The 129,359-nt window shown below is 47.3% G+C and overlaps 1 protein-coding gene and 1 long non-coding RNA gene across 2 annotated transcripts; one reads left to right on the top strand and one right to left on the bottom strand.

Annotated features, from left to right (window-relative positions):
• Window positions 1-10,141: 10,141 nt before the first annotated feature.
• On the top strand, window positions 10,142-25,922 carry LOC140600012 (uncharacterized). The gene is made up of 2 exons (XR_012003186.1): window positions 10,142-10,213; window positions 25,230-25,922. It is a non-coding gene; the product is annotated as an uncharacterized lncRNA (long non-coding RNA).
• A 26,229-nt stretch (window positions 25,923-52,151) lies between these two features.
• Window positions 52,152-112,218, bottom strand: CAPN13 (calpain 13). Its single transcript, XM_072765108.1, has 22 exons — window positions 112,021-112,218; window positions 102,076-102,154; window positions 101,341-101,456; window positions 95,921-96,057; window positions 90,568-90,742; window positions 89,596-89,670; window positions 85,083-85,168; window positions 82,077-82,151; window positions 80,881-81,026; window positions 79,105-79,244; window positions 75,385-75,396; window positions 72,998-73,200; window positions 71,941-71,977; window positions 71,544-71,600; window positions 68,428-68,485; window positions 68,259-68,317; window positions 66,488-66,556; window positions 64,614-64,689; window positions 62,404-62,532; window positions 61,363-61,418; window positions 60,749-60,806; window positions 52,152-52,283 (listed from the first exon to the last, which is right to left on the bottom strand). Exons 1-21 carry the CDS (start codon window positions 112,216-112,218, stop codon window positions 60,780-60,782), a joined length of 2,010 nt encoding a protein of 669 aa, XP_072621209.1. The 3' UTR covers window positions 52,152-52,283; window positions 60,749-60,779.
• Window positions 112,219-129,359: the final 17,141 nt, after the last annotated feature.

Genomic DNA, 129,359 nt, shown 5'->3' with positions numbered 1-129,359 from the left:
AAGTGCTTTACAAACTGCAGACTTTTATGCCCGTTATTTATTAGTGTCTGTGTGTGGATAACAGCAAGGGTTAATATTTCATGGCTTGTTAGGATTACCGTAGCCCATGTACAAATAACAGCTACATTTATGGAGTGCTTGCTGCACACTTGCTGTCCTCACTATAATTCCATGAGATGGTGTTGGATTTTCTAGTGCTGTGTAACCACCTCCCAAGCCCTAGACACATGTATATCATCTCTCATGATTCTGTGGGTTGCCTATGCATTTCTTCTGCCTCACAAGGTATTCGCTGGGGCTCTGGGACCACTGGAAGGTCTGTGATGGCTTCAGTCACATGGCTGACAGGTGGTGCTGGCTCCTGGCTGGGGGCTCAGTGAGGTTATTGGTCAGAATCTTGACTCTCCTCCATGTGGGCCTCTCTCACAGCATGGTGGTTGGGCTCTATGGAGAAATGCTCCAAGGGGACAAGCTCCAATGTGCAAGCGCTCAGCAAACCTCCATTGGCAGCACCCTCGTGGAAGTCCCTTTGGACAAAGCTCATCGCAGAGCCACCCCCAGAGTCAGTAGGGATGGGGATTTTACCAGGGTAGGATCACAGCTTACCAAATAACAGTCTATTGCAGAGGTACCATTGCTGTGCTTACATTACAGACGAGGAAATGAGTTTAGGGGGGTTGGCCAAGTTTGGAAGGTTGGTAGGTTTGGCTCAAGGGCCCCTGCTTTAACCCCTTCTATCTGGACTGGTGGACTTTGAACAGTGATGCTACCTGCAAGTTTCCATTCTGCTGCTGCATCCTCATTCCACACCCCCCACCCTAGCATCATCTCTCCTGTTTGCTGTGAAGTGCTCCCTCTGGAACCATCTTTCCCTCCATCCGTACAATGAGCTCAGATGCCCTCCCTTCTCTAGCATCCTCCTCAGCTTCCTGCCTGCTGCCCTCTGGCTCCCAGAACAGTAAGACCATCCTCCTTGAGGCTCACTCAAGATATCCCCAGAGGCTTCAGGTGGCAGCAGGTTCAGGTTCAGTCAAGAGGCAGTCCTGTAGCAACCAGGCCATGCAGAGGCTAGACTACAACCCATGCAGGGTCACGGCCTATTGGGGAACCTAAAGAATGACAAGGAACTATTCCCCGGGATCCTGTAGCCCGGGCCCCAAATCCCAGGGGGCAGCAGGAGCACTGCCCTCCAACCAGCAGCCAGGGCCAGGTGCAGCTTTGCCTCTCTCTAACCCTGACCGACTCACTTTCCAGCTCTAGCCCTCAAATGCTCACTGCATCTTGACAGAGGTGGAGCTGGATGAGCCCTTTTAAGAACTTCTTCTAGATGTTGGAAGGAGTGGGAATTTAGTTAAATAAACCTCGTCAGAAAATAGTGAAGAACTGGACATACCCAAAGTCAGGTCTCTTTGCTCAGAAGGAAGAGGTTGGAAAAGATCGAGAGGCTTCCGCAAAAGAAAACCAGCAAGATAAAAAGGCAACTTCCTGAATGGGAGAAAATAAACTATCTCTCTGAAAAGGGGTTGGTATCCAAAATACATAAGGAACTCATATGACTCAAACAGCAAAACAAAGCAAACCCGCACCAATCTGACTAAAAATGAGCAGAGGACCCAAATAGACATTTTTTCCATAGAAGATGTTTCCACAGGTAATGAAAAGATGCTTGATATCACTCATCATCAGGGAAATGCAAATCAAAACCACAGTGTGATATCACCTCACACGTGTCAGAATGGCTATCACCCAGAAGACAAGAGATGACAAGTATTGTGAGGATGCAGAGGAAAGGGACCCCTTGCTGGGAATTTAAGTTGGTGCAGCCACTATGTAAAACAGTATGGGGGGGCAGGGAATCTTCAAAAAATTTAAAATAGAATTACCATTTGAATTTGCATTCTCACTTCTCGATATATATCCAAAGAAAATAAAAACACTATCTCAAATAGATATCCCCACTCCCATGTAGATGGATAGTTTCCACTCTTCACAGATGCATTATTCACAATAGCCAAGAGGTGGGATCAACCCAAGTGTCCATCAATAGGTGAATGGGTAAAGGACATGTGGTGTACATACATCCATTCAACATGGACGAAACTTCAAGGCCATCGTGTTAAGTGAAATAAGTCACACAGAGAAAGACAAATACTGTATGACTTCACTTAATATGCAGAATCTAAAAGGCTGAACTCATAGAAACAGACACTAGAATGGTGGTTGCCAGAAGCTAGGGGTGGGTGAAATAGGAAGACCTTGGTTCAAAAGGTACAAATTCCCAGCCAAGACTTAAATAAATTATGGGTAAATGTGCAGCATGGTAACTATAATTAACAATTCTGCATTATATACTTAAAAGTTGTTGAGAGAGTAGATTTTAAATATACATCACACAAAATCAATTATGTGAAGGGATGGAGGCATTAATTAACCTTACCGTGGTAATCATTCTGCAATATATACATGTATTTAGTCATTATGGTGTACACCTTAAATTTACAGATGTTTTATGTTAATAAATATTCCAATAGAGCCAGAAAAAAAGAAAAGGTCGAGGGGGCAGACATGATCCAGTCAGCAGCTCAGGTCTGCTTGCTCATTCACCCAGTCAACCTGCATTTATTTAGTCTACTTTGGGCTGGGGTGTGGATGAGGAGGAGAGGAGTCAGAGGGCAGCAGCTCCACAGCACAGAAACCGAGATGCAGCATAGTAGGAGGGGGTAAGGCCACTTCACATAGGATCTTGCAGGCCACAGCATATTGTATATGTATTGGAGAATTGGCACAGGGAGTAACAGGGCCTGGTTTATGTTTTAAATAAAGAGATCCCATTAGCCCTGTATGAAGAATGGGCTCTAGGGGTTAAGAGTGGAGCTGGGTTGAGTAGCTTATCAATTTAGGGAAGGCCATTGGGCTAAGACATCTCTTTTCCATTAAAAAAAAAAAAAGAGGACCAGCATCTCACATTCCCCATCCTCTGTCATACTTGCTCTGAGATCCCTCCCTGGGATTCTCTGTGGCCTGGTGACTTTACCCATTCTCCCAACCACCCAGACAACTCTCTGCTATGTGTCAAACATCAGCTTTGTGCAAACCCAGGCAAAGGCACAAGCCTGCCCTCATTCTTACAGCTCTTCTCCACCTCATTCACTGTTGGTAGGTACCCTGGGGATAACACACCATAGCTAGTATCTCTGAAACTCCGGCCCGGTTTGGAGAATTACAAGGGAAGATGTATTCCACATTTGCCAAACTTCCCATTACAGAGAAGCCCTGGGTAGCACAAAGCCGCTTCAACGTTGCAGCTTCCCTCTTCTTCCCTCTTCTCCCTCTTTGAGCCACTGGGGGCAGAAGGTGAAGCTTCTCATGAGAGGTCCATACTGCTCCAGCTTGGCCTTGAAGTTCTGGGGCATGGTGGATTTCCTGCCCCCTGTATGCCTCTCTAAAGAGTTCCGATTCATTCATCCAGCAAGTATAAGCCTGAACGCACTCTTCTGTGACAAGCAACACAGCTAGCAAGCATTGAGAATTTAGAATATGATGAACTATACATCTATTTCTCATTTAATATTTTCAAGAATATGAACTTGGTGTTAATTCTCCTATTCTTTTTTTTTTAAAGATTTTATTTATTTGAGAGAGAAGGAGCAGAGGGCGGGGCAGAGGGAGAGGGAGACTCTCCACTCTGCAAGGAGCCCAACATGTGACTTGATCTCAGAACCCCAGGATCTTGACCTGAGCCAAAGGCAGATGTTTAGCCAACTGAGCCACTCAAGCACCCCTAATTTCCCTATTCTATTGACAAGGAACCAAGGTTTAGAGAAAAATAATTTGCCAAAGACAATGGTACAGGATGGTGCTGTGTCTATCAGGTTAATCTGGGTGCCGTACTTCCCAGAATTCCTTTCCCTATGTGGCTCTAGTTTAGAGGAGCCATAGAGAGTTGACCAAAGGAACAACTCATAGGAGATTTGGAAGGTGGAAGTGGAGCAGAGACCACCGTTCTCTGAGGCTGTCATGATGCATATGGTATTGGACAGATGCCAAGGTATCCAGAAGATCCCAGCTCATCCTTGTTCCCTCCCCTGCTTCATATCGGGCTTGTCACTCTGGCTTCGGATCCTCCTGACCAAGACAGGCCCCACATTCTCAACCAGAGGTGGGGGCTAGACAGAGACAGCAGTTTTCGACAGACCTCTCCCCACATGTCCCCTTTTCATCCACCATAGGGGCTGGTGTATGTGGCATCTCAGATTTCCCATGAAGTTCCAGCGGTCCCTTCAGGCAGACTGGGTAGTGATTCGGATCCTCCAGCAACCCTTCCAGACCTCCATCTCCTCAGCTCTCGTTTGTTTCAGGTCGAATTCCTATGACAGATCTCTCTGTCCCGTAATTGTTTTAGTGGCTCTGTTGCCCTAACTGAACCCTGACTAAAGCAGCCTCAGAACTGGTAAGGGCTAGAAAAGGGGTTCAACCCCAGGCCCTTGAAAACAGATTCTGAGCTCCTCACCACTCAGCTAAGCCACCGTTCTGGGTGCTGGGGATCTAAATATGACCGAGACCCTAGCTCCTGTCCTCAAGGGGTTTACAGGCTCATCAGTGATCCAGATATCATGTTTCACTTATCCATGGCTCATAACAAATCACCCCAAATGTAGTGACTGTGAACAATTATTTTGTTATCTCTCACAATTGTGTGTGTTGCCTGGATTCAGCCCGGCCATCCTGCTCCATGTGATGTTGTCTGGGTCTTTAATCATCTGGGGCCTAGACTGGCCTGGACATCCAAAGGGACTTGCTTATACACCAAACAGTGAAATAGGGACTGTCAACTGGAGTGCCTACATGTGGCCCCAACAGCAAGGGTTCTGAGAGGGAAGCAGCAGAAGGTGCCCCTCCTGGAACAGGTCATTTTCTCAAAGCGGCCACGGCCTAGCCAAAACTCAAGGAGGAAGGACACAGGCCCTAATTCTCAGTGGGGGCAGGGGAAAGCATGTTCAGAAAGAGACAGAATTGTGTGGGGTTATCTTCGGAGCCCTGGTAAGGGCTTGTGGAGAGGGTAGGCACAGAGCCCTGAGGAGTCATGGGTGGGGGGAGGGGGATCACTGCTCATCCCAGCAGTGCTTCTGGAGCAAAAGATGTGGTGACAGGTTCCAACTGGGTCTTGAAAGGTGGGGAGGCATTTTCCAGGTGCAGGAGTGGTGTGGGCCAGGCAGACTTGAAAGGGTGGAGACGGGATTCAAGGGGAGGAAAAAGCAAGTCTGCAGAGACAGGAGTGTCACTTGAAAGGGCTTTTGCGAGGCTCAGACACTGTGGAGGCCTCAGGATACCTCGCTAACCACCGCCACAGGGAAACACAAGGGTGCAAGTTGTGATTATTACATTGTAGATCATGGCATGGGATCACCTCTGGAAGAGACTTTGGTTTCACAATGACCCAAATATAAAGTGATTCTGGCATCTTGGTAGCCAAAGCCCCAAGGCCTTCAGCCCCACCTCTGCGCAGAGGAGAAAGCCCCTGTGCTGAAGCCCAGACCTCTGGGTGCCCAAGGCCAAAGCCCCCAGAGCAGCAGGGCAATGAATTCCCCCAAGCGAGGTACGTGCAAGAGAGGATGAAACATGGAAGTCGGGCTTCTGAAGTGCTGACGGGGTTCACGTGGATTCCCATCACAGCCTAGAGTATATCCTGCTTCCCGCAGGTCAGTCAGGCTGGTGTGAACTCAGGACCCCAGGTTCTGGCATAATCCTCCAGAAAGGAACAAGGCACAGAGCCAAAAGACAGCAGCCAATGTCTCCTTGGAGCTGGAGGACTTCCAGAAGCCTAAGAAGAATCATTTAGGCTTCAATGACAGGAAGGCAACCACTGCATCATGCTGTAGAGACGATTCCTAACTCGGCCACTTGGAGCTCGGCATGCCTTGGTAGGGAGGCCGGCAGGGTATACTCAGCATTCCAGCTAGTACCTTTTGAGCTCAGGAAGTTAGGGTCTTAGTGACAAGAAGATGAAGGACAAGGGAGAAGATGGTTAAAGTGCACAAAGAATCATAAAAAGTATGGGCGGATAGGGTAGATGTGAACTTGTTTACCAGGAGAGCCTGGAGGGTAACAGGGAGAGAAAATAAAAGGCTCCTTCTCATGTCAGGGAAATAAAATTATGGAGCCCATTAGACCATCTGGTCAACCAGGCTCCAACCCTGAGTGCTCCCAGAAAGCAAATCTTGGCTCTTTATGAAAAGAAATGAGGAACAGCTCCTTCTGAGGCCCCAAGTTGTTTGATAATCATCCCTTGGTGTCATTCCAGAGAAAGGTCCAACCCAGGCCTGCAGTTCTTTTAATCTATGGTCCTGGTTCAACAGAATTGTGGTGCAACTCCAGATCTGAAAAGGGGTACCTGGCAAAGAACATGTAAATGGCAAGAAGGCGGAGAGGCATGGCTGATGATGTCCATAATTGCTTTGGCTCATGCAGTGGTCATGGGGGCTGTGCTGAGTCTCCCAGAATCTTGGTCATTCTCAGCTCTGCGTGAGGAACAGAGTCTCATGTCACTTGCCTCCCTGAAGGTAGGAGTGGTTGTTCTGCAAAACACCTGGTCTCCCTCTGATGTGAACGCTCCACGCAGTTAATCATTCCCACTGTGGGCTTGTGCAAAAAAGACTGCAGTTGATAACAAAAGCAGCTAATCAAGATCTAGAACATTCTTAGCTTGAAATAAGAAATCTGTGTAGAATATAGTCTTCCTCTGACCTGACAGCTGTTGTGCTGGTTGAGTTAGTTCAGGACACATGAGGCTCCTCTTTGGGTAGAGCTTTTATTAGCCTGGCTGGGAGACATTAAGGAACACAGATGCTGTTTGAATCATGAATCTACTCCTCCTCAGACTTGTGGCCTTGGGTCAAAGTTGTGCCTGGTCTGCCAACCTGCCCAAGTTAGCAGAGGCCAAAGACTCTGACATGTGGTGAGGGCTGGGAATTGGAGGGAGAGATTTGCATAAACCTCCTATAAACCTCCTAGGCCTTATGGGAATTCATGGTAAGGCCTCTTTGAAGCAGTAATTAAACCCTCTAATGTCGGGCAGCCCGGTGGCTCAGCAGTTTAGCGCTGCCTTCAGCCCAGGGCCTGATCCTGAAGACCTGGGATCGAGTCCCGCGTTGGGCTCCCTGCATGGAGCCTGCTTCTCCGTCTGCCTGTGTCTCTGCCTCTCTGTCTCTCTGTTTCTCATAAGTAAATAAATAAATCTAAAAAAAAAAAAAAAACCCTCTAATGTCATGATTAGGAATACTCTTCAACCCCCAACAAAACTTAGCCTCTCAACCTCTGGGGAAAAAGCACTTCAGAATGGATAAGGAACTCACCATGAGGATAAGAGGGTGTGGGGGAGTGGGATATAGCTGAAGACACATATCTTCCCTCAAGTAAGGTATATGACTCCTAACTACCAGCAGGAAATTGGCTGAATTCTTATATAACTAGGGCCTTGACCTTAAAACAATCCAGGCAGATGCACAGTTCCCCTATAGGGGCAGTATGGCTTTATGAAGTTATAGTGACTCCATCATTCACTTGGATGGAAAACCTTCCTCTTGAAGCAGAAAGAACCGGCAATACCAAGGGCAATATCAAGGCCAAAGTCGTGGAAGAGGAGTGTTGCCAGCTGACCATCTCCTTAGGGAGGGAGAATGGTGGAGTCCCACAGCAGATACATTCCTGGCAGGACTGGAGTCCTTCCTTTGCCTATGACTGGGTTGTGATTTCATGCTAACAATGAAACAGCCTCTTGGCCTGGCGGGAAAGGAGGAGATCCCCCCCCCCCCCCATTTACTCCACTGACCACAAGCCCTTGCTTGTGACTGTTCAGGGAACCCCACAAAGCAGGACTCCCATCAACTCCCAACAACACATAGCCACTGGCCAGGTGTACTTGAAAAGGTGGCCTCCTCTGGGCCTTTCTCATGTGCTCCAACTCTGCTCCCATCTCACCACCTGCCAGTGTGTGCCCTGCTCATTGGCAGCCCTCCCCAGCATCTGCACACGAGCCTCCACCTCCGGGTCTGCTGTCCTTGTAGATGCTCTCCTCCCCATCCTGAGCTCTTCCCGTAAGGCCTGGAGTACTTGCAGTGATTTGGATGGTTTATCTCCCCTCCTGCATTGTAAGCACCAGCGACTTGGACCCCTGGCTCGCCCCTCTGTCTCCTGCAGAGGTTAGTACTGTGCACAGCACACTCTAGGAACTTCAAAAGAACTTGTTGAGTGAACGATCTGAGCACCACTTGGGAGAAGTGCACTTGCTAGCAGGTGCTGGTCCCTTTCCTCCTTGGCTGAGGAATACCACCACCAATAAAAAATAGTGGCTCCGAGGGCCCATCAAGCCTTTCACTTGGTCCCCACAACATCTTTAATTTCAATGTGAACCAAACCGAGGGGCGAAAGGGACCCCTGCAGGGGAGCCACCTGGGTGGGACGGCTCTGTGTCCTTCTAGATGCCAGTGTCCCAAAGGCCAAGGCCTGTGTGAATATGCAGGGCCCAGGGCCCAGGGCCCAGGGCCCAGCAGCTGCACACCGTGCTAGAGTGTGATGCCCGGTCTATGTGCCGAGAAACAAAGCTGCTTCTTCTGGAGGGCTCTCTGGGTCCTCAAAGGGAGACTGCTAAAAGCCCTGCTTCAGACTTCAGGGGACCTCTCAGACCCACATCTGGAGGCCATCTCACATCCAGCTCACACCTCCCGGAAAACCAGCCCGCATTTTATTGTGTTCCACATCCTCCCTTGGCTGCCCTGGCCCACATTCTCCACTCCTCCTTGGGGTCAGAATGAGAAGCAGGCTCGTTGACTTGCATGAACTCATTTGCTCTCCCTGGTCCTCTGCACCTGCTCCCTCCTGGGCCATGAAGCCAGCCGTTTCCACAGCAAACAGTCATAAACAGCCGGAAGGGGAAGGGGCCTTCAGGTGCAGGAGGAGGAGTGGGGAGTAGCTACAAACACTCTGGCAATGGCCGTTTTCATACAGATGTTTTAGGCCGTAAACCGGGGGAAATGGCAGAGCAAGAAGTACGCCAGGTTCCTAATGACAAGGCCTGGGAAGCACATCAGGGCTGCAGCGCAGATGGGGACTCGGAACTTCCTCAGCTGCTCACATCCATGCTCAAGCAGCTGGGCTGGGGCTAAGGGCTGGGGGCCCCAGAGAAACTGGGTGCCTGCCCGGGAATGGGCGCCAAGGAGGCAGACCCTGGGTGTGCAGTGGGTCTGAGAATCCCCAAATGTCCAGACCCGCACTGTGTCGTTCTACACTTCTAATTAGCACAATTCCTGAAATTCCCTGCGCCTGACACGGGCAGGTTGTGTGGATAGGACAGTGTCTGTACCCGGGGGGGCTCCAATCTGGCGAGGACGATGGGTGCACACACAGCTGGTAACACGGGTCAGACTGTGTCCACTCAAGGACAGAGGGACAAAATGCGGGGGAGGCACAAGGGTAGAGAGGGACAGAGCAGTCAGACTCATCGCTCGGGGGTGGCAGCAAGGTGATCTTCCTAGGTGGGGAGGATCTGGACAGACATCACAGGGGAGGCACAGGGCGACTCAGGGAACAGCATCAGTGTGGCGTGCAAGCCGGAGCACGCTACGGTTTAGGCCCTGAGAGGGGAGGACAGCCACCATGGGAGATGGTTCTGGAAGAGTAGATGGGACCAAGACAGAGGAAGGTCCGAAATACAGGAGTAGAGGAATCATTTGGTGCTGCAAATGAGAATTAGGTACCAGCTTTTATAAATCAAGGGATTTTATGAGCAAATCTGGGTTCTGGTGAAAGCCTGGAAGGTCTGGTAACCTGAAGCCTTGGCTCACCTGCAGCCGCACTTAGCTGCGGCTGGGGGGTGGCTGCCCCTGCCAGGACAGGCTTCTCCAGTGCTGACGGCTGGGGGGTGGCTGCCCCTGCCAGGACAGGCTTCTCCAGTGCTGACGGCCAAGGGCCACAGCCTGCTCCCCTCCCGGCGCACCTGCCTGCCCTCCATGGGGGGAGATGCCAGCAGGGAGGGGCATTGCCAGCCCGGGTGCTTAGGAGAGGCCCCTGAGGGCGGGGCATGGGCGGAGGCAGGTGCATGGGAAGGAAGGGAAGGAAGGCAGATGGGGAGGGAGGGGATGAGGAGGGCTGTGCCGCCGAGGGAAGAGCAGGGTCCTGGACGGAGGGTGGAGGAGCCTGGGAGGCAGAGGAGCCTCCGGTGAGCCCTGCTGGGGTGTCTAGAGTTTGAGGTGCCTGGGCCTGGGGGGGCCAGCAGAGCCGAGCCCCAGATGGGGGCGCTGGGGGGGCCCTTAGCTGAAGGCCTTGCAGAGGCAGGAGGTGGCGGGGAGCAAGGATCCCTCGCTTCTGGGGTGCGTGTGGGGGGTGCTCAGCTCCTGTGCTGGGAAACTAGTCAGGACCGGTGTTCTGAGGACCCCTGCTGGGAGGGGACGGTCCCTCCATCAGCACAGGGCTCGGAACACGAACACTGAGTCGGGAGGGGAGGCCGGAGGCCCAGGCGCAGCCTGCGCACAGCGGTCGGTGGTGGCTGTCCTTTATCCCCGGCAGGGAGGGGGCGGCGGGCTGCGCCTTCCCTGCCTGAGTCACATGCGAGCATTTTGTCTCCGGTTCCTCTGAAGCGCTCCTGGGGGACAGGGTGGGGTGGGGGCGTGAGTCATGTGCGTCCTGCGCAGCAGATGGCAGGGGGCAGTGAGTCACAGCCCCGCTTCTCAGTCGGAAGCCTTGAGGCCCTGAAGACACTGTGCCCGCGGCCAGGTCCGGGCACCCAGCTTGCTAGTGACCATCCGTTAAACAGTGACAGAGGTGGCTGGCTGTCACCTGCGGGGCTTCTCAGCTCAGACGTCATGCGTATTTCCTCACTGGGTCTCGGTTCTTAATTGCACCTTTGTTTACGTGGTTACTTGGGGATCGTGGCACTGGCACTGGCTGGACTTCGGGAGAGCAGGGACCGGGCTGGTTTTGTGCATGTTGGATCCTTAGCATCTAGTCTTCTAAATGAATGAAGGAATGAATGAGTGAGTGAATGAATGAATGAATGGCTCCATTTGGTGTTAACACTTAAGAGAATGTGGCTCTGAGTGTGTGTGTGACCTGTTTATGTACCCGTAAATGATGTTTCACGTATGGAACGTCTTTGGAAAAATAAGGACACATGCGACATCAATACAAGAGCTTAAAGCTTCCTGGACACGGGCTGGGGATAGGAATCTGGGGTGATAAGAAAATTTATTCTCACTTTATACTTTTATTTCTCTCCCTTCTTCAGTCTCTCTCGCTCTCCATTTTGCTTTTACAAGGAACAGGAGAAAAGTTTGCAAAGTGGGTCATATTAATCACATTGTTCCAGCTTTCTATTTCTCAGAGTAACATATGGGGAACATGTTTTGTGACTGTCTGCACCCCCTGATCTGGCCTCTCTCAGAGCCCGCCATCTGTGGGGTGGGCTCCACCCTGGGTTAGGTCACACTAGGTGACCTTTCCCCTTTTGGGTATTGTGTCGGGTTCTTAGGGAGACAAGGGTCTGCCTGGCAGCCAGCTGGGACCTAACCCTTCCAGAAGTGGAAGAATGGAGGAAGTAGCAGAGCGAGTGCTGTGTCTGAGTGAGGACCCCAGGCAGATGGAGGGTGCCGTCACAGCTGTGATAGGGGGTACACTGTGACCTGGGGAGTCTTCTATGGCCAGGGTGCTCGCTGATGCTAGGGGACAGGTCTGAGCCTGCCATATAAAAGGGTGACACTGCCTGGTTGGGTCTTTGGGTGCCCAGGGACAATAATGCATTATTTGATTTCACTGGCTCTGTAAATCCAGAGCTACCCCTCGCTGCCAATCATCCCTCCTGCAGATGCCAGGCAGCCTCTGGCCACGGAAGCTCCAAGTAGGAGGCAGGAAGCAGTGGATGTGTTAGCAAAGCCTTGACTTGGGAGTCACAAGACTGGGGTACAGCTTTTGCTCTACCAATTACTCATGCGATCCCTCTGAGCCAGAACTGACTTCCACTTTACAAAATTTTAAGACATATTTACTTAATAGTTGCGCAAAGCAGTTTCACATGATTGTTTTGATGTTCTATATATATTACCATATATCTTCGTTTGTTCTTTGTGCCTTTTTAATCTTTCAGTTAGGTTAGCTAATATTTTATGTATTTCATTTACTCTTTTCAAAAAAAAAAACAGCTTTTGGATTCATGGATGAGTTCTGTGTTTCTCTGTCATCAAATTACTTTCTGTTTTTATGTTTTCCTTCCTTCTGCTCTGTGTTTTTATTCCTTTTCTATCCTTTCTATCTTTTTTAGCCCACCCCACAGACAGCAGGCTCTGGGAGAGGCCAGATCAAGGGGGTGCAGACAGACTCTATCTTTCTGAGTTGGCTCTTAATTCATCTATTTTAATTATTTTTACCTGATGTAGCAATCAAAATTATTCATTTTCTCTTGAGATCTCTATTTGTGACTCCATTGGATTGAAAAAAGATACTTTTTCATTGTTGTTGTTTTTTAGAAATTCTATTTTTAAAAAATATTTTATTTATTCTTGAGACACAGAGAGAGAGAGAGGCAGAGACATAGGCAGAGGGAGAAGCAGGCTCCCTGCAGGAAGCCCAATGTGGGAATCAATCCCAAGACCCCCTATCACACCCTGAGCTGAAGGCAAACGCTCAGCCACGGAGCCACCCAGGCATCCTTAGAAATTTTATTTGTATTTTCACTTTTAACCTTCAGGTAGTTGTAAAAGGAGTTTGTGAATTTCCAGATGAAAGGGACTTTTTTTCTGGTATTGCTATAAAGTCTTAGTTTTATTATATTGGGATTAGAGAATATCATCTATACTATTTATGGGTCTGTGTAGCTCTGTGTAAGGTTTTCATGAGTGTTCGTACTTACTTGGGCATTGGAAAGAAGGTGTGTTTTCTATTATCAGGGTATAGAGTTTGCCCTGTTATTTAAGTAAGGTTGACTGTTACTAGATCTATTTCTTGTTTTCTTGATCTGCTCAGGCCTGAGATAAAAAATACCCTCCTGCTTTGTCAGTCTCTCCTATTTCCTGTAATTTTTGCTGTATGAAATTCTCTAGTATGTTGACTGGCATATAAATATTTGTAGTTAATTGGAGTTGTGAACTATATAAACTTTGGCATCAGAAACTGGCTTTCTTTGACTTGTTTAATGATTTCTTTGACCTGAATTCTTCCTTTCCTTGTTTTAGCTTCATGACTTTTGATTTCTTCTTATTGGCATTTGCCTGGCGTAACATCACCCACTCTTATTTTCAGCCTTCCCAACCCACTTTCTCTTAGGTGTGCCTTCTGTTTGTGCCATAGAATTGGGTTTTGTTTTGTGTTCGTATCTGAAAAAAATATATATATATATATATTAATTTTATTTATTTATTCATGAGAGTCACAGAAAGAGAGGCACAGACATAGGCAGAGGGAGAAGCAGTGTGTGGGACTCAATCCCAAAACCCTGGGATCACACCCTGAGCCAAAGGTAGATGCTCAACCACTGAGCCACCCCGGGGTCCAGAAATATTTTTAAGGGGTGAGTTTAGCGTGTTTGCATCTGTAGACATGACAAATACTTGCTCCATGTTTTGTCATGCAATTTTATGTTACATTTTTTTAATTTTTTCCTTTTATTTATCTGTCTTCTGGTCTCTCACACTCTGGCTTCCTTTTTTTAATAATTTTTCCTTTTGGCCTTGTTTTTTCTGTGTGGTTCTTCTCATGGTAAGAAAGGTGATTTGCTTCTCTAGTATTTATCTTTACAATTAAAACTTTATATAGCATCCTTAGCTTTCTTTAAACAGAATATATTAGTCTCCTTCTATAACAAGAACAAAACCAGCATGCTTCCTCTTCCTTCCCATCCTCCCTTTCCTCTGCCACACTGCATGGGTTCATAAAAGCATCTCCTCTCCCCACCCCCGAGCCCCTGAGTTTTATTGAGAAATGGTTGACACCCATCACTGTAGAAGGCATACAGCATGACAGTTTGAATATGTTGTGAAGTGAGTACCACAATGGGTTTGGTTAACATCCATCATCTCATATAGATGCAATAGGAAGAAAAAAAAATTAAAGTTCTCCTTGTGATGAGAACTTTTAGGATCTAATCTCTTAATAGCTCGCTCTCTGTACCACAGCAGTACTGGCTGTGCTCACTGTATCCCACATCAGAGCCCTAGTGCTTATTCATCTTGTAACTGGAAGTGTGTGCCTTTGGACCACATTCCTCCAGCTCCCCCCCGCCCCCCCCCCCCCGACACACACACACACACACACACCTCCAGTAATCACGGATCTGGTCTTTTTTCTCTCTTTTTTTTTTAATGAGTTTGATGATTTTTTTTAAATTAGTTTTCATATATAATAGTGTTTGTACAGTATGTCTTTTTCAGATTCATTTCCTTAGCATAATGCCTTCAAGGTCCACTTGTGTTGTCACAAATGGCAGGGTGTTCTTGTTTTTTAATGTCTGAGTAATATTTCACTGTATTTATATACCATGACTTCTTTATCCATTCATCTATCCATGGGCACTTAGGTTGTTTCCATGTCTTGGCTCTTGTAAATAATGCTGCAGTAAACACAGGGGTGAAAATTTCAAGTTGGTGTTTTTGTTTCCTTTGGGTATATCCCCAGGAGTGGAATTGCTACATCATTTGGTACTTCTAGTTTTAGTTTTTTGAGAAACCTCCATACTTTTCAAGTATGGAAGAGTATAGTATAGTGGTCACCCTAATTTACAGTCCCACAAACAGCGCACAGGGTTCCCTTTTCTCCATATCCTCGCTGGCATTTGTTGTCTCTTGTCACTTTGATGATGGCCATTCTGGGAGTGTGAGGCAATAACTCATGTGCCTTCACTTTGTGTTTCCCTAATGATGAGTGACGGTGAGCATCTTTTCATATACCTGTTGGCCATTTGTATATCTTCTTTGCGAAGAGGTCTATTCAGGTCCTTTGTCCATTTTTTAATTGATTATTATTATTTTTTGCCATTGAGTTATAGGAGTTCTAAAAGTAACGTTTTGAATTTATCTTTGCCATGTTAAATATGCACATACTTCTATTGTTACACTTGTTAGCTTTTCATGACCACAGGTTACAGATGAGGCAATGAGCAAACTTACTCTCCTTTAAGTCTTTTGAACTCTTCCCTTTAGTTAAAATAATTGTGTCAGCTGTATATTGTCAAGATATATATCAAATTTTCAAATTTGATGCAGATCTCTAATTTTTCAAAATAGGGACTGCTCTAGGGTTTATCATAAATAGTGTTCAAGTGATACCATTACACATATCGTGTGAGAGGGTCACAGGATGCTTTCACTCAACCTTCCCACCCTTGTGTTATTGTTTTCATACATGTTACTTGTTGTGAAGAGATTAAAAATAAGAACAAAAAGTATTTTATATTTACCCTTGTCTTCACCGTTTCCAGGAATCTTCATTTACTTATTGAGATCTAAATTCCCATCTGATATCATATTCCTTCTGTCTGCAAAACTTCCTTTAACATTTTTTATAGCATAGATCTGATGGTAATGAATTTGCTCAAGCTTGTCTCAAAGAGTATTTTGTCTTAATTTTCAAAAGATATTTTCACTGGTATAAAATTATGAGTTGATGGTTTCTTTTCCCCATCCAGTACTTTTATCATCTATCTATCTATCTATCTATCTATCTATCTATCTATCTATCTTGGGGAGGGGGGCGGTGAGAGGCAGAGGAAGAGGGAGAGAGAGAATCTTAAGAAGGCTCCATGCCTAGCACAGAACCTGACATGGGGCTTAATCCCATAACCCTGAGTTCATGACCTGAGCTGAAGTCAGGATTCAGATGCTCAACTGAGCCACTCAGGAGCCACCCGCCCTGCCAACCCACTACTTTAAAGATGTCTCATCAGTGTGGTACTGGCACAAAAACAGACACATAGGTCAATGCAACAGAATAGAGAATCCAGAAGTGGACCCTCAACTTTATGGTCAACTAATATTTGACAAAGGAGGAAAGACTATCCACTGGAAAAAAGACAGTCTCCTCAATAAATGGTGCTAGGAAAATTGGGCATCCACATGCAGAAGAATGAAACTGGACCATCCTCTTACACCATACACAAAGATTAACTCAAAATGGATGAAAGATCTAAATGTGAGACAAGATTCCATCAAAATCCTAGAGGAGAACACGGACAACACCCTTTTTGAACTTGGCCATAGCAACTTCTTGCAAGATGCATCCATGAAGGCAAGAGAAACAAAAACAAAAATGAACTATTGGGACTTCATCAAGATAAGAAGCTTTTGCACAGCAAAAGAAACAGTCAACAAAACTAAAAGACAACCTACAGAGTGGGAGAAGATATTTGCAAATGACGTATCAGATAAAGGGCTAGTATCCAAGATCTATAAAGAACTTATTAAACTCAACACCAAAAAAACAAACAATCCAATCATGAAATGGGCAAAAGACATGAAGAGAAATCTCACAGAGGAAGACATAGACATGGCCAACATGCACATGAGAAAGTGCTCTGCATCACTTGCCATCAGGGAAATACAAATCAAAACCACAATGAGATACCACCTCACACCAGTGAGAATGGGGAAAATTAACAAGGCAGGAAACCACAAATGTTGGAGATGATGTGGAGAAAGGGGAACCCTCTTGCACTGTTGGTGGGAACGTGAACTGGTGCAGCCACTCTGGAAAACTGTGTGGAGGTTCCTCAAAGAGTTAAAAATAGACCTGCCCTATGACCCAGCAATTGCACTGCTGGGGATTTACCCCAAAGATACAGATGCAGTGAAATGCCAGGACACCTGCACCCCAATGTTTATAGCAGCAATGTCCACAATAGCCAAACTGTGGAAGGAGTCTCGGTGTCCATCAAAAGAAGAATGGATAAAGAAGATGTGGTTTATGTATACAGTGGAATATTACTCAGCCACTAGAAACGACAAATACCCACCATTTGCTTCAACATGGATGGAACTGGAGGGTATTATGCTGAGTGAAATAAGTGAATCAGAGAAGGACAAACATTATATGGTCTCATTCATTTGGGGAATATAAAAAATAGTGAAAGGGAATAAAGGGGAAAGGAGAAAAAATGAGTGGGAAATATCAGAAAGGGAGACAGAACATGAGAGACTCCTAACTCTGGGAAATGAACAAGGGGTGGTGGAAAGGGAGGTGGGCGGGGGTGGGGGTGACTGGGTGACGGGCACTGAGGGGGGCACTTGATGGGATGAGCACTGGGTGTTATGCTATATGTTGGCAAATTGAACTCCAATTAAAAATATGTAAAAATATATATATATATAAGTGTAATAATGCTGTAAAAAAATAAAGATGTCTTATCAGCTTCTGGTTTTGCAGAATTTATGAAGATAAGTCTGCTGTAATTTGAATCTTTCTCTCCTGTACATTTCATATCTCTCCCCCGTGTTTGCCTACACCATTTTCTCTTTATCTTTGGGTTTCAGCAGTTTAACTGTGATGGGCCTAGTTTTTGTTTTTGTTCATTTTGTATTGTTTTTAAATTTATCCTTGTTATTCTCAGCGTTTCACAGAACTATGAACTGTGGTTTGTTGCTTTTAGCTAATTTAGGAAAATTCTTGGACATTATATATTCAAATGCTTCTTCTGCCCCATTTTCTCTCTCTCCTGAAACACCAATTTTGAATCATTGATAGTTGACATTGCCCACGGCTGTTGGATGGTTTCTTCATTTGTTGTTGTTTCCATTATTTTGGCAATATGTGTTTCAGTTTGGATAGTATCTATTGATTGAGCTATCCTTAAGTTCACTATTTCTTCCCTCTACTATATATTGTCTGCTTATAAGCTACCAGGGGAATTCCTTACCTTTTTTTTTATTTTAGTATTTCCATTTGACTCTATTTATGATTTATATCTTTCTGCTGAAATTCTTCATTTGTTTACATATGTTGTCCACTTTTTCTACTAGATTCTTTTCCATAAAATAATCATAATTACTTTAAAGCTTCTGATAGTTCTAACATTTGTATCGTCTTGGAGTCTGGTTCTAGGAATTATTTTCTCTCTCGATAATAGGTTTTTTTCCCCGGCTTTTTTGCGTGTCTCATAATTGTGTGTGTGTATGTGTGTGTGTGTGTGTGTTTGTAACTTCTAAATGTATTCTAAATGTTGTGTTTAGAATAACAGTAAAGACTGAGGTAAATAGAATTTATGACAGGAAGTGGGTATCCCTCTTTTCCCGTCAGGCTGTTAGTATGTGGGGTTGAAGCAATTATAATCAGCAGTTGTGGTGAATTTTAGTTTGTAATTGTTATAATTTACCTCATTGCAGTGCAGACTTCAAGTTCCTCCAGTGGTGGACTGCCTGCTACCTTGCATTCAGTGTGGTGTCTGTGTGCTATAAACTTTTTCTCAATGTTCCTACCAGCCAATATTTCAGGAGGCCCTGCCTTTTTGAATCATAGAGGGAGACTCTGTATAGTCTTCCCTAGCTGTAGACAGTAATTGCTCAATAATGAGTTTGAGTCTCCTGTGGGGTAGATGGGGCTCCCAGGTTCCTGATCTTGCCTTTGTTCTAGGCAGTCTGTGTACATTTGGCCCTCATTATTGCTGCTTCTCACATCTGTGGAAACCAAACCCTGCCTATACTTGTGGGACATCTTGGGCAGGGAAGGGCTTCCTGCCTCACGCCAACCCTGACCTCACTCCCTAGTGACAGCAGACCTCTGTTTTGTATCAGTGCAGGGTCCTGGAACTGACTGGTCTCTTGCCACTCATCAGCAATGGATGGGAACAGACAGGTTTCCTACTCTTTCTCCAAAATCAGATGGTTTTGTTTCTATCATCGTCCAAATGTCATGGATTTTTTTTCCAACATATTTTGTTTCCTGCCCTTCCAGTGGCTTAAGACTTTTTCTTCATAAAAGAGTCCAGGATAAGAATGGGGTTTTGTGCCCTTCCTCCATGGCAGCAGATTACCTGGGTTTCATGCCATTTATTCCAATATAAGGTCTTCTGCCTTCCCCCAGTCTTTCCCTGGCTTTCAAAGCAGCCAGTGGGGAGGATCATGGTAAAGAGCATGTGAGTACTTCAAGATTAGCAGTGGAAATCATAATCATCCAAAATTAAATACAGAATAAAAACTCTACCTTTCAATGGTGTGGGAGTAATTAAATATCCATATGCAGAAAACAAACTCCCATCCATATCTGAAAACTAACTCAAAATAGATCATAGAACTAAATATAAAACCTAAAACTGTGATGTTTCTAGAGGAAATCTTTTTTGGCAAAGATTTTTTTGAATTTGGCAAAGATTTTTAAATATAGGACATTAAAAGCACAACCCATGAACAAAAGATACATTTGACTTATCAAAATCAAATACTGTTAAGAGACTAAAAAGGCAAACCAAAGATTGGGAAAAAAGCATAGATCTGATAAAAGATTTGTATACAGACTATAAAAAGAACTGTCAAAACCAGTAATAAGAAAAGCATAGATCTGATAAAGGATTTGTACACAGACTATAAAAAGAACTGTCAAAACCAGTAATAAGAAAAGCATAGATCTGATAAAGGACTTGTATACAGAATATAAAAAGCACTCTCAAAACCAATAATAAGAAAATAAGCAACCTAATTTGAAAACGGGCAAGAGACTTGAACACTTCAACAAAAATGACACATGGATGGCAAATAAACACATGAAAACATGTTCAACATCATTAGTCATTAGGTAAATGCAAATTAAAACAACTACATTAAAGTGTAAATTAAAACTACTACACCAAGTAACTATTACACATCTATTTGAATGACTGAAATGAAAAAAGACCAATCATATCAAGTTTTGATGAAAATACAGAGAAACTGGAATACTATAGTAGGAATATAAGGTAGTACAGCCACTTGGGAAACAATTTGACTGTTTCTTAAGATGTTAAGCCTAAAGTTACTATGTGATTCAATAATTTTACTTTCAGGTGCTTACCAAAAGAAATTAAAACACAAGTCCACAGCAAAGACTTGTCTACAAATATGTACAGTGGCTTTATTTGTAATATATGTCCATCAACAAGTGAACGGATAAAGAAAGGATATCCACATGATAGAATATTACTCAGAAAGGAAAAGGAACCGATACAAGGGCATCTCAAAATAATTACATGGAATGAAAGAATCTAAATAGCAAATACATATCTATGACTACATTTACAAAAAATTCTAGAAAGCACAAACTAATCTATAGTGATTAAAAAAAACAGATCAATGGGGAAACTTTTAGAGATGGGGATTAGGGAAGGCAGGAAAGAGGAATTACAAAGTAGAATGGGGAAACTTTGAGAGTTATAAGGACTCTGCCTTTGGAAATTTCTACAGAGGTAGAGGGGTAAGAGGAACATGCCAAGCACCCTCCTGTTCCCCCATAGTGGGGGAAGACCTACATCAGACAAGTGGGCCTAGAACACCCCCAAGACTCCTCTTGTTCCATGACTCCAGCAGCAGAGCCAGGGATGGCTTTGGATCTATAGCCCAGTGAGCATCAGCCCAGCCTTGGAACAGGCCAGCATCCTCCCCTTGACACAGACACTCAAGTAACCAAGGAGTCTCTGACAATCCTCTCACCAGGTTGCAGAGGAGGAACCCCTCAACATGAGCTCCACCTGTCCTTGGAGACCCTGCCTCCCCTGTCTTCCCCCAGGCCTTGTCTTAAGCCTTCTGGAACTGCCAGCAGGTTGGGTGGGCAGAGTACTTAGTGTTTTATGGGAGACAGTTCTCTTCCTGAGTCTGAGGGAGGGGTTAGCACCACTACAGGTGGATTTCTGACCTGAGAACATGGAATTCTTAGTGCCTTCTATCCTTAGCTTTGGTCTTTGCCTGCAGTTCTGGAACATGAAGAAAAATCCCACTTGGCACCCGGTTACAAAATCCAGTCCATCACCAGCTCATTCTGTTGTGCCTTCCTCCACACCTCCTAAGCTGTTACCTTTAGTGTTGACAGTGCAGTCACCATACACAGTGGAAAGGGCACCCCAGCCTGCAGAGCCTGGCTCTGCCACTTGTTAGTGGGTAGTCAATAATCTGCCCCCATTCCCCTGTAGATTTGGTATGAGGACAAAATGAATTAATATTTGTAAAGAACTTAATGCGTGGTACACAGTAAGTGAATTCTGAAAGTTTGCTCCTATCTTATCGTCATTGTATTGAATAAGCTACCCCACCTCCCTGAGCTGCAATTCTTTGCCTGTAAAATAGGCTCTAACACTCCATAAGGGGAATTTGAGGATTAGCTGAGATTACTTGTAAAAAGCACATAGCACAATGCCTAGCACATAGCAAGTGCTCGGTAACCATGAATTCCCTCCCACTCCCCTCTGCTACAGTCGTTTTGGAAGGCCACACCTTGTAGCAACAGGGTTTGCTGATTGGGAGACACGTCCCTGGAAGTCACTGTGCTAGGCAGGCCAGAATTAGACATGGAGCGAAATCTTTGCTTGCCTGAACCAACGGGAGAAAGAGTATTCCTGCTTCTTAGTGCTTTCCTTCATGTGGGATGAGTCCTGCACAGGGTAGCACGAGGTCTGGGTTCTGGCCTCAGCTCAGCCTACAAACTGTTGTGCAGGACTGGACAGGAGTCTGAGGCCACCCTGGGCTGCTCCCCATGCTCCCCGTGCTGAGGGAAGTGGGCCACATGATGTGCATGTGGGGCTGGTTCTGGCCAGTCATTCCCTGCCAAGCCACCCAGGGCCATCCTCCTTCCTGTTTTCGTTCTAGAGCTCTCTCTCATCAACCTTTCACCTGGATGATAGGTCTGTGCTACCAGATTTTGTCATCCTCTGGCACAGCCCAGCCTATTCACTCCTCCTGGATGCACTTCTCTGCTCCGCCTGAAGGATGGCGATGAAATGACATCTCCATGGAAACAAGTGTTGATCCTACAGCTGCTTAGTGATGTGGTGCAGGATGATGTAAGCTACGCTCTGGTTTCCTGAGGCGCTTGGTGTGCTTTGATGTGCCTGTGCTACTGGAGCCCAGATGATTAGGAGGTTGCTTCCCTTGCTTCTCCCCTTCTTATGTAAAAGGCAAAAAGAGCTGGAGATTGAGCTGTGCTGGGAGGAATGCTCTTGTAAAGACAGCAGTGTCAGGAGGCAGAGGTAAGAGGATGAAGGTGACGGGTTTCCCTGGAGACCCACAGGTTGGGGGAGCCTTGGACACTGTGTCCAGGGGGGCAGCTGCTGGCCAAAGGCAAGCTTCCCCATGGCGCTGGGGGCAGCTGCCCTTCCCCTCCAGAGCAGCCCTAGCATTTGGGGCTAGCAGAACAGCACAAATGGAAGCCTACACACTGGATCTCCAGATGCTTAAAATTATAAGCCTGGCCAGCAGATTGTTAAATAGAACATATTCGATCCTCTGACCTTCGTGACATGGCAGCCAGAACAGTGGCCCTCCAGAGATGACCACATCCTAATCCCAGAAACCGGTGAACTTGTTATGTTGCATTAGCGTTGTAGACAGAGGGAAGGTTGCACAATGAGCTGACTTCAGGACAGGGAGGATTGTAGGCTAGATTATCTGTGTGGGTGCCATGTAGTCACAGGGCCCTCAGGAGAGAAGGGCAAAGGAGAAGGGCAGAGTGGTGCCATGGGAGAAATACCCAACCGGCTGCTATTGGCTCTGTGGGTGTTGGTGGCCCCTAGATGCTAGAGAAGGCAAGAGGACAAATCCTCACATCGAGCCTCCAGAAAGGAACACAGTCCTGTCAACACCCAGTCAGACTTCTGGTCTATGAACTCTAATACAATAAATCTGCGTCAGTTCAAGTCACTGAGGCTGCGACGTGCTAGAGCCACAGGGAAGTGGTACAGGCCATCACGGCCTGATGGGGAGCCATCAGGAGGCAGCCTCAGGCTCCGGTCACTGGCCTGGCCCAGGGAGGGGCCTTCTCCCCTGTGCCTGAGCGCAGAACCAGTCCTACCACTGGAAGCAAAAAGTCATTTCCTCCCCCTTTTCCTTCCTTCAGTAACTCCTACAAAACAAAGAAAACAGAACTAGCTAAAACCTTCACGATAAAGCCAAAGCCAGCTCTCCACTTAGCAGGAGAAAGGAAAGCAGCTCTTTCGTGTTAAGGGAAGGTTGTGGGGCCTCCAGGATGCACGTGCCCTTCCTCATTGTGCTGACTTTGTGCTGCAGGATTTTCACCTGTGAGATGGGACTCAGCAAGCGCAGGCCCAAGGCACAGCGCACCGGCCCCAGAGAGCCCTCCCTGATCATGCTCTGCTGGGGCACTTCCTGGCGTCGACCCTTCTACATCCTCATTTCTTCTCGTGTATAGCGACATAGTGTGCATACCTAGTACACGCTCATCTGTTTGAGGACTGTTTCACGCTTCCAGTCCCAAACAGGTAAAGCACAATGCTAGCCACGTTTCTGGTCTCACAGAATCATCGTTGGTCTGTTAAATTATTCAGGGCTCAGGACAGCTGGTTACATGTTACATCAAAGCCTGAAACAACTGGTTAGGCTTGCCTTTTCTGCAGACAGCTGTGTCTGTTTGGCTCCATGCTTTTGTAGCCTCCCAGACCCCTTCCCTGGGGCCCCTTGATCACCTTCATGTAGGCCCATCTGTGCTGAGATCCCTGGGTAGATTCTTTCCTAAGTTGGGGAGAACTGAAAGCTGAATGGTCCTGGGGATCTGCCCTCAAGCCAGCCTGGCCAGGCTCCTTTGCTGGCCTAGGTCTCAGGTTTACTACCAGGCTGTCTTCCCGTGGCCTAGCGCTGCCTCTAGCTCCTGTTCCAGTTGTCATCTGGGTGTTCTGGGCTGTGACAGCTGGCCCAAGTTCTTTTCCTTCTACAACTCACTCTGGCTGGAGTCTGGAGTCTGCTCCTGAGGCCCTGTGTCCTCTATATGACCTTGACATGTCTCCTGCCCTGGGGACATCTATTGACCTGTCTGCCAGGACACTCACCCGCTCCTACCTGTGGCCACACTGCCCTATCCCAGCCCCCTCCTGTCCCGTCCTCTCTGGATGCATCGTGGCTTCCCAATAGGACTGGCTTTATCCTCCTGCCTGCTCTAGGTCCACCCCCTTGACCTCACCTTACCTAGTGCATCCATAGCCTGCAGGTGCAGACGCCTCTTTGCTTGGTTCCCATTTGTATCACTTTTCATTTTTATTAAAGATTTTATTTATTTATGCATGAGAGACAGAGAGAGAGGCAGAGACACAGGCAGAGGAAGAAGCAGGCTCCATGTGGGGACCCCGACGTGGGACTTGATCCCGGGACTCCAGGATCACGCCCTGGGCCCAAGGCAGGAGTGCCACCCAGGGATCCCCCCACTTTTCATTTCTTAATTTATTCATTCACTTTGCCACTCAGCCAGTCAGCAAATATGTGCGGAAGGCCGGCTCCGTGGCAGGCAGCACGCGGGAGGCTGGGCTCTGTGCTCAAAGCCCAGGCGAGACTGACCCCCGAGGCCTGAGCCCCCGCGTGGTGAAATGATCTTGAATGGTGGATCTGATCGTGGCCCTTGGAGAGTGGTTCAAACAATCACACCAACAACACAGGGCAGAACAATAGATTAGATTATAGTTCTAATTAGATTACAGTTCTAATCTTGAGAGAATTCTTTGGTAAAATAAGTGCTTCCAGTAACAGTAAACAAATTAGCTCATAAAAGCGACATTAATTAATTTTTGATATTTAATTTTATATGTGCTGTGAATTTCTCAGGAAGTCCTGGCCGAGACTCCTTTCTATCCAGGAGTTGGCAGAGGAATTGTCTTCCGCCAGTTACGGTTGAGGAAAGAGGCTAGCTTGGCAGGCCAGCCGGCCTGGCCATCCCAGGCCACCTGCTGGCAGGGCCACCTCCAAAGATTGAGTGTCCAGCGAGTGTCACAAATGTGCATCGCAGTGTGAAGGTCAGGGTCGTCTTGCAGCGGACGGAGCGGCCCCCTCTGTCCCTGTGCTCTAAAGTCAAGCTGGAAATCTGAACATTAAACAGTTTTGCAATAGAGGGACAGCTCTAATTACAGATTTAAAATCAAATGTCATATTTATTATTGTATCCCACAGGGTATTCATAATGGCACCATTTGGCCCCCGCTCAATATTTGATACTTGGCCATTCTGCGTTTGGCCAGGATGAGTGTCCAGGGCACCTCTAAAAGGATCTAATTGAGCCTTTTGTGTTTCTTTCTTTGACAGATATTTTACCCCAGTTAAAAATAGCTCCTCACACAAGGGCTGAAAACAGGCTCCTTCTCTGAGCACTTCCTCACGCGGGTTCTCAGCCTCCTCCTGAATCATCGTCCCCGAGCCGCTTCACCGCCACCTCATGGAGAGGCAAGCCAAGGCCTCCCACGCTTCCTCTGGGGACGCTGTCAGAGGGTGCCTGTCCCGTTGCTGTCCAGCCAGCCCGAATCAGGTCTTAATATGCAGCCAGATGGTGTTGCTGCCCCTTCCAGAACCACCGCCTGCTGTTCCTCCAGCAAAGAGGAAGGAGCACACCTTTTGTCCCAGTACCAGGAAGCCAGCAGTCCCTTCTGTGGCTCGATTTTAGCAGATCCTCTCCGCCACTCGGAATAGTTCCTGGGTCTTCTCCTCTACCCAATGCTCCAGGCAGAGTTTTGACCTGTCAGGAAATGGTGTTTGAGGTGTGCTGAGGAAGCAGAGGAGGAGGCGAGGATGGAAAATCCAAACATCTGGGCAGGCCGGGTGGCTCAGCGGTTTAGAGCCGCCTCCAGCCCAGGGTGTGATCCTGGGGACCCGGGATCGAGTCCCGTGTCAGGCTTCCTGCCTGGAGCCTGCTTCTCCCTCTGCCTGTGTCTCTGCCTCTCTCTCTCTCTCTCTGTGTCTCTCATGAATAAATAAATAAAATAATAATAAAAAAGAAGAAAATCCAAACATCTTTCCAAAATCGCTGTGAACAGGCAATTTATGTTTTTGCGTCAGTCTATATTTCAAACAACCAGGGCCACTCGTCCGATGAGTTCCTGGCATTCTCATAAGCCATATCATCATGCCTCCATCTGGGAATCAGACAGAGTTGTGACAACCTGTAGAACCATCCAGCTGAGTCAGGTGACAGGTTCCTGAGCCGGCTGGAACTGTGGCTGTGGCATCACCCACACTGAAGATAATAATACCATGAAGAAAGTTCTCTCCATTCTGGAAACCTAAAGGAATGTGTGCATGTCCCTGCCACCCCACCCCTTGGCCATCATTCAGCCACATACATACTCCTTGTCTTCAGTACGACTTCCACGTTGGCACGTGTTAGAGAGCACTTTGCCGTGTTTGTCTGCACAATGGGCTGCCTGAGTTCTAGATTATAAATAATTTCTTTCCAGGATTTCAAGACTTTCTTTTTTTCTTTAGGGTTACATTTAATATTTTCCATGTAGTTTGCCTTTCTGGGAGAATGTTCTCAGGGATGAGTCACTTTGGTTTGCCCAGATGGTCTTCCTTTCAACTGCTTTCCCTATTTTAATGATCTCTTATTCATATATATATATATATATCTTTCAAAGTGATATGTTTGATTTGAGGTTCCAGGCTGAGACCCAGCTTACTACAAATTCCTGCCCATATGCCATTGCTTTATCTTATATACGAGCTGGCAGGGCAAAGAGTGCTGGTTAGCTGAGACCATTCGGGCATGGGTTCTCAAAGTGAGGTCTGTGCAACACCTGTGTCCACAATCAGTGTGCTTCCCCAAACTGCAGACTGCTGGATCTGCTCGCAAAAACACCGAAAGAAAAATCTGGTGGGGGCACCTGGGTGGCTCAGTGGCTGAGCGGCTGCCTTCAGCTCAGGACGTGATCCTGGGATCAAGTTATGCATCAGGTTCCCTGCAAGGAGCCTGCTTCTCCCTCTGCCTATGTCTCTGCCTCTCTCTGTGGCTCTCATGAGTAAATAAATGAAATCTTAAAAATAAAAAATAGAAAAGTTTGGTGGGGTTGGAGGAGGCCTTGCAATCTGCATTTTCCATATATACAGCAGGTGATACTGGTTCAGGTGGAGTCTGAGAATCACCATCCCAACCCAAAGGGCAGGGTGACTATTCCAGCTGTCCTCCCAGGTTGCCTTTCTCCACCCCTCTCCTCAAGCTAGGATTGGGTCCTCTTGCCCGCCCCTGTAGCTCTCAGTAACTTTCATATGGTTAAGAATCTTGGACCCCCTGGACAGTGCCTAGCATGGGTCGCGGGCTGCTTCCCACACCTTCTCCGGTGGAAGCAACACACAAAAAATGTTGACATTCGAATTGCACACTGGGATTAACAAATGGGGTTTCCCGCAGTTGCAAAGTGCTGGTCTGGAGGCTCTGGTCTCCCCAGCCTGGGCAGGTGCCCCGAGGGCTCAGGAGATGGAACTCTCAGCAGGCCTGTGGCCCGTTGGTTTGGAAGCCCTGCATTAGATGCCTGTGGCCCTCGTGTGGCTAAGAAATGAATGGTGGCCTATAGGAATAGAGAGGAGGGGACGAAGCAGTGCAGATCGAGGGAAGGGATTTTAGATTTTAGCAACTGATTAGATATGGGGAACAAAGAAGGGGAGGTGTCAGGGGGCTGTGGGGTCCGAGCCCGGATGGGATGTTGGGCCACAGACAGAAGTAATGGCAGCCTTGTTCCTTCACTGCTCACCTCCCTCCTCCATGTCCTGCCTGAACCCACATGCTCTTCCCTGGTCATCTGTTCCAGGCCCTACTTCAAGAGCTCTGAGGCTGCAGAAGCTGGAGATGACTGCTTCTCCCTCCCAGATCCTGGGCTCCTGCTTATACCCGTGAGGAATCTATTGCACGTTTCCCTGCTTTTTTTCAGCTGAGTGAGACACACACAGGCTATGCACCTTGTTCCATGATTTGTTAGGGGTCGAGACGGGGGATTCACCTCTGGCCTTTTCATCCTTAAGTCAGTGTCTTGTGTGTTTCCGCAATCATCATGGACATTGGCACCTCAGCATCCTGACCCCTAACAGATATGTTTTGCTCTTTCTCTCTGTCTTTGCACTGTGGGCCCATCAGACTCCTCAGACTCCATCCATGCATTCTGCAGAGCGGGGATCCCCAGGCTCAGACCCAGGCACCAAGCCCCCCAGCCCGCAGATGGCAAAACAGGGAGGGAATTCAGCTTCCTTGAGGATGGTGTCCCCTTCAGCTCCAGCAAATCATCAAATTCCTTAGCCCAAAGTGCAGTGCTCTCCGTGACTTGCACCCCCCAATCCGTTCGGCAGTCCTGAATGGCAGCAATAGGAGGGGTCCATTTCTAGGCAGGGCAGACCCAGGAGACAACCCCAGGGTGGGTTAGGTTTTGTGGAGCCTGAAATTTATACAATTTTGAAGACTGTTTTTATGAAAGACATGCACCCACGGACTACTTTTGCTGATTTCGCAGAAACCAGGGAGCTGCTGTTGAGGGGCCCTGAAGATGATGCTTTGTTATCTCCCCAATAATCCGCCTCTGTATAAAATGCTAAGCACTGCTGAGGACACGAAAAACCTGGGTCACTCTCCCCTCTGCTCGCAGGCATCTTGCCTGGCACAGATGCAAAATTACAGTATCTTTGCATCTGAAAACAGCACTGTCATCCCAGAGCCCTGGAGGCCCATTCTACATGTCAAGCTAATTATTAGGTGATGAGAGAATGGCTCCAGTGTGTGCTGCCTGGGTGAGCTCTGCCGCTGCCAAAACACCCCTGGAGGCCAAGTGACAGGCTTGCAAAGAGGGGAAGAATGAAAGGTTTCAGGTCTGGTTGGTTAAAACCAGCTCTGAGCTCACCCCTGTCAGGGAGCTGCCTCAGAAGTGGAGGATGGGAGGGAGGCTGTGGCCGAGGCTGGAGGAAGCCAGGGCAGGTACAGACCAATTCCCCAGAGAAAGCAGCAGTGGGAATTTATATTTTTTTTATTTGTTTTTTATTGAAGTTCGATTTGCCAACATATGTATAACACCCAGTGCTCATCCCATCAAGGGCCCTCCTCAGTGCCCATCACCCAGTTACCCCAATCCCTTGCCCACCTCCCCTTCCTCAACCCTTTGTTTGTTTCCCAGTTAGGAGTCTCTCACGGTTTGTCTCCCTCTCTAATTTTTTCCCACTCAGTTCCCCTTCTTTCCCTTATAATCCCTTTCACTATTTCTTACATTCCCCATATGAGTGAAACAATATGATGATTGTCCTTCTCCAATTGACTTACTTCACTCAGCATCCTCCAGTTCCATCCACGTTGAAGCAAATGGTGGGTATTCGTCGTTTCTGATGGCTGAGGAATATTCCATTGTATGCATAGACCACACTTTTTTTTCAATTTCATTTATTTATTCATGAGAGACACAGAGAGAGAGAGAGAGAGAGGTAGAGACACAGGCAGAGGGAAAAGCAGGCTCCATGCAGGGAGCCCGACATGGGACTCGATCCCGGATCTCCAGGACCATGACCTGGGCCGAAGCCAGCGCTAAACTGCTGAGCCACCCGGGCTGCCCCATAGATCGCCTCTTCTTTATCCATTCCTCTTTCGACGGACATCATGGCTCCTTCCACAGTTTGGCTTTTGGGGACATTGCTGCTAGAAACATTGGGGTGCAGGTGTCCCAGCGTTTCACCACAACTGTATCTTTGTATGGAATCAGAAAGGACCCCGAAGAGCCAGGGGAATATTGAAAAAGAAAACCAATGCCGGGGGCATCACAATGCCGGATTTCAGGTTGTACTACAAAGCTGTGGTCAACAAGACAGTGTGGTACTGGCACAAAAACAGACACATAAATCAATGGAACAGAATAGAGAACCCAGAAGTGGACCCTCAACTTTATGGTCAACTGATATTTGACAAAGCAGGAAAGACTATCCACTGGAAAAAGGACAGTCTCTTCAATAAGTGGTGCTGGGAAGATTGGGCAGCCACGTGCAGAAGAATGAAACTAGACCACTCTCTTGCACCATACACAAAGATAAACTCAAAATGGATGAAAGATCTAAATGTGAGACAAGAGTCCATCAAAATCCTAGAGGAGGACACAGGCAACACCCTTTTTGAACTTGGCCACAGCAACTTCTTGCAAGATACATCCACGCAGGCAGAGGGAATTTAGCTTGCTGCATGCATTGTTTCCTTTAATAGCCCAAGCAACCTTTTAAATTGGGGGTTCTCAGGATTACTGATTACCTTGTGAAAGCTGCGGCCCCACAGCTTGCTGGGCCCCTCACTACCAGTGGGGCTGCAGCTTTCACATGGTAATCAGTAATCCTGATACCCCCACCTGCCCCCACCACACTGGCCGGTTGTGTGGGAGGGGTACGCCAGGTTATCCAGGGGAAGGGGGTCCTTCTTTTTTAAGGCAATCTGGTGAAGTTTATGAACCCCTCTTCAGGGTAAAATTTTTAAATGCATTAAAGAGAATACATCAGATTATAAAGGAAACCAATTACATTGAAGTGTGGTTATCAAAATATTTTTAAAACCTTCAGATTCGTGATATCGTATCACACGTGCCTCTTTGTTCACACATCAGCGAGATCTAGTGACAGGTCTAACAACCACCATAATTCTGAAGCCGTGATGAGCTTAAACAATAATTTAAGCTATCTGCAGCCAGTGCTCTCACTGTCTCTGTGATTTCTACCTGTGACAAATCCTAGGCGCTGCTGAAATGTCTGAGGTCCCTGGCGTACGTTCATAATAGCAGGTGAAGCTAAATTTGGGCTGAGTTAGTGAAAATAAGGATGTAAAAACCTTTCCCGTGCAAGTTCACCGACTCCTTGAATTCTGCCCAAGGGCCCGATGTCAACCCATCAGCATGAGGTATGTTAGCTATTCAAATTCTTCCCCCTAATGACAGTGGGCGGTATTTTCTTCCGCTCAGCTGAGTTCTTGGTGCTTATTCTGTGCTCTGAGCCCTGGTGACCAGTGCAGAGGAACCATTTCTCCACCTTCTCACTGGATTATGATCCCAGTGCCTCTGGCCGGGAGGCTGTCCTATATATAATCCGTCCCTGCACCACGGCAAGCTGCGTAAGGAAGCCTGCAGTGCTCCATCACAGGTCTGCAGCACTTTATCCGTTGCCCCAAGACCACAACCCTCACTCCTGCCCTGGTCTGTCCTCATGCACACACTGCAAGCTCATTCCCCATGAGGGAGACTCCAGAAGGATCCATCAGGTGGCCCTCTCTGCTCTGTTAAAATAAAATAATAGAACATCGCTACCACAAAGGTGTGGGGTTGGAGAGCCTACAGAGCTGTTTTGGGATGGGTGGCTTATTTTCTCTTCTTCTGATGGTTGTTTTCAGACTCCTTCACAGAACACCAGGGAAGCCACAGGAGCTGAGGAGGGGGTGATGCTTGTTCCCCGGGGCCTGCGGTGGGGTGAGGTGGGGAGACGCTTCCCTGGCTTCTCAGGAAGGAAACTGCCAGTTGTTAGTAATTTCTCAGAAAGCCCACCGTGGTGGCGGATCACCTGGAAGGTGGCCCACCGTTTGACAGGCTGTGACTCAGGCTGGAAGATGGGAGAAGGCTGTGCAGGGCCTAGGGAACCCAGATGGTGTCAAGAGGCTGTAAGATGGGAAAGGGCTGAGCAGGGCCCGGAGGAACCCAGATGGTGTCAAGAGTGTCAGAGCTGGAAGGAATCCCAGAGGGCTGGCGGCCCACTCTCTTCATTGACCAGCTAAGAAGTCGGAAGCTGGGTCCCACTGGGTCATGGGCAGAGCCAACACTGGCAGCCTCTAGCTCCTCTCCTCCAGCCTGACCTGGCCTGATCCTTGGTGGCTCCCACCCTGGAAGGCTCAGTGAACCCTCTGGGCTATGTGGTAGCTCCTGACACCCTGAGTCTCTAAACAAGGGGACCACAGGCTTTAGCCAGCAGCTCTCCCTGCCTCAGGTACCTGGGGCCCGTGCTGGAGCAGTGATCTTTTGCTGTGGTGCCAGAGGTGCTCCCACCCTGTCCCCACACCCCCCAGAGCTAGTGCCCCAAATGCACCACCCCCAAGGTGACTTTGCCTCGGGGGCTTTATAATTTGTGGGTGCCCTAAAGTGGCCCAGCCTGGGCCCCTCCATCCTGTGTTCTTCAGGCTTGTGGATTATACTGACCCTGGCTTCAGATTACTCTAACACCAGACCCTCTTCTCCAGCCTTCTATTTTAGGTCACCTGCAAATGTCCGCAAGTCTGCTCCCTGCAACTCCTTGAGTTGCGAAGCAAACTGCTCACCACGACTGCCCTGGCAGGCTCCTCCTGGGCTTCTCTCCTGCCCTCTCCGTGCTCCGTGCAGAGTCCGGAGATCTGGGAGGAAAGAGTTAATGCCTTTTCTCTCAACGCCACCCCCCAGCTTCTGGAGTGAGGCTCAATCTGACGCCTTTCTGTCCACACCTTCCCACTCTGAGGCCTAAAACCACTGAGATCTGAGGCCTAAGGCAGATGGTCGGGCACACAAGTTCTCTGGCCCAAGGCCACATAATGTGTCAGGGAGGATTGAGGCCCTTGACGCTCTCTTATGGATTTTTTTTTTTTTAAGATTTATTTATTTATTTGACAGAGAGAGAGAGAAAGAGCACAAGCAGGGGAGAGGGGCAGAGAGAGAGGGAGAAGCAGGCTCCCCACTGAGCAGGGAGCCCTATGCAGGGCTCAATCCAAGGACGCTGGGATCATGAGCTGAGCTGAAGGCAGATGCTTAACCACCTGAGCCACCCAGGTGCCCTCTTATGGATCTTTCCCCTGGGCGTGTCCCCCATCCCCTGCTTTAGAGGTCCAGCATCTGCACACCTTTCCTCCTGTGCCTGTGAGGTTTATTCCCATGAAAGCATTTAAAGCTCCTTGGCCCAAAGCAGACATGACGAGCTCAACTTGGAGGTCTCCCAGCTCTGGAGACTGCCCGGGAGTCTGAGGGAAACTGAAAAAACATGAGCCCTCAACCTTGGGGAGCAGGGAAGGGATTTGGAGCCATGGACTCAGCAGAAGGTAGAGGGGTATCAGTAGCCCTGAAGCAGGCCCTCCACGAGATAGCTCCCTACTAGAGCCATGCAAAGCCCCTCGTTCAAACCCAGAGGCCTGGCGGTTCAGAGGGCAGTGAGTGGAGGCTTCCTGGGGGCTGGGGGCCAGCCTCCAAATAAAGCCCAGACCTCCAGATCCTCTGGCTTTGGTCTGGTTCCACTCCTGCTTTTGCACTGGTGAGAACAGAGGGCTCACCCTCTCCTTTCCTATGTTGTTCTAGACGCCTCCTCACCAGCCCTCTGACCCTCTTCCTCTTGTGCTGAAGATACATGGCAAAAAGGGTGCTTTGAGTGTGCCTCCAGGTGGGAAAGCCACAGGGGCAGGACTGATCATACACTCTGCCTACCTAGAAGCTTCAGCTACCTACCTAGAAGCTACCTCCTTCCAGCTCCTAGGCTCTTCCCTCACCAGGCCCTCCCTTCCTTCATGGGTTCCACCATAGCTGCCCACTGACAGCCTCCCAGACACATCAGCCTTCTGCAGGCCCTTGGGCCTTTGCACACACTCTTCCTCTGATGGATGCTATTTCTTTGCTCATCTGCCTCAAATGTCCTTGCCAGCCCAAGCCCAGTTCGAACAGGTACTCTGTTGGGCTCCCTCCATGAAGGTGGGACCACATCCTGCTCCTTGAACCCTGTGCGCCTGCCACAGAGCCGGGCTCAGAGTAGGTGTTCAGAAAATATTCATTGGATGACTTTATTATGCACCGGCTGTGTACTATGCACTTTGCATTGTCTAAAGCTTGCATGTCCTGCCTTTGGCAACTCTATAAGCCAGGTGGACAAACGAGGTACCAGCCCTGCCTGGCAGGAGATGTGCTCACCGAATCAGACACAGGAATAAACAGGATTCAAGGAAAAAAGACCAGCAACCCATGCAAGTGTAGTTTCTGCTGCCGGCAGCCTCCAGAGTGCTGTGGTGTGTCTACCTGCTTGTTCTATGATGCAGCCATCAAAACGTTGATTTTCTACTGATGTGTATTTGTGTGCAGCCTTTTACTTTATTCTGTTTATATTGCCTGGAAGTTTTGATGTGCATAAGATATCTGCACAGGGATTCATGCCATATAATTTAGAGATAAATACACATTTATGGGAGGGCGTGCCTGAAGATGATTCTCTAATGAGGGTGATTAAAATGGGCTTAAACTGCTGACAGCCTTCTGCTAGAGGGGATGCTGGGATGGCTTCCCAGGAATCTGGCCCCTTCCCTGCCTCTTGCCTCCCCCAGTAAGGACACAGCCCCCTCCATGCTCTGACTTCCTTCCCAGAAGATGGGGACTTTCAATCTGCGCTCCCCAACCAGCCACATGCTGCCCCCAGCTCCTGTCAGCCTGAGCCACCACCCTCCAGGTCTGGGCAGTGAGTGGGGATGAGGCACTCAGGCAACTCTGCTCCCTCGAGGAGAGCCTCGCTCCGCCTCCAGGGAGAGATGCTCAGTGGCTGGAAGGGGTCTCTGCCGAGCCAACCCTAAGAGAGCAGTTGACATGAGAGCAGATGGAATGGTTTTCAGTTCAGCTTTCCCGATGAAAACCATTTTTTAATGTCCCTGAACATATTGTTTCTGCTCATATTTCTCCTCCTGCTGCCTAGAAGCCTTTACGTTTGCAAGTGGCCCTGCCCAGGGTTGGAGAGGTCACAGCCGTCCATCACAATGGGGAGTTTACTTCAACAGGTTTCTTTGCCTCCCCACTGAGAGCAGACCTGGGGACAGGCACTGGTGTTTCCACACAACACCGACACAGACACGGAAAAGGGCAGTGGCCATCCTTTTGTGGCCTCATTTTCCACTTTGTGCCAGGGATGGGGCTGGCACTTTGCAACATGATTTGTCCTCCAGCAGACCTGTGAGGTATATAGATCATCACCCCATTTTAGAAGTGAAGAAACTGAGATGCAGAAGGCTGAATAATGCTCCCTCCTCCTAAAGATGTTTATGTCCTAATCCATAAAACCTGTGAAGAAGTGAAAGGGACTTTGTGTATGCGATGAAGGATTTCAGGATGGGGAGATCATCCTGGATTTTACAGATGGACCCCATGGAATGCTTTCAAGAAGGAGGTCAGAGAGCCAGAGCCAGAGGAAGAGGCACAGTGATGGAAGCAGAGGTCCCGGCGATGCCAGGCTACCAGCCAAGGAACATACGCAGCCTCTAGAAGCTGGAGAAGACATGGCAATGGATTATCCCTAGAGCTAGAAGGAGCACAGCCCTGCAGACACCTTGATTTTAGCTCATTGAGATTGATTTTGATGCCTTTCCTCTAGAACCATAAAGTGACAAATTCGTGTTGTTTAAGGCAGTAAGTTTGTGGCCATTTGTTTTAGTGGTGATAAAAAACTCATCTGTAAGGCATTACTTTTCCCCAGGCCACAGAGCTGGGGAAGTGCTAGAGGTGGCATTTGAAGCCAGGTCTTGTCTGTCCCCACAGGTTCAAAAGATGCTAAGAAACTTCACCAGAGCTTGGAGCCCAGGGGCAAGGAGCTCTCGCTTGGCCAGGCTAGGGAGGTGCCCGGGCCTACAGCGCAGTTGGAGGGACAGGTGGCTGAGGCCCTGGTGGAGGCCGGGCTGAGTCAGGAGTCTAACAGGTGTTAGACCAGAGATGCTAGTCTAACAGTCCTCCTGGAGGACTTGCAACTCTCCGCTCCCACAGGGATTAGGAGCCAGGGGCTGCCCCACCGTGCACACGGCCACCGCCAGCCGAGGCTCTGCTGGTGGGCAGGGTGGGACAGGGCAGCTGCACAGCTTCTGCCTTCCTGCACGTGGAGTGACTTCGAGCCCTGGTGGCCCTCTCTGACACTCTCAGGAGAGCAAAACCCAGCTCTGCTTGACCAAGCACAGGACCTGGGTTAAATCATCAAACAGCTCCCGTCCTCAGTTTCCCTGTTGAAAAAATGGGAAGACAATATCTACCTGAGGGCTGTTGGGAAGGTCTGTTGCATGTGGGTCTAATGGAGGCCCAGTCTCAGCTGGCGGGCAGCACTGTGGGCCTCATACCTCCCCTTTGTCAAGGACTAGAATCCCTTCTGGCTGGTGGGTGCCTCTGTTGTATTGGTGGCCAAATGATTTTGATGGCACCCTTTGGTCCAAGTCACATGATCTTAGCTCCAATGACCTGCTCCAGCCATAACACATCTGCCTCTGAGGGGCTTCCCTCCTGTTCTGAGCCTCCACTGCCCTATAACAGAGAGAAGTAGCTTCACGAGTGTTTCCTCGTGGGGGAGACATCTGGTAACCTCTCCCTCTGGCCAGCAGCCCATTTATTTATTTATTTATTTATTTATTTATTTATTTATCTATCTATCTATCTATCTATTTATTTATTTAAAAGATTTATTTATTTATTCATGAGAGAGAGAGAGGCAGAGACATAGGCAGAGGGAGAAGCAGGCTCCATGCAGGGATCCTGACATGAGACTTGATCCCAGGACCCGGGGATCACGCCCTGAACCAAAGGCAGACGCTCAACCGCTGAGCCACCCAGGCGTCCCCGCAGCTCTTTTAAAAGGAGCTCGCTGCTCCTGCAACTCCCCTCTGCCGGAATCCTGGGGGAGGCCAGGCACAGATGCACCTCCTTGCTCTTCTTCCTGACTGTGGTCTGGGAGCCCTGGGAGCCCCGGGGCAGAGGAGATAGGGGAGCAAGGGGAGAGAGCCAGCCGTGGCAGTCTCTTCCAGTGACTCTTTCCGGATCTGTTTTGAAAGTTTCGTTTGGTGACACATCTACTCATGTCGCTATATTTATCTGTGACAGAGGCAGGGTAGTTTTGAACGGATGTAATTTCTGGCTCTTTTTCCCTCGAAAAGAAACTTCTCATGCCTATTCATCTCTCCCTGCCCCTGCTTCTGCCTCTTGCACACTTCTTCTGTATAAACGCATACATGCACGCACAGATACACATGCACCGAGACACGCACGCAGACCCGCAAACACACACGTACACACCTGCACGCAGAAAGGCAGGCCCTTGGTTCAACAACTACTATTCCAAGCCCCTCTGTGGTTGATTCACGCCTACTTGGCATGATTGATCAATGCAAAAGGCAGATCGAGGGAATAGAGAGAAAAGCATGGAAGAAATTGTGGGTTTGATCTTTTAATTTTTTCCAACTCCACTGGACACTCAGTCAGTATGAGGGAAATTGGCCAAGGGCAGGAGAGAAGGCCCTGAGAGCCACCTGCCAGGCTGGGGGCTGGCGGGGGGCTGCAGGTTGCAGTGAGCAGTCTGCTCTCTGGCTTCAGTGAGCCTCGGAGAGAACGGAGAGAACGTCCCATGCTTGCAGCTGACCCGAAGCCGAGCCCTGCAGTGAGAGACCTGCAGGAAGACCCGGGATGGCCCGGCGAGCTTCAGACTGTCACCTGCTACAAGGGTGACACCTTCAGTTCTGCATTTAAATTAAAATAACCAACAACCAGGAAGTAAATCAGGGAGGTGGGAGCCTGGGAACATGACTCTGGCTTCTGTAGCTACATCGTGGACAAGTCCAGAGAGCGAAGTCACAGGGTTTCTTCGAAGTTCCTTCTAGGAGTCTTACAACGTTCGGTTTTATATTCAGGTCTCTGATCCATTTTGAGGGGATTTTTGCATAGGGCGGGAGATGCGGCTTGAGGCTTGCTCTCTCTCTCTCTTTTCTGCATATGGATGATATTCAATTGTTTCAGCCTCGTGCATTCAACAGAATATCCTGTTTCCCATTGCTGTAGCTTTACTGTAAGTCTAGGAGGCCTTGAAACCAGATCATGGGTTTTCTCCAACTTTGCTTTCCTTTTTTCAAAATTGGTTTGTCTCCTCGGGTTCCTTTGTCTTTCCATAGAGACGTTAGCATTAGCTTGTCCGTTTCTAGTCACAGTTCTGCACAGGGTCTTATGGAAGTGTTACCCAACATACAGATGGACGTGGGGTAAGCTGCCATCCTCACCAGCCCCCTCGTTAGGGCTTCCCTTCCTGCCTGCATCTCAGAGGAAGTTTCTCTCCTCATTCTTGATCCCCCCTCATTAGAGCCTGCTATCCCGTTATTCACCATTTCTGAGCCTGGGGGTGGGGGGGTGTTTTCCGCTCTGCTCTGCATCAGCATCAGCCTTAGGAAGATGCCACGTCCCTGTGTCTGCTTCCATGACCCTGCAGCTCCCCCACCAGAGATTACTGGCCCCGGGTCTCTCCCCAACCCCTGTTTACTTTCCTTTCTCCCAGCTGCAGGGGGGTCCTCACCTGTGCCCCAAGGGCGACAGCATTCGCTGCTCTTTTCACAATAGTTTATATTCCCTCTCTAAGGGAGACAGGAAGAAGGATCTGTGTGGGCTTCCATGCTTTTCCTGAAGCACCATTCCTGCCCAGCCAGGACCAAGGAGGTTTGCTTGCCCTCCCGCCCGCCCCATCCCCCTTCCTTCTTGTGAGCTTGGCGTGGTCCAGGGCAAAGGAAGTGTAGGTGGCTGTGTATTTGCTTCCTGTCTGCACCTCCTATGGGGGCTGTACCTTCCCTGCACTTGGCCTTTAGCATCTGTTCAGAAGTGGTGTAGTTGGACTCCTCTTTCCCGCTGTGTGGTGCCCAACATCTGCAACAGGTAAGCAAGTCCCTGTGTCCTGGCTCTCCTCCGAGGCATGGGTTTTCCTAAAGGTTTCAGCTAAGTGTAGTTCAAGGAAAGGGGATCATCTTGTAGGTTATTTGGCCTTGCTTATGATAAGGGTGAGAGAACGATGCTCTTTGCAGAGTTCTAACCCTAAGCAAAAGCCAGCCATCCTACAGCCTTTTGAGATTAAAAGTCCAGAAGCTTAGTTATGTTGGGAGTTTTTTTTTTTTTTTTGAGTTACGTTGGGAGATTTTTTTTTTTAAGATTTTATTTATTTATCCATAGACACACACACACAGAGAGAGAGAGAGAGAGAGAGGCAGAGACACAGGCAGAGGGAGAAGCAGGCTCCACGCAGGAAGCCCGACGTGGGACTGGATCCTGGGTCTCCAGGATCACACCCCAGGCTGCAGGCAGCCCCAAACCGCTGCGCCACTGGGGCTGCCCAGATCTTTAAAAATGGGATGGAAGTCTTGATGTTTTGAGTTCTTCGAGAGTATAAATCACTCTCTGAGTAAAGCAACAAACCAGTACAGGTCTTAGTTTCTTATCTCATGCAACTGTTTTCGTTTTGTTCTTTGTCCTTGTACATATTTTTAAGTTCTGAATAGGATATACTACCACAGGGGTCACTGTTCATTAGCAGACAATAAAAGGTCTCCTTCCCTTCCCTATCCAACCCCCCCACCCAGTTCTCCCTACAGGAAGTCAGTGTTACAACTCGCTTCTTATCCTTTCAGGAGTATTTTATGCAACCACAGGAGAATGACTCTATTCTTTCCCTGCTCACGGTTACACAAGTGACAGCACACTTTGCATACTGCTCTATTGCTTTGCTGTTTTCACCTGGCAAGACATGTTTTGGAGGCTTTTTCCTGATCGCCAGAAAGAGGTTCCTCACGTTAGTGGCTCTGGGGTCCACACCTCCAGAGGTAGGGAAGAGACAAGGGCCGGCGTCATCACCCAGGGGTGGGGGTGCCAGGTAGGCCCTCCAGGTTAACCACAGCTAACTGGTTCTGATTGTTGGGCTCCAGGCTCTGCTTTAAGTTCATTACAATAAACTACCTTAGTAAGTCCTCATAAGTATCCCTGTGAGGCAGGACTATTTTCAGCCCCATGCAAGAGAGGAGAAAACCGAGGCCCTCACTTTAAGTAAGAACATCTCCCTGAGAGTGGCTCAGCGTGGAGACGGGGGGGCTGGCTTTGATGCTTCGATGCTGCGGCCCAGCTGCCCTGCCCAGACACCACAGGCCCACACCTGAGGCTTCTCCTCAGCCTGCTGTCCACCGAGCCACAGGAGGTTGGACAGAAGGTAGACTGCGTGGGACAAGCTGGTGATCCCAGGCACACTCTGGCCCAGACCCTCTGGCTGCCAGGCCCTGGTGGGCCACAGGTCTGCACATGTGCCTTCCCGGGGACATTTGGGGATGAAGGGATTAGAGGCCATGGAGCACAAATGTAATTGCTAAAGGAGTTCAGTTCAGTCAAAGGAGGATTAGCTGGGGATTTGGAGGAAGTTTCCCACAAATCACTGAGGCTGCCAGTGGCAAAGATTACTTGGGGATTGGAAGAGTCTTGGTGGATGAGGCAGAGGTAAGAGGACATTGCTTTCCTGGGGTCCTCACACCCCTCATGGGGCCTAGGCTGGGCCTCGGGGCAGCGGGAGCCTTGGCCAACAGGACGTTCCCTGGAGACTGCTGTGTGTGCAAGGGGCACCCCGCAGGGTGGGGGCCCGGCTCCTACTCCCTTCCCACCTGGAGCCCCACAGTGCTCATCTGCCTGGCGTGGCTCCCGGAGCAGCAGCAGGTCCCTGGCACGGATGGACGCACTTGCCAGGCGGCTGCTGGGGAGCCTGGGTTTGCCCGCCACTTAGCCCCATTGCAGCCCATCCCATTGGGACCCACCTGGGGCCCACCGGCCACCCGCCCTTCTCGGCGCCAGGCAGACACCGCGCCCCTCCACGCGTCCTTGCTGCTCCCCTGCACCCAGCATGGTAATAAGCCTCCATAGACAGCTTCCAGTCACTGTCACCCAGGATCCCTGCCCGGCACACTCTGAGAGGTGACAGCCTCAGGTTCCATGGCCCCGTGCTGCCACCTGGCGGCCACCGGAGAGGCGATGACAGCCACCCAAAGGGATGAAGTGAAAGGGCGGCGGCTGCGGGCACGCGATGCGGAGCGCCTCCCTGCGCGCGGGCCTCAGGCTTCCCACGGAGCATCTGGGGGTGGGGGGTGGGGGACAAGCTACCGCCAAACGTCTCACATCGAATACGGTGCTGCTGCCCTTTGCGGCCAGAAACATCACTCATGCTCTTTGACTCATTCCTCACCATAACCCTGTCGGGTGAAGAGTTAGTCTCTCCCACCAAAGAGAGGACAGCCCGGTTCAGGGATGTTAAGTAGCTTCCCAAGGTCCCGCAGCGAGGGAAGGGCAGGGCTAGGACCAGGATCTGTTTGGAGCCGAGCTCGGGCTTGTCTGGGCCCCATGTGCTTTCCCCAGAGAATGTCCCGATCCTCTCACAGGGCTCTGGGCCCGGGGGCGCGAAGGGGGGCATCTGGCGGGAAGGACAGACCTGACCATGACAGAGACGGGGAGATCAGGAGCTGTGGTCAGGAAGCATCTGCTTGTGTCCTGGATCAGCCCTGGACAGATGCTGAGCACTTGGTCACAGCCCTCCGATCTTCAAAGTCAGCCTGGCATTTTCCAAACAAGCGTCCCATTTGCAAAAGGAGGGGGCACAGAAGTGTGGGTTCAAAGGCACAGCCTGGGAGGAAATGCACACCTCTGGGAACCGCGATTAAGGAAACCTCTTAATGTTCACATGTATGCTTTGTGCCTCTCTGTATGTGCTATTTCTCCCAGAGCATCTGAACCACATCGTATGGAAAAATCATATCACAAGGAAAGGCCTCAGATGTTGTCTGGCTGAGGGTTGGCACTCAGTACTGTATTCAGTGAAAGAAGGAAGGAAGGAATCCAGGCTGGGGAAACTGAGGCACAGAGGGGGAGTGATGTTCCTAAGGTCACAGAGCTACCACAGAGTTAGGTCTCAGAGTGGGGTTTCCCGCTACCCATCTGTTCTTTTGCCACCCCCTGCATGGTACCTGGAGTGGCTGCAGGGTTGAGCAGGTGGAGGGAGGGCCTACTTGTCAGGTGAAGGCACCTGGGAGCAAGTGAGGATTTTAGAGCAGGGGAGTTGCCAGCCACTATGCATTTGCAGGATAGCCAAGTCCTTTCCTGTTCTTTCATTTGGCTATGAAAACTTTTTTCTGGTGAGAGGGAGGGAGGAACTGATCTTACAGTTCCTAGACCTGGGCTGCATTTGCTGCCCTGTCTCCTGATTTATTGATAGGTCACTTGGCCTGGTCTCGTTCTCAATTCCTACACCTGTCCCCAGTCCCCAGAGGGCTCCCCGACGGAGCCGAGGGGGTGACGGAGATGAGGTCGGCAGCCTCCTGGGTCTGCACGAGGCTTCAGGTGGCCCCCCTCACTCAGCTAGCACAGGCCCCACTGTGGGCCCCATGGGCTGCGCACTCCCTCGTCACTCTCTTACTTCATTCTTACCACAGCCTGAAGGGGAAGTATTTTCCCCCCTTTCAAATAGGCTTTAGTTTTTTGAGTAGTTTTAGGTTCACAGGGAAATTGAAAGTACAGGGAGTTCCCATATACCCCCACCCCCAGGCGTGCCCACCCTTCCCACCAGCCACATCCCCCACCAGAGCGGGACCTTTGTTAGGGGCACTTGACATGAGGGTTCACTCGGGCTCACTCTTGAGGTCATACATTCTGAGTTTGCACCGGAGGTGGTACTTGGCCTGTTTCCAAAGGAGGGCAGCTGGGCCCAGGCGGTGAGGATCATGCCACACTGGCAAGAGGTGGCGGGAATCTGGGCCTGCTTGTCCCACTGTACCAGGGCCGCAGGGCTTCCTGCAGAGGGGTCCTGTGTGGCCGAGCTGGCCGAGCTGGCCGCTGGGGATGGGCCCGGGCAGGCGGAGCTGGCAGGGGATGGGGGCAGGGGTGGAGGTGTGTGGGAGGGCGCGGGTGTCCACAGATGCAGCAGGGCTGGTTTTCCCTGCACTCACGAGGCCTCAATCAGCCGACCCTGAGTTTCTTGCATCTCTCTGAGGTCCGTGTGAGGTGGAAGCTGTCCTCCCCTTATTGTGGGATTCAACAGGCTGGCACTCAAGACCTGTCTCAATTGTCCCCCTTCCTGGATGTGATTTTACAGGTGGCCCTTTCTATGGTGACTCTGAAGGACTGACCAGATGTTGTAACATCCCTGGGGCCCCACTTATGCTGGACTGAATTACTGGTCTTTAAGGGATCTCGTCCCCAGCTTCCTCTCCACGCCTCTCACAGCCAGGGTGTCTGGGGTAGGCCCCCTCCTCCCCACAGGGGTACCCCCGGGGCCTCCTGCCAGCTGCTCGGAACCGGCCCTCCCAGGGCAGCAAATGCTCAGTTGCTCTCAGGACTGGCCTGGCTCTGCCCTCCAAGGACCTCAAATCCAAAGCTGCTTCCTCTCCTGAGGCCACATGAGCCCACAGAGTGACCAGGCTCTGGAGTGACACCCCCAGCGTTGGAATCTCGGCCCCGCTCTTGGGTCCCTGTGGCTTTGGCGAGACCCTCAGTTTTCTCAGCTGATAGTTGTGGCATTGCCCCTCCCGAGGAGGCGTAGGGATTGGGGATGATGGCGCAGAGTTCCTGGCACACGGCAGGTGCTCCAAAGCCGGTGGTCCCATTCCCAAAGCCAGATGGGGTTACCTCTGGCGAGCCTTAGCTCTGAAATACCTCCCCTCTGGAAAAGATGCTTGAAGGGCGTGCTCCCCCCGGAGCCCAGCCTCCAATTACCCAGCTGACAAATAGGAATCAATTCCATCTCCGTTATCAATAACAACTTCATCACCCATGCAGCAGATCCATGTGCCCTATTTGATTTTCATTTCAGAAACCAGGTATTGATAGTGGCCTCTCGATCATCTCGGGTGCTGGGGCTTCGAGGAGCTTGTTAGCATGAAGACCCTCTCCTCCCTCAAAGGCCAGGCGGCTCCTCACTTCCTACCTCTAGTCCAGTGGACGTGGCGCTCCTCTCTTGCATTATATCGGGACTTCGTTGGCGGGGGGGGGGGGGTTCGGATTTGTTGGATGTAGAGTCCAGCCTCCCCAGCCTCCCTCCGTCTATTAAGTGGGAAAGTGCAGAGGTAGGCCCGGGAGTCTCCGGAGTTCTCACCAGCTCTCCCCTCGTCTCTGGTTTGGGAATCTCTGCCTTGAGCCTCCGCTGGGCACCTGCCTCCCTAGGGAGAGAGTCCAAGAAGTAAAGGCGGATACGGGAGCTCCTGGAGGAGGAGGACAGGATCTCGTGGCCCGCTTATCCTTTACAGAAAGAAGCCCTGTTAGGGTGGTGGAGAAACACAGACTGCATCGGGTTAAACACCTGCTCCCGCTCCTATGCTAGGCCCATAGCCTTCCCAGATTATTCCTAGCTTTTCGTGCCTTCTCAACATTAGAATAGTAATACGAATGCCTATTTCAAGGAATTGCGCTTGGGTTTATATGAAACTCATGAAGGAACTGCACAACCTGGGGCCTGGCACAGAGTAGGTATTTTAACTCCAAATCCCAGCTTTTTGGCCCTACTTTGTAGCTCTAGACCCTGGGGAGGGCGCTCCTTTGTCCGCGGGTGCAATGCCAAGGCTTGGCCTGCAGATGGTACAGGAGGGACACCGCAAGGCCTACGGAGCGAGCGCCCCCCCTCCTGGCTCCAGGGCGTCTTTTTCTTCCTCCAGGGTGACTGCTGGCGGCATCTGGGCTCCCGCACCCAGGGGTGCTCTCTCCGCGGAGTTTCCCCGGCACCCAGCGGCGGGGGGGGGTGTCCTGTGCTCCACTCCGGCCCGCTGGTGCCCCAGTGAACACCACCCAATGGGCTGCATTCTCTCCAACGTGGTGAGAATCTCATCGACACTTCCTTCCTTCTTTGGCTACTCTCCCTCAGCCCTAGAAGGGGCTCCTGTCTCCCTTAGGTCCTCTATCGTCCCTGTTAGTAGTTAATGACCTTTCACTAGCTAATAATCCTCTGTATGAAGTTTTCCCTATTCAAACAGCGGGTGTGATCTTGGTCTCCTGACCAGACCCTGACTAACATATAGCAGGTGTCGTACAATGACCATTCACCTGCCCTCCATCCCCAACAAAGCATTTTCACATGGCAAGGGAAGATCACCACCCACCTCCAGAGGCTGTGAGGACTCTAGAAGTTGCATCCCCAGTGAACAAATGGCTTCCTTTTTCAAAGGATTGTAGAGGGCTACCGCATTGTACTTCATGGGGAGCCACGAGGAGTAAAGGGACGGCCTTGTCGAGCATTTTTGCAGTCTGCGTACTGGAAAAAACCAAGGTCTTCCATGGAAATCATGCACCACTTAAATATTGTACTTTGAGAAAAACTAGCAAACCAAAGACCAAAAATGGGTGATAAGGGACATGGCTCAAGAGGCAGGGAACCCAACTCTTCCAGGACCAGAATGATGTGGGACTCATGAAAGACCCAACCACTCAGCCTCTTTGTCCTCAGCCATGCCCAAACAGGACGAGCGCTTGGGCCCCGTGGGGAGGTAGTGACACCTCTGTGAGCAGCCCACTTCCCACTCCTTGTGGTGTGTGGAGTCAGTAAGGGGAGGAAGGTGCTAAACAGAGCCCTTCTGCTTTGTTCTCCAGGGATACACAACCCCTATGGGCCCCACCAAGAGGGTGAGATTCTGGCTCCCAAAGTGGGCAAAACCAGATGAACTACCCCCCCCCCCCCCGCCCCCAACAGAAAGGTAGCTCAATGAAGCTTCCTTCAGCTGGTTCTGTCACTTTCCCCCACCTCAGCAGCTGGTCATTGGGGTGGGGCAGTCCTTGGCATGCATCACCTGTGCCAATGGCTTGGTTGTGTGGTCCTGTCTCATGGCTGGGTGGAGGTGGGTGTGTGGCAGGGCTGGGCATGACCACGTGGGTGGAACGCCAGGGCTCCTGGGGTGGTGACCTCTGGCTTCCCAGTACAGTTGTTCTGCCCATTGTGTGGGCCTAGGATCCCTGCCTATAAGCCATAAGCCGTGGGGTCTCTCAGAGGACAAGGCAGTTGGAAGAGGGACATAAAGGCCAAACTCCTGATTAAGGTCAGATGTAGAGACAGTTCCAGGGCACTGCTGTACTCATCCTTGGGGGCCAATGCTTCCCATTTAGATGTAGGGAGTAGGGGATTTGGCGAGTGCAGAGCCACAGATACGGGCTGTGACTAGTGGAGACAGCCACTAGGTGTCACCATCCCACCGCCATCAGCTGTCCCATGGCAGCTCAATCCCAGCCTGTGGGGGGGATAATATCAAGGCCATTGGCCAACTCCAGATGACTGAAGGGGCATTTGAATTTCCAGGCTCACAAATGTCAGGGGAGCAGCGACTCCCAGGCCAAGGGGGGACAGCACTGTTGGATTTATCTCTCCCGAGAGTGGGTCCTGGTAAGAGCTGTTGCTCTTTTTTCCTGGCTCATCAGTGCCCCTTCTCGATGCTGGCGGACTGCAATCCCTAGGATCCGGATCCTGGAGTGTGTGATGTGAAGGGACCTTAGAGCCTCCAACTTCAGTGCCCTTCATTTTAGAGAAGGAGGCCCAGACCAAGAAGGCCATGCCCTGAAGCACGTGCACGTGCACACACACACACACACACACACACACACACACAGACCTGACTGGAGGCCAAACCCGGGTCTTGAGCCTTACATCCGGAGTCCTTGTGCACTGCTCTGTCCCCTCCACCACGCTCTCTGGCTTTACATAGGTTCACGCATTCATTACTGCACACGTACTAGCCGCTATTTTCTTTTCTTTGTGGCTGAATGTACTTGGATACTCCTAAAGTAAGCAATCTTAGAGTAAGACCACCTGGCGTGCCAGTGGCCAAAGCAGCACGGTCCAGCCTGGGGGGGGGGGGGTCGGTTTCCTTCCTCTTGGTCCAGAGAATTTGCCAACATCATCTATTTTTTAAAAATTATTTTATTTATTTGCCAGAGAGACAGAGCACAAGTAGGGGGAGTGGCGAGGGAGAGAGAGAAGCCGACTCCCCTGGGCAGGAAGCCCGCGTGGGGCTGGATCCCAGGGGCCCCTGAGGTCCTGACTTAACCGCCTGAGCCACCCCCTCCTCTACTCTTAATGCAAAGCACGGCAGAAAGGAGACCAGGATGGAGTCCGGCGGAGATGGGACGGGTCCCCAGACGTGGGTGCTCAGGGAAGGGGCCTCGGGGCGGCCGCTCCGAGCCGGTCCCTGGCCGCCAGGGGGCAGTGTCCCACCGCGGCCTCCGCTCCAGCGCCGCGTACCCCGGTCCCCAGCAAGGAAGTCCTTGGGGAGAGGGGGTGGGAAAGAGGACGATACCCCGCCTGGACGCCGCACGGCCTCGCCAGGGCAGAGATTTCTCTCTTTCTTTTTTCTTTTTTTTTTTTTTTTTTTTTTTTAGGATTTTATTTATCAGAGACACAGGCAGAGGGAGAAGCAGGCTCCATGCACCGGGAGCCCGACGTGGGATTCGATCCTGGGTCCCCAGGATCACGCCCCGGGCTGAAGGCGGCGCCAAACCGCTGCGCCACCCGGGCTGCCCCGCAGTGACTTCACCGTCCGCCCGTCTCTGCTCTCTGGCCCAGCCCGTCCCGGTCCCCGACGGCGCCGCAAAGCTGCAGCATGAGGCCTCGCCGGCCAAGCCCCTTTCCGCGGGCTCTTCTCCGCGTGCAGAGCTGTGCGTAACCGAGGCACCCTCTGGGGCAGGCGGCGGGCTCGGATAGAAGGGCCTAGGCTCTTGTTAGAGATGCCCCCGCCTGTGGGGCGTCCAGCCGGTCCCCCTCTGGGTGTCCTCCCCCCGCTGCCAAGTCGCGCCCAATCCCCCATCCGCCTCTGCTGGGACGCGGCCCTCACCTGCTCCACCTCTGCTGGGATTCAGGCCTCACCTGCTCCACCTCCACCTCTGCTGGGATGCAGGCCTCACCTGCTCCACCTCTGCTGGGATTCAGGCCTCACCTGCTCCACCTCCACCTCTGCTGGGATGCAGGCCTCACCTGCTCTGCCTCTGCTGCGATGCAGGCCTCACCTGCTCCACCTCCACCTCTGCTGGGATGCAGGCCTCACCTGTTCCACCTCGGCCTCTGCTGGGATGCAGGCCTCACCTGCTCCACCTCTGCTGGGATGCAGGCCTCACCTGCTCCACCTCTGCCTCTGCTGGGACACGGCCCTCACCTGCTCCACCTCTGCTGGGATGCAGGCCTCACCTGCTCCACCTCTGCTGGGATGCAGGCCTCACCTGCTCCGCCTCTGCTGGGATGCAGCCCTCACCTGCTCTGCTGCCGCAGCCAAGCACAACCGACTCCTTATTGACCATTCCACTGGGATGTGAAGCGCTCTTGGTTTGGCTGGGGGATGGTTAATCAACAACCTTGTCAGAGTGATGGATTCTTCTAGGATTATTGCTTAATTAGCTTGTTGGAGGTAAAAATAAACCAGGACATCAGCTCTCTGGGAGTGGGGAGGAAAGGGAGGAGGCAGCTGGGTGCGGGGAGGGAGGACTCTGGGGGCTATGGGGTGCTGCATGCAAAGTGCAGCTGGGAGCTCTGGGGCTGGAATTCGTGAGGCACCTTCCGCCTCCTGTGCCTGTGGAGGCCTAGAGTGCTGTGAGCCTTCGGTGGAGTTAGAAGAGCAGGGACATCTGAAATGTTGCCCAAGGGGGATCCCTGGGTGGCTCAGCGGTTTGGTGTCTGCCTTTGGCCCAGGGTCCAATCCTGGAGTCCCGGGATGGAGTCCCGCATCAGGCTCCCAGCATGGAGCCTGCTTCTCCCTCCTCCTGTGTCTCTGCCTCTCTCTCTCTCTCTCTCTCTCTCTCTCTCTCTGTGTGTCTCTCATAATAAATAAATAAATAAATAAATAAATAAATAAATAAATAAATCTTTAAAATGTTGCCCAAGGACCACAGGCATCGCTTGGGGACTTTCAATAAAAGCAGATTCCCAGGCCTAGCCCCAGACTTTCTGGATCAGCATCTGTGAAGCTTTTTCAAAAACTTATTCCAGGTGGGGTGCCTGGGTGGCTCCATCATTCAGTGTCTGACTCTAGGTTTTTGGCTCAGGATTGTGGGGTCCTGGGGTTGAGTCTTGAGTGGGGCTCTGTACTCGTTTAGGAGTCTGCTTGGGATTCTCTCTCTCCTTCACCCCTCCCCCCACTTGAACTCTCCCTTTCTCTCCCTCTCAAATAAATAATAGATCTTTTTTTTTTTCTTAACAAAAGTTATTCCAGGTGATTTTTATGCACAATAAAGCTTGAGAGTTACAGGCCTAACCCTGATCAGTGTTGGGCGAGTCATTTCCCCTGGCAACGGCTTTCCAATGATTGGGCTTGATCGCCAATACCCCCATCCACATCCATGGGCCCCAGCCCTCGTCCTTCTGTCCTGATCTCCTGATTTTGGCCTTGTCCTCAGCCTCTCCCATCTTACTCATCTGTCTCTATGGCTCCCCACCACACCACATCTGTCTGCCCCACTCCCAGAATCTTCCTTCTTCTCCTGGCTCTCCATATCCACCTGCTTGTCTTTCCTTCTCTCCCTCCATTTCTCTTTTCTGTTGGCACCTGACGCTCCTTACACCCCCTTCTGTATCCTCTCCTGTCTGGAAGGGGCTGGAAGCCTGAGAACCACCTTGCAGGAGAGTTCCTGATACACTTTAAGTCCCCCCAGTGAGACGCACTTATGTGACATCTGGGAGGCAGAAGAGAAACAGAAGCCTTATTCCTCTTCCCCTAGCAGGGCAGGCAGGCAGGCAGGCTTCAGGAGATGTGAGCTGCCCTGCAACTCCCCCACCTTAGGGCTGTAGGCAGCCGTGACCCCTGCTGACAGTTCCCTGCAGCATCTGGCTAGGATGGCAGCAGCAACTTGTTCTCTGAAAGCTAGTGGTAGGCCTGGGAGTCCCTGGGCACCTTCTCTGGCCTTTGCTCCTCCAGCCACTCCAGAGTGGTTCCTGTTTTCCTGCCTGACACCACCTCATACCCTCTGTTCTTCCCATGTAGCCTCTGTGTTCCATACCCTTTCCCCTTGTCCTATTCCCACCCCTCCCCCCAACTGGCGGTTATATGGAATGGAAAGTTTAAAACGCTTAGTTTTGGATAAGTTCTATTATCTCTATTCTTTTTTTTTTATTGGAGTTCAATTTGCCAACATATGCATATCACCCAGTGCTTATCCCGTCAAGTGCCCCCCTCAGTGCCCATCATCCAGTATTATCTCCATTCTTAATGTAAGACAGAGGTGAGTTGACCATAAAAGTTCGAGAACTCCTCATTGAAGTGAGCTGCCTATATCTGAGCTTCTTCAAGGAGTCTATCTGAGGAGCTGAGGGCCACTGAGGGAACAAAGGGGAAGCAGCAGGGCGGGCCTGAGGCAGTGCACAGGCATGGCAAGTCCTCTGTGATTTCCCACTGTAAGTCCTGCCTCTGACCCCCAGGGCCAGAGGTGGCAAGAAGGAAGTCAGCAAAGGGATCCGCTGCTGTTCTGGTAGAAGCAAGGTTGACATCACCCAAAGCCACTGGGTGTGCACATGATGCTGCTTTCTGGGGCTGGGCCTCCCTGATGTGTGTGTGCATGTGCACATACGTCCATGCACCCACTTTCAGATGTTCCTCCTCACTGGGGTAAGCCTCAGTGCTCAGGAGCAGGCCTGTCCTCTCCTCCAGGCAGGGCCACCCTAGGCACAGCTGCTGAGTCGGGGGACGTGGGTTTCGGTCTAGTATCTGCCGCTTGTAATGGGGGGCAGCTATCTCTTAGAATGGCAAGGAGAGCCTGGCCGCCCTGCTTCCCTCATGGAGTGGCTGCAGCTGTGAAGGCTGTAGGGGTCTGAGGCCACCCCATTGGTTCCTTGAGGGCTCCCGCCCCTCCCCATCCCTCTGGCACCAGCTGTGCCACTTGCCCACTGTCTCATTTCCAGAGACATCATAACCTGCTCCCAGAACCCATAGGGAGAAGCTGGTAGAGCCAGGGTGTCTTCAGCCCTGCTTTGGGGACTTTCCTGACCTTGGCTGAAGGATGTGGGGAGCCCTGGGAAGGCACAGCCTGGTCATAAGCTGCCTGGTGTGCTCTGTGCCAGGGCTAAGGATCAAGGCCCTTCCCTCTCGTGGGAAGATGGGGACAAAGTTCCCCCCCAGCTCCATGCAGAGAAGCCAGGCCCCTCCCCCAGGGCCATGCAAGCCCTCCAGCCCCAGTGTGGCTCAGAACCTGCTTTTCAATTCATCAATTGAGTGAACTTTCCTCTTATATCCTGTTAGGTTAAAGAGAAAATTAAAGACCAGTTCTTGAGCAGAGCCCTGTGAGGTAGGAAATTACTCTGTGTCCTATGGGCACCAATCCAGCAGGGCAGAGTGGGCATGGCCAACCCTGGGCCTTGTCTCCCAGCACCGAAGCAGGCCCAGGAGTCTGGGGTGACATGTAGTTGGGGCAGCAAAGTGTGCAGGTCTGTTGGGTTTTCCACCTGGACGTTCAGGTGAAGTCCTGCGGGACGTGGCTCATTCATTCTTTTGGGCACCAGCACCGAACCGCCGCCCCCCAACTGCCGTCTCCTGGTTTTTAGCAGAGTCTGTTATCTGTTGGTACCAATGTTTTGCATGCAGGGAATCTTACTTAAGAGAGCAGTCTGACAGCCCGGGACTCGGGGTCCTCAGGCATTAGCTCTACCTCCTAAGTCCATGCTGATAACCATTACTGGTTAAGGAGGCAAGATGACCCCAAGCTTTGCTGTGCATCTGGCCCTGCTATGCTGCTGAAATGATCATGAACACTTTGCATCAGGCCCTGTGGGATACAGGTTAGTTGCTGTTTGTTCTTCGTACCAGGATGAGTCCGCCTCCCAATGTTGACCTTATTCCTGAGCACGGGTGTTTGCAACGGCGTATCCCTGCCCTACACCATCTACCTTCTGATGGTGTCAGCTCAGAAAGTCTCCGCCCTCCTGTCCTCTCGACACACATATTTGTAAGGTTTCTCCCACTGGGGAATGCTTCCAGGAATGCGGCCTCAAACCACAGATTCTCCTGAGTGGGATCTGGTCTGGTTACTCTCTGGAAACTCGTCTAGGCTGTAGTGGGCCAAGCTCTTTCAGAGAGAACTTTATGGATAAAGAGGGATGGAGACATTGGCCTTGCTGGCTGGATTTCTCCTTCCCCAAACATTTTTTTTAACCAGAATTATGATCCTACTTGTCACAGAGTCCAAAACCTTTATAGGAACTGTGCTTTATTTTGCCATTTGGCTGTGAAACAATCAGGATACAGACAGCAGGAAGTATGATTATTTTGCAATGCCCAGCGGACTGCTCCCATGTTGCCCCCAGCACCCTGTGGGTGGACAGACTGGCTTATTCTGGCTTTTCCTAGAAATGAATTGGACTGGAGGGAGGCAGCTGAGATGAAGCTTCTCTCCTTCTTCCCCACAATGGAACATCTGCTGCATCCTCCGGGGTATCCGAGGCTGGTGTCCTGAAGTGTTCAGGGGATCTGCTCTGGGACCTCAGGCTTACTAGGGCCTGACCCAGCTGAAGACTTGGCCCTGGTTCCTTGAAGGCAGCTTTGACTACATTTCAGGCAGGGCAGGTTTCATCATATCACAATCACGGGGGCAGACTATTGTGATGAGAGCCAGATTCTTGAGGGATCACTGGGAGCTTGTCCTAGAGAAAGCACAGATGCTCAAATGCAGAAGGCCAGGTGAGTAAAGAAGCTTTGCCTTCCTGTGAGTGACCACAGGGGCCTGGACCCATTCCCACAGATACTGTTTGGGATCACGAGACAACAGAGGGAGTGTATGTACCACCTGATGTTGAGGCTGGACCAGCTCCATCACCTCCATGGCTCCCCAATGGGCAGGAATATCTCCACCTCCTTCTCCAAAATTCCTCGGGGGCACCCTACCCACCACCTACTCTGTCCTTAGTCCAAACTGGCACACTGAGCACCTGAGCGCCTGTGTCAGAAAGGAGGGTAAGTTTGGGAGATGTTCTTCTGACCTCCTGGGCAGGCTGGAAGGGCTGAGACCAGGAGCACCTAGAATGACAGCAGCTCTTTCCTCTGTTTCAGCAGAGCTAAGGTCTGCTGTAGAAGAGCGGCTTTTCTCAAGTGTACATCTCTTGGATTAAAGTGATGTTCTTGCGTGGACATTTTTGCTACAACTATAATCAGCTAACATTCCTGGCCTTGTGGTCAAGACTTGATTCTTTTCTATCTCTTTCTTCTTGAATCTTAAAAACTCTTTTCTCAGTCTATTTACTAGTTTGCTTATTTTTCATAAAAGTCCAGCCTAGTATGTAGAATTTAAAAACGGTATAATAAGGCAGAAAGAAAAAAACAGCAGCCCCCGGCCCATTCATGCCCTAAATTCCTCTTTCCTGACTCTTTCTTTTGATGTGTACCTCTATATTTCCCTGTGATATGCCTGCACAGTTACCCCTGGACTTGTCCATGATTAATTGCCTGACTTCTTATGCTGGGAAATTGGGCTGGCGTGCTCCTAACTCATTCTATACCTGCACTTCTCCCCTCCATTCTCCAATATATTTATGTCACATTTTTTTGTTAAATCCATATTCCATTTTTATTTTATCACAATTATGTATGTACAAGTTCACTGCTGAGTGAAAAAATACTCTAGGATCACTTCTTTTTTTTTCTATAACTCTTTGTTCTTCAGGAGTTAATAATTACCTCATTGAAAAAATCTGCTTAGTCTCTGTCATTATCCTAATAATTCTTCCAAAATTTCTCCAGCAAAATTTTAAAATCCTTCCGAGCACAATTTTACCCATGATTAAGTAATCAGATAAACTACTGGGTCCATTTTCCCCAAAGATGACTCTACTCCCTGTTGGTCTTCTTCCTCTCTCTTTCTGTGGGACTTCCCTAGTTAGTGAAGGGTCTAGTACTGGATCCTATTTCCTGGATGCCAACTCTTCCTCCTTCTTGGTTTATGCCCTTGGAGTATTCAAGTCATTTTTTTTTTCTAGTTGGATACAGTTCTCTTTAAAAGTCAGATTTGGAAGCCTGGATATGCTGGGTTCTATAGTAATCACCAGGTGTATGTTGGCCAAGGCAGTGGAGAGTTTCACCTCCCTGGAAGCAAATCCAGACTCTCAGCTCTCAAAAAGAATGTCTTTGGTCTGCAGAATAGGAGATGTCACCTTCATGCAAAGTAGGACAAAGTGGCTCATTCCTCAGGACAGTTTACTTCCATGTAGTAGTAAACTGTTATAAATAATAACCTTGTTAGAGTAAGGCACTTTATGACCATACTGAGAGTAGATCAACATGAATGTAGATGACATTAGCTAGACAAACTCTCAGCAGAGTGTGACTTACACTTTACTGATTTACTTACTTACTTACTCTAGACTTGAAAGCAGATAAGGGCAACAATAGCCTTAATTCTCCAAGCATCATATACCAATACATTGAGCATTAGCATTTTTTGACCTAAACATTGCCTGCAATATGACAATGGGGGTACATGCTTCATTCAAAAGAAATAGGTATGATGGGAGGGGAGGAAGAGGAGTTGTCTGGTTACACACTTCTATATCCTAATTTATTAAGTGAGCGTAGAACAGATGGGTTGGAGATAAGAGAGAGAGGAACAGAAGTGTTCTCCCAATGGGAGTACATGCCAGCTTGCCTGGTGGGTCTAAGCAGGCTGATGAAGAGGCTTTAGCAACCCCAACCTCTGGGGAGAAGCTCACTTAGCTCATCTGACAAGGCCTTCACTTGTTCTAGTGACAGCTTCATTGCCCAGAGGGTCAGATGAGCAAGGAAAGGGAACTTTCCTCTGGATTGGATGCTGGCCAATAGTGAGAGTCTCTTTGCTAACCTGGGAGTGATGGAAATCCTGGAAGAAGGTAACTTTGACTTCATAGTAGCAAAACAAAGGGATGTTGGGCAGAGTTGAAATGAGCCCTGGACTCAGGGAAGCAGTTTTCAAAAGGATGAGAGGATCAACAGGTCAGACAATAAGCCTTTTATAAAAATATATATAGCATGACGTCCTAGAGATTAACAAGGTAATGTTAATTATCTGCTTTCCAGTAATCCTGGTAGGCAAGAAATAGACAAATAGCTGATGGCAGGAAGAACTGGGTTGAAGACAACATTTATAAAAATTGGGACAAGAACAAACAAAGGAAGACATGAACCTGAAAGGGCAATTTCTTTCAGTCATTTGGGAAATTGTTATTGAGTGGTTCCTCTATGCCAGGCTTTTTGCTGCGTGCTAAGAGATAGCAACAAAAAGACATACCTAAGCTTACAGTCCAGCAGGGAATAGAGACATCAAGCAAGTAATTAAAAGTGTGTTGAATCAGCAAACTACAAATTGAGGGGGAACTTCCTCAGCTTGACAAATAGAATCTATGAAAATCCCACAGGTAACATTATACTTATTGGTAAGAGTGTATTCTCCCAACATCAGGAACACCAAGCAGACAAAGGTGTCTGCTTTGTTCACCTTTAGTCAGCATTGTCCTAGAAGTTCTAGCCAAGAAAATTAGGTAAGAAAAATTAAAAAGGCATCCAGATTGGAATGGAAGACATAAAACTACTTGCAGTTCTACAGATGACATGATTTTGTGGATATAAAACCCTAAGGAATCCCCTAAAAACCATTAGAACTAATAAATGAGTTCAGCATGGTAGAAGAATGTAAGATCAATATACAAAAATCAATTTTATTTCTATATATTAGCAATGAAACATCTGAAAGTGATATTATTTATAATAGCATCAAAAATACAATACTTAGGAATAAATTGAACTAAGGAAGTGTAGAACTTCTACATTGAAAAGAATAAAACGTTGCTGAAAGAAATAAAAATCTAAAACAATGGAGAGAAGTCTCATGTTCGCAGACCAGAAAGCTTTAGATTGTGAAGTTGACAATACTCTCTGGATTGATCTACAGATTTATGTAATTGCTATCAAAATCTCAGCTGCCTTTTTTTTCCTGCAAAATTTGTCAAGTTGATCTTAAAATTCATATGTAAATGCAAGGAACCCAGAATTACCAAAGCAATCTTGAAAAAGGAAACCAAGCTGGAAGACTCATGCTTCCTGATTTCAAAACTTACTACAAAACTATAGTAATCAACACAATGTGGTACTGGCATAAGGACAGACATATAGATCAATGGAACATAATGGAAATTCAGAAATAAAGCCTTACATTATGATAAATTGACTTTTGAAAAGGGTGCTAAGACAATAAAATGGGGCAAAGAAGAGTCTTTTCAACAAGCAGTGCTGGGACAATTGGATATACACTTGCAAAAGAATGAAGTTGGACTCTTACATCACACCATGTAAAAAAAATACCTCAGAAAGGATCAAATACCTAAATGTATTAGATAAATTAGAAAACTTTTAGGAGAAAAATACAGGAGTAAACATTCATGATCTTAGCTGAGGTAATGATTTCTTGTATATAACACTAAAAGTTTTAAGTGACACAAAAAAGTAGGTAAATTGGGCTTCATCAAAATTAAAAACTTGTGTTCTATAAATGATATAATCAAGAAACTTAACAGACAACTTACAATGCAAGAAAATCTTTGAAAATAGGTGATAAGGGACTTATAACTAGAATGAATATATATATTATATATATATATTATATATTATATATAATATATATTATATATATTAAGAACTCTGACAAGTAGGTTAAAAAAAGTTAAAGAAACCAATTTAAAAATGAACAAAGGACCTGAATAGACATTTCTCCAAAGAAGATATACAAATGGTCAGTAGCACTGAAAAGATGCTCAACATCATGAGCAGTCAAGGAACTGCAAACCAAAACCACCATGAGCTCTCACTTTACACTCTGTAGGATGGCTATAATAAAAATGACAAGTTGGCAAGGATGCAGACAAGTCAGAATTCTCATCCACTGCTGGTGGGAGTGCAAAATGGTGCAATGGCTTTGGAAAGCATTCCCTAAAAATGTTACCACAAGAGTTATCATGACCCAGCAATTCCACTCCTCAGTATACACACAAGCAAAATGAAAACACATCCATGCAAAAACCTGTATACAAACAACCATAGCAGAATTATCCACAACAGGCAGAAAGTAGAAGCAACCTAAATAAATGTCCATCAACCGATTAATGGATGAATAAAAGATGGTATACTTACAAAATGAAACATCATTTGGCACTAAAAAGAAATGAAATCTTGATACATACTACCACATGGTTGAAAGAAATAGATCACATGTTACAGGACTCCAATTATGTAAACTGTCCAGAACAGGGAAATCGATAGATTCAGAAAGCAGATTAGTGGTTTCCCAGGACTAGAGGGTAGAGCAAACATAGGAAGTGACTGCTGTTGGACATGGGGTTCCTTTGTGTGGTGATCAAAAATGTTCTAAAATTATATTGTGGTGATGGTTGCATGGCTCTGTGACTACACTGAAAGCAACTGAACTCTATATCGCAAATGGATAAACCATATGATGTGTGGATCACATTTCAATAAAGCCCTAGAAAACATAATGAGTGGGTAACTACAACAATAAAGGGTTCTGAATGTCATGATCCAGGCAGTGTGATAGTGAGTAAATAATATGAGAACCCAATGCGGTTAAGACATGAAAGATCAGGACTTATATAACTAACCCTAGGGTTGAGCAGACAGTAGGGGCAAAGGACCTGAGATTGGGAAAAGAATGAAACATTGGAGGGAAAAAAGGTAATGCTGGCATGGTGGAAGTAGAATGCAGGAAGGAGAGATGCAAGGTATGGTTAGGTAAGTGGGCAGAGGCCAGGTGATACAGGCCACGTTCATGACTTTAGACTTTTCCTGAATAGCAGATAGGAAGATGTTGAAGGGTTTTAACAAGGGGAATGCAATGATTGGATGTGAATTTTAAAAAGTGTGCTTAGACTGTAGGAAATTAACTTGAGCGAAGGAAGTGGATATAAGAAAATCAGATAGGGGGCCAATGCAAAAGTCAGGGAGAGAGATGATGTCTGAGAAATCCAAATTGAAGTAATTTGGAGGGGAATGTGGGAGGTGAAGATGTGGAGACAATTAGCTCTTATATGAAATTTGGTTGTAAAGGGAGGAGAGGGAGTTGTAGCTGGAAGGGAATAGGAGATGGAGGAAATTTAGAGAATAAGCATGTTTTGACGGGAGTTGGAAGACTCCAGATGAGAGATTTAGTATTCAGAATAGAGAGGAGAGAATTCATTCTATTGGGTCCTTATGAAGGGAGAAGGTAATGAGATCCAGAACATCCTCAGAGACATACGCCCTCTAGCACAACAGGAGGAAGGTGGGAGATGGTTATAGATGAAGGTGAGTTTGTAGATTTGGAAGCAGAACTTCTTTATCTTCCTGCCTCCAATTCTGCATAGCAACCCATCACCCAAGAGTGAGTGGATCTACTTTAAGAATATGATGTCAGAGGGCAGTGATTAATAAGGAAGATAGGGAGCACTCTTAGGGATGATGATGACAGGTGTTAATGAAAGAGACTGAAACACACATAACCATGCATCTTATATTATACTTCCTTCTTACACAATGTTCAGAACAGGAAGTATAGAAAAATTAGTTGAGAGGGAATTGGGACCCTATACAGGAGAGAGGATAATGAGAAACAGTCCAGTTATTTTAAAAGTTCAAGCTTTAGGTCCTGCATGCTAAATTAGCTTAAAGATACAATTGAAGAATCATTCCTGACATTAGAAAGCATGCAGATTGGAATAGGGAATCAGGCAGACTAGAAATGGGAAATACTCAAATGCCCTATTTTTAAAAAGAAATGAAAGGAGAATTCAAGAAAATACAGGTGAATCTAATTAACTTTGATCTCCGAATGTTTGTTAACTTGTATTTATTAAGAAGCACCAAGAGTTCATCAGGAAATATTAATGCTAAAATATCATTTCTTTATGGAGAGAGTGTCTGTCTCTTGATTTCAAGGTACACAGTTGGGAAATTCAACAAATGCCCTGCAAAAATTATAGGGTCCCCAAATATGCTGATTACAAGACTGCTACATAGCAGAACTGTGTATTTCAAAGGGACATTGGCATATAGAAAAGGCCACCAATAGGTCTCAGATAAGAATCAAGAGTACTAAGTAAAAAAACAGGCTTTGGTGAGGCAGCAGAGCTATCTGCAAGTGTGTGAAGGTCTGGCACATGCAGTGTTTTTTCTACAGTGGTCCAGAGTAGAACTTGAAGCATGGGGGGGAAGTTCCAGGGAAATAGATTGTTGCCTCAAGATTAAAAACAAAACAAAACAAAACAACAAAAAACACCTAACACCTGGAAATATCCAACAAGGGGGAACACAAAATTTTGAGCACCCCAGTCCTGGAAGGTTCTGGCAGATTGTTGGGGCTGCTGTTAAAGTAGTGTGGGGTATGGACTATGTATCTCTAGAGTCTGTTCCCTGAAAATAATCATGTAGAAGAAATGTGACATGGGCATTAATTTTTCAGCACACTTATGCTAGAGGTATAGATGTTGATGATGCCTACAGATGTGTGAACAGCTGCACAGTGAGGCAATGGTAGATCTGAGGCTGGACCCAGTTCTCATGTCCCCAGGGTCTGATCATTTCTACTGCTCCACACATTAGCCTTTCCTGTGATGAGTGATTGCCTTCCTTTCCTCTTTGGAATTTCAAATTAAGAATTATAGAATGAAACTGAGCCACTATTTTACACCACATACAAAAACCAACTAAAAAAAAAAAAGGATTAAAGACTTGAATGTAAGGCCTGAAACCATAAAACTCCTAGAAGAAAACATTGGGGATAAGCTCCTTGACATGGGTACTGGCAATGACTTTTTGGATTTGACACCAAAAGCCAAAGCGACAAAAGCAAAAATAATCAAGTAAGACCAAGAGACATTTTTCCAAAGAAGACATACAAATGGCTAACAGGTGCATGAAAAGGTAGAACATTCCAGTAATCAGGGAAGTATAAATCCAAACCACAGTGAGTTATCACCTCACACGGGTTAGAATGGCTATTTGAGAAAAGACAAGATATAACATGTGTTCGCAAAGGCTGTAGAGAAAAGGGAACCCTCGTGTACTCTTGAAGGGGCTATAAATTGATGCAGCCACTGTTGAAAATAGTATGGAGGTCCCTCAAAAAATTAACAGTAGAACTATCATATGATCTGGCAACTACTTCTGGGTATTTATCTGAAGGAAGCAAAAACACTGACTTAAAAAGTTATGTGCAGCCCATGTTCACTGCAGCATTACTTACAACAGGCAAGACATGGAAACAACCTAAGTGTCCACCAAACAGATGGATGGATGATGAAAATCTATTTTATATGCAAAGAAATATTATTTAGTCACAGAAAAGGACAACACGGAGGGACCTACCTTGAGGGCATTATGGTAAGTGAAATAAATCAGAGAAAGACAAATGCTGTATGATCTTACTTATATGTGGAATGTAAAAACAAAACTCATAGATAGAACAGATCGATGGTTCCTAGAAGTAGGAGGTGGAAAGGTGGGCAAAAGATGGTCTAAAGGTACAAACTGCCAATCATAAGATAATTAAGTCCTGGGGATGTGATGTTCAGAGCTGTGACTATAGTTAACAATACTGTATTGCATATGTACTTGGAAGTTGCTAAGAGTAAATCATGAAAGTTCTCGTCACAAGGAAAAAAATGTGTAACTGTGTGCAGTGATGGATGTTAACCAGACTTACTGTGGTGATCACTCCACAATATATACATATATCAGATCATTATATTGTATACCTAAAACTAATACATTATTAAATGTCAATTATAGCTCAATAAAAATAAGTGAATAAATAAGAATTCTAAATCTCTCACTCATGACTTTCAGGCCACACTCTTTCATAAATGCCCACTGCATGGGGCCCAATCCCAATCCATGCCCAATCCATGGCTTGGCTGAAGCCTACAGCATTGGCTTTGAAATTCAGGGGCCCTGAGAGGTTGAGCATTGGTTCACACAGATAAGGACTCTATAATCTCTAGGGAGGCTGTTTCCAGGGCAAGAGTCTAGTGTGCAGTCTTGGAGGAGACGAGGAAATGTGCTCCTAGAAGGAAATGATTCTAGAGCTGCCATGTCTTACCTGGACTCTGGGGTCTGCTCTACTCCTTGCTTCAGTTGTACATGACCAGGTTCATCCACTGAGAAATAAGCATCTTCATTATGACATAGCTTTAAATCCGTTCGCTTAATACAGAGCAGGATAAATGGTACCCTCTTCCCTCTCAGTCTAGTCTCAGAGATCTCAACATTTCCAGCTAATTCCACCCCAGAAGGAAGCCTCAAGTCCCCCATTATAGTGTATCTTTTGCTACTTGAGTAGCTAGACAGTGAGAGGGATAGCTGGGGTTGACCAGCTGGCTGGGCCAGGAGGCTCTTTCTAAAGCTCACTGGGAGTAAGTTTAATGTACAGTGAGCTCAGCAGGTGTTCTTCAGTTCCCTCCTGGATTTATGACTCCCACATAATCCTCTGCTTTATTAAGCTATTGGAAAAAAATAAAATCTGTCTGCCAAGATCCTAAAGCAGCCTTGGCAGCCAGCAATATATAAAGGCAGTAATTGGAGGCAGGGGGGCCGGCAGCTTGGCTGGCCTTTGACAGACTATCCAATATCCCCAGGGAGAAAAGTGCTCCTTGGAATCAGGAGGAGAGGTGGCCTGAGACTGTGCCCTGTGTCTGGGACAGGAAGGTACCTCACCTCCATTTTTGTCAGGTAGAGTCCTATTCCATCCTTGGAGAGGTTCTGGAAAGTCTCTAAAGAGGAAGAGAGGAATCAGGAGAGGCCAAGGGAAATGAAAGCAAACACGGTGTTTCTGCGTACTCTCTCATTCTCTCCAGTGTGCCTGGCCTCCCTCCTTGTCTCTTCTCAGCCAAACCCCACACCTATGGGACAGCTTTCTCTGACTGCTCTGGTCCTCACTCACCTCTCCCTCTTCTAGTGCCCTTGCACTCTGCACTTTTCTGTATATGGCTGAGGAGATATGTGGGCCTGAGGTATAAAGTATTCCATGGGCACAGTTTCAGGAAGCTCCCTGTCCAACTGAGAAATCTCTGGAGGTTTATGCCTCGTCCTTCTTTTTTTATGCTTCCAGGGCTCTGTTCTCTCAGTCTTTATTAACTATTTGGCTCAGAGCTGTGGAGTTTACAGAGGTGCCTCTTGCTAGGAATGGGGTGAGGATTAGGATAAGGCAAGACCCCACTTCTACCCCAACACAACTCTCCAGATATATTATGGCTTGGGGTTTTACATAGGACTTCATTGAGAAAAAAAAAAAAAGGGTAGGCTTCTAAGAAGTATCCAAACATCTGACATACATAGTTGAATTTCTGGAGCCTCCTGCCCTCACCTATTCACTTGTGTGTGAATTCCTTCAGCAGAGACCCCAATCATCCATCGCAAGACTATGGAGTAGGTTTAAACCATAAACAACATGGAGAGGGAACTCAGTGAGTTAAAATAACCTGTTCCTGAAAGAGGCAGTAAGTACGGTGATGAGGAAATGAGAGACCTGAGATAAGGGAATGTCCTGGACAGAAAGAGTGTAGAAGGGACCCAGGGGACCCAGCCAACTCCACCATTACACAGACTAATGTTGGCTCTGCCTCTTGGAGCAAGACCCCAGCCCACCCTGCACCTGAGGTCTTGCCCAGGCCTTGGGGCAGAAGTGCATTCCTGATCCTCTCCTGTGCTTTTTGGTCATTGCAAAGGTCTCCAGGATGTCCCCCAGGTGACACTTACTTGCCATGGCTTCAAGTCGCAACAGGAAGCAGACCAGGCTAGGGAAGCTGACCCGGCCGCTGTTGTCACTGTACCGGAGGATCATGAGATCCAGTAGTTCATTGCTGATGGAGGTCCCTGCAAGGAAATCTGGGCCACAGGGTGGGTGAGTGAGTGGGAGGAGGCTGGGTGCTAGCAGGTCTGGTCCTCTGATGTGCCAAGTCTGAGCAACCTTCCCGGAGTGGTGGCCTTCCACCACCGTTCCCTATTCAGTTTGGCTCAGGGGCTCATTCAGTCCACTTCTTGGTTCTCTAGCTGCCTCCTTCTGGTTGGCTGCTGGGCCCCAGTGACACTGTACTAGAGTTTGGCCAGATACCAACTTCAGATAGTCAAGACACTGACTGCTCTGGAGACTTCAGCCTTCACAATCATTGGATAATTCCCATGTGAACTGGGAGCTTCCAGAACACCTGGAAGCTCCCAGCCCTGCCTTTGTCAGGCCTCTCTCTGCTGGTGACCTTAAAATGACCTTGTTTCTCAACCCCTGGACTGCCTGTGGGTCTTAGGTATGAATGCTGCTAGTGTGAGCAAGTTGGTTCCTGAAGTGGGAGATTTAGTCCTAAGTTGGTAGATCAGGAAAGAAGCTGGTCCTCAGCAAGTTGGTTCCTGAAGTGGGAGATTTAGTCCTAAGTTGGTAGATCAGGAAAGAAGCTGGTCCTCAGAGAGGAGACCATGCTCAGAGGGTGGCTACAGGTGGGCAACACACAGGCACCTTGGTTTCTTCAGGCCTGCTTGTCTTGCACCTCTAGTTACGAGCTCCAGGAGGCACCAACCCCAAAGCAGACAATAGCAAACTGGCAGATGGCCATGTCTACAAGCTCTGGAGGACAAGCAGACCCTTGCAAGCCAAACCATCCATCAAGGGGGTAAGCCTGGTGGTCCTTGGGCCTCATGCACCAAAGATATCTGGTTTCTCCAGCAGCATTAATAAAATATGAATTTGAATGCCTTTGGTTAGATAGGCCTGCACTCTCGAGCTTGTCACATTCAAAAATCACCCTCTTTTCTTACGGTTAACTCCATTACCCCTTTCAGTTATCTACTTGGTCCTTGGAGAATTTCTAGTTGGATTCCAACTCTTCTCTATCTGTCTCCCTTTTTATTATTCTGGAGTCATTAGTGCGGTCTCCTATACGATTTCATCTTTCTGTAACTATTCAAGGGTTCTCAATGTACGGTCTCCAGACAAAGGGCATCAGCCTCCCTTGGAAACCTCTTAGAAATACAAATTCTTGAGCCCCACTCAAGCCCTCTTGAATCAGAGATTTGGGGTGAGGGATGAAGCTCATCCATCTGTGCTTTAGCAAGCTTCCAGATGGTTCCAGTGCACACTTGAGTTTGAGAACCACCGCTCTCTGCTATGAAGAATTAAGGGGAGAACAGATGCTAAGGTAGGAAGATGCTTCTCCCTACCCTCCCCTCTGGGAGCCGTAGGAGGAGGAACCATGGAGCCTCTCCTCCCATCATTTACCTAATGGAATCTGATCCTACATTTTCTCCAGGAAGATGTGTTTCCTGACTTAACCTTCTGGTGATCCATTTCCTCCACTGGCACAGGACAGACAATGACTCTTGCTCACAGAGTAACTCAAACAATTAAACAAGATGACATAAGTACGAGTTCTCCCTGAACCCTGAAGCTCTTAGGCACCCTACAGTCTCCTTATCATCATCCCGGGACAGAATGCTCTTGCCTTCCTGAAGTACACACATGTCATTTGATTGTACTTGGCTCCAAACTCCTTGTGAGGAGAGCACATCCACCTGCTCATGAGTGTTTAACCCTGACAGCCCACATGTTGGGATGGAAGTGTCTCTAAAGCAAGCTTGAGTTCTGGTGGGATATCAGTGGTGTGGGGTGATTTTCACACAGAGCCGTTTGGAGACAAAAGGTAATTGGGAAAACTGACTGGCACAGGAGATCTCAGGTTGGGGAGGATGGTGTCTGAGTCCTGAGCCTAGAAGCCCACAGAAGCTGGTGGAAATCAAGGGAGAACACCGAGGCTGACATCCGCTCTCTCCTGAACACCCAGCTCTCCTGCACCAGCCTTGCCTACAGCACGTGAGTGGTGGGCACTGCTCTCTCTCTCTCTCACACACACACACACACACACACACCCCACCATTACCGCTGCCCCGATCATGACGGCACTGAGAGGCCCCTGCTTTACCTGTATCCGTCATAGCCTTCCACAAATCCAAACCCAGAAAAACTCCAGAGCGCTTCTGGATGATCTGGAAAACACTCTGATTTGGGAAAGGAAGCAAGAAGTCCATATGAGTGCCCGCGATCACCTTAAAGAGGAAGTCCCGGGTAGAGAGGGGTTCTAGAAATCCCTTTTTTAATCCCTGGAGACTGCTTCAATACCCCAGGAGTGGCTCCAGCTCAGAGCCAGCTCAGCTCAGCGCCTGGGGAGGCAGGAGTGGGCTCTGCCTGGTGAAGCCAACCACCCTGGCAGCCCGCTGTGGGGCTGGGGGTTCCTCTCTCCCAACCTCCTTTCTTTCCTTCCCTACCTCCTAGATTGGGCTCCTGACACGCGGCAGCTTGCTGCATTCAGGAGGTGTAGAGCGCTCAAGACTGCTTCAGGTGGTGGTTAAAAGCACAGATTTTGCAACCAAACCACTGGGTTTAAATGACTTAGTCTCGAGTGACTTAATCTTTCCAGGCCTCGGTTTCCCTACCTGCAGCACAGCACCAAGTACAGTACCTGCCCTGCCTTACAGGACTGCTGCTAGGGGCAAGGAGCACATCGTCACAAAGAGCTTAGGAACATGCCTTGCACGGTAGTGAGTGCTTGTATAGCAGGCAGGTGGGTGCTGTGTCCTGGGTCCTGGCCCAGCCCCAGGAGATGGTGGCTCTCTGTGCATCCTGGACTTTTCTATCTCTCCCTGGTTTTCATCAGAATCCTGATCAACACCACACTTCCTGGGTGACAAATAGGAGCTCGGACAGGTGACTTGCTGGGAGGAAGCATGCGGTCGCCACACGACCAGACTCAGGCTTCCCATCTGGGCCTCTGCTCAGCCGCCCCGCAGGAGTTGTTCCAAGGCAACCTACCCCCAGCAGGTGTGTGACCCAGGCCCACAGGGCGACAGTTACTATGAAATAGCAGCCCAAGAACGAGTTTGGGCTGGCCTTATTTGGTTTTGGTGAGTCTAAAGAAAGCTCTCAACTGGGATTCACTCGTTTGGTAAATCATTAGTTTGGTCATTTGTTCAGCATTTTTGAGTGCCTGCTGTATACTAGACACTAAGAAAGATGCTGGGGGAAGCAGATGAATGTGAGGAAGCCCCTGCCCTGCAGTCTAATGGTGGGTGGGAGACATACCAGCCATTACAATGCCCTGTGAGAAGCCAAATGACCCTGCCAGGGACAGGTGATACATCCTTGTATAGCCCCATGGGAACACTTTATCACATTATTGTGGGTTCAAGCATTAGAAGCTGAGAGGGAAGTAACTTGGGCCTAGCGGCAGGTGAAACCTCACAGGAAGCGACTCTTAAGGCTGGACTGTCGGGGTGAACGGTCCTGGCCAGCCTCAGAGTATCACAGCTGGGGTCTAAAGGAGTGAGTGGGATAAATACGAAGGCTCCTCCTGGACCCCAAAGTAGGGTCCCAGCTCAAGGATGTTGTGCACACCGCTGATGAGGTTAGACCTTGTCCTGGGAACAATGGTGAGGCCATGCTGAAGCTACCTCTGTGATTTTGTCCTAACTGGCAGATGGACAGAAAGGGAGGGAGATGAACAAGTGTACTGGGGGGAATGTCTCAGGGACCCAGGGGAGAAGTGGGGAGGGTGATGCTAGCTGGCGGCCTTAGCCACAGTTCACGGTGACCCCTCTCTCCTTCAACCTCCTAGAGCGTTCCTCCCCTGCTCGGGCACTGCCTTGTGTCTCCTAGTGGTGTGTGTAGTCTCCCTGAACAAAACGCGAGCCTGCATGAGGGCAGGGCTGGGTTCCTCTTCTTTCACAGCCCTCAACCTTGTGCATGTGGGGCACCCAGTAGATATTTGCTAAGCTGGACAAAAAGAGAACATGCCCGTACCTGGCAGCTGACAAGGCGGCCCCAGAGCCTCGCAAACTCCTCTTGCTCGAGCCGCCCATTCGTATTCAGCTGGTGGGGAGTTAAGAGTTAACTGTGCAGCATGCAGGGAGCAGAAGCCCCGCGACAGAGCCAGAAGCAGGTCCATCCATCAACTAGTAACACCATCTTGGGCAGCCCAGGTGGCTCAACGGTTTAGTGCCGCCTTCAGCCCAGGGCCTGATCCTAGGGACCTGGGATCGAGTCCCACGTTGGGCTCCCTGCATGGAGCCTGCCCCTCTCTCATGAAATCATAAATAAATAAAATCTTAAAAAAAAAAAAAAAACTAGTAACACCATCAGCCCAGTGTCACCTGGATGTGGCCCCACCCCAGCCAGCCCCACTGTCTGTGGGGACCTGGCTTCGTTTTATTTTACAAAGGAAAATGGACAACCAGAAGGAGAAAACAGCCCCGAGAAAAGGGGGGTCAGCATCCCTCGCAGCCAGGGGAAGACAGAGCCCAGAAGGCCTGCAGCAGGAGAAGTGGGGTCCCTGGCAGGGGAGAGGAGGGAGGAGTACGAGGGCTCACTGCAGCCCCCGAAGCAGCACCAGGGTGCACGTGAGCGGAAGGAAGGTGCAAGAACCAGCCCTGCTCACCCCGGAGGAGTACAGTGGGTTTAATGAGAGCTAATGTGAGGAGAAGAACCCATCCTCGGAGTTGCTGGTGGGGAGCGGTGGGCGGGAGGGGGCGGCACAGACCTGCCTTTGCAGGGGCCTGGCAGGCAGCCCCTCGCCCAGATTACCTGTCCAGGGCTGTGGGGGGCCGCGGGCCACTCTGATTCACCCGCAGGGCATGGGCAGTGTCTCCGGGTGATTCCAAGCCATGGCCAGCGGAGATGGGGCCTGATTTATGATTTCTCAAGAGGCCCTCTGGCTCGACCACGGCCTCCTCCCAACTGGGCCTTGTTAACCGTGGAGGAGCCAGGGATCTGTCTCACCCCGGGGAGGCCGCAGACACCCAGGGAAGAGCCCAGGGTGCAGCTGGGCGCCAGTCTCTCCTGGGGAGAAATGGCTCACTGTGGGGGGGCAGTCAGGACAGGAGTCGGGAACCCTGGGTTCGATCCCCAGCCTGGCCACTCGTGCCCACGGACTGCTCCAGCCCGGTCCTCTGCACTAACGGGGTACAGCTGCTGTGTAGACCGGGGCGTTTTCTCCAAGTTTCAGAGGTTGTTATCTTTACTGAGTTGGGGCTTGTTGAATAAGGAAAGTGAAGACCCACCCGGTGGTTAAGGGGAGGGGTGGGAGGAAAACAGCCCTCATTGGTGCTGCCAGAAGGTATACAGAATGATGTTAGGACACAGATTTTGGGGGGCTGAACACTCTTCAAATCCTGGCACAAATTCTGACTGGCTGTGTGATTACTTAACAAACTGCTTAGCCTCTCTGGACTTCCCTCTCTTTCCTGTGAGGGATCATACTTCTTCTATCTAAGGGTTATTGCAAGAACTACAAGGAAAAGTGGATATCCCAGTACTATTCTTGGCATGCCAAGATGCCTGATAGTTGGTAACCATTGACACTGTTGCTGTGATTGTTCAGGAGAGGTGGTGGGTCAGCATAGAATCCACAGGAACCCAGGCTCTTTGGTGAGCCCTTAGAACCAAAGAGGAGAAAACACTGCGAGTGAAAAGCGTTCCTAACATCCTAATTAGACCCCCAGGGAAGCCCACAGAGCAGATGGGCTCTTAGAGCTGCAGGAGTGTGGGGGAGGGGGTTGTGCACAGCAAAGGATACATCCATCAGAGCCACGATGCTCCGGCACTCATCCAAAGAGAATGTGTCCCCTGAAGTTCCTGGGGGTGGAGAACAGGGAAAATGGAAATGTCAGGGGTGGGGGTGACACTAGACTAGCTCAGCAGTGGGGATGAGGTTGGGGCCAGTAGGCCTGTGGGTCTGACCTTACCTTTGAGAAACTCCTGGTTGAGAAGGTTCTGAAGCTGGGTGGCATCTATGTACAGTCCCTGATCCGAACAAGAGAAGAATGCAAGAATCCATGTGTGTCCAGGAGTTGAGGGGCACGCCTGCCTTACTCTGTAGAAGTCCTCACACTTCTAAGCCCTTTGTTCCCGTTCCGCACCCATTCAGCCTGTCATGATGCCTTTCCCAATTGCTCCAGATCATGGTGATGCTCCCTCCCCTGAAGGCCTGTAGTGCTCATCACTCCTGACCTTTGCTACCACGTGTGGGTCACCTTGCATTGACTTCTTCTTTTATTATTGGACTGAAAGCAGGAGTTGCTTCCTCCTCACCATACCCAGCTCTTGGGAGCCTCTCAGGAGGTGTGTTGAATGAATCAACTCAGCCCTGTAGGTATGTTTCCCCATCTGCATCCAGAGAGGGATGGAGAGAAAATAGGACTATTGTGTGTCAGCGTGAGCATGAGCATGTATGTGTGCTCGCACAGATAGAAGAGAATGAAAGTGTCAGGAATCTAGGCTAAGAGAAGCTGCTCTAGTTGAGCACATCACTTAGCATTAGTCTTCCTAGCCACTGAGGCAAAGAGGAAGACATGGCTTTTCTTTGGATTAAAAACAGGAAGCAGTGGAGGCTGAGGGAAGAGAAACTTTCCCTAGCCTAAACTTCTGAAGTTGTTAGCTGCATTCAATTTTCTACTAGGGACATTGAGCAGCTTTATGGGCAGTGTGTTCCATGATGATTCCACAGAGAAGCAGAGCCATGCTGTGCGTGGCCATTTCTTACATGCGGGCTGCTAAAAGCTGGGGAGACGATGGGTCATCAGCACCCTGGGAGAGCTTTGCATGGGGGAAGGAGCTGAAGTGAGGTCCCTCAGCAAGTGGCTTTGTAGAGTGGGGCTGGATCAGGTGGAAGAAGGTGTTTTGTTGGGTTCTTCCGAGAACAGGCACCCCATAGACTGCCAGGCATGCTGTCCCCAGGATTGGCCTCACCACCCAGATGAAAATGAAAGCAGCCCCCCAGCCTGTCCTTAGGGGAGAACGTGAAAAATGCTGCCAGTGTTAGAAATTGGCCCTCAGGTCATCCCTCCAACATCTCATTGGTGGGTTATGTCAGGAAAGTCAGCATTGTGTGCCCACCGTCAACAGAGTGTTTTCCTCAAAAGAATCATGTCACCTAACTTGCAGAGCAGTTGGCGAGGAACTCTAACTTACCTAGGTCACCAACTAGGATATAAGTAGCTGTGGGACATGGACCGTGTCTCTTTCCTTCTATCCTAGGACAGCTCCTACCTGGACCCTGCATCTAGGAACCACCAAAATGCTTGAGAAGATGAGGATAGGAATGGAGATGAGGGTTGCCTTAAACAAATACCCAAAGAATTGCATATCTGTCTCCACCACCTCAACATTAGATCCCTGAGGATGCAGGCTTTGCATTCCCAATGCTTAGCGTGGTACTTGGCATCTCCTGGGTATTTGGTACATGTTTGCCAATGGAGTAAATGGTAGACAGATGGACATGACTTGACTCAGAGGCTGAGCATGTCCTTCCTTTCTCCCAGGCAGACCCTGAGTTATAATACCATCACCACCGTCATGGCTGAGGAAGGTAACTCATGGGAGTGGGAGCCATGTCATCACGTTCACTTAAGGCTAAACAGATACAAGAGGTCAGGAGAGAAGACTCAGTGAGCCCATTTTGCTTTCATCTTTCCTTTGAGGATAGAACCTCTGAGGATAGTTTACAGATTGTGCAGAATGATGCTACATCAGTCCTGTTCAAGGGTGTGCAGCCAAGGGGCGAGAAGGGGGTGTAGTTCAGCCTATTCCACTTCCGAGCTGTGCATGTTGGCACAAAGCTGTCTGTGTCTTTTAATTCCTACAAAGGCCCCATCTGGGCTACCAGTTACCCTCTATGAAGAGACATTTGGTGGTTGTTTGGAAAAACCCTGATTAGAGGAAATCTGTACCATTTGTCAAATGACAAATTATATTTTTTATTTCAGATGTGCAGGTGCATGAACCATGTCGAGGATTTTGCCATCTGCCCCTGAAGGAAGCCTGGTCTCAGGTATCCTAATTAGGTCCTGCTGATTGCTTCAGGGCAGTAAACTTAGTTTGGACATCTGCTCTGGAGAAGCTAATCTGTCTTAATTCAATGCAGATTGACTGAGCACCTTCTCTGTGCCAAGGACAGTGATAGATATTGGGGACAAGGAATGCATATGATGCCATCCCTGCCTTTGGGAGCTCACAGGCTGGGGATAATCATCTGGACAGACCTTGTCTTGCATCAAGTGAAGTGCCTTCTGAATCAGCCCATGTGTGGACCTGAATCCTGGGCCACTATTGATTCCATATTGAGCAGCTCCTTGAAACACATTCCTTTCACGACAGGCACATTCTTCATTTTTCCTTGTTTTTCCCTCTGGGCCCAGGCTGCCTGAATAATTTCCCTTTAAACTGCCTCCTAGTTACCCCCATTAGCCCTCTGAATTCCTGGCATCCTTCCTGTCCTTGGCCTTTGCCTGGCCCAAGACCAGCATGGTACACATGGTCATATCTATCTATCACTTTGCATTTCCCAAACCAACGTGACTATCAATGGAAAAAGGCCCATTGTGCAAAGCCCTTGGCAGCTGTTTTTATCCTGGCAAGTCAAGGAGTTCTTTATAACGGTTTATTAAACCATTAAGAAAATCCTCTGTGCACATAGGTGGCTTGGCAGGAAAAACACCATTGGTGCTTTCTGAAGCTGGCTAGCTCCCGGGAGGAATGATGCCAAGGGAGGTTGCAGAGCATAAGGAAAGCTTTCGGGGGTATTGCTAATTACTTGTTTAAAGATTTAAAATACCACCACCCCCCTATAATCAGCCCCACCCTTACCAAGCTCTACACTCCATCCCAGATGTCACCCAGCTAGGGTGCTACTGCTCTCCAGGGTTTGGTAGCCAGATCAGTTCTGGAGACATCCAAGGAGAGAGGCTGATAAAATGACCCACCAAGTCACTTTCTTCTCTGTACCCTGATAAGGGTCTGGGAGAGGTTTCCTTGCCTCCAGTCCCTCCATCACTCGTCCCTAAGTGCTAAGTAAGTACTGTACCTGTTGAGAATATTTGAGGAAGATGCTTTCTTGAGAGTCACTTTCTGGAAGACTTGCCTGGATCAAAAGGAAAATAGTTAATATTAAATTTCTGGGGAAAGAGGTTATCTGGTACAGTGAAGACACAAGAACTGCTCCCCACACCCAGATCTGAGACAGAAGCTTCATCCAGCAATCGGATAAAACTTGTAGGGGAATGGGAACACGAAAGCTTGTAAAAAGAAGGTGATTGGCTCAGGCTTGGTCTTTTGCCCTCTGCCCTGACCCTTTGAGCCATCATCAGGCCGTTATGGTGTCTCTGTTTTCATTGTTCCGTGCTGAGGTAAGAAGGAGATAGAAATTCTTGGGGATAGGATGCGGCCAATGAAGCTTGCCAACCAAACCTTCAGATACCTACCTTCAGTGGTGTAAGATTGAGATTGCTGTCCAGATTCCTAGAAAACCAGGGAAACAGTGTGACATGGATGAATGGGTATTTAAAGGGAGCTGGCATATGGAGGACATCCTAGGTGGCATTAGACATTTACACTAAGGATCTGAGTTAAGGGCCCTCAGCAAAGCACAATGTGAAGTGGGCGGCCATGAGAGTGGGCAGACAGGTAAGCATCATAACCACGTGTCCAGGCTTTTGACTGGACATCATCAAGCTATTTAGCAAATGGTTCCTTTCACAACCACACACATAGGTACAGCGACCCTCATTGCCAAGATGGCAGATAAGTTTTGTCTTATGTTCCAGTTCTGGTGGTACAGTGACTATGTGACATGCTGGACTGAGGCATCACCCATGCTCAACTGTAAAGATGGCCACGATTATAGCTTTAGGGCCAATAGGGGAGAAGGTCCCCAACAGGATGTGTGCTTGGTGATCCCAGTCTTGACCACTGACTTAGCACTGAAGACTCTCCACAACTGGACTTTGTCTTTCAGACCCATATTTCACTGTCTCCCTGATGTACTGACCATACTTCCATCCTGGTCACATTCCAGACAACTGCCACACAGGCCATGTAGCACCTTCCTGTGCATATGACATTGCTTATACCTCAACAGGCCCTGTGCTCACCCACTTCCCTGCTTCTGCCCATGCTTTCTTTCTTCTATCTGCATTAACATTTTCCTTTACACATTAGACTATGTTTTCCATCAAGGACTAGTTCAAATTGTTTCCAGACAATTGTCTCCAAGACGCCTTTCTAAGTCCGTCTTGCCAGAGTCGGGTCCCTTTCCTCCATCCTTCCATGTGACTCTGCACTTGCACCCAGCAGTGCCCCCAACCTGTTCATGGTTTCCTTATTGGTTCAGACTCTCTCATCACCCTTCGTGTTGAGCTTCTTGCAAGCGAGACCCATGCCATGTCCTCTACTGACACAGTACCTGCTGTATAAGGTGACATGATGTGTCTTTATAAAATCAAGTGGAATAAAACATTTAGAAGCTCAGAGTTTCTGTACCTATCGCCCTCTGGCATTTTCAGAAAGATTCGGAGCAAAAACTCAACTTCTTCTCTGTATGCAGAGATGACCACCACGTAGGTCCCAGGGTTCAGACTGAAGTACTTTGTGAGGTTGCACTTGGTTTTAAAAACTACACCCTCAATAGCATTTCTGAACTGAGAAAAGAAGGTGGATGGCAACCTCTTCCAGAAGGGCTGGAACTGAAAGAAACATGAGGATGGTCAGAAAGCCCTTTACATGCGTGGGCCAAGCCCCCCTAGAGAGACCCACCACCCTTCCAGACCCTTCTCCATTCACCAAAACAACCTTACTGACCCTAGAAAGAGAGATAAGTGCTTACCTGGATTTTCAAAATGCCACAGAGTTCAGACTGTTATTTAATATAGACGCTGACACCACAATGAATGCGAAAAAATATGGCACATGGTTTTATCTCATTAAATCCCACAGTATCCTGGGTCTTGGGGGTTTATCTCTCTGCTTATATAAAGACTTCCATGGAAACGAGTGAAATTGTTCCAACTCTGAATTACTTTTGGAACTCCTGAAGCTCCTTCTCTCCTGAACCTTTTATAGCACTTTTTAGACTCTAAAGCACAGCAGAGTTGGATGGACCCCATTCTCTCCATCTCATCTTCCCAGTAGAGCCCTGGAATTCCTTCTCATTGGAGAATAATAGGCTCTGATCATTTTCCTTTTATTTCAATACTTTCTTAGAGATAAAACAATAAATATAATGCAGTTCCCATTACCAGATGTCACATACATATTACATAATAAAAACCCTTTACTAAATAATTTTCTCCAATACAGTCAAGCATGGGGATTCCATTTAGAATGGTTTTGCTTTGTGAAATGATTATTTGTGAGCTCTGCCTTGGGGGAAAACAGGGAGAAAGAGAGAGTTTCTTTTCAGAGAGCAGAAACTGGGCTGGGCTACAAGATGAGATGGGAGATAGGTCACCATCCCAGGTAGGCAGCAAGGGCTGGAAAGAGCCTCCAAAATGATTTTGCTGATGCTAACAGTGGGCCCAGCTGGCTTGTGTAAGCCCTTCTGGCAAAATCTATGAAGAGAACAATTCTCCAGAAAGTCAGCACTGTCCTGTGGCTCTGGGTACGTATGTATGTAAGCACATGCATGTGCACACAGGGAGGCGTTATGTACAGAAGCGTGTGTGCCTCCTGCAATCCAGAATTTCCCTGCTTCCCTGCTCTCCTCTCTCCATTGGCCTCTTGAAGCCTTGTCCAGACTCACTATCCTTTAGAGCAGACTTGCTTAGTGGCAGCCAGGAGTGTATGTGGCATGATGGAGGCTCTTGGTCTAGCACAGAGACCCGGCATCAAATTAATAGGAGTCTAGTTGCACACAGACCTGACCCTGTGGTTCTCAGGGTGGGGTTTGTGCCCTTTCCAGGGTCAAGTCCTTACTCCTTTCTCTAGCTCTGGGAATTAGAACACTGATTTTTTTCCTTGCACTTGAATCTCCCTCAAAGCCCTTCCAGAAGTTCTACTCCCATGACCAGGGTGCCAGAAAAAAAAGATCAGATCCTAAACCCAACTCTGTGGCTGGGCCACTGTTGTTCGTTGTCATCTGCTTTCTGTCTGGGCTTCTGAGTATACCCTGCTTAGAGACCCCCTATCCTGGCCTCTGTCTACCTATTGGGGCACCTCTGGAAGGCCTGGAGGAGCTGCCCAGGATCCAGAAAAATGCTTTAGGTGCTACATTTTGGTTGTGGCTACATCCTGCTCCCTCCCTGCCATCCTTGGTTCTCAGGCACTCGCACCTCCACTGGCAGCCACAGCCCAGAAGAGCCCACATCCACTTAAGGGGTCTGAGTGCCTGTAACTCCATCTGACCTTCTCCATCCTTACTCTTAAATCACCCTGTACCAATGCCAAGCCAGAATAGCTACTCAGGAGAGGTGGCAATTTGGTTTGAGGAGCTAGATATGCTCTGCAGGTGCATTTGCAGAGCGTGCCCCCTGTTTGTGGTGGATTTGGAGGCTGACAAAGAATATGAGGCTAAAGTCCCCCTAAGATGCCGTTAGCTCTGCTTGTTTTCTTAAATAGGAAAGAACCGGCTATAATTAATCTTATCTATTAAAGGTCAAATTCCTGAGGATGGTTTCATGGTTGCAGCCCCTCTTAGATGTCAAACCAAAGAAAAGCTCAGGGTCTTCAATCTTTAGACCAGGATAACAAAAATATGTCCTGTGCTGTTGATCTGCTTGGACATTCTAAGTTTGTACCTGGTACCGGACAGAGCAAGACTAAGTTTGCAGCCACGGAATGACAAGAGGCGTGCCAAAGTTGCGGGTGTTGAAAGAGGTGTAACAGTTTACCAATGCACAGCAACAGAGGCATGAGAAGGCAGTGAGCCATACCTGAGGGTCGACCTGTGGGGAAGAAAAAGGAAGGCAGGTTCAGGAATCTAAACCAAAACACACAGGCAAGCAGATGCCAACAGCCCGCTCAGGGCCCTATGGTCCTTCTCCTGCGGTCAGCCTGTTCTCTGCACACCCCAGAGGATGGGACCATCCCTCATTCCCTCTGCAGAGATGTGAAAAGAAAACCTAACCTGTTGTAAGTTGTAGGGAGCTCAAGACAGAAGGACTCGGGAGGAGATTCTCCCTTTGTCAGCTCAGCCAGGTGTGGTTATTCTTCATAGCAATGATGATAAAATCAAGGAAGAGCAAGATGTCAATAAGGCCAGAGGTAAGATAGAACCTAGACCAAATGTCAGCTTCCCAGCATCGGGAGCTCCAATGTGAGTAAACTTTTTTATTCCATCACGCCACTGTGAAATATGGGAGGAATCCCTGGGTTTATAGGGAATGTATGTGTGCATCTGAATGGGAAAATACTATGTTTAGTCTTTCCATGTGGCAGAAAGAAGCACTGGGGATGCAGCCCCATTTTTAAGCCACTCTGCTGTCTGCAAGGTGTTTCCCTGTAACCCTGAAAGCAGACCCTGGGACCCTGTTTTATGGGTGTGGAAACAATCCCAGCAGTCTAAGGAGCAGAGGAGGAATAAAGCAAGCTGCTTTGCTTCCTTGGTGATGAAGACCCACCACCCAACCCTGTCTTCTACTGTTGGTGGGTTTCAGTTCTTTTCTCCTGCTTATCCTATCATCCTGGCCCCCTGCAACCATGCATACAGACCAGTTGATTTGCCCAGGCAGCCTTTTCTGGGAACAAAGAGTGAGCTGGAAGGGAGGTGGGAAGTCCTAGCCTCAGGAGGGAAGCCTTGGAGTGAAGATGAAATGGCTTATCCACCCTTGTCTTTTTTCTCTGTCCTTTTATCCTGCCTTTCACCCATGTTTATTGTGATGCAAGGCAAAGCGGTGCTCCCACAGGAGTTGGGAGTCACAGGACCACACTGGGGCCATAGCACCATATGTAGCAGTCATGCAGGCAGCATGTACCCACAAACAGCATCAGAGCCCTGTAGACTTCTGAGAGTCTTGTTACTGGCCTGCACATAGCATATTTCTCAGCTGAACTGGGAAAGGAACCCAAATGTCTCTTGAGTTGCCAAAGTCTGGACAGTTCTTTGGTGTTTAACTTAATCAGGATCCTGAAAGATGCACTGGGCCCTCCAGGAAGCCTGAGGAGACCTCTGGTCTCACTGCATTTTTAGCAAAGTGTACAATTGAGAAATGCATCTCTGGCTGAAAAGTAGACAAGTGGGCTCAGCAGCGTTTAAAAACAGGATTACAGTCTTGCCAGGGCTCCTGAACTCTAATGATTTTGGGCAAATTGGTTAACACAAGCCTATTGTGATGCCCAGCTCTGGGGCACCAGACTCATAGATGGCAATGTGAACGGCATCCCCAGTTGTGCAGAGGCAGCCCTCTTTCCCTCTCTGGGCTTCTGTCTCTCATCAGGAGAGGTCAGTAGTCCTCATTAGGAGAGAATAGCAGGTCTGCCCTCTCCTGCTACTCTTTCCTGATAAGAGAACTAGTCAATCCTGGCTGGGTAGGCCAGATGCCTCAATTCCTCCCCAGCCCTTTTCCTTTGTTCTTGGAGGTGAGTTAGGAGACTCTGAGGATGAGAGTCCTCTTGGAAGGCACCTGAATCACCAGAGATTCTTGGCCAGAAGCAAGGGAAACCAACCAGGGTGGGATGAGCAAAAAGCCATTTATGAGAATTCTAGAGAATGCAGCTGGGAAAGTGGGTGGGAAGCAGTGGGGACAGCTACGCAGCTGGATGGCAGCCCAGGATCTGCCTGCACTGCTGCTGCCAGGCCCCAAGATTTGCTGTGAATAATTCCTTGTCTGGTCCTCCTTCTTTTAGTGACTTTCTCAAGAGTTCAAACCCAGAGTGACTTAGAGTATGGGGACGGGGGAGGTAGTCATGAGAGGAGCATCTAATTGGTTAAGCCTGGCTCACACATCTATCCCTTTGCATCCAGGGGCTGGGGAGAGGAAATACTTGGTCTCTTTGGTTGCTGTGCTGAGAAACTAGACCCTGCCCTCCACCAAGTGGAAGAGCGATCAGGTGCCTGGTGGTGAGGAAAATGACAACTGTCTGCTGCTGGATCTTTAGATGTCCTTTGATGGTTTCAGGCACCTCAGAAGTACCAAGGCAAACCCCAACCATTTCTTTTCCATTGATTTCATGCAACCGGGAAGTAGAAATGTACTCAGAACAGAACTCAAAGGGCTCTCCTTCTTCTAGAGCCAGAATCATTGTTTTCCTTCAAGCTATGAGCATCATGAGAAAAAGAAGTGCCTAAGCAACCCTGAGAGACCCAGACCTGGGACCAGGAGCTCTGGTATCAAGCTCTTTTCCATTCCCTCCTAGCTGTACCTTGGGCGGTGGGCGGGGGGCACTTTTGCTCTCAACTTTGGCTTCCACATCTATAAAAATGGTTTTTGAGGCAATGAATGTGAACACACTTTGAACTCTGAAGGACGGTATCATGGGGAAGCCTTCTCATTAGAGTGAACTACAGCCAGGACACAGGACTGCACCAGCATGAGCAGAGTACCCAGGAGCCCTGCCTGTCACAGATGAGTTGTGGTTCTGACTGTTGCCTTAGGCTTAGTGAACAGGAATGAAGCTTGTTCCTAGAGATGCTATAATCAGAGGCCCAGCCACAGAGGTGATGGTTATGTTTGGCTGAAGGCTTGGGGAACATCTGATGTCCAATCCCCAGCTCTGCCATTAATTCTGACCTTATCAGCTTACCTTGCTGAGCCTCTGTTCCTTCAACTCCACCATAGGGACAGAGAATCCCAGCATTGGATGGTTGTGGGATCTTACTTATCCAAGTCCATGCAGAGAGGGCATGGAGTCTATGATTTAAGAACCATTCACTTGATCTCTGGGATGCATTAAATTATATGGTAAAGGAGGTGGAAGCAGAGGTATCAGATTTTCTTTTGTAATACTTTTAAGTATTACTTAAAAATACATATTTCCCGATTACCTCCTCACAGTGGGGTGTGTACAGGCTTGTGGGTGGAAGGATGGCCCTCAGGAGCTGCAAAGCTGCTTGGGAGTGCCATGGGAAGAGGGAAGGCCACGTGGAGAGGAACACCTGGCCTTGGATAAGTGGCCAAGCAGATGCTTGTAAGCCAACCACCAGGCTCTGACTGGATTTTGGTCTAAATACAAGAGAAAAACATACCGCTTGGTTTTATAGCCAGGATCAGTCTTCTCCTTAAGCTCCTGCCAATGTTTAACCAATGATTCTCAAACGTTCTTACACATAAGCAGTACCCAGGGAGCTTGTTACAATACGGATTTTCAGACTCTGTCATTGGAAGTTCAGATTCAGAGGGTTTGGGACAGTCCCAGGAATCTGCATTGTTACAACAGCTGGTCTTGGACCGGACTATTTTTTGAATAACACGTGTTTGAGCCTGCAGCACACCAGGAAGGAGGTATGTTCCTCTGTAAGCCTGGTCAAGCCTAATCTCCTCTCAGGCCCAGGTTCTCCTGCAAATTGAGAGCTGAACCAGGTGAACTCTAGAGCCCTTTGGGTTTGATCTCTGAGATAGTTCAGTGAAATCTCCCAGCTGACCTCAGCTGCTCTCTCTCTGCCCAAGGAATACACAAATGTCTGAAAGGGATGGCCCTCAACTAGGCTGCCTTACCTTGAATACCTCGAAGGTCAGTGGAAATTCACCTTTTGCCTTTAAGTTTTGTGGCATGACATTGAAGGACGTGATGACATTGTCATGTTCCATGCTCTCTGGCACAGAGAAGATGTACTGCATGTCTCTCAGAGGTCCTTCTGCATGAGAAAGAGCTGTCACTGGAGATCAGCATGGCTTCTACGACTCCTAGATCAGGCCATGCTGGTTCAGAAAGTTCTGGTGGGTTGTGTTGGAAACTCTGGATTTAGACACCTAAGACCCAGGTCCTAGTCCCTACAGTTACAAATTGTGGCATAAGCTTCTTCATTTTGTGAGCCTCTGTCTCTTCCTTTTAAAAACAATGAGGGGAAGTGTATTCCCCACTTGGTGAAAATGTTTCCTTAACCATAAATTTGAAGGCTTTTTTATCATAATAAGTGGAATGTCAGAATCCTGTATGTATGAGCTTATGCATTGGTGATAACCATCAGAGTCTTGAAATGGGGTCAATCCCCAAGCACCAATGGAGACAGGGAAAATAGGCAGAGGGATGGCAATCCACAGTACTCTACCCTCCAGGTGTGCTCAGCAGAGCCAGAGCAAGACACAGAAGTAAGGATTAAGTAAGGTAGATGCAAATACATGGAAGAATGAAGAGAAGTCAAGATGGAGAGGAGTCAAGATACATCAACACGTTCAGGTCACAGGTTGGGAGGCTCTGAGAGGGGGATGGGGAGACACAGAGGCTCCTCCTTGTGAAGGCTGAACAAGATGATGCATTCAGGTGTACCTAGCAGGGCCAGCAAGTACTTGCTCCCTAGCTCCCTTCCCTCTTTCCCTTGCTAGGAATTGCTAAAAACACCCCCAATGTATCATTTTGCTTCATTCATTGATATGCACTATATCCAGGGAAGAGGACTTTGGCCCCACAAACAGATGAGGTTCTGGGAGGTGAATCAATAAATTTACTGCCCAAGTATGACTTGGCAGTTCCTTAGAGTCCACCCATGGCCTCCTGCTGCCTAGGTTCTCTGACCGGCAGAGTGAAGATCCTGGAGGTTTGAAAAGAGGGGTACTATTCTCAACAAGCGGGTGCCAAGGAGAGGAAACACACATGTCTAGGTGTGAACATACCACACACACTCACACACACACACAAAATTATTTGTATAGCTTCTCTAGAGGATGTGTAAACATACTCAGGTTCATGTTTATGGGGAGCTATTTTACTCATCTGTGTCGCAAATGGGGAGCAAGAGGTTTAATGAGAATATGTGACCCTCCCAAGATCACACTCAACAAAATTCAGCTCAGGGAAGCCCAAAGACAGGTCCTGAGGTGCCCACCTCTGGGATCTCAGTATGCTGCTGTGAGATACACCAACCAGCATGGGGTAGGAATATTCTCTCTTATGTTTGGATGGTGCTTTAGGGGGCAAAGTGGTGGTTAACCCAAACCCTGACTTTTGTACACTCTTCTTTCCATAGCTCTCCACCATCCTGGGTAATTACTGAAGAATAGTGACCCTTTCTTCCTCCTGGGAGGCGGGTGGAGATTGGTAGGACAGTAGGAGAGCATGACAGGGCAGGGGAGGCACACTTGAGATTCTCCTACGCAGTGCACCAGCAGCTCTTTCCCTTGGAGAAGAACATCTGTCCCTTTAGACTGACAGATTCCTCTCCTTTCAAGTTCAGGCTGATGGTCTAGAACCCAAAATCACTGAGACTTGGAGCCAGGACAGGACTAGGGCTGGCAGCTTCCATCTGGCAGAAGAAGTACCAGCGTCATAACTACCTGCGGTGTTTCCTGGAGTTGCACGGTTCTTAAACATCATTTGGGACCATCTTTCATGAGGCATGTTTCTGTGGTTTAGGCTGACTGGACATCGGTTGCATATATACAGGCAGAAGAAGTTGTCTTGGAAATCTTGACATGACATCCTGTTATAAACAGATACACGCCATTTTACTGGTTTCGTCCCTAGGGTGGGGGTTCCCATCCCTCCACGGTACCTTTGTTTGTCAGTTCCAGTATCCAGGGACTTGCCACTGTCCTACCCAAAGACCAGAGCTTCATCCTGGCTCATTTACTGTCAAGTACACTTCTCTCTTCAGGGGTCAGGAGGACAGAACAGAATAAAATTCTGGGTTCTGCATGTCCTTCTCACGGCCACAAAGACTGGTTGTCGTCTCTCTCTGCTCTGGGTCCTACGTGCTGCTAGGAAAACTGCCATTCCTTCGAACCCTTTGCCAAATTCATTGTTGAACTCCTTATCAGAGTAAAATGGTTGCAACGTCTAAAATCCCACCTTGTACTGTGATTAAAGCAGAGCTATCAGAAATATTTTTCCTTTCTAATTTACACTTGTCACTCTGCTTCCTAATTCCTGAGACCCAGCTCCTTTTCATACATGCTAAATTCATTTAAATACATTACTAAGTAAACCATACTGCCTCTCAAGAAAATGTCCATATTACCCTTTAGGATGTGAGCACATGGCCAAAAATGCATTTTTAAAACATTTAGTCCAACATAGCTGCCAGGCAAGGACACTGATGTCCTACCCAGACCTCTAGAGTCAGGGCTGAGATATTAATAACGAACTGCTCCTTTGGAAGACTGTGGAGCTAGCTCCAGGGGGACGCTGTGGGCCCTAACAAGATGGCATGAGAGATCCAGGCGTGATAATGAGGTCCTGGTTTCTGGGAAACTGTTGATTTCAAAGCTTTGGGGCCAATATTCCCTTTTACCATTAACACTTCCTGGAAGTTCCAATATTTCAGAACTGAAGTATCTTTGACACAAAGAGAAAGCACACAAATAATTTTCCATCTAGAGCTGCTGTGTCTCGGTGGAAAAAAATAGTCTCCTTCTACATAGGTCTCTGCAAAGCTAATCTCTGATCTCATAAAAATTTAGGGAAAGGGTTAGGGATTGAGGGTGTGGGTAATAAGGAAAGCTTTAAAATGTAATTTTAAGAGAAAAAATACCAAAACTCGCCATCCTCCTTATCCTTGTATAGCAGTCTTTTATGTTGGCTGCGGATCTTCTGCCATTCCAGAGACCTAAGCATGGGAAGATAGACCACAATGTGAGATCTCACCAAGCACCGCATCTCAGCAAATGTGCCCCAGAGGAGCCCTGTCCTCCATTAGTTCTGGGGGTGCACATGGAGGCTGTCATTCTGCCTAATGATAGAACTCTGTCATTCTCTGCACGCTGGTGGCTGCCAAATAGTCTCCTGCACTCCACCTCCGTAGTCAGTACCCTCCTCAGAACCCACACGGCACCCTGTAGCATTCCTGGTCTCAACACCTAACACCCCGTGTTTCCAGTGCTTGTTTACTTCACCAGAAACCGAGTTCCACGAGTTCAGCGAGCCTCTCCCACCATGACATCATCACAGGGGTCATGCAGTGCCTTGGCACAGGGCATGCAATAGTTATCTTCTGCTTCTTTAATACAGTTGTTGAGTTCACTGGGATAATGTATTCCAGAAGGTAGACCTAGGGTCCATGGTGGAGGAGGAGCAGCTGTCCCATCTGCAGCCCACGCCTCACAGCAGAGACATGCTCTCATAAGCACCAGGCCCCAGAGACACAGACATGGAATGGATCTCCCTCTAGGAGCAGCTTGCATCCGGGGCCCAGGGTCAGCTCTGTGCTGGGAGAGCAAGGCGGAGACCACTACTCAGGCTTCGGGCTGTAGGCTGAGCCAGTCAGATGTGTTATTGTAAAATGGCAATTTTATAATTAAGTGATAATTACATTTTCTGCAGTGTGTAAGGGAAAATAAATGTGGTGTAAATCAATATGCTATCGATTCATGCAAGTTTGCCTTTAAGTGTGTGCGTCTGAAATTTCAATTACGGCCAAGAGGAGACCATCCGGCTCTCTCCATCCATCTCCACTCCTTAGAAGTAGGGAGGAAATAGACCACCTGCGTGGAGATGGTGGTTATGTGGCCCTGTCACTTTCTCGCAGCCCTGTTTCGAGGGAGGGGGTGTGGAGGGGGAAGTGCTCAACTTAGGCACAGCCAGGTGTGTGGCCCTTCAGAGTTAGTGCTGCTAGGTCCACCTCTCTGTTCTCTGCTCTGCACATCTCACCCCTGTTGAAGGGCCTTATAAATCCCGTGCCTGTAGGGTGTACGCCCAAATTTCCAAGCTGGCATTGGGCGCTCTGGCCCCAGCTCCCAGCACTTCTCTGCCAGGTTCCTCTGTTGGCCCTGGACACACTATATGCGTTCCCTGGCTCAGCACAGCGCTCTCCACCTCCCCGCCTACCTGGTGATCTCTTTCTGGGTGAGTCATACTTTTTTTGTCCTGCTTGAACTCAAGTCCGACTCTACCTGTGAAGCTTGCCCTGACCGTGCCAGCCCAGGGGAAGCTTCTGTTCCCTCATCTCTGGCGCCCCCTGTGGCCTTCAGGAGACAAAGCTGAACCTGTCCCCTCTTCTCCTACCCAAGGCAAATGTGTCCTTGACATTTGCCCTTCCTTCACTCCAACCCCAACAGCCAACCCCGAGTCAGGGATTCTGTTCACCACATCGCCCCCTGGGCCATACTGGCAGCTCGGGGTAACGACTGAGGAGGAGAACTGGCAAAGGCCAGAGGTTGTTAAGATTTACATTGGAAGACCCAAAGGCTACCCCAGGGACGAAGGAAGAGGCAAGACGGACGGAGAAAGGGGAACGGTGAGTAAAAACACAACAGTGTCTAGTGGTTCCTGGTGTGCAATTTCATTCCCCTTCTGTGGAGGGGATTCAGCTGTCCTGTTCTCCAGGGGGCAGCCGGTCCCACCAGGTGCTTTCTAGGAATTCATTCAGCTTGCTCCCTCCCTTCCACCTGCTTCCCCTTCTCTACCTCCCACTCCGATGGGCAGTCACCTTACGTTTGCCGAGTGCCCACTCGAGCAGGCACACGCCAGCTGTTGGGGTTCAAAGAGGATCAGAGTGGCCCCTGCCGCAGCCTGGCCTGTGGCATCAGGCGGGGTTCCGAGCAGCCCGGAAGTAAGGCAGGGACACTGGCCAACTCTGCATCTGCCTTCCAGGACTCACTTCTCGCTGCATTGATTTTCACTGCTGTTGGATGCTGTTCACCTGTTTGTCTGAATGCTTTGCATTTCCTTTCCAGTCTTACTCTCCTTCCCATTCCCTCCACCTCCCCTGCTGGCTGCCAGAGGAGCAGGTAACCTGTTACCAGCTGGCCGTCTAGGGACAGCCATCTCATTCTCAGTCAGCAAGGGTGGGGTCCAGGGATCAGTCTTTTTGGCAGCTGGGCAATGCTGTCCCAGCTCCAGGGAACCACTGACCACAGAGCTGCATCCCCACTGGCCAGCTGTGTGGGACCTGGCTAACGGGTGTCTGACACTCACCTAGCTCCATTCACTCCTCCTCTGAGCAAGGTGTGAGTCCAGACACCAGTTATACATCAGAGTCCAGATCATTAGGGAGGATGGACAACCCAGGTGGCCAGATCTTTGCCTCAGCTCCCCAACTCCCCCCAAAATGAAGTCTTTTCCTGATGGTATCATCACGATCAGAATCCCATGGGATCCCTTATGGGATGAGGCGCCTTCTCTCCATCTCTCCCTGCCAAGTAGAACTTGGCACCTGTCCTGCTCTTTCCCCAACTCTTAAAAAAAAAAAACCAGCTAATTCTGGGTACGTGGATTCACAGTGCTAGACTGTAACCTTCTGGGGGATAGACATTGGGTCTTGTCATCTGTCCATATCCCACAGTGCCACCTAACACAGTAAACTTACTGCAGAGAGCATGCAATAGGTGTCTAATAGATGCCTGGTGAATGGCATCATGAGAATGGGAGATGGATCGACAGCCACACATAGGTGTGAACTAGACAGACCAGCAGTGGGATCCATAACAGGTGAGACGGAAGTCACCCTCCCGGGGCTGGGGTGGGAGTGGGGATGGGTGGGTGCCGCTCTCTGCACACCAGGCCTTCACAAAGGCCGGAGAAAGGTTTTCAGAAGCCGTACCTATCACTCCAGCGTCCTATCCATTCGGTGTGGCCCCAAGGGTTCCACAGGCGGATAAGATCTTCCCAGCCCCTCCCGTACTGAATCTGCAAAGAACAGAAAAATAACCTGTCAGTGCTCTCCAGCAAAAGTCAGCAGAAAGAGAGGATATGAATGCAGCTGCTTTTTACCTCCAAGGACTAATTTAACTTCTGACCTCATTTGGCTGCAGCCAGAAAAAAAAAAAAAAAGAAAAAAAAATCAATGTCTCTCTGCTGCTTGCATGGAGTTGGAAAGAGAGAGGCGCAAACGGCCCCTCTTTCTGCTTAGCACCTCGAAGGCGTGGGCGCAGCTTCATCATTCTGGACGAGCACCTCCTGGCATGCGTGTGAGCTGAGGAGCAATTGCAGATGAATGGCACGCAGTGTTGCTGTGGGCTGCAGAGGGGAGATCTTGACGGGTCCCTGGCCTCCTGCAAGCCCTGTCTCCCCACCAGCATCTCTATTCCACAGACATAGCTGCTTTCCTGCCCGCAGCTCCCTGGGAGCTATGCTGGGGTCTTCACAGCATGATCTTGAGCAAGGTTGTGGAGGACACTGATCTGAGCAAGAGTGGGACAGCCTGAGCATCCAGACAGCCCAGGTTAGCCCTCCTCCACCTGCACCCCGGAGCTGCTCCAGGCCCCCGTCACCCTGCCTCTGCTGGCAAGCAAGTACCTCGATGGCCTGAACTTTTCTTCCTTCTCCAGGCACCTCATCATCACTAGTTCCCAGATACAGAGGCTGGCTCCTTCAGACCATGGAGGCTGGAAGCCAGGACCATTGATAAGTAACAGCAAAACAAACTCAACCCTTTGAACCTACATTCCCAGATCCAGGAGCCCTCAGCCTGGTGAGAGGAATTAAAGCATGGTTGAGTTGTAGCTGCGACACTGATGTGTGCTAAGGCCATCTGTGGAGGCCGCAGCCAGGCGGGAAGGGGCCCGCTTGCTCCATGATTCCAGGCCAGAGGCCGTGGAGAAAGCCCTGAGTGTGGTATCACCATCTGGAAAAGAACCCTGCGTGTGGAGGTGGGGCTCGGAGCCCAGCACATTCCATCCTTCAAACCGCCACCCTCACCCCTGCCAGCCAATGTTTATACAACCTTTGTCTTGCACAGGAGGAAACTGAACACCTGAGAGGTTCAGCAACTTTCCCAAGGCCACAAAGTAAATGACAGATGAATAATTGTCATTCCAGTCACTGCCAGTCTCTGAAGCCCAGGCTCTTGATTTGGGGGTGGGAGTGGAAAAAGGACACATCTGCTCCAGGGCCCAGCCCCCTCTCAGGTGTGGCCACAAGCTTGACCTCAAATCCCACCCTTGGGGGCACCTGGCCAAGGCCCCTGTCATCACCAGGAGGACATTACCGTGAAGGAGCAACGCAGTCAGACAACAGCCAAAGAACTTGGCTTGGATAACGTTCTTTTCCATTCACTTCTAGATGGCTGGCACCGTAGGGGAAGGTGCTTTAGCTTTTTTAAAAAAGATTTTATTTATTTATTCATGAGAGACAGAGAGAGAGGCAGACATAGGCAGAGGGAGAGGCAGGCTCCCCACGGGGAGCCTAATACAGGAATCGATCCCAGGACCCCGGGTTCACGACCTAAGCCGAAGGCAGATGCTCAATCCCTGAGCCACCCGGGTGCCCTGGTGTTTTGGCTTTTAATGCTGCATAGGAGTGGGGGGGGGGGCTCCTGGCACAGACCAGGGTTCCCCAGCCCTCTCCGCCCCATCCTCAGGCACTCCAGGTCTAGCATACAGCATATTTATTAACCGTCAGTGCCTGATGGAGCCCACAGAGCAGGGATGTGAGAAATGGTTGCCCAGTGGCCCCAAAAGCTTAATGAGCCACCGTCCGTGCCTAACACAGCCGCGGCTCAGATGAGCACAGGGGGGAGGGCCGGCCAGCGAGTGAAGGAGCTAAAAGCAGGGGCTAAATGAGGCATGCAGATAAACACTCACCCCCTTGCCCAGGGGAGTCACCGACTGAGCGAGGTGTATAATAAAAAATGCCAATTTCATTTATCTTCCTGTCTGTGTCCCACCCAGAGGAGGATGAGCGGATTAAAAAACACACCGCATGTACGAGCCGGTTTAATCTTAGCCCTTGTGGTCAGTCGTGACCTCCTCTTTCTAGAGGAGAAATCTGTAGCCAAGTCAAGTTCCTGGGCCTTGGCAGAGAGGCTCAGGGGTCACGCTCAAGGCCAAGGTCACGACTACCTCTGAAAATGTCCACTTGCTTCACTCTCCTGGCTACTCACTGGACACCCTGGCCCTGGTCAGCTCTCTCAGAAAGGTACCCCCAGGGCAAGAGGTGATCCAGGTTATCCAGTCTAGGATGCTGCTTCCTCAAATGTATTCTCTTAAATGCTGGTCCTGCAGGCTGTCAATAATTAGTCCCAGGAGAGGTGGTTTCATGGCTCTCGGCAGACTGAAACCAAAGGCTGTCCCAATGTATAAAGGGCCTTTTCCAGGAGTGGCAGAGACACCATGCAGGTACCATGGTTCCTTCATCCTATGCCCAGCCCAGAGAGGATTCATCGATCATAGCTCTTTCCCCAAATCTGGAAGCAGTGCCAGTGTCTTGTCAACACAGTCATCCCAGCAGCACTGCCAAAGATCGAGGCTGGCGCACGAGAAAACCAATTTGTTATCCTTAGCCTAGACTTTCCATGTCTGGGACGGGGAGTGGTGGGAAGCAGAGTGTCTGTACGTGGCCTGTGTGATGATGGTACTGGCTGCCCCCATTGGGAGTTCTGGGATGGGCTTGAGAGAACTCAGGGGAAGAGAGCCTGGGGCTGCTGTGACCAGGAGCTCTCCTGGCCAGGGTTAATCAGGGTGACCTCTTCCTGGCTTCTGGGAAATGTATTTTGAGCTCCTCACATCCATTCATTGAGGGAGGCAGCGGTTCGGTGATGTCATGTCATCACAGGCCAAAGATGGATGCATTCAGCCACTCAGGCAAGCGCACTCATCCGCGAATCCCACGAGCATTTATTAGATGCCTACTCCCCTAGGTACTGTGCAGAGGAAGCATTTTGCTCAGACTTCCTTAAGAAGAGCAGGAAGCAGAAGATATTGACTGTAGTTTGTGGAAAGTTTGCCAAACGCAAAATAATGGAGCAAGGGGCCAGAGGTCACCGGACAGGAGTCGGGCTGATTCAGAGAGAAGGAATCAAAGGCGAGAAGGCCTGCCGGAAGCAGCACCCGACACTCTGCTTTCTATGGCTCCTAAGCACCTTGGAAAATGTGCCCTGGAGCTTGGAACACTGTGTCTCAGGGCCCAGAGGACATTATTAGACCTGAGGAGTTGTAGGAAATGTAAAGAGATGGGGGCATGTTTGTGGGAAATCCTCACGAGGCCAGGAAGCACTGTTACTGCACAGCTATGTGGGGGACTGCACAGAGGGGGACTGAGGGGACATGGCGTCTCGGCCCAGCCATCCCAAGTAGCTGTGTTAACCCCGGCCTTCCCCTCTCAGGCCTCTGCTTCTCACTGAACGGAGCAGGCTGGACTTCAGTAGTCTTTTCCGGACCAAATGATACTGCACACAGTAATCATACACACTTTCGTCTACCCCAAGTCCATTGCTGCATCCAGGGGAACCATCGTCCTCCAATAGCTGCCCCCCCCCTTCTTCCATGGAACAAAGTCTAGCTGTGCAGATGGTGGCCCAGCTAAATGGGATGCTTCCCAGACTCCCTTGGGCCTGGGTGTGGCACATGATTAAGTTTGGACTAATGAGATCTGAGAGGAAATGGTGTGTGTGTTTTCTGATGGGTGCCTCCCATATGAATGTATGAAGTGTCCCCGGCTTCTTTTTCTTCCCCTGGCTGGGAGATGAGGGACTTGGAGCAGCTGCCCTGGGCTCCCAGGTAGAAGCCCCATGTTGCAGACGGCAGAGTCACCTATCGACTCTGGATTTACCTGCTTACCTGAGAGAGAAATGAACTTTATCTTAGTTGAGCCCCTGTATTTTGGAGTGCCTCTGTGGTAGCAGTTTAGTTGGTATATAATAAATAAAACTCTTGGGACGCATGGGTGGCTCAGTGGTTGAGCATCTGCCTTCGGCTCAGGGCGTGATCCTGGGGTCCTGGAATCAAGTCTCACACTGGGCTCCCGGCAGGGAGCCTGATTCTCCCTCTGCCTATGTCTCTGCCTCTGTGTGTCTCTCATAAATAAATAAATACAATCTTAAAAAAAATCATTTTAAAAAAACAAAAACAATTTCAGGGCTTGCCCCAGTCAATGAGGTAGTTCATTCTTCTTTCTTTTTGGGCCAATGCCACAGTCTGGCTAGACACTTAGCTTGTCTGGGATCCATTCAAGGATAGCACGATCTCTGGTGGGTCCCTGGGGGATAAAGATGCTGGGCACCAGAATTTCTGGATGAATAGAGGGAATGAGGCCGTGTTGGGTTTGCAGAAGGCATTTGATTCTGACTCCTGTTTAGATAAGCAAGGAAACCAGGGGACAACCCATGGGCACCTTACCCGCTCAGCCCCAGTCACTGTGTAGGCGTGCTGAGTCACCAGGCCGTTCTCCATTCTCCTAGCCTCACCTGTCGGCTTCAGAGGAGGAAAGCAGACCAAGCATTACACATTTCCAGGTTCTCCAGAGAAAGAGAAAAGCACAATTCAATCACAGCAGCTAAGCTGTGGCTGCATGCAATGCGTCCCACTGACTCATGCCAGAATGGCATATGTTCTTGGAATTGTGTTCTAGAGGGCAGAGTTGGAAGGCTGTCAGGTGGTTGAGGCCCCGGGCACTTCATACCTCAGGAGACTTACTCCATTACTGACACAACCCCACTGAGTCCTGAAGCCGACCCAGACTGCTTGCTCTTCTGACCCCTTGTCATCAATGACACATGGCACAAAAAGTGTCTGCTGGACACCCTGTAGGAGTCGGGAACACTCACCCCCCCCCCATGCTGTGAGCAATTGGGGTTTAAAATGCATATTAATTTTCAGGTGGTGTTTCAGATTAGCGGTGTGTGACTCAAAACCCACATGTTTACAGAGTACAGGAAAGATCCTCATGGATAGGGAGCTGGCTATCTCAGAATAGACTCCAAAATAATTTGGAGAGTCATCCAACCTTCTCAAGATGGGACACATTGACTGTGGGATGTTGCCTTTAGAGCCAGTGAGACTCAAACGGCTGCCCAGTCCCTCTGGACCCCACTGCACCAAGCCACACGGCAGTGATAGGCAAAGGCATGTGAACCCAGCTCAGCCACTTACTGGCTGTGTGATGGGGAGCATTTCCCTTAGCCTCTCTGAGCCCATTTCCTATTCTGGAAGTGAATTCTGCAACCCCTATCTCAGAAGGAGGGCTGCTGTGATGACATGAGGCACGGCACCAGCGCTCTGTGGCCCCTTACTAGCCAAACGGGCGTTTGGCTTAGATACTCTTGGGTGAGGAAAGGCTTGACCCAGCATGAAGAGTCTACACTCACTCACATCAGCCAGGGTGCCACAGGCCATCAGGGAGCCTGTCTTGACCGCTGTCTTCACCATCATCACCAGGTCAGAAGGAATGGAGTGCAGGTTGATGCTGGTGACCACCCCTCCTGTGAGGTCCACCAGGGCATCAGGAAGGAAACCGTAGTGCAGGTTGACATAGGACCCATGAAACCTGGCAGGGGAAAAGACATATCAACCCCTGAGGCCCTTCTGGTGAGATGCTCCAGGATGGGAGTTTGTACAGCTGACATCTGCGTATGGCCCAGGGAAGGGCTCTCCGATATACCCCTGAACTATGGCCACCCGCCTTCTATTGGCCTAGGTAAAGGTTCCAGTGAAGTGCCACTGTCCTTCCCCTGGTCTCCTGGGGCTGGGCAGCCCCACGAGCAGCAGTGTCGTGCAGAGGTTAGGAGTGCTGGAGCCCCAGGCCAGGGATCGAATCCCAACCTCTTCGCATATTTAGCTGCTTGACCTTGGACAAGTTACTTAACCTGGCACATGGCAAACTCTTAATAAACATTGGGGATTATGATGATGAATATCCACTTTTCCTATTCAGTTTAACCATAGTGATACGTGTTGTCTGAGGGGTACGGAGTGTTCAAAGATGGACAAGACCCTGCCCCTGCCCTCCAAGAGCTCACTCAGCCAACAGCCCTGGTGCCTGCTGTGGCCACAAGCAGCCTCTGTTCTCATGCAGTGCAAAGCATGCTCCAGAATTCCCACTCCCAGGACCAACTCACTCATCCCAGGATCATCAGGGAGGCTAGCTGACTTTACTGAAGGTAACAGAAGTGAGGACAAGTCTTATCCAACACGTTCTCAAAGCAAAACCACATGGAACCTAAAGCTCCTCTCCCCACTCTTGTGTGGGTTTTCTGCCCCTGCTTGGGTTTATTGTCCCATTTCACCTTTTCCCCATCCTCCCCAAATCTGAGCAGCCCCAGTCATTCACTAGGGAGGCCGGAAGATTCCAGATTCAAGAGCCAAACCACTCCAGTTCAACTCCTGGTTTCCCCTCTCATGAGTTCTCATTCTGGGCAGGAGGCTGAGATTTTCTAAGGCTCCCTTTGGTCAGCTGGAGAAGGGGCATGGGACAGCCCTGGCCTCAAAGGGCCCTTGTGACGCTTGTGCCAGTTCTGGCATGTGTGGCACGTAGAAAGCATTGGCTTGCAGAGGGCGTGCTCGCTACTGTCACTATCAAGACACAGCAAGGCCATGCTGCCCCGCTTCTACCCCCGCACTTGTCACTCCTTCCCAATAGCACTCTGCCACCGGGACACTCTCCTTAGAATGACTCTAGTTTCTTAGTAGCACTTGGGGGTCGAGATATTTGCTGTGAGATGGTGTGGATCATCTTGGAACAGGGAAGAAGTGCCTGAGGGTCCAGGGAGGGCTCTGGGAGGAGCACACCTCTGAGCTGAGTTTATCCAGGTAAGGACAGTGGGACAGGCCTTCCATGGGGAAGAACCCCTAGGGTCGGAAGAGCACGGTGGAATGGGGCCTCTGTTGGTGCTCCTGGGAGACAGGCCACATTGACCACTGAAGCAGGGCCAGACAGGGGCAGATTTATTTTGAGAACTTGAATTCCTATCAATGGGGTGAACTGGAAAGGCTCCCAGGGAACCCTCAAATACAGACAGGGCTAAGCCACAAAACACATAGAGCCTCTGAGGCCCGGTGGCCCAGTGGGGAGAAGACTTTGCCTCCTGGTGTTAAAACTGTCCAATGGGAGTCTTCCTCACCACTTCCCCAGGACACTAAGCAACCGCCCCCCCCCCCCCCCCCCGCCCCCCGGGGTGGGGAGGCTTCTCACCTGTCCCTCATGGAAGTCGAGGCCACACCCCTCACAGGCCATTGGCAGTTGGGAAGCTCTGACCATGGCTTGCTTTCTGGTAATGCAAATTAGGGTGGGGGTCTGGGCCTAAGTTCCTCCCTACTGCTCCTCTAGGGGGCCTGCAACCCGCCCTTCTGGGTCTTTCACCTGGGAACAGCGAGGTAGACTGGGTAATCTCATGGGGTCCTCCAGATACCCCTTTTCTCACCATATTCCTACCTCTGTCACTCTCTCCTCCTGGGCCCCACCCAGAAGTCACATAAATTCACTTCAGCAAATACATGTCAAACAGCCCCTCAAAGCAAGATAACATCCCAGGCACAAATGCCATGGGTGGCTTAAAAGTCCTTTATAAAAGAAGGCTAAGCAAACGCGGGCCATTCTACAGAAACTGCCATGTGATAGATTGATCTGTTTGTTATAAAACTCATTCTAAATCTTACCTTTCTGTCTCTCCCTCTCCCTGACCTGGGGTTATGGCTGGTACTAGACTCTTATCTCTGGGCTATTTACTTAGTCAAAAACAAAGCTTGCCTTGGATAATGGTCATGCCCATTTGGTTTTGAATGCCTGACTTTTGATTTCCCATATGTATTCTGGCTCCAGTCCTAGATTAGGTAGGGCTTTGCTGAGGGTCCTGGATGTTCACAAGACTGGGGTTCTGGAACTCATCCTAGAGCTCACCAGTATGACCTCTCACACTGCCACAGTCCCTTCTTGGTGATGCACTCAGGGGCCCTCCCTGGCTGTAGACAGGGCCGCACCAGAACCCTTCCAGAAAAGCAGCCAGGCCCTGTCCTGGCACTTCAGACCCACTGCCTCAGTGTCTAGGGGCCTCGTCTGATGTCTTGCACTCACGCCCCCCTGCATTTGCCACAGAGACACCCAGTGCATGGGGAAGGCCGGCAGCCCCCCGCCCCCCGCCCCGGTGCCCACAAAGCCTGTCTCAGCAGCAGCTGGGTATTTTGACAAGGAGCTATCTCTCTGCTTCTCAAACACGAGCTCACAAATCCTGCTGATGCTCTAGGAACATGGCAACTATTCTTAGCCCCCTTTGCTGACAGGAAACAGAAAAGGAAGGAGAGATAGCGAGAGTGATGTTCACCACACCTGTCACTACACCTTGTCACCTGGGCCCAGGAATTCAGAGCGTGCCTTATTCTCATTTCTGTGCTTTAGCCTCATTTGTGGGAAATGTCTATCTGCCCAGCAATGCTAGGAAAGAGGAAAGAATTCAGACATCTATATCAAAATCAAAAAGAATGCTAAAATGCTGGGATTCTTAACTATCCGGATTCCCTACAGGATGATAGGCAGCCTAGCAGATTTTGTCCTGAGATCTCCTATTTTATGACCTCTGGGGGAAAAAAACCTGCCAGTATAGATCTGACTGACTCAACCAATTCATTTCCACACTCCCCAGTTGCAAAGACAGTTGAAAGTTTGGAGGGCATAGGCTCACTGGCCTACATTCTTGCTGGGGAAGGAGGATCGTCTCCTTCTGGATGGATGGATTCTCCATGTTTGTGCTGTGGTCGTTATGTGCCAGACACTGAGTTCCAAAGAGGCAAAAAGACAAATCTTTTTCCTACAGAACCAACAAGTACCAAGGGATGATGGAAAAGCCCAAGACAAGGGGAACAGTTCTCATCCCTGCTTGGCCTTGACCACCACGTGACCTTGGACTACTCATTTCAGCTCTCAGCATATTAGCTTCTTCATCTTTCAAAGGAAGACATAGAGCTCGAGGCTGACAGAGGTCCCTTCCAGCCCTCATAGCTCTAATTCTATTGCATTCACTCCACCTTCTGTGATTCCTTCTTTGGATGGAGGGGAAAGCTTTTAAACAGCTTACTCATTTGAAACATTTTAGCCTCCACTAGATTTCTGTAGGCAGTGGGATGTGGATTCTGGGCCCAGTCTCCCATTTCCTTTTAAAGCTGAATGATTGCTTTAGGTCGACTCTTAACAAAATGGGGTCAAAGTCATCATTTCATTCCACAAGGTTTCTAATTCTCCAAGTGAACTGGCACGCTCCCCCTTTCACAGAAGGAAAAAAAAAAAAAATGAAGCCCTGAAGTTGTGCGAGCTGAATCCATACTGGAAAGAAATGGCAGTGTTTGGGTAAGTAGCTTAGAAGCAAATTAACCTCCCCGAACATATGGATCAGTTCAACAACCTTGGCTGTTATCTGGGGTTCCTTCTCAAATGCTAATGAAAAGCTCTTCTTGACACTGGAAATGAGCAACAGCTTTAGTTTTCTACAAATAATCTCAACAGAAAGAGTGCAAAAAAGAAAAAAGAAATAAAAAAGAGCTCTTGAGAAAACATGACTGTTTAGAATGTGACCTCTGCAAGGACAGGGACTGGGGTGGTCTGTGTGGTTGTTAGCAACCTCAAGGCCCAGAACTGGACTTCAGTCTTACTAAATGATGTCCCTGGGTCAAATCACTGAAAACCCCAGTAGATTCAAGCCAGTCACTACTGTCACATGACTATTTAGAGCCTTGGTTTCCCAATATGTAAAATGCTGTTAGTGATGATCTTTGGGGAATCTAATTTGGTGACATTCCACTAATTTATTTTCTCCTGAAAGGGATGGTCCTTTTGTCTCTTAGCATTGATTTCTAGCTCTGATGTGTCCCTCACCTATGTAGGTCTCTATGAGAGTGACCTCTTCCACATAACACATACTCTTGCTAACACCCACTTAAGCCAATCTCAGAGTCTTTATCCCAGTGCCAAGCACAATGGTGGGCCTATGGTTAAATGCTCGATACACATCTTCTGAATAGATGGAACTCAAAGTGTTTAAGTAAAACATATGAATTGGAGTGTTTATTAAGTTCTTGAGCTTGTTAACACTAGAAGGTAGTCCTTGAAGCATGGTGCTTAGACCATATTATAACCAGAACTCTTGCCCTGCCCCCCAACACAGATGCCATCTTATAATAGCCATATAGAACCCCCAACTGCTCGACCTCACTTTGAGTTGTCCTGCCCCTAGATCTTCGCTTGAATCATTCCCATGGTTGGGAATAACTATCCAACATATCACCTTTCTTCTTGCTGAGATTCTAGCCATCCTTCAAGGCCTCACTGAATGCTATGTCCTCTATATAGCCTCACCCTGACTCTCTGTGAGTCAGAAAATCAAGAATGTTTTATCTCTATGTCCTCTCATCAGACTTTGTCCACTGGTCATAATATTATATTTTATTTGGGCTCTTCTCCTAGCCCTTGCAATAATAGTATTATTAGTATATACCTCTATTCAGTCCTGCCCTGCCCACAGCTTGTCATATGCTTCTGGGTTCCTCCTGTGCCCCCAACATAGCTTTGCATACAGTGATTGTTTATGGAGGATGCCCAGCCGATGCTGCCAGGGCATCGCTTACATGCAGAGCTGCCAAAAATCCTGGGACTGGCTGCTGTAGAGCATCCATCAGGGCAAGCAGCTGGGCAGGCAAGGCCAGCATTGAGGCCCCAGGCAGAGGGGTAGGCCACTCTTACTTGGCATAAGCTTTCTCCAGCAGGCAGGGCCAAAACTCTTGGTTGTTCTTGCGAGGGTGCACAAAGAGACACTCCTTATTCAGGACAGGTAGGCGATCATCAACCACCACTTCCACCCACTGGCCGCACTGCCAGAACTAGAAGAGAGGTGAATATATGCCTTAGTAGAGGTAGGGCAGAAGGCGAGCTTCTGGATCCCCAACCCATGCCAAATGATACCCACTGGCGCGACATGACCTTCCCAATGAAACAACAAACTATTCAGAACAAAATCCCAGCCCAGGTCAGGGGTCAGTTGACAGGGGCCTTCCATGTCAATTGCACTGGACAGATGAGTCATAGATCAAGTGAGTCAAAGAAAATACAGGCTGGCATGAAAGAGACTGGGTTTTCGTTCAAATTTGCTACTAACTCTGACCTCACTTTGGCAAGTCCTCTAAGAGATTCAGACACACGTAAGGCCTTCTGGGTATGTCTTGTGCACAAAATGGCAATAGAAGGAACAGATGCTGAATGATAAGGAGAAGGGTAGATACAGAGTGTGCTATAATGGGGGGACAGGAGAGACTATTGGGAGCCAAATGTTTGAGGGAGGAGGCAGGATTTAAGCGGGTGGCATGGAGGTAGGAAAGCCATCCCAGATGGCAGGGAGAGTGGGCAAAGGCCTAGGGTCCAAATGATGAGGATTGCTCAGGAGGATTGAGCAGTGACAGCCTCACTCTGGCCTCCTCAGCTCATGTGAAGCTGGCTCTGCCATCAGAGCAGCAGAAATGAAGCTGGTTGGCACCACTACTGCTAAGAGCACAAATGAACCAGATGTTCCTCTCCAAAACAGACTGCTTTAATCTTCGGTGTTCAACTCTTAATGGTTCACCCGGGGACATCACCAAATGAGGAAAATTCATAACAAAGCCAGCCTTTTGGAGTTTCTTTGCTGGTCTCCCCTATGCTGGATAAGGGATAAGCAGCAGGGCTTCCAGCTTCAGGCCTAAACCTTAATGAAGGCAAGTTTCTGACAGGTGGGCTTGGAGTAAAGCTGGGTGGATGTGATCTATCATCTATTTGGCAGTGATGGGAAGCCATTCACATGGCCTTTTCCACAGCTGGATATCCCAGATGTTGGGTTGTTGCATCCAGCTGAGGACACACTTTCTAAGTAGAGATGGAGACCAAGACAGAGATGTCAGTGGAGACAAAGCAAAGAAGATATTTTCATGGTCATTAATGAGCTCTGGGTACTTCAGCTGGTTCTGGCACAGCTGTGGATTTGAGTCCTTATTGCAATAAAATGTGTAGACAGGTGAGGTTAAGAGCCAACAGGGGTATACTAGGAGGGAGGTCTAAACCTCCTAGTAATTTTCTTTGGGAAGGTTTGATGCCCTAAGGAGAACTAAAAGTGGGGTACTGGAAAAATAGCCCCATCTGGATTTGGGATTTAGCTAGATAGCAAAGTGTGGTAGATAGTGGCCAGTCACTGGTACTGTGCTTGAGTCCTGGTTTTGCCTTTGGTTACCTGAACAACAGATACTGGGTAAGAGATTGAATTCTGTGTCTCAGGTTCCTCATCTATCAAATGGTGATAAAAAATTCCTCAGAGGTCTGTGATTAGGGTCAAATGAGATTGTGAAAGTGAGATCCATTTTGAAAGTAGAAACTATTTTTCAATAGCTTCTTTGTTCAGAACCTAGGATAATGCCTGGTGCAGAGGAGACTATCAGGAATGAGAGTCCTGACTTGAATGAGCTGCTCTGGTTGGTTTCCACTTAGAAGTTACCTTCACCCCAATATTTCCACATGAGTAATGCTGACCAAACTTGCTATCCTTATACAAAGGGAACACCAGATAAGATCATTGTTTCCAGAATAAGATCAAGAATGAGGCCATCAATCTGCATTTCCTAATTTACCCCACTCGGTGAGGAGGGCTGGCATCAAATAATGAGTAGTAGACCCTCCAAAAAGCATGCTGGTACCATTTTGTCAGCACTCAAGTGTCTGAGGGAAGCCAGAAGTGTTTTGGTAAAGCAGCCACATTGCCTGGGCACTAGGTTCTTTCCAGAGAACAGTGCCCAAGCTTAGAGTGATAGAAACAGATGTACAGAAGTCAACACCTCAGCTCTTTCTGGAGAACTGTGGAACTTTCTCGCCATCCAGAAGGGCAGACAGTGTCCTGCCTGGGCCTCAATTTCTCCTAACCACATGTTACAGTCTGAGTTGAGCTCATACAGTAAACCTTGCATCTTCTAGCTCACTCCTTGATCAGAGCCTTGGACCACCAGCATTAACAACCCCTGGAAACTTGTTGGAAGATACAGTATGTAAATAGTTAGACTTCAGGAAGAGAGAGAAAAAAAAAATAAAGGACACTCAGAAATAATGAAGGGAAATTTAGCTGAGCAGAAAAGGGAGACAGGTCCTCAGAATGAAAGGGCTCACTGAATTCCAGACAAGATTAATTTCAAAAAGGCACACATCTGGACGTATTTCAGAGAAATTTCTGAACACCAAGGAGAGAGAGTACCTCTCATATACTTGCAGTTTGAAAGAACATGTTGCAAACAAAGCCAAGAGCATAGATTAGCACTGGATTTTTCTTCTGCAATATTGGAAGCTATGAGACAAAGGAATAATGTTTACTATTTACTTGAGGAAAGGGAATGTGATCCAAGAATCCCAAACCCAACTGATACATTGTTCTTAAGTAAGAACAAATGAAAAACACTCATGTGATGGGGGCGGGGGGGGGGGGGGGAGGAGGGATTATTCAAGGAATTACATACCTAATGAGGATGGAATTAGAACAAAAATCTTAAGGGGAAATGAAGGGTAAAAGAAACAATGGTGGGCAGTGAGGGTTGTTGTTTTTTTTTTTTTTAGTGAGTTTCAAATATGCTTTGTACAAGAAACACAGTGAAAATGAAATTGATAAGGAAAGTATGAATAAAGATGTAACAGGAAAATGTAAATGGCAGGAAGCTGAAGTAGCAATACAAACGTCAGATAAAGCCCAACACATTAAATAAAACAAAGAAGGATGCTGTGTGAACTTAATTCCAACAAACAGATAGCAAGAACATAAACCTTTGGGTACCCACAGAATATAAAAGGAAAAGTTTAAAGCTGGAACATCTGAAAACATAAGGGGAACCCTCCAAGGTGTAACTTTGGGGAAGAACTTCAATTCACCTCTTTTAGAATTTGATAAATCAAGCAGATAAAAAATAAGCCAAGATTAAAAAGTTAATTGCAGATACAACAATCTATAAATCAGAAAGCTGGATTTCTTATGTAAAACTTTTGCCCATTGGATATTCTCATATGTCCATAAAGCATTTGCAAAAACTATTGTAGACTTGGTCATAAATAAAACTTTAATGATTCCTGAAAATGTAGAGATTTTATTAATATATTCTCTACAATCAAAACTTAAAATATATTATCTTAAAACTAATGCAAGACATTTTATCAAAACCTATAGGTATAGATAAGATTTCAGAGGAATATTTATAGTCTTAAAGGCTTTTACTATTAAACAAAAAAGACAGCAAAGTGAACAGTTTCAGAAAACAAAAAACAATAAAATTAACAGAGAAACGGGAATTAATAAAAATAAATTTAAATTATATAGAAAATAAAACCCCAAAGAAAAATAGAAGAATGAAAATCAAAAGTTGATTTGTTCAAAAGCTAATAAATAGATTGGTTTGGCTAAGAAAACCTGGCTAAAGATGAAAAGGAAAAACAAGAACATAGCATAAGGATTGATAAAGTGGATTTAACTATTGATTACAAGAAATTAAATGAATTTTCAGAGAATCAAATAAACAACTCTTTGGGCAATAAATTTGAAACCATAGAAGAGAGAGTTAGTTTTCCTGGCAAAACATAAATTTCAAGAATTAACTCCAGAAGAAATAAGAGACACAAGCATTTCGATAATTATTGGACTTACTAGAAGAGTTAAAGATACCATCTTGAAAAAGGAAGTAGTTCCAGATGTCTTAACTATTGTTTATTTTACTTTCAAAGAACAGATAAGCAACCATTGTTCAAATTATTTCAGATCAAGATATGTAAAACTCAACAGGTTCATTTTAAAAAGCCAGCATAAATCCAACATGGCAGAAATAACTAGAATTCAATTCTATATATAATATCAATGCAAAAATCCTAAGAAAATTTTTATCAAATTGAATCCCACAGTGCATCAAAAAAAAAAAAAATGGCACAGGAGAATACATCACTAAAATCAGGAAAAGGCAGGACTTTGCTCTTGTCACTCTTATTCAAGATTGTGACCTTCTAACTAATGCAACAAAGAGCATAGTAAGTACTAGAAATATTAAAAGTAGAGACAAAACTAATTATCTTTATTTGCAGAAGATATTTGATAACTAAAAAACGCAGACTCTACTCAAGAAAAAAAAATAGAACTAATCAAGGAATTTGGTAAGGTGTCTAGATATAATTTAATATATAATAAAGGTGGCTTTCGTCTTGTCAGCAACATCTAGTTAGAAATGAGGGGGAGGGACACCTGGGTGGCTCAGCGGTTGAGTGTCTGCCTTCGGCTCAGGGCGTGATCCTGGGATCTGGGATCAAGTATCACATTGACCTCCTTGCAGAGAACCTGCTTCTCCCTCTGAGTGTATATCTGCCTCTCTCTCTGTCTCTCATGAATAAATAAAATCTTAAAAAAAATAAAGAAATGAGGAAAATCTCATTCATATTAGCTACAAAATTGTAAAATATTTGAGAATACATTTAACGAGAAGGGTGTCACACCAATATGGAAACATAACTATAACATTTTATTGAAGGGCATAAAAACATTTTATTGAAGTTCTGAATAGAAAGATATACCATGTTTCTGGAAAGGAATAATTAAAATAATAAAAGTGTGATGTTTCCAAATTAATACATAAATTTAATCCTGCTTCACTCTGTATCACAGTGGCTTTTCCTTTTAATTAGACACAATGATTTTAATATTCTCATGGAAATATAAATGCAAGAATTACCAAGATATTTTTGAGGAAATAATGAATAATGAAGGAAAACTTACTCTACCAGATGTTGCAACTGACTCTACAGTTACTGTAATTAAAATAGCAAGATATGGCACAGGAATCAACACAGACAAAAGCTCACTGATGTATAGGGTTCTTGATTAATGACTTCTTTTTTTGCAAATTGTTTCTGCCATTTCTTTTTATTTACATGAAAACATTTTAACTCTCATGTTTCCTATGCAGTGTCCAATATTGAGCTCAAATCCTTTTATAGAGATATGCAAAGTAACTAACACATAGGTGACTCTTCCATCTTAGGCTAGCAGACCATGAGGCTATTGAAGACACTGGCCCCCCGGCTCTCTCATAGGATCCATCCACCTGAGGAGCATCCTACAGTGCACATACCCGGAAACGGAAAATCCCCGCATACTGGTGTGAAAAGCTTTGGTCCATCAGGATCTTCTGTAGTTGCTGTGGGTTCTGTGTCAAGGAGCCCAGTGCTGCCAGGAACCAGCAATCTCCTGTGAGGGGATGTAAGCCATGAGAGGTCTACTGGTCACTTCTGGAAGCCCCACTCCACCCACATGTTGTCACCAGAATCCATATGCCTTCTTCTGAATAACACTTTTTTTTGTTGTTGTTGTTTTGTTTTTTTCTGTCTGAGAGGTGAGAACTGGGGAAGGATTCGCTAGGGCCAGTTCCAAGCAATACAGAGGAGCTGGTTGTGATAGGGTTAGTGGTGTGGGGGGTGTCGGGGGCAGTAGTGATAAGGTTGGTGGTGATAGGTGCTTTGGGGGTTGGGTTGGCTGTGATGAAGGTGAAGGAGGCTCAGGAGATGGCAATGGCGATGGTAAAGGGAGTCAAGAGAGCCCCAGCCAGGCTTCGGCAGGGCTGGTAGGCCAACCTGCCTCTGATTCTCATGTTGCCAGAGGTGCCCAGAGCTGAAGTTACAGGAAATTTTGTTGCCAGTGTGAATAGTCTGTCCACAGCAGCACCAGGGATGCCGACCTTGCCTCCTCAGAAGCTGGGGTAGAACTCTGGGGTCTGGGTGGGCACCACTGTCTGACCCTCCCTACCTGAAGGCTGACTTCAGACAGCCTGCCTATTCCAGGGCCAGGAGGAAAGATGTTGAGTCCTTACCGGCCTCTCCTTGTTGGATGTCAAATCTGCTTGCACCTTCCAGGATGAAGTGAGGCTCTGATTTACCCTCTAAGATATCCTTAGGCAAGAGGGAGAAAAGCCATGAGCATCTTTCATTCCTATGTCCCCATGTGGTACCCAAGACATCACTCACTTTGTCTTTGAGGGGTAGAGGTTAATTCTTAAATAGGTACTTAAAATCTGAGTTAGCAAAGTTGCCCTCATTTTTCAGGTTTGATTGCTATCAGGAAGGCAGATGCCAAAGGGGTGTATATGTAACTGACAAGACAGGCAATAAATACATAAGCAAATGCATAAAGAGATAAACATAAATAAGGACTTGGGATCCTTACATCTAATAGCCATCCCAGTCCCAACAAGTAGTGTTTCAGTAACAGGCTATAGACAACCAAAAGAAGAGAGTCATTTATTAGAGGGCACTTGGATGAGCATAATATAGCTTTCCTTGTGAAATGCCCTCTCTCAAAAGTCAGTATAAGGAGATCCCTGGTGGCTCAGCGGTTTAGTGCCTGCCTTCGGCCCAGGCATGATCCTGGAGACCCGAGATGGAGTCCCACATCGGGCTCCCTCTGTGGAGCCTGCTCCTCCCTCCGCCTGTGTCTCTGCCTCTCTCTCTCTCTCTCTCTCTCTCTCTCTCTGTCTCTCATGAATAAATTAAAAAAAAAATCTTTAAAAAAAAGTCAGTATAGGCATTCTGGGCTCCAGTTTCAAGTCCAGCCACAGGCTGTACAGGATGCAAGATGTGTTACTCAGACCTTCACCCACTCCCTGGCTAACTCACAGACTGATTCTGGAAGACCCCTTGTCTTGGGTGCTACCTCAGTCCTGCCTCAAACTCCAACACATAGAGTTCCTGTCCATCATAGAAAGGGGTTCACTAGAATTCTGCAGGGCTACAATGTCTGGGGAGAGTGTGGGGAACTCTCAGCAGATAAAAGGATTGTGAGAGCTCCTGAGGGGGCTCACCTCCTGAGTCAAGGGTCCCCAGGTACTCCCCAGCTTTGCCCTACTGCAAGTCCATAGGATTGTCCTCAGCAGCCTCTCTGCCTGGCTCTTCCTGCATTTCCACTGCATAAATTTGCATTTGCATACTTTGGTAATTGTTCCTGTATCCTTTCTTTTCCCAATGACAAATAAGTCCCCAGAGAACAGGGCCACAAAGTGGAAATAGATTTATTTGCTCAACAGCCTGTGAATATACAGAGTCCTGTGCCTTGAGGGACCTTCATAAACTGCCACTTTCCTGGTGGAGACGCCAAGAGGCAAACAAAGGTGTGCATGTCTGCAAACACCTCAGCCCGGCTTGCTCTGGAAGGGTAGTTGCCTCACTAAGCCTGCTCCCACTGCCTTCTCTACAAATAGCTGGCCTCTCAGATGGGCCAGGAGAGGTGCACATAGGCCCAGACCCTCCCCGGGGTGGAGGGGAGGTAGGGGGGAGGCGCCAAGCTGGCCCACCAGGTACCCATATCTGGGATCCAAACCCAGTCCACCCAATACCCATGTATGGGCAGACACAGGGACCTCCCCAAACACAAGTGAGCAGGACAGAACTCTGCAGGACCACTCTCCCCATTCAAAATAATCTGGGAACACTTCAACTAGCTGTCCCCAGCCCTTTCTACTGCAAAAAGGAAGTGAAGGTCTCACTGGGTTTGTTATCAGTGAGCTGATGCTTAAATTCTCCACTGGAGGGAAATACAAAGACCAGTGGCCTTGGGACTGGGAACAAAGAGAGCTCTGCTCAGCTTCCCTGACCCACCTGTGGGTCCCCAGCTCTCCTCTGCTGTTTGTTCCTGGTTTCCCTGAAGTGACTGGCAGGGGGGGAGTGGGTGTGCTAAGAGGCATCCACACAGACCTGGTGTGGCATCCTGCTGTGCATTCTCCCCACATGACTTTCCTGGGCCTCAGTTTCCTCATGTGCAAAATGGAGATGCCAGTGATAAAACGTTCTAGGTGCTGGTTGCCTTGCTGGGGTCCGGGGACTTTTTTTGCCCATGGTCTCCCACTAGCCTTGCAAAGCAGGAGTCTTTCCATTTTACAAATGAGGAAGGATGTGAATACTTAGCAGAGCATCAGACGAGGTACATGGTCAATAAATATTGATTCCCTTCTTCTGTAATATTTGCAAAATTAAAAAGGCCACACTCAGACAAACCCAGAGCTTCAAATGCATTCATTATTAAACATGATAGAATAAAAACATGAATTAAACAGTCAACTCATAGATGTTAGAAAGACAAAAAGAGCTGCAAATATAGACAGGAAAAAAATGATAAAAGAGGACAATTAGTGAATTCTAAAATAGAAAAACAGCAAGATCAATAAAGCAAATAACTCATTCCATTTGGGGGAGAATGTTTACATAGACCCAACCTTTGGCAAATACAGGAAAGAAGCCCAACTAAAATTAGAAATATAAAAGAGGTTTTATAGAAGATCATAGGGGAAGAGAGGGAAAAATAAAACAAGACGAAATTAGAGAGAAAACATAAGACTCTTAATCATGGGGAAAAAACTGAGTTGTTGGAAGGGAGGGGAGGTTGGAGTTACTGGGTGATGGGCATTAAGGAGGGCATGTGATGGAATGAGCACTGGTATTATATAAGACTGATGAATCACTGAACTTTACCTCTGAAACTAATAATAGATTATATGTTAATTGAATTTAAATTTTAAAAATATGGAAAAACAAAAAATGTGGTTTTAGCAATATAAAAACATGATGTAAAATTCTATAGTAATCAATTAAAAATAGTGATGATTTTCTGACTAAAATTAACATGGCCCAAAATGAGTCATTAGTAAACAAACTGTAAAAAAAAAAAAATCAATAACCTTGCCATCGTATTTTCAAATGATCAAAGAATATCTCCCTAACAGCTTTGTAAAGGCTTCTAAGGACACATGATTTCCCGTGGAGTTCTCTCAAATTTTGCAGAGAATGGACAATTCCTGTGTCATTTACAGCTTCAGATGAAGGGAGGAAGGGAGGCCTTGCTACCATTTATTTTAAGAAGCTAGCATAGCCTGGGACAGTGAAAGCACAATATGAATACATATACACACACACTCACAAGATGGATTTCACTTACGGAAATACACCAAAATAAAAATCCAGCAAATGAAACAAGAAATTGTTATGTCTAACCCACTATAATCAAGCAAGGTTTGCCCTAGAAATGAAGGATGCCAGGGTGGTTGCATATCAGGATATGTAATATTATAAGATAGTATTTACATGAGCCAAAGGAGAAATGATTTATATCCTTCTAATAAATGCCATGAAGGCACCTAATAAATGTACAACTTTCTCTGATTTACCAAAATTATAAAAATCAAAATTAAAAATGTAGCTAATTAGGAACAGAAAGATATTTTAATGCTATAAAAATTAAATGGCAATTATTGCAAGTCAATATTCATTATCAAGTTTATGGAAAAATCCTGGAATCCTCTGCATCAATGTTGGGCACAAGACCTGCATCTATGTCTCATGTCCTCTGAGCTGCTGTTTTTTCCCCAGCCTGGGCTTCAGGGGGATGCCAAACTATCTAAAAAGAGCAGGGGTAGGGGCGCCCGGGTGGAAGTCCGCTGAGTGTCTGACTTTGGCTCAGGTCGTAATCTTAGGATCCTGGGATCAGGTCCTGTACAGGGCTCCCTGCTCGGCAGGGCGTCTGCTTCTCCCTCTGCCCCTCCCCCTGCTGATGCACGACTGCATGGGCTCTCTCCCTCACTCTCAAATGAATAAATCTCTCTCTCTCTCTTTTTTTTTTTTGTAAAGAGCAGAAGTAGGAAGAGATGGAAATTATACCCAGAAGCATTTTAGTCTGCTGGGCTGACTTGTTGAGAGGATAGGTAAAGATGAATGGGTAAAGATGTGATATATATATATATATATATAGGTATATATATACACACACATATGTATATATGTATATGAATATATACATTTATATAAATTCATATATATATATATGAATATTACTCAGCCATCAAAAAGAATGAAATCTTACCATCTGCAACAATATGGCTGGAATTAGTATTATGCCAAGCAAAATAAGTCAGAAAAAGAAAATACCATGATTTTGCTCATATGTGGAATTTAAGAAAAATAATCATAGTGGAAAAAAGAGAGAGAGGCAAACCAAGAAACAGACGCTTAACCATAGAGAACAAACCGATGGTCACCAGAGGAGGGGTGGGTGGGGTTGGGTTAAACAGGTGATGGGGATGAAGCAGTCCACGTGCTGTGAGGAGCACCACAGGGTGTTGTCTGGAAGTGTTGAGTCACTAATTATACACCTGAAATTAATATTACACTGTGTTAACTAGCTGGGAATTTAAAATCAACCTTTTAAAAAATAAAGAGCTAGCAATGCTCTCTGCAGGTGTCACCAGGTGAGACGAGCACACCAAAGCAGTGAAGTATATAAGAGTGGCAAGGAACAGTCTCCACCCTGAGTGTGACTCAGAATCACATGGGACCTTTGCAGACAAGCAGACTGTGGGGCCGCCTCCCACAACCTGCACGGAGTAGGTTAGCTGGAGTTAGCATTCAGGATTTACAGGGCAACACTGATGATTCTAAGACCCTGCCAGGGCAGCGGGGGGCAGGTTCAGGGAAGCTGAGCAATTGGTTCCCGACTCCACAGGGATGGGCTGTGAAGCAGGCAACATGGCCCCATAGTGCCTAGCTCTTCCCCGAGGACCACACCGGCGGACAGGGGTCTCTCAGTGTCTGGGTTTCCTGATTCTGTGAGATGGGCCCTTCGAGGGCTCTGAAACATCATGCATATAGAAGGCAGTTGTGATGGTTAATTTTATGACTTGACTGGATCATGGGGTCCCCAGATACTCAGCTAAACATTATTTCTAAATGTGTCTGTGTTTCTAGATGAGATTAGCATTTATGTGAATCGGAATTAGTAAAGCAGATTGCCATCCCCAGTGTGCATGGGCAACACCCAATCCATTGAGGACCTGAATAAAACAAAAGGTAGAGGAAGGGAGAATCTGTCCCTTCTCTGCCTGACTGCAAGCTGGGACATTAGTCTTCTCCTATCCTTGGACTGGGAATGACACCACCAGCACCCAGTCTTACTAAACTATATCACTGGCTTTACTGGGTCTCCAGCTTGCAGGTGGCAGCAGTGTGGGACTTCTCAGCCTCCAAAATCACGTGAGTCAATTCCTCACAATAAATACACAAAGAGGCTAAATCTATGTATGTCTTACTGGTTATATCCTACGGGATATATAGATACAGAAAAGATGGATGTAGACACACACATACACCCACACCCACACGTGTATATATATATACCCTATGGTTTCTGTTTCTGTGGAGAAGCCTAATACAGAAGCCATTAGCAATAGTCACACTAAGTAATCTTAGCAACTTCTGCATTGTGAAGTCCTGTCTCAAGGCAAACTTTGGGGGCAATCTGTATTATATGAGCTCTATTAAAAGCACATGAAATGCAAGATCCCCTGGAATCTTAGAAAATACTCTCTCTTAAGTGCAACCCAACCAGGCACTCTCCTGCAATTGCTTCTGGAGAGGGCTCTTCCAATGCAACATCACTTAGTATATTTTGGAGTGATTCTTGCATTCATCAAAGACTGCTAATGCACTATCGCAGATGGTGTGCTGCTCTTAGATGAGGGAACACCAGGTTTAGTATCTTGGCATTCAGACACAGGCTAAATATATCTTTCAGAGGGTGGCCAGAGTTCAGGCTGGGCCAGGTGGCAGTGTCATTCTCTTTCTATTTTTGCTAGAGAGCTTTGTTTTATTGGCGTCAAAGTTCTTTGGCTCAATGGCATTTGGTCCTGGCAGGATCACTTTGTCACTTTGTTACCTGTTGGCTTTGTAAACTACATTCATAGGTCTCTTTTGTTAACCCCTTCATTTTCTGAAGAACTCATTTTGGTTCCAAGGTGAACCATTTCTGGTAAATGATCCTTTCAGAAACTCCACCCTGGCTACTTAAAAGATGAAAAGTTGTTACCTGTGTAGGCAATACTTTATTCTGGGATGGCCAGAGGCCAGAACTCAAAAGGGGCTGCACTCTGAGCTTCGGGTACCCATCAGACAACATGTTTTGGGTCCACAGCCCATTATTCAGTTGGGAAGTGAAAGGTTTTTCATGGAAGAATGGGAGCAAAGATGAAACTGCAGTCTCTCAATCTGATATATGTTGGTGGCTCTGCTATGAGGATCTGTGTCTATAATTCTATGCTGTTCAATACGGTAGCCACAAGTCGTACGTGGCTGCTTTAAACAAAACTTTAATCCTTCAGTTGTACTAGCCATATTCTAAGCACCCAATAGCCACATATGACCCGTGGCTACTCTACTGGACAGTACCAAAAGAATCTTTTAGCTATCATGGAAACTCTATGTACAGTGCTCATCTATTGAACAAGGGTAATATCATCTGCCTCAAAGGACTATTATGGTCATTAAATGAAATGTATGTAAAGTGCTTAGAGTCATACTTAATGCACATACATACTTGATAAATGGGATTTATTATTTATGAAATTAAAATTTTAAAAGGAAGTCACTCTAACACCAACTTTCATTCAGGGAAATATCATAGATACTCCATGTACAAGTCTAATTCTCAGCATTGTCTCTTGCTGACATGGGGGGTTGCAGGCAGTGCTGAGGCTAATGAGGAGTTGGGTCCCATCAGCGCCATTTACTCATGGCAGGGTCATAGGCTGTTCCAGAACCTGATTGCCTGCCAACGGGGAGAGTGTCAGGAGTAAGTTAGAAATTTCTTAAAGAGAAGCTGAAAGCTGAATGAAGCAGGATATGAAAGAGCTTCTATTTCAAAGTTCCAGCAGTAACATGGATTAGGTTGATTGTTGGAGAGAGGGAGAAAAGGAGAAACAGAGAGTCAGAGAGAGAACATTATGGGGCATTAAACAGCTTTTCTGCACCAGGCATAGAAAACTGAGTCTAGTTTTAGGTCTCTGACTCTTGCGCTATTAGTGAATCTACCAAGCCTGAGTGAGTACTTAGAGTAGAACAATATCCATGTTGATTTAGCAATTCCCTAGGATCCCCATTGTTTGGAAAAGCCTAGAATGTGAAGATGGCCTCAGAAGCCTTGGTGCCACCTCAGCCATTATACAGTTGAACTTTAAAGGAGTGCCAGCCAGACCTCTGGCCAGTGACTGGGCAAACTCTAGATTGAGAGGCAACCTTCTGAAAGAAGTGACAGGCAGCAGAATGTGAGAAGAAAGTCACTTCATACTTCCTGCTAGGCTCCCCTAGGTCCTCAAATGGTTTCATCTGACCTACATTTTTCCCCTAAAAGTGTTTGTTGATATTAGCTGAAGACTCAAGCTGCCTGGACTGTGACATCCCAAGGGATCCAAAAGGACGGTCTCTGAGGCTGCTATCCTATACCACCCCCCCCCCCCCAATTAATTGTAGTAGCAATAGTTAGTGTTTTCAATGTGCTAGACATTCTTCTAAGTATTGTCTTCATTTATTCCTTAGAATAATCATATGAGGTACACATACAACATTTCATTTTTACCCTCATTCTTTTTTACCTAAAAAATGGAAAGGAGGACACAACATAGACATTGATAGGAGTCTATTGGTGAACAAAATATTTGTGGCAAATGGGAGCCAAGAATACAACATGAGCTTATGATGAGGCCTGACAGGAGGTAGTATAGGGTGATGATAGGAGGACAGGTCTTAGAGACAGACTCCAGGGCTCAAATCCCAGCTGTACCATTTTGGGCATGTTACGTAAGTCTCCATTTCTATTTCTCATCTATAAAATGGGGTTAATAATAGTACCTCTTTATAGCATAACTGTGAGGATTTAATGATCCAAAGCCTTTTAGAGGCCAGGCTTTCCATATGGTCAGTAGTACATAAGTGTTAGCTTTCACAACTAGGATTGAGCCACACTGGCCATGGCTCCTCTTCCAAGCCCTTTTCAGGAACAACTATAAGCTTTGGCAGTTGAGGATGTCACCATGTTGAAGAGGTGAGTTCAGTGGCCTTCTCATCCACTATCCCTTCTTGTTAAATGAGTCAACCTATGGATTCTCAGTTGTACATATGGAGCTTGAAACCCATGTCAGGGACCTGTAGATAGAGTCATTCCTATCTGTTCACTTACTCATTCATTCAAATACAAATAAGAGTCCTATTGGGCACAAAATCCCATGTGAAGAAAAGTATAGCATGTGGAGTCTGGAATCTTAGTTTAAATCCCAGATTCTTCTCTAACTGTCACCTTGTGCAAGTCCCATCACCTGTCTAAATCTGTTTTCTTCTTAATATAACTGGGAAAGAACAAAGAGACACAGTAAGAGACATTACATGGAAAACTCAGGAAAATACTATACAAATAGAAGTGCTGTGATGAAGGACATGAAGACATTTGTCTCAGCTTTTGGCTGAGAAGAAGAATGAGAGTAAGATGTATTTGCCTCTGGCTGCCCTTTTCAGGTTCCTGGCAGGATTCCATGAAGGTCTTCTCACTCTTATTTGGCTCAGTTTCTCCTTGCCCCCCAAAACACAAAATTTGAGATGTTGCTGGAATCAGAAAGTAAGAAACTCTCAACCCTTCCTAAATAGAAATGTTATAAATTCTTTAACACTAGAAATATGGTCTCACATCTATTAGTCAGCACCTTGGAAAAAAACTTTCTAAAAGAATCTCAGCATCTAAAAATAACAAAGGGAAAAATATAACCCTTCCATACTTTATATAGTTTGCTATTCAGCTCTCCATGGGAGAGAAGGCCAGAAGAAGAGAATCATTGCTGGGGATTTAATGCCTCTGACTGATGAGATGGATCCTAGAAGCCTGATGTACCATCTGATCCTGAGCCCCAACTGATCCCTAATCACCCTCCCCTCCTCCCCAAAACTACAAATCTGTCCCAAGTTAGGGCAAGAGTTGTCACCTCCAGAATTCAGTGTTTTGTCGTATGTCATTCTGTATAACTTTATTGAAAGTATAGTGCTTGGTATTTAATCAGTGCTCCATAACACTTGCCGGTATTATAATGAGCTCACTAGACATTATATTATTTTCTCTTTTTCTAGGTTCCGCTGGCTGCTTTTGGAAGAAAGAACACGTGGTTGGGCATTAGGACCCTGAGAATGGTCCTCACCTGTGTCCTTTGCATCAGTACTAGCCCTGATCAGATTCTGAGAATGTTAAGTGGGCTGAGAAATTTTTCTTGGGGCTTCATGCCCTGAAATGAATATAGTTTAGAAAAACCAACAGGGCTCATCTTACCACAAGGCTGAACTAGTGGCCATCTGCCGAGGTAGGGGAGGAGGTGGTTTTGAATGTTGCCCTAAAATATCTCCCTAATTTTACAGCTAATGTCTGAAATTCTTTTATTAGTGATCAAGCCTTTGCAAGATTGAAAATAGAAATATAAATGAGAGAGGTGAGGCAATTATTTAAATTTATCCTATTGAATAAGTGACTGACATGCTATCTTCCCTTTGAGTAAATTCCAACAGGGAAAAAGAAAAAAAAATAAGGACAGTGATAAGGAAAAGAATAAAGAGTGATGGAGACTGACAAATGGGCTTGGTTATGGAGATAAGACCAACTACTACAATCTTAATACCCATGGTTTCCCACTTTTCAGATAAGAACATGAGCATGTAATCTAGTGATGCACTCAGTGTTATATAAATGGGTTAGAATACATGGGTCCTGGTTCCTGGTACAGGGTCCTTCCAACCCACTGAGGATACAACACTGTAGCTGAGGGACCAGATACATTTCATTCTCCTTCCCATCTGGTTTGGGCCATCCTTAAAAACCAGGTCACAGGCCCATCCTTTTTTCTGTGGGAGGTACCATGGCAGGCAGCTCAGAGGGTCCAGGAACTGGGTGTGTTCCTGTGGGGTTCACTCACCTTTGGCCGCATCCACCTCAGGCTGGAGAGGTTTTTACCCTGGACCAGCTGCAGACCTATGGAAGAAATCTCTGCAGGGAATGTCTCATCTTCAAATGGTAGGCCTGTGCTTAGGCAACGATCCAGCAAGGAGTTATAGTCCTGGCCATTGAATTTGATGACAGGGGTCTCGGCTAGAGGCTCCTGGTTGTATGCCATTGACTCTCCTTAGAAGATATCTAAGGGAAAAAAAAAAAAGATGTCTAAGGCCTTTTTCCTTCTGGTAAGAAAGAGAGACATTTTTAGGGATAAGCTGTCAAGTTCTTTGCATCAACAGATGTGAGCTTTGGAAAGGTACTCAGAGGTCTCCTACCCCCTTTTACAAGTTGATAGTACACAAAACAGTTCTGTCCCCAGTGACAGAGCCAGTTGATGGGTGAACCCAGACTAGAATTCAAGCATTCTTCCTCACAGTTCAATTTTAAATCTGCTGTACCAAAGAGCTACTCAGTATGCTGTTATGTGCATGAGATACTACAGGGGGTATTTGTACATTAATGAACATTTATTGAGTGCTGACCTTATGCCAGGCACTTTTCTGAATGCTGGCAATCCAAAGATAAATACGACATGATCTTTATCCCTTAGGGGCTCATTATCAAGTGGGAAAGATAGATAAGACATTTCAACAACTAGCTAGCATTCAACAGAAACTCTCTAATTAAAAATGTGTACAAAATCCTGTGGATACAAAGAGGAGGAGCTATGAAGTGCCAGGGAAAGTCTGGGATGACTCTCCCCCAGGCAGTGACATTTATTTGAATGGAGCCTTGAAGGAAAGAGACTATGCCAGGTAGAGAACTGGTGGGTGTGTATGTATAAATTATTCTCTCTCTATGTAAATCTGTCTAGGTTCCTTGAGTAGCAAATGCATGGAAGCCCAGGGGTTGGATTGGAAAGGTCATGGGTGTTAGAGGGAATTGTGTATGTGTGTGTGGGGGGGCGGGGTGGAGGAGTCAGTGGGGTTAGGGCTGGAGATAGGGAATTTTGGCAGAGATGGCCAGGAAAGTAGGTTGGAAAGCTGGACTGTGACATGTGTTTATGTCCTGCAAGCACTGCAGGTCCACTGAAGAGGTAGGTCATGATCAGATCTATCTAAAGGATTGTGAAGGGAGTTGGAGGCCACATGGAGGGGACAGATAGGAACTGAGATAGAGAGGTTAGGATACTGCTTCATGTGTTCATGGGAGAGATAGTTTAGACCATGACTAGTGAAAATGATAGAGAAACAGATCCTAGTGTCATTTTATAGGTAGAACCAATAGGATTACATGATAATTTGAATATGAGGACAGGAGAAAGATATGTGGGGCAGGGAATAAAAGGTAGTATGGTGAATAATCAATGAATTTAAAAGTTTGCTTTCTGCTCTCACCACCTACCTACCAGTTCCACAATACAGAGTTAGTATTCAAGCCTGTGAACATACTTTTCCATCTGTACAAGTTAATGATACCAACCTCATGGGGTTTGTTGTGGCAGTAAATGAGGTTCAACCTACCATAATGAGAAGGGTGACTAGCATACAGTGGGCATTCAATAAAAGTTGGCATCCTAATTTCCCTAAAGAGATGTCAAGAAAGTCTGGGATTTCTTGTTCAGGAAGTCATAAGTGTATAACTGATGCCATTTGCCAAAATGTGTATCACTTCCTCCAATCTGTGATGGAAGCTGACTTGCATCTGAATCCTAAATCCATACTTACTGATTGTGGGACTTGAAAAGCCTCCTTAGCCCTTAAAGTAGTGCATTTTAAGCTCTTTGACCAGGGCACAGAAGACCCCAAGGTCCATAGGTCCTATCCATTCCTACTTCACAGTGAAAAAGGAATCAAATAACAATAAAGAACTAAAGAGGAACATAAATGAACAACTCAAGAAAGAATATGAGCCTACAATCAAATCTTGGATCATACAAAAAAAAAAACATACAAGCTTAAAATAACTTAGCGATGTTCTTACAGTTAATAATATGTACACATATAATAATAGTATGTTGCATGTTATTTAGAGAACACAAATTCATAGGCAGAGTATCATCTATAAAGTGTCACTGTACACACATATTTAGAGGGAATTACACATACAAATGTCTAGCAAATGAGGTAAAAATAATTTCTATTTGAACTATTAGGTTGGACCATATGAGACTATCATTTTTTGGGGTCAAAAATTGTTGAATATAGTCTATTTCATATGGCTTCACCTAAGGAAAAGATGTTAGAATGTAGATCATTTCGTTTGGTTTAGCTCAATATGTTATATGCATTTCTTCAACCTAGTTCTTGGAAAATAATGGTGAAAACATGTCAATGTGCCTCACCACTTACTATAGGGTTAAGAGGAGAGCCCACAACAAATTATATAGAAAGCTGAAATACAGTAAGGTATCATTCAAGAGCAAGAAAACAGTAATAGAAATTGATTGCCAATTCAAGCCAAAGGCAATGACACCTGATAATGGAGAGTTGTGAAAATTATGGGTCTCCCAACTCTGCACATGCTCAGGGACAGTGGAACCAATATAACATTGCCAAGCCACCTACCTTTCAGTAAAATATTAAATTAGGGTATGTGATAAACTCCAGCAATGAGCTAATTTTAGTTTAGGAAACCAAATAGTAGTTACTCTTAATAGCACAATTATGGGATGTACAAGTGAGTCTGCATGTAGAAGTGAGTCCGAAGAATTTGGCTTGATTTCTCCATCAGAATCTTGCAAAGGCCTTACTTACATCTTGGAGTCAGTTCCCAGGATATCTGTAGAGCCCTCACTGCTCACCATTGGGTAGTGGATAGTTAAGAATCCCTGTGTAAGACTCACTTTCCTTATTTGTGAAATGATGACAATAATGTACATGTTGTGGAATTGTTTTAAGACTCAGATGAATCCATGCTTGTCAAGTACTTAGCACTGTGACTGGTACACAAAAAGTGGTCAATAAATAATGGTTATTAATAGGATTATTATTATTTTGATTATGAAAGGACTGTGCAGAAAGCTCTACACTTTCTAAGATGAAGACTTATTCTTATGAACAACAGTCTTAGAGGGGTCTGCAGGGATGAGGACTAGAGCTGAGATATCATACCTGTGTCCTTAGCTCTGTTGCTGCTCTGAATGCACTGAGAGCCCAGGAAGGGAAGACTCTGGGGGACAGGTTGGCAGGTCTACGTGTCTGCTGGTGGAGGAGGTGGTCCGCTGCTCTGGGAGAGAAGAGAATCTTGGTGGAAAAAAGTGAAGGCAGGCAGGAAGGGGAGGGAGCCTCCCCGCTCCTTGTGTAGACCTCACACCTACCAGGTTCACTCTGTGGCCTCCTGGATTGATTATGGCTTTGCCAGGAAACAGCCTGCAGACTCACTTTCTCAAGTAGAAAGTGTCTACAGAATTTGACATTTCACTACTGTGTGCAGCAGAAAAGGCCAACCAACTCTCCTAACTGTCATTTTAGGGAGGACTTTTTGGCTTATTTTATTTTTTTCTATCTTGCTTCACTGTGAAAAGTAAACAAAGGCCACAGAAGACTCAACTGCCTAGGTTAAAAAAAAAAAAAAAAAAAGAGAGAGCGAGATATGGAAGTTCTTCCTGATATTCAGGATATAAAGCTGTCTTACTACTGGGGTTACCTCTTGAGGCTAGCAAGAAGAATGGCACAACAGGAGTTAGAAAAATGGCAAAAACAAAAAAAGTTTACATAAAGTTCCTAATGTGAGAGGCTGTGTGAGCTAATGCATCAAGCCTCAGAACTAGGAGGAGAAGCAGGCAAAAGATGTAGTTGGTGGTTATAAAATCTGTTCTGCTCCCTGCAATGTTTGTAAAGCGAGTTTGGTTCTGTCCTTCCTTGTGTTCTCTGCTGAACTGGGTGACGGTCTTGGTCTGTTCAGCCCCCAGCAAAATACCATGTCGTCAACCCAGAATTGTGTATCCAGTGAAAAATATATTTCAGGAATAATAGTGAAATAAAGATGTTTCAGATGAACAAAAACTAAGATATTCATCATCCAAAGACATACTTCAGAAGAAATGATAAAGTTCTTCAGTTTGAAGGACAATAATAAGAATAGGGAAAACTGATTATGCAGGAATGGTATACAGTAAATATAGGAGTAAATATGTAAGACTGTTTCTTTTTCCTCTTAAATTCTTTAGAATACATAAGTGGGTTTAAAGCAAAAATTATGAGACACCTGGGTGGCTCAGCAGTTGAGCATCTGCCTTCAGCTCAGGATGTGATCCCGGAGTCCCAGGATAAAGTCCCACATCGGGCTTCCTGTGAGAAGCCTGCTTCTCCCTCTCCCTCCCTCTCTCTCTCTCTCTCTCTCTCTCTCTCCCCCAGTCTCTCATGAATAAATAAAATCTTAAAAAAAAAAAAAAGGCTACTATGAAGAAACTAAGGTAAAAAAAAAATTGTTGTCACATGAAATGGATACATTTCCTAAAAATACAATGTATCAAAGTTGACAAAAGAAGAAACAGAAAATGTGAATAACCCTGTATCTAATCAAGAAATTGAATTTGTTACTAAAATCTTTCCCCAAAAGAAACCCCCAAACCCAGGTGGTTTCATTGGTGAATTCTCTTACTCTTTCTAGGTCAAAATAGCACCAATCTTGCATAAATTTTTTTCAGAAATTTATGCAAGGAGGAGAAGGGAAACACTACTGAACTTATTTTTATTAGGTCAACATATACTAACAATAAAATCTCATGAACAAATTCACATCCCAGAAAAAAATTTATGCATCACTATTCCTCACAGAGACAGCAAAGATCCTTCACAAAATTTCAGAAAATCCAATTTAACAATGTAAAAAAGAGGAGAAAGAATAGTACATCAAGTTAAATGGGATTTATTTCAGGAATGCAAGTTTAGTTTAACACTGAAAAAAAAAATCAGTGTAATTAGCCATATTAAAAAGCTATAAACAAAGCCAGTAATTACATTAGAATTATCTGACAAAATTCAACATATATTTATGGTAAAAACTCACAAAGAAGAGTTACCTAGAAAAGTACGTAACATTCTCAAACTAATGAAGGGTATATATAAAAAAATCTACAGCTAAAATAATCCTTAGTAATAGAAGAATATTTTCCCTCTTATGATCATAGTTAAGACAAGAATGCCCATTGTCACCTTTTTTTTTAATGTTCATTATCACCACTTTTATTTAACATTGTACTGGAGCTCCTAAACGGTTTATAAGAAAATAAGTCTAGAATTAATGATCAAATTAGCAATACAAGGTTAATATTTAAAAATCAGTTATATTATCATAAACTAGCAGCAAACAATAGGAAAACAATAGCATTCCATTACAAATACTTGGGGAAAACATCTAACTAAAGACATCCAAGCTCTCTACATCAAAAACTACAAATCGTTGCTGAAAAAATTAACATCAAAAACTACAAATCATTGCTGAGAAAAATTAAAGATGACCTAAATTGATTGGAAGACTCAGTATCTCCAAATGTATCTACAGATTCAATACAATCCCAACTAAAATTTTAGAATGTCTTTTCATTTTTAAAGAAATTGACAAGCTTATTCCAAAATTTACACTTGAACACAAGGGAACTAGAATAACCAAATAATTTTTTTTTAAAGAAGACATTGGGGTGCCTGGATGGCTCAGTCATTTAAGCATCCTATTCCTTTTTTTTTTAATAAATTAATTTTTTATTGGTGTTCAATTTACCAACATACAGAATAACACCCAGTGCTCATCCCGTCAAGTGTCCCCCTCAGTGCCCGTCACCCATTCCCCCCCACCCCCCGCCCTCCTCCCCTTCCACCACCCCTAGTTCATTTTCTAGAGTTTGGAGTTTTTTTTTTTTTAATAAATTAATTTTTATTGGTGTTCAATTTACCAACATACAGAAAAACACCCAGTGCTCATCCCGTCAAGTGTCCCCCCTCAGTGCACGTCACCCATTCCCCCCCACCCCCCGCCCTCCTCCCCTTCCACCACCCCTAGTTCGTTTCCCAGAGTTAGGAGTCTTTATGTTCTGTCTCCCTTCCTGATATTTCCCACACATTTCTTCTTCCTTCCCTTATATTCCCTTTCACTATTACTTACATTCCCCAAATGAATGAGAACATACACTGTTTGTCCTTCTCCGATTGACTTACTGCACTCAGCATAATACCCTCCAGTTCCATCCACGTCGAAGCAAATGGTGGGTATTGGTCGTTTCTAATGGCTGAGGAATATTCCATTGTATACATAAACCACATCTTCTTTATCCATTCATCTTTCTTTTTTCTTTTTTTTTTAATTTTTATTCATTTTTATTTATGATAGTCACACACAGATAGAGAGAGAGAGGCAGAGACATAGGCAGAGGGAGAAGCAGGCTCCATGTACCGGGAGCCTGACGTGGGATTTGATCCTGGGTCTCCAGGATGGCGCCCTGGGCCAAAGGCAGGCGCCAAACCGCTGTGCCACCCAGGGATCCCTATCCATTCATCTTTTGATGGACACCGAGGCTCCTTCCACAGTTTGGCTATTGGGGACATTGCTGCTAGAAACATCGGGGTGCAGGTGTCCCGGCGTTTCATTGCATCTGAATCTTTGGGGTAAATCCCCAACAGTGCAATTGCTGGGTCGTAGGGCAGGTCTATTTTTAACTCTTTGAGGAACCTCCACACAGTTTTCCAGAGTGGCTGCACCAGTTCACATTCCCACCAACAGTGCAAGAGGGTCCCCTTTTCTCCGCATCCTCTCCAACATTTGTGGTTTCCTGCCTTGTTAATTTTCCCCATTCTCACTGGTGTGGAATGGTATCTCATTGTGGTTTTGATTTGTATTTCCCTGATGGCAAGTGATGCAGAGTATTTTCTCATGTGCTTGTTGGCCATGTCTATGTCTTCCTCTGTGAGATTTCTCTTCATGTCTTTTGCCCATTTCATGATTGGATTGTTTGTTTCTTTGGTGTTGAGTTTAATAAGTTCTTTATAGATTTTGGAAACTAGCCCTTTATCTGATAAGTCATTTGCAAATATCTTCTCCCATTCTGTAGGTTGTCTTTTAGTTTTGTTGACTGTATCCTTTGCTGTGCAGAAGCTTCTTATCTTGATGAAGTCCCAATAGTTCATTTTTTAAGCATCCTGTTCCTGATCTTGGCTCAGGTCTTGATCTTATGGACGTGGGCTCAGGCCTTACATTGGGCTCCATGCTGTGTGTGGACCCTACTTTAAAAAAAAAAAAAAAAGGAACACCTGGGTGGCTCAGTGGTTGAGCATCTGCCTTTGGCTCAGAGCATGATTCCGAGGTCCAGGATCAAGTCCCACATTGGGCTCCTGCGGGGATCCTGCTTCTCCCTCTGCCTATGCCTCTGCCTCTCTCTCTCTCTCTCTCTCTCTCTCTCTGCATCTCTCATGAATAAATAAAATCTTTTAAAAAAGAAAAAAACATTGAAGGACACTTAGCCAGCTGACTTCAACTGACAAAAAGATAGACAATCATAACAATGGTGCAGAATGGAGAATCCAGAAACCAACCACAACATAAATGGTCAATTAATTTTTGACGAAGTTTCCAAGATGATTCAATGGAGATAAAAACGTCTTTCAAAAAAGGATCCTGGATCAATTTTATATGGAAAAAAGTACAAAACAATGACAAAAAAATGTGGACCCTTACTTCATACTATATACAGAAATCAAGTCAAAACAACCACAAACCTAAAAATAAAGCTTAAAATTATAACACTTTTAGAAGAAAACAGAAGAAAATACTTGCATAGAGGAAGACATAGGAAAAATGTTTGCAAACTTAAGGGTAGGAAAATGTGTCTTTGACAGAATGCAAAAATATGAGCCTTACAAGGAAAAAGAAAATGGATCAATTAGACTTCATCCAAAACATGAAAGACACCATGAAGAAAACAAAAATGCAAATTACACAAAAACCAGGGAAATGACTTGTATTTCGAATACATAAAGAACTCTTTTAAATCAATAAGAGAAAAAGAACCCATTAAAAATGGTCAAAAGATATGAACACTTTACCCAAAATATAAAAACAGGCAATTACCAACGTGAAAAAATGCTTTACATTTTAAGTCATTAGTGAAATGCAAATTATTATTACAACGAAGTAATCACCACCCACCCATTAGAGAGGCTAAAATTTTAAATGCTGACCATATTAAGTGTTGGTAGGGAGATGGCAACTGAAGCTTTCATATACTTTTGGTATGTACGTGAAGCGGTAGGACCACTGAGTGGAATTTCTTGTTTAGTCTATGCATATATTCAACTTCATTAAATATACCAAATTATTTCCCAAGGTTGTACCAATTTATAATCTCACCAGCAATGTAAAAGAGTTCTCATCACTCTTTCTCCTCACTAGCACTTGTTACTGGCGAGCTTCTCATTGGTACCCATCTGGTGGGAGTGAAATGCCAACTCCTTGCAGTCTTAATTTATGTTTCCCTGATTACTGGTAAGACTGAGCATCTTTCAGTATGTTTATTTTTCATTCATATTCCCTCTTGTGTGAAATGAATATCCATATCTTATGCCCATTTGTCTATCGTGTTATCTTTTTCTTATTGATTTGTAGGAAATCTTTATTTACTCTGGATAGTCATCTTTTGTTAGTCATATGTGTTGCAAATATCCTTTCCTACTTGGTGGCTTATCTTTTTATTTCCTTTACAGTATCTTTTGATGAACATAGATATTCTTATGCAAATAGAAATGTGTTATGATTATTTGCTTGGAAGTTTAATTTTTATAAATTGAGCCAAATGTTAATGCATTTGGGAACATAATATAAGAAACTTTGGGAGGGATTCTCTTTTTAAAACAGGAAGTTTGGACAGCCTGGGTGGCTCAGCAGTTTAGCACCGCCTTCAGCCCAGAGCCTGATCCTGGAGATCCGGGATCAAGACCTGGTATGGAGTCCCGCATCGGGCTCCCTGCATGGAGCTTGCTTCTCCCTCTGCCTGTGTCTCTGCCTCTCTATGTGTGTCTCATGAATAAATAAAATCTTAAAAAAACAAACAAACAGGAAATTTATTTGTAATTAACAATCATTTCTCCCCAAAGCACTGATTTAAAAACTGTTTATAACTCTATAATAATATTTTTAAGAAGTAGGATATTCACAGCAGCATTCTGAAGTGGACTTAGAAAGAAACACTTTGAACACTTAGGAAAGGATACTTGGGTTTCTAGAAGCAAATACAGCCTTATCAAAATCAATTACTAAGCTTTCTTCCTCTTTTTCTTTTTTACTTTTCTTTTTTTACTTTTTTTTAAAATTTAAAAATTTTTTTATTTATTTATGATAGTCACAGAGAGAGAGAGAGAGGCAGAGACACAGGCAGAGGGAGAAGCAGGCTCCATGCACCGGGAGCCCGACGTGGGATTCGATCCCGGGTCTCCAGGATCGTGCCCTGGGCCAAAGGCAGGCGCTAAACTGCTGCACCACCCAGGGATCCCTCTTTTTTACTTTTCAAAAAAAAAGTTTCTACTTTAGAGGAGAAGAATGCCACATAGATGTGGTCATGTATATTAAGATACATATAGAACATAACATCGATTTTTTAAACAGTATTTGATAAAATTTCCCCTTATTTCTTATATATAGGACAACAAAATCAGACTAGACTGCAAGACTGGGTAGGTTGTACGCTATAGTATTGTATGGTACAGAAATACTGTGTAGTGTAGTACAGGAGAGGACACAGAATTCACAGTTTGAGCTAGATATTATGGATGAATAATTTTGGATTATCTCAAAATCACCGTGCCATAATAGTCGCAGAACTCTCCCTTGTCCTGTCCTGCTTAACATTTTTTTTTATTTTGATCCTGGATGAAGATGTTGAAATGAAAATGAAGATACTTTTCAACTTTTTCATCATTTTTAATGATATAAAGGAAGAACAATTATCCAAGCAGATGGCACAATTAAAATTCTAAAGGACCTCAAAACCGAGAGGATGGAAGTTACCCAAGGAAACTGCAAATCTGTCTTCTCATTTAAAAGTTAACTGTGCAAGTAAACAGTGAGTGAGATTTGCCTTGGCTCACTTTCATTTTGAAAAGACTTTGTAGGGCTTATTTGGCTTCCTATCATAAATGAGGCAACGTGGTAAAAGATGTGCCCACTCTGAGCAGTTGCCACGGCAGGGAGGTGCTGCTAGAGACACGGGGTAGATCTTGGCCTCCTACGAAGCTGCTCTTGACCACTGGCAGACGTCCAATCCACTGTATTCAGTTCTGGGGGCCACATTTCAAGCAGCACATCAGCACCCTCAGTGGTAGCCAAAGCAGGGTGTTAGGGTAGCACAGGGCACCCAGCCAGGACGGAGCCCTTTGCTTGCAAGCAAGGTTTTCTGGTAAGCAGTTACATCCACCTGGAAAAGGTGGGGTTTTCTAATGATACAAAAATGCCAGCAACTAAACACACATGGAATCTAGAGACCACCTCCTGAGAAGTTGGAAATCTAGAAACGTTTCCTGGGAGAAAGACAGACCAAGGGACTTACAGTGACTGTCAGACCCAGCCCAGAAGTCCTGTTCCCAGTGCTCCAGAATAATCCTGATCTGAGAGAACAGGGATTTAGCCATTCTGGTCCCACAGTCTGGCTCCCTCTTGCTGCTTCTCTGACCTCCCAGGGTTATGTTCCTGTTCAGAAAACTGGGCTCTGTCTGGGCCCTTTATTAAAAGAAGGAGGAAGAAGAAGGAAGAGGAAGAAGGAAGAAGAAAGAGAGAGGAAAGAGAGAGGAAAGAAGGAAGAAAGAAGGAAGAAGGAAGGAAGAAGGAAGGAAGAAGGAAGGAAGAAGGAAGGGAGAAAGAAGGAAGAAGATGACGTCAACATCATAGGACGGTGGTCAAGAGCATGTAGAATCAGTTTGAAATTTTAAAGTTTGACTTTAGATGTTGCTTAGAGACTGACTTATCTTGAGCAATGCTCTTACTATCTGAGCCTCCTTTCCTTACAAATGAAATGGGCTGGAGGTGGTGGTAATCAGCCTCAGAGCACTACATGGGTATTAAGCAACATGATTTTTTATCAAGGGCTTGGCATGGGATGTAATAAAAGCTATGTGGTAGGTCTCCTGATGATCAGCGTGTCAGCATCTCCCCAGGTGCCCACTGCCCTAGCCATGAACCTGAACCCAGGGGCTGGGGCACTGTAACAGGTGATGGGCATGCCAGGCATTGGCCAGCTGCATCTTGGACTTCCAACAGTAGATCTCGCCAGATCCCCAGAGTGGTACCCAAAAGCCTAGCACATGTGGCTATTGAGCGCTGGAAATACAGCCAAGTGCAACTATGGAACTGAATTTTAATTTTTTTAAAATTAATTCACATTTAAATGTAAATATCTACCCATGCCAGTGGACGCCTTATCAGATAGCGCCGAAGATCTGCTAATGTCACAAATGACCATGTGCGCTCTTCAGTGGCAATGGTCAAGCCGAGGTTGAATAACCTTTAAAGAGCAGGTGGGGGAAGGGGTTGCGCAGAAGAATCCTTGCATTGGGCAGATCCTTTCAATTTTCACTTGCTGGGGTTCTCTCAACTGTTCTTCCTCCACATCCAGGCTTTGCCACCAAACCATCCACTTTGTGCCAGTGGTACTAACAGGACCAGCCAGCAGCTCCACAGGCTTCACAGAGGCAGGTGCCCCCCTTGCCTACCCTGGGGTCTGCGCCTCCAGGAGGAGCTTAGCAAGTCCCAGCAACAAAGGGTGATTCTGTTTGCATTTTGTTTTCAATGAGCTAAGAAACAGGAAGCCCGAGTTCAATTGTTCCCTGCCCAGGAGTGATGCACACAGCTCTCTCCTGGCTGGTGTTTTTCAGAACAATGGAAATAAATCTGATGTAATGTAGCAGAACATGACAAGGGATGGTTTTCCCTTTAACAAATACTCATTTGAAATGGTGCCCAAACCCTGCACGAGGAGCGATCTATTTCCCACAACAGTGTTCCAGCAAAACCCATTACTAATTCCACAACTCAAATTAAAACTAACAGAGCTTGAAGGCTGGGGCTGACACACTCTCTGCTGACAAGGAGCAAGGAAGGAGGGTGGGGGAAGGGGCCCGGCGCACTCGCGTGTGTATGTGTTTAATTACACTGTTTAACACATTGAGAATAATTTAGCCACCCGAGTGGAGAAAATAAGGCACTTAACTGCTCTCTGGCGGAAAAAAGCCCCGTGCAAACCACTTGCAGCTATATGACACCTAGGCACACCTCAGGGCTTTGGAGAGAGAGAGAAGGGGGAATGGAGGGAGAGGCAGGTGAGTATGGAGAGGAAGAGGGGGAGGAAGGAGGAGGTAGGAGGAGAGGAGAAGAGGGAGAGATGAAGGCAGTGGGAAGATAGAGCAAGGGGAAGAGAAGGAGTTAGAGGGGGAGAGGTAGAGAAAAAAAGAGAAAGAAGGGGAAATTTGTACATATACAAATCACCTATGAGCTGGGAAGGCACAGGACTATTTCTCAAGAGACGTAGTATGAGGTGGTGTCAAGGTGAAAAGGAGCACAAATTTTATATTTTAGAAAGGAAGTTAACACCTAGACCTGTGCTTCCCCCACTTCAGAATCATCTCAGTGAGTTTCTGGCCTTTGTGGCCCGAAAGCCATGAGAAGGGTGTGTGGCCCCTAGAAAGGTAGGTCTCAGAGGAAGAGTCTGTGGGCTCACTATCCAGTAGGAGAAACTGAGGCTTACAGTCAAAGAAGTCAAGTCTGGCCAGCTCTTGGCAGAGACTCCTGTCCAGCCCTCCGCTTTGAGGCTGGCGATCTGGCCTGCAAGAAGGTCATGTCACTGTCCCCTGCCAAGGGGCATCTTCTCTTCTGTTTCATTAGGACTGAGAGGTCTGAGGTCATCTCTAACCCACCGAGGGACATGGGAGCCAGAGAAATGAAAGAAGGCTCTAGGGCAGCCTGAGTGGCTCAGCGGTTTAGCGCTGCCTTCAGCCCAGGGTGTGATCCTGGAGACCAGGGATCGAGTCCCATGTCAGGCTTCCTGCATGGAGCCTGCTTCTCCCTCTGCCTGTGTCTCTGCTGCTTTCTCCATTTCTCGAATAAATAAATAAAATCTTAAAAAAAAAAAAAAAGAAAGAAAGAAGGCTCTAGCATGGCTTCAGATTTTCAAAGCTCCCAGCCCTGGAACAGGCAGCAGAGGAATAAATGTTCCAAACAGAACCACCCACTGCCTGCCCCCCAGGGACTCTGGGTTCAGCATCGGGGCTGATGGCCTAGGAGATGGGTGGCCTGGCCGGGGGGAGGCAGAAAGCCAAAACCACGCTCTGTGGCCCCCAGATAGTGAAGCCCCAATCCTCCTCGCTCCCTGGTGCCCTCACTGTGTGGACCCAACCTCTTCCAGGACCTGGGGTCTCAGGGAGCTCAAGACCTCAGCTAATGGGTTCCTCATAGGAGACCCTGCAGGGTAGCAAAATGATCTGCATGCCGGGCAGAGGGGAGTCTGTACCGCTCCGCTGAGGCATGCTGTATGTACCCTTCCTCTTGCCTGTTCCCCCTTTAGAACTCTCAGAAGGCTGGACTTCCTTGTAGGTGCTTTTCACTGCAATGTTCTATATTTCTGGAGCAGATAATGTGGGTTCTAATGCACCCTAACCAATACCGCTGGGCAGACAATGAAATAGGAACCTACTGATATATTATTTCTTTCAGTTAAATTGGGTTCACCAAGTGCAGACATAAATAAATGAAACTTGTGGGGTGCCTGGGTGGCTCAGTCGGTTAGGAGTTCTGCCTTCAGCTCAGGTCATAGTCCCACGGTCCTGGGATCAAGCCCCATGTTGGGCTCCCTGCTCAGTGGGAAGCCTGCTTCTCCCTCTGCCCTTGCTCATACTTTCCATCTCTCTCAAATAAAATCTTTTTTAAAAAGTGAAACTTGCCTTTGCATGAAAAGACCCTCTTTCCCATTCCCAAAGATCTCTGATATGTGTCATTTAATCACAGAGGAAGCCTAGAAAGTTCCTGAGTAGATTGGCAATGTATTCAGAGGACAAGGCTGAGTGTTCATTCTAGGTTCTATCTGTGCCCTAGAAACACTGTGTAATATTTGGTATGATCTTGGGATTTCAGGGCATGGGTTGTTTTTGTTTTTGTTTTTCCTATTCATAAAGAGAAGATACACTTTCTACTTAGCACATTCCAGCTCCTTCTTAAGAAGGGGGGGCGGGGGTTACGACATTGGGGCCTGTCATGTATAATCTAGGTCTTCAGAGCTGCTATTTCTGACCCACCCTCCCCAGGGAGCCCAGGCTTGAGTGCCCATGGCCTAGAGGCATGAATCAGAGAGGGTGTGTAGGCTGGCCCTGTGTTCCCTGGGCATAGGGCCTTTTCGCTTTCCTAAAGTTCTTTGAAAGTTGATACCACATTTAGATAATCAATTTATTCTTAAATAATTTTCTCTTGGTCTTAGACTTTCAGCAGAGGCAGATGAAGCAAAAAAAAAAACGGATGAGTCAGAGACATAGGGAGAAGGGCAGGGGACCGAGACAGCCAGTGGGTTGTTGGGGATCCTGAGGACAAGTGGGAAAGCAATGAGGCCAAGCTGCCAGGAAGGACAAAACCCACTACGGAAAGTTCTCATGCAAGCCCAGCATCCTGTGGTGCTGAATCAGAGCCCACACACCGCTGGCTTTCTCACCCCTCAGACGTGAGCCCTCAGGCATCCAATGGCAGAGACCCCCTGGGCCCTCTCTACAGTCTCCTCCTGTGATGGTGGATCCATAGGGTAAGATCCAGGCCACTGCTCTGGCCACAGCAGTTGGAACTCGGGCCTCCCAGTGTACATCTGGCATTTCTGGGCATCTCAGGCCTGTGGAGGCCACAGGGGCAGTGCAGCAGGGTGTGGGACTGGGAGCCCGGTGCTGGCTCTGCCAACGGCCGCTCCCCATGTGGTGTGGGGGTGGCAGGGGTGGAGACAGAGGGTCAGTGGCACCAGCAGTCAACCACTCTAAGGGAGAGACTCCCTTTGCCAACCAGCTCCAGGACTTATGGCAATGGTGTGTCCCAAGAAAGCCCAGGTCAACCTGCTTGCTCTGAGCATTTTCTGAAACCAAGGTTCCACCCAGGTGGATGTGGACGGGGCATGGGTTGGTGGGAGAGGAAGTCTTTTGAAAAGAGTTTCTGAATTAAATATGTCAAAGAGCACTGTGAAAGAAAATGAACTTAGAATGTCTGTGTGTGATGAAGTTAGAAGAGGTGTGTGTATGTATAAATTGTGTGAGAAGGTGAGTGAAGCAGAGAAAAGCAGGCTGAGCGGGGCTTAGGCTTCTGAGAGTTCCCACAATCCTTCTTTCACGTTTTCTCACCTCCCCCCTTAAAAAATCCAAGAAGGCCAGAACACTGGAGGGGCTGGGGTAGGCAGGGGAGGTGGGAAAAAGAGGAGCGGAGGATCTAGGAGCTTGCCTGTGAGGGGTGTGAAGAGGCCCTGTGGGAAGAGCAGGCAGCAGAGGGAGTGACTGCGCCCACGGAGCCTTAGCTGAAGCCAAGAGGAGATGCCACCCCAGGAAGCCTCCCTCCCTCCTGCTGCCTCGGCTATGTGCCAGAACAGGCGAGGCCCCACGGGAGCCACGGGGAGGCTTGTGCCCATCTGGAGAGAGTGACGTGGTCACAAGAAGACAGAGTTGCAGGCAGCATCATGGGGAGACAGCAGTGTTGGATCAGGATGGCCCCAGAGTTGAAGGAATGTACCCATGGTGGCCGGCAGTCCAGAGTCCTGGGAGCCAGCACATCCTGAATGCCTCTGCCCTGAGTTTCTCCCCCAGCCAATGCTATCTAAAAGTTTCTTACCTTTATTTCCTGAAGGGATGCTGGGGAGTTTGGAGATGGAGCAGAATGATGTAGCTTAGCTGGTTGGCAGCCACACCTGGGTGAGGATTTGACTGGGGACAAGACCTGATGTTTGGCAAGGAGAATTGAGGAAAGATTCCTGTGACCTCTCCTGTGCCCAGTACTGATCCAGGTGTGGGTCACTGGCTGCGTCTCCTGAAGGCAGGTGTGTGGTCACTTCTGATGGAGATACACCCCTCAGGGCCTGTGGTCCCCAGGCGGTGATGGGGCCTGGCTCAGTCCCCTGAGCTCCAGGAGGTCCTCCTGGTCAGGCCTGACCTGATACACAGGTACAGGAGGTGGGCACAGCAGGGCTGACCAGGGATCAGAAGGCAGAGAACTGCCAGAGGGACCATCACTTCAGAGAGAAACGAACCAAAGGTCCCTTGTGGCTCTTTTGGCAGAATGAGAATGTCAATCCCAGAGCCCAATGACTCAGAGGCAGCCCATCCTGGGTCACTACCTCAGTACAGGACACTGTTGGCATCCTCCCTACGACTCCAGCAGAAGGGGCAGCAGTGGGCCCAGCCTTCATTGACACACCCCTACACCAGCTCTTGAAGACCTACCTGCATTTGTGTATTAGCTAAATAGAGGGTCTCTGAGCAGGAGGAGATGACGCTCAACTGCACAGTTCACAGGGCCTGGAAGGCCCCTCTAGGATCACTTTGTTCAACTATCTTAATTATTAAAACGAGGAAATAAGGTTTGGTCAAGCTTTCCTGGTTGTTTATTGGGGGACCCAGCTTTGCAGACTGGTGAGCATGCACAGCCTCCACCATATCACAGTCTTTTTAAATTCAAAACGGTTAGTGCAAAGAAAAAAAGCAGTACATGGTAGAGGAGTTCCCTGATAATTTAGGGATCAAGACAAGCCAGACAGAACCCAGGAGGGCGAGAGCCCAAAGCAGTGCTTCCAGCCCAGCTTTGGGTATGGGAAGTGCTGGCTGATTCTGCTGGACCAGTTTCTTCGGTTGGGCCCTTCTCAGAGCCTTTATTTTTTTTTCCAGCTTAAATTAGTTTATTTTACCTTTCGATCTTAGAGATCAGGAGTCTGAAATGGAGGTCACTTGACAGAATCAGGTTTGCAGGGTTGCATTGTTTCCAGGGACCTTGGCAATACTATTCCTGTCTTGTTAGGAACCTCCCCTGAATAGGATCTGGAGAACGTTAGGCCCTTAAATCTTGTTGGTTCCGTAAATTTCTATCTTGTCCATAGATACTTGACATCACCCTCTCATCACCATCACTGCCAACCTAACTTGCATGAAAATGCAAGAAGGGAACTGTGTTTGGGTGGGGGAGGCAATATTGGTGAAGATGCCCGCTTTTTCCTTCACTCCGACACTGCTGACCTCCACTGAGGAGAGCCTGGGGCTTACACCTCTTCCCCTAAATCTTAGAGTACGTTTTAATGCAATCTTTCAAATCTAGGCACGTATGGAAGAGGAGATGGCCAGT

The sequence above is a fragment of the Vulpes vulpes genome, chromosome 8 (assembly GCF_048418805.1).
Source record: "Vulpes vulpes isolate BD-2025 chromosome 8, VulVul3, whole genome shotgun sequence".
Lineage (NCBI taxonomy): Eukaryota > Metazoa > Chordata > Mammalia > Carnivora > Canidae > Vulpes > Vulpes vulpes.
This window is presented reverse-complemented; position numbering and strand designations above follow the sequence as displayed.

Bases quoted from the DNA above. Each gene is read 5' to 3' on its own strand.
- CAPN13 (XM_072765108.1), bottom strand. From the start codon at position 112,218: ATGGCATACAACCAGGAGCCTCTAGCCGAGACCCCTGTCATCAAATTC. The intron at 96,058-101,340 runs GTATGTGCACTG...CCTCTCTTCTAG, and splicing joins CGGGGATTTTCCGTTTCCGG to TTCTGGCAGTGCGGCCAGTG. The intron at 71,978-72,997 runs GTACAGAAACTC...CTGGTTTTCTAG, and splicing joins AAAATGCCAGAGGGCGATAG to GAATCTGGACAGCAATCTCA.